This window comes from Pan troglodytes, chromosome 3 (assembly GCF_028858775.2).
Source record: "Pan troglodytes isolate AG18354 chromosome 3, NHGRI_mPanTro3-v2.0_pri, whole genome shotgun sequence".
In the NCBI taxonomy this organism is placed as follows: Eukaryota; Metazoa; Chordata; class Mammalia; order Primates; family Hominidae; genus Pan; species Pan troglodytes.
This window is the reverse complement of record NC_072401.2, coordinates 122479103-122623281: the sequence shown is the minus strand read 5'-3', so window position 1 is coordinate 122623281 and position 144179 is coordinate 122479103. Positions and strand designations below refer to the sequence as shown.

The 144179-nt window shown below is 37.8% G+C and overlaps 1 protein-coding gene and 1 pseudogene across 1 annotated transcript; both read left to right on the top strand.

Annotated features, from left to right (window-relative positions):
• The first annotated feature begins 51066 nt into the window (after nucleotides 1-51066).
• QRFPR (pyroglutamylated RFamide peptide receptor) lies at nucleotides 51067-111370 on the top strand. The gene is made up of 7 exons (XM_001143462.8): nucleotides 51067-51103; nucleotides 51284-52300; nucleotides 97914-98072; nucleotides 101636-101697; nucleotides 105445-105680; nucleotides 107948-108045; nucleotides 108757-111370. The coding sequence occupies exons 2-7, from the start codon at nucleotides 51961-51963 to the stop codon at nucleotides 109155-109157; spliced, it is 1296 nt and encodes a 431-aa protein (XP_001143462.1). The 5' UTR covers nucleotides 51067-51103; nucleotides 51284-51960; the 3' UTR covers nucleotides 109158-111370.
• LOC100614835 (putative monooxygenase p33MONOX) lies at nucleotides 61860-64634 on the top strand (annotated as a pseudogene).
• Nucleotides 111371-144179: the final 32809 nt, after the last annotated feature.

Genomic DNA, 144179 nt, shown 5'->3' with positions numbered 1-144179 from the left:
AAAACAACCCCTATTTCTCACCATATACAAAATTCAACCCAAGATGAATTAAATACTTCAATGTAAGACCTGAAACTGTAAAACTAGTAGAAGAAAAAATAGGTGAAACACTTCAAGATGTTGTCCTAGACAAAGATTTTATGGTTAAGACCTTAAAAGCATAGGAAATAAAAACAAAAATAGACAAAAGGGACTGTACTAAACTAACTAAACTAAAAAGCTTCTGTACAGCAAAGTAAACAACTGACAGAGTGAAAAGATAGCCTATTGAATAGGAGAAAAATTTTGCAAACTATTCACCTGACAAATGACTAATATGCAGAATATATAAGCAACTCAAACAACAGTAAAAAAAACAATAAAAGGGAGACATAGGACATAATAGACATTTCTCAAAAGAAGTCCTACAAATAGCCAACAGTATTTGAAAAGATATTCAACCCCAGAATCACCAGGGAAATACAAAGCAAAACAACAATGAGATATCACCTTACCCTAGTTAAAATGGCTATTGTTAAATAGATGGGTAAAAAACAGATGCTGATGAGGATGCAGAGAAGGGAACACTTATACACTGTTGGCAGAAATATAAATCAGCACAGCCACTATGGAAAACAACATAAAGATTTATTTAAAAATTAAAAAATAGAACTACCATATGATCTAGCTATCCCACTACTGAGTATTTATCTAAAGGAAAGGAAGTCAGTTTATCAAAGGGGTACCTGCGCCCCTATGCTTATTGCTGTGTTATTCACAATAGCAAAGATATGGAGTCAACCTGAGTGTCCATCGACAAACGTATGGATAAAGAAAATATGGTATATATACACAATGGAATGTTTTTCAGCCATATGAAATGAAATCATGTCATTTGCAGCAACATGGGGGGAACTGGAGGTAATTATGTTAAGCAAACTAAACCAGGCACAGAAAGATAAATATCACATGTTCTCACGAATATGTTGGAACTAAAAACGTTGATTTTATAGAGGTAGAGTAGAATGTTCCCAGATGACAGGAAGGGTGTGTGGCTGGAAGTGGGGGGATTAAAAGAGATTGGTTATTGGCTACAAACATACAGTTATACAGAAAAAATAATTTCCAATGTTCAATAGCAGAGGAGGGTGACTATAGTTAACATCAATGTATCATTTATTTCAAAATAGAAGAAAGGATTTGAAATGTTCCCAACACATAGAAGAGATAAATATTGGAGGTGATAAATACCCTAAATACCCTGACTTGACCATTGCACATTTTTATGCATGTAACAAAATATTACATATGCCCCATAAATATGTAAAAATATTATGTATCAATAAAATTCCATCGATTGAGTTCAGTAAACAATAGACTTTGTTGCCCTTAGCCAGAAGGAAATGATGAAATGTCTTTTGGGAAGAGAAATGAGAAGAGGTTCTTTTTATCCCTTTCTAGACTGTAGATCTGATAGATATTTTAAAAACATTTTTCTTTTCAGATGCAGAAATGGAAGCTCAGGGAGCTCAATTGCCTTCACTTACAAAACTAGCTTATGGCAGTTCCCTGCTAAAGCTAGGTGACCTGACTCAGTTTGGTCTCAGACTAGGGTTCTCTCAGCATTACATCCTGTTCTTATTCCTGATCAATTGCTGGAAGAAAGTCCCAAATTTTGACCTAGAGAACAGGATGAGGGTAGGCTCCAGTTAATCTCTGACCCCAATCTTGTTATATGCTCCACAACTATGCATAGATATTCTTTCTTTCTTTGAGAATAAGAGATTTTTTTTTTTAATTTGGGAAACCAAAGAACTCATTGGTGTCCTTTTGCTCCTTCAGAGCTGTTTGTCTTGCCTTCCTTCATCCCTGGCTGCCTTGATTATTCTAACCAATATCATAGCAGGAATGAGTACTTGCGAGTGTGAGAATGTTATTTTCTTCTCATTACCATGAAATTGTTATACTTGTTTTATTTTGATTTTTTTAATCAGTGGGATGCCAGGTCTAAACTTTGCTTACTTTTTGCCTGTGGGTTATCCAGAGAAAGCAGCACTGTTTCTTAGGTAATTGTACCTTTGTGTATGTTTCCACTTTTTCTATGCACAAAAGGCCATCATCATATAGTATGTTTGACATCTAGCATAAGAAATAAAATCTCTATAGTCCACAATATGTCAAGAACAATGAAAGAAACATAGTATCTGAGGTGGAAGACCCAGATTCTAATCTTAGCTTTTTCCCATAACTTTTCTTTCTGTGTAACAACATCTGAGTTTTAATCAAAAAACAAGGTAATTGGACTTGATAAGTTGTTCTCAAACTTATTCAGACAGTAGCAATGCTGGAAGTCAGTGTAATTTTGTGGAATACATATTTATTTAATTTCATAAAATGAATAGGTAACAAATTTACAAGCAGAAAACATTAGGTTACACAATAACAACAGTCACTGAAAATAATAGAACACATCCATTCAATTAGTCATAGGATAACAGTAGCAGATAAAAGATTGAAAACATGACCAAAAACTTAATGAAAATGATTCCTTTCTTTTTTATTTATTTATTTATTTATTTATTTATTTATTTATTTATTTTATTTTATTTATTTATTTTGAGGCAGAGTCTCATTCTGTAGCCCAGGCTGGAGTGCAGTGGCACAATCTCGGCTCACTGCAAGCTCAGTCTCCTGGGTTCATGCCATTCTCCTGCTTCAGCCTCCAGAGTAGCTGGGGCTACAGGCACCTGCCACCACGCCCGGCTAATTTTTTGTACTTTTAGTAGAGACGGGGTTTCACCATGTTACCATGTTAGCCAGGATGGTCTCGATCTCCTGACCTCGTGATCTACCCTCCTTGGCCTCCCAAAGTGCTGGGATTACAGGTGTGAGCCACCACACCCGGCGATTGCTTTCTTTAGAAAGCTTGAAATTCCAAAGATTTTATCCTCTGGCTAAGTATTTTTTTGCACTGAAAAAAAATGTCAGTGTTCAACATTAGATTTAAATTACTTTGTCTAATGTGCTGAAAACTAAGATTTTAAAGAAGTACCACTTAAGAACCTCTGAACAGCATCTCCCAGCTCTAAAATGTCTATCTCTGTCCATTGCTTCTTGGTCAATTGTTACTTGTTCTGATTGTAATTGCTTTTCAGATTATGGATACTGGGCAGGTGTATTATAACTTTCTGTATACACTAACTCAAAGCTTTGAATGGGATAACCATTTAGAGTGGAAATTCAGGTAGAAATTGTGCTCCTGACTAACGCTTCTGGAACATAGTGTTATCTCCCAGTGCTGCTGAAATGTCTCCATGGAAACACTCCTTTCCACAGAGGAGAGTAAAGGTGCCCTCCACAGTTTAGGCATTCTGAGGTCCACTATAGGTATATTATATCTTTGAAATCTGGATTCTATCTTTAAAATTTATGTAAAAACTTCTTATAAAAGTTTTAAATTACTCATCACCAGAAAGAAAAAACAAAAACAAACCTACAGATGAAACTGTGCTCTAGAAGACTGTAGTGTTTATCAGAGGTGGATTACCCACTGGGGGTAGGTCAAGGGTGAACCTTCTCAGATTTGCAAGCCTCATCTTGGCTCCAGACCCCTTTTTATCTATCTAGCACAGACCTACCATGAAAGTACCACTGCAAGACCAGAGAAATTTTCAATTAATCTACAGTAAGAACACTGGTAGCCCTGTTACAAACTAATTGCTGTGAGCAGGGAAAATTAAGACTTCTAAATGTCAGGTTCTGTGTCCAGAATGAACACTACACTGCTTGCATGCATGCATGTGCTGACTTAGTTCTTGAATGACTCATGTAACCTTAAGATCGCCACTTTTTGTAGGAATAAAAACAAACTAAACTGTCCAAATAGGGAGGAGTCCCTCTTTTGTGATGCTTCAATCCTGGATGAATGAAAACTGATAAAAGACATAAAAGAAGAGAGGTAGGTGAAAAAGCTTGTTAATTAATAAATATCTTCTTTTCTAAGGTAGTGCTTATAAAGCAACTCAAGCCATTACTGAAATATTTTAAGCCTCTCCAAAACATTGGTGAAATATTCAGATAATTGAAATGACAAATATGCCTCTATTTTGAATTAGGTAATTACCTCAAGTTTTCCTTTTGCCTTCTCTGTGCACCACATATCTAAGATATATTATTGCCTTATTTACAGAAAAAGAATAGGAAAAAAGAGGGGAATTGCCAGTTTATCTCTTATGTAAATTCAAAATTAAATTAATAGACACATGAAGAAAAGTATGTTATAGATTCGTATGCCTTTGTTGCACCCAAAAATCTCCTGCCTTTTTGACCTTTTGTAGGAACTATTCTTTCATTTATTCATTCAACAAATAGTTTTTCAATACCTGTGATTCTTCAGAGACTGCTATAGGTACTATGGAAACAGAGGTGAAGAAGACAAAGCCTCAGCTCTAAAGAAAGAGACATAGCGGGGGTGGTAAAGGGGACACACAATGGCAGGTAGTGATTAGTGCTACACAGAACGGTAGCAGGATAAGGCAATAGAGGGTGATCAGATGAGGGCATTTAGAAAGCATGGTCAGAGGCTGGGCGTGGTGGCTCACGCCTGTAATCCAGCACTTTGGGAGGCCGAGGCAGGGGGATCACGATGTCAAGAAATCGAGATCATCCTGGCCAACATGGTGAACTCTCTTCTCTATTAAAAAATACAAAAAAATTAGCTAGGCGTGGTGGTGTGTGCCTGTAGTCCCAGCTACTTGGGAGGCTGAGGCAGGGGAATCACTTGAACCCAGGAGGCAGAGGTTGCAGTGAGCCGAGATCGTGCCACTGCACTCCAGCTTGGCAACAGAGTGAGACTCTGCCTCAAAAAATAAATTAATAAATAAATAAGAAACAGTGGTCAGAGAGGGTCTTTTGAAGACATGCTATTTGAGCAGCAACCTGAAAGAAGTATGGGAGAGAGACTGGTGGGAGTCGGAGGGGAAGAATATATCCCTGGCTCCAGGGGAAACACACTTGGGGTAGTGAAGGAAGAGCAATAAACCACCATGGCTTGGCCTGAGTGACAGAGGAAGATGGTAGTAGAAGATGAGCTTGGAGGGCTGGGGGAGGCCAGAGTCTGTAGGGCCTTGGAGGCCTTTGGTGAGGACTTTGGGTTTTAAGTATGATGGGAAAGTATTGAAGAAATTTCAGGAAGAAAGAGACGTGATCCTATTTGCATTTTGAAAGACCACTCTGCAATGAAGAGAGAATTGACTATGAAGAGGCAGAAGCAGGGAGACCAGTTATGTAGGCATGCAAAGACAAGAGATGATGGTGGCTGAACTGGATTGGAAGCCATGAAAATGGTGGAAGTGGTTGGGATTGGGTTATATTAATATTTGTAAGTAGAGTCTGCAGATGATTTGTGTTGTAAGTTGAATAGTGGCCCCTAAGAAAGATATGTCCACGTTTTAATTTCTGTAAGCTATGAATATAACCTTATTTGAAAAAAAAAGATATTTGCAGTTGTAATTAAGTTAAAGATCTCTAAATGATATCATCCTGGATTATCTGGATTATCCGGATGACCCTAAATCCAATGACAAGGAGACAAGAGAGGAGAGGACACAGGCACAAGACAGAAGAGAAGCCCATGTGAAGATAGAGGCAGAGATAGGAGTTATGCAGCCACAAACCAAGGAATGCTTGAAGTCACTAGAAGCTGGAAGAGGCAAGAAGGATTCTCCTCTATGGCCTTCAGTTGGTTCACAGTCCTGCCATCACCTTGGTTTCAGACTTCTGGCCTCCAGGGCTGTCAGAGAATAAATATCTGTTGTTTTAAGCCACCAACTTTGTGGTATCTGTTATAGCAGCCCTGGAAATCAGGCTAGGAAATTGGATATGGATATGAGTATGTAGCTCACTTGAGAGGCCAGGGCTACAGATATACATTGGGTAGTGATCTAGCTATAATTACATTTGAAGCCATAGCTCTGAACACATTCAGCATGGAGTTAGTTGGTAGTAGATAGAGAAGATAAAGGAAGTGCTGCCTATCCCTAGAGTACTTCAACATCAAGAGTTAAGAAAAGAGGTGCTCACAGAAGTGTGGTAGAAAGAGCAGCAAGTTATGTGGAAGAAGAACCAAGGAAAATAGTGATGTCGCTGAAGCTTTAAGGAAGTATGTCAGGCAGTTCACAATTGCAATAATATGGAATCAACCTAAGTGGCCATTAACCAATGAATGGATAAAGAAAATGTGGTATATTTATACCATGGAATACTACTCATCCATAAAAAAGAATGAAATAATGTCATTTGCAGCAACTTGGATGGAACTGAAGGCCATTGTTCTAAGTGAACTAACTCAGAAATAGAAAACCAAACACCCCATATTCTTACTTATAAGTAGGAGCTAAGCTATGGGTATGCAAAGGCATACAGAGTGGTATCATGGACATTGGAGCTCAGAAGTGGGGAGGGTGGGAAGGGAATGAGGGATAAAATGTTACCTACTGGGTACAATGTATGCTGTTCAGGTGACATGTACACTAAAAACCCAGACTTCACCATTATGCAACTCATCCATGTAACTGAAATCTACTTGTATCCCTAAAGCTATTAAAATAAAAAAAAGAAAGTGTGTCAAGGAGAGAGTATCAGCTTTATCAAATCCTGCCAAAACGTCAAGTAAGAGGAGGACCAAGACTCAGTGATTAGATTTGCTGACGCAGAGACACTTCATGATCTTGTCAAGGATGGTTTCAGTAGAGAGGCAAAAAAGAATTTTAAGAGACTTCTCAAAGTCATCCAGTGAAGAGTTGCAGGGCTTGAATGGACAGGAAAACTTAAACACTGTCCACTTCTGTAGGTTCCATTCTACTTTTCTACTAAGCAGCATTAAAAGGGATGCACTCAAGTGGAACTGGGATAAGAGCTACTTATCTAGCTTATTGATAAAATAGTAATTATTATTGTTGATTATAGCTCTCATTTATGCAATGTTTACTGTATGCTAGGCCGTGTACTGAATGATGTAAAAATTCATATACGTAATTTTATCTTTCCTTCAACTTTGAAAAGTAGGCTTTTATTCCCATTTTATAGATGAGATGAAATCATCTTTGGGGCTTAATGCTTTATGATAGTTAGAACTTCTAACATAACATGATTCTCTATCTAAGATCTAAGGCATTTTTCATTACTTTTGGTTAAGGAATTGCTATATCACATTTTGTTGGAGAGATAGAGATGCATTCTTTGCTATTATTTCATTTTCACATGGGATTTCTATAACTCCAGAGCAAAACTAATGAAGGCATGAAATATTTACTGCACTACTTGGCAGGTGATAAAACTGGCAGGATGCCAAAACCCAGAAGGAGAGAATAATGTTATCATACATAATAATTATACATAATAATAAAATATCATACATAATAATAATAATATCATACGTAATAATTATTATGTACCAGGCATCATGCTGAATGTTTTATGTGCATGAATTAATATAACCCACATTCAATGAGGCTCAGAGGTTCAACTGATTTCACTAAGGACCCATATCTAACAAAAGTCACAACTAAGATTTGGTCTATATCTTGGTCTAGTTCTAAAACCTCCCCCTTTACCACAAATTACATTGTAAACACCCTACACATTTGGATGCTGATTGTTACCATGAGAAGAGGGGACTAAATTAGAGAAGGGGCCTACAACGTATCTGGTCTTATCCTACCTTCCTAGCTTTTAGTTTATGCCCCTTTATAAGTACCCTTTATTTTAGATAAATTGCTTGGGTTTATCTGCCTATTAAGATTTTGCTCATCATCATTATCTTTAATTCTCTCTGTCCTTGAAAGACCAGTTCAAATGCTAACTCCTTTATGTAGTCTTCCTTGACCTCCTCAGTGCTGCCTCTATAGCCTATGGATCTCTTACAGAAATTATTTCTAAGTGCCTTGTTTTGGGATTATATCTCTAATTTTAAAAAAGCTCTTGTATGTTAGTATGTTCTTTACAGGTGAAGGCTATTTCTTCTTGATCTTTGTATATTTTTAACAACAATAGTTTTCATTTAAGTGGTATGCAATTTGTGGACTTCATTACTATTTCAAAAAAATTCTGAATCTATTATAAATTGTAAGTAATAATCTTGCTGTAACAGGTATCTTTCTTATGGGGTTAACTAAAGAGTCAGGTCTTTTAAGAACAAATTATACCAATGATTCTCAAATTCTAATGTGACTAGAAATCAATTGTGGATCATGTTAAAATGTAGATTCTGATTCTATAGTACTTGAGTTTCTATAATTGTAACAAACTCCCAGGTGATGTCAATGCTGCTGATTTATCAATCACAGTTTGAGTAAGAAGGTATTTCAGTTATAATGAAGAAAAATAAACTACTGTTAACAATTAAAGAAACTGCATCTATAATACCTACCTGGCTAATACTCTACTTTTGAGAGGCTAACCACATTGCCTTCTGTTCTCTAGGCAAGACAGTCTCTCAACCTTTACCTAGATAAGGAAAAATAACAGATTATCTTTAATCCACTCAGTAAATGTTCAGTTGCTACCTGCAGGACTTTAGTAGAGAGAAAAATTATTTCTCCACTTACTTGGTACCATTTGATTGCTGGGTGCACTGCATTTTCATCTTTGGAATAAGAACAATTAATTTAGTTTGGAAAATTCTTAAAACCTTGGGTTAAGTTTGCTAATAAAGTTTTGTGGGCAAAAAGAATTTGAAAATTTAAAATGTATATAGTGTTCAGTAATATCTGCTAGGTATTATATGTTTCTCAATTTTAATTTTGGAAAAAGAACAATTAAAATGTTTAAAGTATATTTGGGCATTAAAATGCTTTTAAGACCATGCTGTTTTTCAGGCAGGGCATCCGGACAAGTAACAGCCTTTCCCAGGATCATCTGTGGATGATATCTTTTCCTTCTTATTTCCATGCTAGTGATTGACCAAGACTTGGAAAGCATTTTGGTGTCACTTGATGGAATGAGATAATATGTCCATTCACTGAACAAAAACCTAGACAACCTTTGGTGAAAGTCTCTTCTACTCTTACGTCCATTTAAATTTTTTCCTATTACCTCTAAGAAAACCTTAACCTTAGGGGGCATCAAAACCAAAGATAGCCTGGAAATTCTGCATATACTTTTGCATAGTCTTCAAATATAAAGCTTTTTAATATATTAGAATATTTAAGGTAGCACTTAAATATAAAATATAACACATTTTTAAAGACATATGGAATTGCAAATCCTCTATCTCAGATTTGTAACTATGAGGATTCAATTTTAAGACAAGATAGATAGGACAATGGTAGCTGCCTAAATTTGAATCTTTCCAACTATGTATCCTATCATTTATCCATCCATCCATCTATCCATCTATATATGTATGTATATTCTCTCTCTCTACCTATATATCTATGGCAAGAGAAATGGCCTATTGCTACATAACTAAGCCATTTGTAGCATAACTGATAAATAAATTCTATAAACTTCAATTTATTTTTGAGAGTGGAAGTAATCATCCAAGAATAGTATAGTCGGCTGTGGAGCTGAGGATTGAGTGAAGTCAAGTAGGAATGACACAAAAGGGAGGAGAACACAGGTACAATGGGGTCATAGCAGTAGCGGAAGACAGATAACATCAGTTAGGGTTCACCTACAGAGTCTACTTCAAGTTGGAAAAAGAATACTGGAAACAGATCTGAGCCCTGGTAGGACTTGGCAAGGGCTACAAAAAATAAAAAGCTTATAAAGTATATGGAACCAGAGACTAGAGGCATCAGTCTGGAGAAACATGATAGATTGTTTCCAAAGGTAACTAACAACTCTCCCATCACTCATGTCTTTTTTTTTTTTTTTTTTGTAATGTGACTTTGACACTCCCCCCATTAGGAAGTAGAGTCTTGAATCTGGGTTTGCATTGTGACTTGCTTTGAACAAATGAATATTGTAGTGAGACTATATAACTTTTGAAGCTAGATCTTAGAAGACTGTACAGCTTGCATCTGTGCCCTGTTGGAGTTCTGAGCACCCTGTAAAGAAATCCAGCTCTCCTGTCGGAGATTGCATTAAGACAAAAATGACCTTCAGTTAGAAATCACGAGAGGAGGCCGGGTGCGGTGGCTCACGCCTGTAATCCCAGCACTTTGGGAGGCCAGGTGGGCGGATCACGAGGTCAGGAGATCGAGACCATCCTGGCTAACACGGCGAAACCCCCGTCTCTGCTAAAAATACAAAAAAATTAGCCGGTCGTGGTAGGGGAGCGCCTGTAGTCCCAGCCACTCGGGAGGCTGAGGCAGGAGAATGGCGTGAACCCAGGAGGCGGACTTTGCAGTGAGCCGAGATTGTGCCGCTGCACTCCAGCCTGGGCGACAAAGCGAGACTCCGTGTTGGGAAAAAAAAACAAAAAAGAAAGAAAAAATCATGAGAGTAGAGGAGAGTTAGAAAGTCTTTATCCTGTGGGATAAAGTCCCACAGGAGAAAGAGGCCCTGGCATTCCAGCCATCCCAGCTAAGGAGTCAAAGCCATCTTGGATCTTCCAGCCCAAATTGCACTGTATGGATAGGCCCAGTGGACACCATGAGAAACAGAGGCAAGTTGCCCCAAAAGAGCCATGCCCAGATATCACAGAAAATCATAAACAAAGAAACTATTATTTTTAATCATTAAATTTTGGGGTTGTTTGTTTGCAGCAATAGACAACTATTACGGGAAGATATTGTTTCTGGGATAAGTAGGCTTCTCAGAAACAGAAAGTTTCCTTGAATGTTTGATGATGAAGAGAAAAAAAGAAGAAAGTGATTGAGATGAAATATTCTACCAAAACAAGATAGAATCAAAACTAAGAAAAATGTAGAACAACAACAAAAAAGAGCTATTTGTTAAAGAAACTGCACTTCGCTGTAGCAACATTAGAGGGCACTCTTGAAATAGAAAAACTGAGTTAATCACCTAAACTCCTCCCTTGCTATTCTGGTCCGTATAGTCGCTACACAAACATGAACAAAATCAAGCAAACAAACAAACAAAATACTACTCAAGTACCCACTATAATTTCCGATAATTATGGAGCAGAAAATAATTACCAAAACATTTTGGTAAAGTGAGAGATAGATAAATAAAGAGAAGAAAAGCAAGAAGCAGAGCAACACTGCAACATAAATAAATTTAAATTTCGTTTAATGTTATTGAACAAGCAATTGCTGATATGAAAGAATAGAAAAATAATAAATTCAAAGGCCAGAAATAGAAATGTAAAAACAAGGTATGAACACATGCTGACAAAACTCAGGAAAGAAATTTAGAAAGACAAAAACATCTAAGAAATAAGCACTTAATTACAAGTGCCCAAGGGAGAAAAGATATGACGAAAAGAATGGCAAAGAACAGAAGATGGGGAGAAAAAAAATTTAAAGATGAAGGCAAGAGAAGGAAATAAAGAGCATATAAATTGTGAAGGAGGGAATCAAATTGTCCCTGTTTGCAGATGACATGATCTTATATGTAGAAAAGCCTAAAGACTAACAAAAAACATTTAAACTGATAAACAAATTAAGTAAAGTTGTAATGTACAAAATCAGTGATGTTTCTATATACCAATAATAAACTAACTGAAAAATAAATCAAGAAAGCAATTCAATTTATAATAGCTGTAAAAAAAATAAATAGCTAGGAATAAATTTAACCAATGAGGTGAAACATCTCTACAATGAAAACTACAAAACACTGTTAAAAGAATTTGAAAAGGACACACAAAAAATAAAGACATACCATATTCACAGATTGGAAGAATTAATATTGTTAAGATGACCATATTACCCAAAGCAATTTACAGATTAAATGTAATCACTATCAAAATACCAATGACATTGTTCACAAAAATAGAAAAACAATTCTAAAATTTGTATGTAACCACAAAAGACTCTGAATAGCCGAAGCAATCATGAACAAAAAAAACAAAGCTGGCAGCATCATACCACTTGACTTTAAAATGAACTAGAAAGCTATATTAATTAAATAGCAGGATGCTGTTGTAAAAACAGACATATAAACCATTGGGAGAGAATAGAAAAGACAGAAATAAATCCATACATTTACAACCAACTGATTTTCAAGAAAGCTACCAAGAACGTACATTGGAGAAAAGACAGTCCCTTCCATAAATGATGCTGGAAAAACTGGATATCCACATCCAGAAGAATGAAATCAGATCCATCTTTCTCACCATATACAAAAATCAACTCAAAAGACTTAAATGTAAGACTGGAAATTATAAAATTAAGGGAAAGTATAGTGGAAATGCTTCAGGACAAAGGCCAGGAAAAAAAAATAACAACTTACGAATAAGAGCTCAAAACACAAGCAACAAAAGCAAAAAAAAAAAAAAAAAAGACAGATGGAATTATATCAAACTAAAATGCTTCTGCACAGCAAAGGAAATAATCAAAAGAGGGAAGAGGCAACCTGAAGAATGGGAGAAAATATTTGCAAGCTATTTATTGACAAGAAATTAATAGCCAGAATATACAAGGAAGTAAAATAATAGCAAAAATAAAAGAAAAAGAAAAAAAGAAAAATCCAATTTAAAAACTGGGCAAATGAGTGAAGTAGACATTTTCCAGAAGACATACAAATGTCTAACAGGTATATGAAAATTTTCAACATCACTGATCACTAGGGAAATGCAAATAAAAGCCACAATGAGATCACCTCACCCCAGTTAGAATAGCTATTATCAAAAAGACAAAAAATAAAAAATAAAATAACAAATGCTGGTGAAGATGCAGAGAAAACAGGACACTTATACACTGTTGGTGGGAATGTAACTTAGTACAGACACCATGGAAAACAGTATAAAGATTCCTCAAAAAACTAAAAATAAAACTACCATATGATCCATTAATCCCAGTACTGGATATACATTTAAAGGAAAGGAGATCAGTGTATTGAAGCAATATCTTCACTCCTATTTAGTGCAGCATTATTCACAGTAGCAAAAATATGAAATCAACCTAAGTATTCATTAACAGACAAATTTATATAAAAAAATACGGTATAGAGAGTATGGCAGATGGGAGGCAGGACTAGATTGCAGCTCCCACTCAGATGGACAGAGCAGCATGTGGAGGCTTGCATTGTGAACTTTTGCTCCAGAATGACTGTAGGAATAAATCAAGAAAACAGAGAAAACCCACAGACCCTCTGAAGAAAGCAGATTGCTCCTATAGGACCCGGGAGACACTCCAAATATGGTGAGTGTCCAAAGTGTGGAAATGAGAAAGGGGCACCATCTGCCTCCAAACACACATTCTCACTGGGGAACCTGAAGGTCTAGATCATGGGAGAAGATTCTGACCTTACCTGGAGCTGAGTCAATTTAGAGAACTGAGTAAAATACAGACGTAGAAGAAGCAGCAGGAAAAGCCCCGTAGGCTTGCTGGCAAGCCATTTCTCCCTTGCTTCACAGGGGTCCTTGGGGTGGGCTGCCTGAGGTACTGGGAAAAGGTGACAGGAAAAGAAACCTCCAGCTGAACTGTAACAACTTGAACTGATCAAGACGTATCCTGGCCAGAACTCGAGGGAGGAAGTGAATCTGGTGTGTAGACTCCACAAGTGAGGGAAGCATGAAAGCCCTACTTGCTTTTGCAGATGAGAGGCAGGTAGCCTTGGGCAAGTTCTCAGCCCTGCTCCCCCACTGCCTAAAGACTCAGTACTGTTGGGGGTGACACAGTAAGAGTGAGACCGGCCCTCTGGGTTGTGTGGGAGCTGGGTGATGCCTGTAACTGGTGGCTTTTCCCCACTTCCCTGACAACCTGCATGACACAGCAAAGGCAGCCATAATTCTCTGAGGAACATAACTCCATTGACCTGGGAACCTCACGCCCAACCCCCACAGCAGTCACAGCAAGACCCACTAAAGAAGAGTATGAGCTCAGGCATGCCTAGCCCTGCCCCCACCTAATGGTCCTTCCCTGTCCACCATGGTACCTGAAGACAAAGGTCTTATACTCTTAGGAGTAATAGCACCCCACCCATCTCCTCTTCCTCCCGACACTACCACAGCTGATGCTCTCTGGAAAGCACCACCTCTGGGCAGGAGGCCAACCAGCACAAAAATAGTGCATTAAACAACCAAAGCAGAGAACCCTCACAGAGTCTATTTCACCCAACTGCCACTTCCACTGGAAGAGGTGCTGGTATCCATGGCTGAGAGACTCACAGATGGTTCACATCACAGGCCTCTGTGCAGACAACCACCAGTACCAGCCCAGAGCCAAGTAGACTTCCTGGGTGGCTAGACCCAGGAGAGAGATGCTGCAGCTCGGCTCACAGGAAGCCACATCCCTAGGAAAAGGAGGGGAGTACTACATAAAGGGAATACCCTGTGAGGCAAAAGACTCTGAACATCAGCCTTCAGCCCCAGGCTTTCCCTGTGACACAGCCTACCCAAATGAGAAAGAACCAGAAAACCAACTCTGGTAATATGACAAAACAAGGCTCTTTAATACACCCAAAAAAATCACACTAGCTCACCAGCAATGGATTCAAACAAAGAAGAAATCCCTGATTTACCTGAAAAAAAATTCAGGAGGTTAGTTATTAAGCTAACCAGGGAGGCACCAGAGAAAGGCGAAGCCCAACACAAGAAAATCCATAAAACAATACAAGGAGTTAAGGGAGAAATATTAACGGAAATAGTATAAATATAAAACAGTCAAAACTTCAGGAAACAATGGATGCACTTATAGAAATGAAAAGGCTCTGGAAAGTCTCAGCAGTACAATCAAACAAACAGAAGAAGGAATTTCAGAGCTCAAAGACAAGATTTTCTAATTAACCCAATCCAACAAAGACAAAGAAAAAAGAATAAGAAAATATGAACAAAGTCCCCAAGAAGTCTGGGATTATGCTAAATGACCAAACCTAAGAATAATTGGTGTTCCTGAGGAAGAAGAGAAATCTAAAAGTTTGGAAAATATTTTTGGGGAAATAATCAAGGAAAACTTCCCAGGCCTTGCTAGAGACCTAGACATTCAAATACAAGAAGCTCAAAGAACACCTGGGAAATTCATCACAAAAAGATCTTCACCTAGGCACACTGTCATCAGGTAAACTAAATTTAAGATGAAGGAAAGACTGTTAAGAGATGTGAGGCAAAAGGGACCAGGTAACCTATAAAGGAAAACCTAACAGATTAAGAGCAGATTTCTAAGCAGAAACCATATAAGCTAGAAGGGCCTGGGGTGCTATCTTCAGCCTCCTCAAACAAAATAATGATCAGCCAAGAATTTTGTACCTAGCAAAATTAAGCTTCATAAAGAAAGGAAAGATAGTCTTTTTCAGAAAAACAAATGCTGAGAGAATTCACCACTGCCGAGCCAGCACTACAAGAACTGCTAAAAGGAGCTCTAACTCTTGAAACAAATCCTAGAAACACATCAAAACAGAACCTCTTTAAAGCATTAATCTCACAGGACCTATACAACAAAAATACATTTTAAAAAAGCCAGAAAACCACATTACACGGGCAACAAATAGCACAATGAATGGAATGATACCTCACATCTCAATATTAACATTGAATGTAAATGGCCTAAATGTTCCACTTAAAAGATACAGAATTGCAGAACGGATAAGATTTTACCAATTCTTACCTCACGAGTCCTAACATATGAGGAGTCACATGAACTTAAGGTAAAGGGGTGGAAAAAGACATTCCATGCAAATTGACACCAAAAGCAAGCAGGAGTAGCCATATCAGATAAAACAAACTTTAAAGCAACAGCAATTAAAAGAGATGAAAAGAGATATTATATAATGATAAAAGGCCTTGTTCAACAGGAAACTATCACAATCCTAAATATATATCCATCTAACACTGGAGTTCCTGAATTTATAAAACAATTACCAATACACCTAAGAAATGAGACAGAGAGCAACACAATAATAGTGGGGGACTTCAATACTCCACTGACAGCATTAGGTCATCAAGACAGAAAGTAAACAAAGAAACATTGGATTTAAAATACAACCTGTAACAAATGGACTTAACAGATATTTACAGAATATTCTACTCAACAAGTGAAGAACATACATTCTATTCATCAGCACATGGAACTTCCTCCCAGATAGACCATGTGATAGGCCATAAAATGAGCCTCAATAAATTTAAGAAAATTGAAATTGTATCAAGCACTCTTCCAGACCACAGTGGACTAAAACTGAAAATCAGCTCCAAAAGGAATCTTCCAAACCATGCAAGTACACGAAAATTAAATAACCTACTCTTGACTGAGCAATGGGTAAAAATGAAATCAAGATTGAAATTTAAAAATTCTTCAAACTGAATGACAGTAGTGACACAACGTGTGAAAGCCTCTAGGATACAGCAAAGGCAGTGCTAAGGGGAAAGTTCATAGCCCTAAATGCCTACATCAAAAAGTCTAAAAGAGCACAAACAATCTAAGGTCACACCTCAAGGAACTATTAAAACAAAAACAAACAAAACCCAAAGCCAGCAGAAGAAAGGAAATAACCAAGTTTAGAGCATAACTAAAAGAATTGAAATCAGAAAAAAGCAATACAAAAGATAAAAATGAAGCAAAAAGCTGGTTCCTTGAAAAGATAAATAAAATTGATAGATCATTATCAAGATTAACCAAGAAAAGATGAGAGAAAATCCAAATAAGTTCATAGGAAACAAAACTAAAGATATAACAACTGACACCACAGAAATACAAAAGATCATTCAAGGCTACTATGAAGAGCTTTAGATGTGTAAACTACAAAACCAAGAGGAGATGGATAAATTCCTGGAAAGATACAACTTTCCTAGCTTGAATCAAGAAGAATTAGATTCTTGAACACACTAATAACAAGAGTGAGATTGAAATCATAATAAAAAAATTACCAATAAAAATGGTCCAGGACCAGATGGATTCACAGAATTCTATGAGACATTAAAAGAAGAATTGGTACCAATCCTATTGACACTATTCCACAAGTTAGAAAAAGAAGAAATCCTCACTAATTTATTTTATGAAGCCAGTATCACACTAATACCCAAACCAGGAAAGGACATATCCAAAAAAGAAAACTACAGAGCAATATCCCTGATGAACATAGATGCAAAAATTCATAACAAAATACCAGCTAACCAAATCCAACAACATCAAAAAATTAATCCACCAGCAAAATCAGCATACAAGGGACACACCTGAATGTAATAAAAGCCGTCTATGACAAACCCGCAACCAACATAATACTAAATGGGGAAAAGTTAAAAAGCATTCCCTCTGACAACTAGAACAAGACAAGGATGCCAACTCTCACCAATTCTCTTCAACATAGTACTGGAAGTCCTAGCCAGAGCAATCAGACAAGAGAAAGAAATAAAGGTTATCCAAATTTGTAAAGAGGAAGTCAAACTGTTGCTGTTTGCTGATGATACGATTATTTACCTCAAAAACCCTAAAGACCCCTCCAGAAAGCTCCTAGAACAGATAAAAGAATTCAGCAAAGTGTCTGGATACAAAATTAAAGTATACTAATTAGTAGCTCTTCTATACACCAACAGCAACCAAGCTGATAATCAAATCATGAACTCAACCCCTTTTACAATAGCAGCAAATAAAATAAAATACTTAGGAACATACCTAACCACAGAGGCAAAAGGCCTCTACAAGAAAAACTATAAAATGCTGCTGAAAGAAATGATAAATGATCCAAACAAATGGAAACATATTCTATGCTCGTGGATGGGTAGAATCAATATTGTGAAAATGACCGTATTGAAAAAAAAATCTACAAATTCAACACAATTCCCATCAAAATACCAACATCATTCTTCACAGAACTAGAAAAAAAATCCTAAAATTCATATGGAACCAAAAAAGAGTCCACATAGCCAAAGCAAGACTAAGCAAAAAGAACAAATCTGGAGGCATCACACTACCTAACTTCAAACTATACTATAAGGCCATATTCACCAAAACAGCATGGTACTGGTATAAAAGTAGGCACACAGACCATTGGAACAGAATTGAGAACCCAGAAATAAAACCAAATACTTATAGCCAACTGATCTTTGACAAAGCAAACAAAAACATAAAGTGAGGAAAGGACACCCTCTTCAACAAATGGTGCTGGGATAGTTGGCAAGCCACATGTAGGTGAATAAAACTGGGTCCTTATCTCTCATCTTATACAAAAATCAACTGAAGAGGGATCAAGGACTTAAATCTAAGACCTGAAACTACAGAACTTCTAGAAGATAACATTGGAAAAACTTTTCTAGATATTGACCTAGGCAAGTATTTCATGACCAAGAACACAAAAGCAAATTCAATAAAAACAGAGATAAATAGTTGGGACATAATTAAACTAAAGAGCTTTTGCATGGCCAAAGGAACTGGCAGCAGAGTAAACAGACAACTCACAGAGTGAGAGAAAATCTTCACAATCTATACATTTGATAAAAAACTAATATCCAGAATCTACAACAAACAAATTAGCAAGAAAAAAACAAACAATCCCATGAAAAAGTGGGCTAAGGACATGAACAGACAGTACTCAAAAGAAGACATACAAATGGCCAACAACTATACAAAAAAAGATTGACATCACTAATTATAAGGAAAATGCAAATCAAAACCACAATGCGATACCATCTTACTCCTACAAGGATGGCCATAACCAGAAAATGAAAAAATAATAGATGTTGGCATGGATGTGGTGGACAGGGAACACTTCACTGCTGGTGGGAATGTAAACTAGCAAAACCACTATGGGAAACAATGTGGAGATTCCTTAAAGAACTAAAAGTAGAAATACCATTTGGTCCAGCAATCCCACTACTGGGTATCTACCCAGAGGAAAAGAAGTCATTATACGAAAAAGACACTTGCACACGCATGTTTATAGCAGCACAATTTGCAACTGCAAATGTGGAACCAACCCAAATGCCCATCAATCAATGAGTGGATAAAGAAACTGTGAGATATATATATATGTGTGTGTGTGTGTGTGTGTGTGTGTATGTATGTATATATGATGAACGACTACTCAGCCATAAAAATGAATGAATTAATGAATTAATGGCATTCCCAGCGACCTGGATGAGACTGGAGACTATTATTCTAAGTGAAGTAACTCAGGAATGAAAAACCAAACATTATATGTTCTCCCTCATAAGTAAGAGCTAAGCTATGAGGATACAAAAGCATGAGAATGACACAATGGACTTTGGGGACTCAGAAGGAAAGCATGGGAAGGGGGTGAGGGATAAAAGACTACAAATTGTGTGCAATGTGTACTGCTCAGGTGATGGATGCACCAAAATCTTACAAATCACCACTAAAGAACTTACTACTGTAATAACCACTGTTTCCCAATAACGTATGGAAATAAAAAATGTTTTTTAAAAAGGAAAATATGGTATATATACATAATGAACAAGTAATACTATACAGCCTTTAAAAAGAACAAAATCTTGTCATTTGTAACAACATGGATGATCCCGGAGAATATTATGTGAAATTAGCCAGGCACATAATAAATATTGCATTTTTCTCACTCTTATGTGGAAGCTAAAAAAGTTGATCTCACAGAAATACTGAGCAGAATAGTGGTTACGGGGAAGTAGCTGGGAAGAGTGGTGGGGACAATAGGAAGAGGCTGATTAAAGGATACAAAATGACAGGTAGATAAGAGGAATAGGTTCAAGTGTTTTGTAGCATTGTAGCATGACTATATTAATAATAATTGCAAGCCTACTGCAGGGTATCTACCCAAAGGAACAGAAATGATAATATCAAGAAGATACCTGCACTTATATGCTTATCACTGCACTATTCACAATAGCAAAGATATGGAATCAACTAAGTGCCCATCAATGGATGATTGGATAAAGAAAATACAGCACATACACATCATGGAATACCACTCAACCATTAAAGAATACAATCATGTCTTTTGCAGCAACATGGATGGAATCGGAGGCAATTATCTTAAGTGAAATAACTTAGAAACAGAAACTCAATACTGCATGTTCTCACTTATAATTGGGTGCTAAATAACGTGTATGCATGGATGTAGAGTGGAATTATAGACATGAAAGATGCAAAAAGGTGGGACTGTAGGAAAGGGGTAAGGATGAGAAATTACCTAATGAGTACAATGTACATTGGTTACACTAAAAACCTGGACCTCACTGTTACACAGTATATCCATGTAATAGAACTGCACGGTACCCCTAAATCTATAAAAATAAAAATTGAGAAAAACCCCAGTAATTTACTGCATATTTTCAAGTAGCCAGAAGAGAGAGTTTTGAACATTCCCAACACAAAGAAATGATAAATGCTCAAGGTGATGGATATGCAAATTACCCTGATTTGATCATTACACACTGTATAATTGAAATATCACCCTGTACCATATAAATATGTACAAATATTGTGTTATTTAAAAATATTTAAAGAATTAAACTATAATAAAGAAAAGCAGAGGAGCATCATGGCAGATGGGAGGCAGGACTAGCTTATAGCTCCAACTTGGATGGATAGAACAGTGTGTGGAAGCTCACATCATAAATTTTAGCTGCAGAACAATTGCAAGAACAAACCAGGAATCCCAAGAGGACCCACAGATCCTCTGAAGGAAGTGGACTACTCCTGCAGGACCCGAGCGACATCCCAAATACTGTGAGTGCCCAAACTGCCAAAATAGGGAAGGGAGAGCCTCTGCTCCTGAACACACCTGCCCCCCAACTGGAGAAACTGAAGGTCTAGTTTGCATGAGAAATTTCTGACCTTACCTGGACCTGAGTCAATTGAGAGAGCCGAGAGAAATACAGGGGTAGAGGAAGCAGCGGGAAAGGCTATGGAAGCTCACTGGGTCCCCAAGCAGGCCATTCCTGGCTGGCATCACAGGGATCCTTTGAAAAAGCAGCCAGAGGTGCAGGGGAAAACACTACAGGAAGAAGGAAGTCTCCAGCTAAACTTTGTAACAATTTGAACCGGGTGAGAAGCCTGCTGGCCAGAACTCAGGGGGAGGGCATGAATCTGGTGTGCAGGCTCCACAGGTGGGGGAAGAACCATAGTCCTTTTCTTTCACAGCTGGGAGGCAGGCAGCCTGGGGCAAGTTCTCAACCCTGCTTGCCCCCTGCCTGGAAACAGACTTAAGGTTGTTAGGTGGGCAAAGTGGGAGTGAGACCAGCCCTTTGGATTGCATGGGAGCTGGGTGAGGCCTTTGACTGCCGGCTTTCCCTCACTTCCCTGACAACCTGCATGACTCACCAGAAGCAGCCATAATCCTCCTAGGTACACAACTTCATTGACCTGGGAACCTCACCCCCAACCTCCAGAGCAGCTGCAGCAAGACCCACCACAGAGAGTCTGAGCTCAGACATGCCTGACCCTGCCCCCACCCAGTCCTTTCCTATCCACACCAGGTAGCTGAAGACAAAGAGCATATATGCTTGGGATTTCTAGGGCCCTGCCCACAACTTGTTCCTCCCCATACTACCACAACTGATGCTCTCTGGAAAGCACCAACTCCTGGCAAGAGGTCAACCAACACAAAAATAGAACATTAAATCACCAAAGCTAAGAACCCTCACAAGGTCCATTTCACCTCACTGCTACCTGACTGGAACAGGTGCTAGTATCCACAGCTTAGAGACCCATAGACTGTTTATATCACAGGTCTCTGTGCGAACGACACCCAGTGCCGGCCTGGAGCTGCGTAGACTTGCTGGGTAGCTAGACACAGAAGAGAGATATCACTGCAGCTCAGCTCTCAGAAAGCCACATCTCTAGGAAAAGAAGGAGAGTACTACATCAAAGGAACACCCCGTAGGACAAAAGAATCTGAACAACAGCCTTCAGCCCTAGACCTTCCCTGTGATAGAGCCTACCCAAATGAGAGGAAACCAGAAAAAACAACTTTGGTAATATGACAAAACAAGGCCCTTTAACACCCCCAAACATTCACACTAGCTCACCAGCAATGGATACAAATCAAGAAGAAATCCCTGATTTATCTAAAAAAGAATTCAGGAGGTTAGTTATTAAGCTAATCAGGGAGGCACCAGAGAAAGCCAAAGCCCAATGCAAGAAAATCCAAAAAACAATACAAGAAGTGAAGGGAGAAACATTCAAGGAAATAGATAGCATAAAGAAAAAAACAATCAAAACTTCAGGAAACATTGGACACACATATTGAAATGCAAAATGCTCTGGAAAGTCTCAGCAATAGAATTGAACAAGTAGAAGAAAGAACATCAGAGCACGAAGACAAGGTCTTTGAAAAAACTTAATCCAACAGAGACAAAGAAAAGAAAACATGGAAAATATGAACAAAGCCTCCAAAAAAGTCTGGGATTATAAATGACCAAACCTAACAATAATCAGTGTTTCTGAGGAAGAAGAGAAATCTAAAAGCTTGGAAAACATATTTGGGGGAATAATCGAGAGACACTTCCCTGGGCTTGCTAAAGACCTAGACATCCAGATACAAGAAGCACAAAGAACACCTGGGAAATTCGTTACAAAAAGATCACCACCTAGGCATATTGTCATCAGGTTAACTAAAGTTAAGATGAAGGAAAGAATCTTCAGAGATGTGAGGCAACAGCACCAGGTAACCTGTAATGGAAAACCTATCAGATTACCAGCAGATTTCTTAGCAGAAACCTTACAAGCTAGAAGGGATTGGGGCACTATCCTCCGCCTCTTCAAACACAACAATTATCAAGCCAAGAATTTTGTATTCAGCAAAACTAAGCATCATATATGAAGGCAAGATAGTCTTTTTTAGAAAAACAAATGCTGAGAGAATTTGCCACTACCAAGCCACCACTACAAGAACTGCTAAAAGGACCTCTAAATCTTGAAAAGAATCCCAGAAACACATCAAAATGGCCTCTTCAAATTATCAATCAAACAGGACCTATAAAACAAAAATACAACTTAAAAAGCAAAAACAAAAAACAAAAATCCAAGGTACACAGGCAACAAATAGCATGATCAATGCAATGGTACCACGTATCTCAATACTAACTGTGAATGTAAATGGCCTAGAGGCTCCACTTAAAAGATACAGAATTGCAGAATGGATAAGAATTTACCAACCAACTATCTTTAGCCTTCAAGAGACTCACTTAACACATAAGAACTACATAAACTTAACGGGGTGAAAAAAGGTAGTTTATGCAAATGGACACAAAAGCGAGCAGAGTGGCTATTCTTATATCAGACAAAACAAACTTTAAAGCAATAGCAGTTAAGAAAAAGAGGGACCTTATATAATGGTAAAAGCCTTGTCCAACAGAAAAGTACCGCAATCCTAAATACATATGCACCCAACACTGGAGCTCTCAAATTTATAAAACAATTACTATTAGACCTAAGAAGTGAGATAGACAACAACACAATAATAGTGGGGAACTTCAATACTCCACTGACAGCAGTAGAGAGGTCATCAAGACAGAAAACAAAGAAACAATAGATTTTAATTATACCTTGGAAGAAATGGACTTAACAGATATATACAGAACATTTCATCCAACAACTGCAGAATACACATTCTATTCAACAGCACATGGAACTTTCTCCAAGATAGACCATATGATAGGTCATAAAACCAGCCTCAATAAATTTAAGAAAATTGAAATTATATCAATTACTCTCTAAGACCACAGTAGAATAAAACTGGAAATCAACTCCAAAGGGAACCTTCAAATCCATGCAAATACATGGAAATTAAATAACCTGCTCCTGAATCAGCACTAGGTCAAAAACAAAATCAAGATAGAAATTAAAACATTCTTTGAAATGCATGACAATAATGAAACAACCTATAAAAACCTCTGGGATACAGCAGAGGCGGTACTAAGAGGGCCCTAAATGCCTACATCAAACAGACTGAAAGAGCACTGACTGACATTCTAAGGTCACACTTCAAGAACTAAAGAAACAAAAACAAACAAAACCCAAACCCAGCAGAATAAAGGAAATAACCAAGATCAGAGCAGAACTAAATGAAACTGAAACAATAACAAAAAATACAAAAGATAAATGAAACAAAAAGCTGGTTCTTTGAAAAGATAAATAAAATTGATAGACCATTAGCAAGATTAACCAGGAAAAAAAAGAGAAAATCCAAATGATCTCATTAAGAAACTAAATGGGAGATATTACAAAGGACACCACTGAAATACAAACGATCATTCAAGGCTACTATGAACACCTTTTGCCCATAAACTAGAAAGCCTAGAAGAGATGGATACATTCCTGGAAAAATACAACCCTCCTAGCTTAAATCAGGAAGAATTAGACACCCTGAACAGACCAATAACAAGCCACAAGAATGAAATGGTACCAAAAAAAATTACCGACAAACAAAAGTCCAGGACCAGATGAATTCACAGCAGAATTCTAACAGACACTCAAAGAAGAATTGGTACCAATCCTTTCAACACTATTCCACAAGAAAGAGAAAGAGGAAACTGTCCCTAATTCATTCTATGAAGTCAGCATCACCCTAATACCAAAACCAAGAAAGGATATAACCAAAAAAGAAAACTACAGACCAATATCCCTGATGAACATAGATGCAAAAATCCATAACAAAATACTAGCTAACTGAATCCAACAACATATCAAAAAGATAACACACCATGATCAGATGGGTTGCATACCAGGGATGCAGGGATGGTTTAACATATGTAAGTCAACAAACATGATACACCATATAAACAGAATTAAAAACAAAAATCACATGATCATCTCAACAGATGCAGAAAAAGCATTTGACAAAATCCAGCATCATTTGTGATTAAAACTCTCAGCAAAATCAGCATACAAGGCATACAAGACACACCTGAATGTCATAAAATTCATCTATGACAAACCCACAGCCAACATAGTACTAAATGGGGAAAAGTTGAAAGCATTCCTGCTGACAACTGGGACAAGACAAGGATGCCCACTCTCACCATTCCTCTTCAACATAGTACTGGAAGTCCTAGCCAGAGTAATTAGACATGAGAAAGAAATAAAGTTCATCCAAACTGGTAAAGAGGAAGTCAAACTTGCTCTTTGCTGAGGATATGATCATTTACCTCAAAAACCCTAAAGACTCCTCCAGAAACCTCCTAGAATTGATGGAAGAATTTAGCAAAGTTTCTGGATAGAAGATTAATGTACACAAATAAGTACCTCTTCAGTACACCAACAGCAACCAAGCAGAGAATCAAATAAAAAACTCAACCATTTTTACAAGAGCTGCAAAAACAAAAATAAAATACTTAGGAACATATCTAAACAATGAGGCAAACTACAAGGAAAACTACAAAACACTGCAGAAAGAAACCATAGATGACACAAACAAATGGAAACACATCCCATGCTCATGGATGGGTAGAATCAATATTGTGAAAATGACCACACTGCCAAAAGCAGTCTATGAATTCAATACAATAACCATCAAAATACTACCATCATTCTTTGCAGAATGAGAAAAAACAATTCTAAAATGCATATGGAACCAAAAAAGGGCGCATATATCCAAAGCAAGACTAGGCAAAAAGAATAAACCTGGAGGCATCACACTACCTGTTTTGAAACTATACGATAAGACCATAGTCACCAAAACAGCATGGTACTGGTATAAAAATAGGCACATAGAGGCCAGGTGTGGCGGCTCATGCCTGTAATCCCAGCGCTTTGGGAGTCTGAGGCCGGTGGATCATCTGAGGTCAGGAGTTTGAGACCAGCATGATCAATATTGTGAAACCCTGTCTCTACTAAAATTACAAATATTAGCTGGGTGTGGTGGTGTGTGGCTGTAGTCCCAGCTATTCAGGAGGCTGAGGCAGGAGAATCGCTTGAACCCGGGAGGTGGAGTTTGCAGTGAGCCGAGATCTCACCACTGCACTCCAGCCTGGGCAACACAGTGAGACTCTGTCTCAAAAAAAAAATAGGCACATAGACCATTGGAATAGAATAGAGAAACCAGAAATAAAAGCAAATACTTACAGTCAACTGATCTTTGACAAAGCAGACAAAAACATAAATTGGGGAAACGACATCCTTTTCAACAAATGGTGCTGGGATAATTGGCTAGCCACATGTAGGGGAATGAAACTGGATCCTCATCTCTCACCTTGTACAAAAATCTACTCAAGATACATCAAGAACTTAAATCCAAGACCTGAAACTATAAAAATTCTAGAATATAACACTGGAAAACCTCTTCTAGATATTGGCTTAGGCAAGGATTTCATGACCAAGAACCCAAAGCAAATTCAATAAAAACAAAGATAAATAGCTAGGACTAAATTAAACTAAAGAGCTTTTGCAAGGCAATAGGAATAGTCAGCAGAGTAAATAGACAACCCACAGAGTGAGAGAAAATCTTCGCAATGTATACATTTGACAAAAACTAATATCCAGAATCTACAACAAACTCAAACAAATCAGTAAGAAAAAAAATCCCATGAAAAAGTGGGCTAAGGACATGAATAGACAGATCTCAAAAGAAGATATACAAATGGCCAACAAGCATATGAAAAAATGATCAACATCACTAATGATCAGGGATATGCAAATCAAAACCACAATGTGATACCACCTTACTCCTGCAAGAATGGCCATCATCAAAACACAGTAGATGTTGGCATGGATGCAGTGATCAGGGAACTCTTCTACATTGCTGGTGGGAAAATAAACTAGTATATCCACTATGGAAAACAATGTGGAGATTCCTTAAAGAACTAAAAGTAGAACTACCATTTGATCCAGCAATCCCACTATTGGGTATCTACCCAGAGGAAAAGAAGTCATTATACGGAAAGGATACTTGCACACACATGTTTGTAGCAGCACAATTCGCAATTGCAAAGTTGTGGAACCAACCCAGAGGCCCATCAATCAACAAGTGGATATAGAAACTGTTATATATATATTATATATATATAAAATATATATATACACACACACACACATAATGGAATACTACTCAGCCATTAAAAAAATGAATTAATGGCATTTGCAGCGACCTGGATGAAATTGGAGACTATTATTCTAAGTGAAGTAACTCAGGAATGAAAAAAGCCAAATATCGTATATTCTCACTGGTATGTGGGAGCTAAGCTATGAGGACACAAAGGCATAGGAATGATACAATGGACTTTGGGGACTTTGGGAGAAGGGTGGGAGGGGGGTGAGGGATAAAAGACTACAAATAGAGTGCAGTGTATACTGCTCGGGTGATGGATGCACCAAAACCTCACAAATCACCGCTAAAGAACTTACTTATGTAACCACATACCACCTGTACCCCAATAACCTATGGAAAAACAAAATTTTTTAAAAGACAAAAAAAGAAAAGAAAAGTAATAAAATAAAGTAAGACATATAGCATATGGGGAAAGAGGATTCTGTTCATATTATATAATATATAATTTGAGTTCCTAAAAAGAGAAAAAATAAAATTAGAAAGAATATTGTATTTAAAACTATACTTGAAATCTTTTCTAACACACACATATACACTCACAGACACACACCATTACATTTACATGCTGAAAGTACCCTTGTATCCACTAAATACCTGATAATGATCCAGAAGTTCATTTCTGATTCATATCATAGTAAAATAATGGGGTCTCAAAGACAAAAATAATTATCTGGCTTCCAAGCAAATAGATGAAGTCTTTTAGAAAGGAAGGAAAAGTAAGTTGCTGTAAGAATGCTTTTCAACAGCAACATACTACAGGAGGCAAAAGGTTTGTATTAAAGCTGTTATTTGTCCCCTCCAAACCTCATGTTGAAATTTGATCCCCGATGTTGAAGGTGAGACCTTAAAGGCAGGTGTTTGGGTCATGGGAATGAATTTCTCATGAATAGATTAATGCCCTTCCTCAGGAATAATTTCCCACTCTATTAGCTTTTGAGAGAGCTGAATGTAAAAAAGAGGGTGATACCTTCCTCCTCCTTGTCTTGCTTCCTCTCACCATGTGATCTCTGCATATGCTGGCTCCCTTGCACCTTCCACCATGACTGGAAGCAGCCTGAGGCCCTCCCTAGATGCAAATGTACAATCTTGCACTTTTTCAGACATCAGAATTGTGAGCCCTATGAACCTTTTTATCTTTATAAATTACCTAGTCTCCAGTATTCCTTTATAGCAACACTGAGCAGACTAAGACAAAGGCCATAGAAAAATATGCAAGAACTCAAGGATATATTTCATCTATATGTTCTTTGTAAGGAATCAACTAGAAGATGAACGTCATCATAGCGGATCAGGAAACCTACAGAAAACTACTAATGAGAACTTAGATTAAAACAAATGTGGAATAAAAGCTTATCAATATATGCTTTAAAAACTAAAAAATGAAAGGAGAAGGGAAAGAGAAGGAGAAGACAAAATTAGCTCATGGATGGTGCACAAATAATAGACAGTAGTTAAAGGATATTTTTTAAAGCTAATAAATGTAATAATAAAAGCCTAAGTAAAGAAAAAGGAAGGCGACAGAATTATTTAAAAGTATTAGTCTAAAAGTCATTAGTACAAAACTATGCACATTTAAACCAAAATATTTAAAATAGAATAAACAAAACAAACTAATGAAAGACACATGGGAAATACAACATAAGATAACTGAAAAAATAGAGATTAAAAATATTGGTCATATTTATAAATGCAAATGGATTCAATTTACCTATTAAAATAAATAAGATCAGCTTAAAAGCAAAACAATTCTATGCCACATACAGACAATACACTGAAAATGAAATTATTCAGAAACTCTAAAAGTAAATGGGTAGAAAGTGTACTGTTCAAGTGCAAATGAGAGTAGAGTTTAAGTTTATGGTCTTGAAATCTAACTAGGCAGAAGTCAGCCAAATCATTAATAAAGAAAAAGGAGGATCTTTATAATGTTAAAGCTGCCATTTACAATGGAGATATAAAGTTATATATATCTATGCACTATTTAATGCAGACACAATCTATATAAAGCAGAAACTTTGAAAAGGAATAGACAGAAAAACTCTAAAAGGTAGAGACTGTACCATACTACTCTTGGTCCAAAGACAGGTCAAATGGACAATACTAGGCAAGGATATAGAAGATCTAACAAATAATGAACAAAGGAGGTCCTATAAGTGTGTGTGTGTGTGTGTGTGTGTGTATACACACAAAAAAAGTATATATATATAATTTTGAACAATAAGAGAATAAAGCCTTCTTTTTCTAGTGCACATGAGCTACTTAAAAACTCTACCATGTGTTAGGTCCAAAAGGAAACCTTGATAAGTTCCTGTGGTAGGCAGAATGACCCCCAAAAGCTGTCTATGCCATGATTCCCTAGATCCTGTGAATATATTACATGGCAAAAGGCACTTTGCAGATGTAAGTAAGGTTGTAAACCTTAAAATAGGGAGATTATTTGGAATTATCTGGGTGTGCCCAATCTAATCACATGAACACTTAAAAGCAGAGAACTTTCTCCAGGTAAAGTTAAGGAGATGAGGCAGAAGTTGAATTCAGAGAGATTCAAATCCTAAGAGAGGCTTGCCTTGTTATTGCTGGAAGGAGCCACATGGAAAGAAAGCATGAGGAGGAAATATGGGCAGCCTCCAGGAGCAAAGACTGGCTTTTAGCCTCTAGCCACCAATGACATGGGGACCTCAGTCATATAACCACATGGAACCGAATTCTGTCCCCAACCTAAATGAGCTTGGAACCAGATTCTCCCCCAGAACATCAGCCCAGGCCAGCTGATGTTTTCATTTTAGGCTAGTGAGACCTCAAGCAGAGAACTCACCAAGCTCATCTTAACTTACGACCTCCAGAACTGTAATAAAATTAATTTGTCTTATTTTAAGATGTTAACTTTGTGTTAATTTGTTATGGCAGCAATAGGAAAATAATAAAATTTCAAAAAGCAGAAGTTATAAACAACAATGTGTGATCACAAAGTGCAATAAGATTAGGTTGGTGCAAAAATAATTGTGGTTTTTGTCATTGAAAATAATGGCAAATCCTCAGTTACTTTTGCAGCAACCTATTACTAATAAAAGCAAAAACAAATGGGGGTCAAAAGGCAAATACAACCCAAACTACAGAATTTCTAAAACAAAGTTAAAATAAAAATTTGACATATCTGAATCCTTAAAGCACTAAAAAGAAAATCTAAAGCCTCCAATAGTTATGTCAATAAAACCAAGAGTAAAACATTTAACTCATAAAAGTAAAAAAGAATATCAAAATAAACCAAACACATGCAACAATATATAATAAATCTTGTTCTCTGAAAAAATTACAATGGAAATTAATCATTAGTTTTCTTAATCAAGTAAAAATGAAAAAAAAATAAATACACAAAGAAATGAAAGGGGAAAATAACCATCGAAAAAAATCTCTAATTTCCTAAGAAACAATTTGCACAACTCTTAGTGAATATATTTGACAACCTAAGAAAGTGGGAAATTTCCTAGAAAAATATAATGTATCCAAAATTGACCCCTCTAGAGACAGAAAGTTCAAAAGGCCAATTTTCATAGAAAATTAGAAAGTAGATAAAATTATGAAAGAGCTACTGTATTAGTCTGTTCTCACAGTGCTAATAAAGACATACTCAAGACTGGGTAATTTATAAAGGAAAGACGTTTAATAGACTCACAGTTCCACATGGCTGGGAAGGTCTCACAATCATGGCAGAAGGCAAATGAGAAGCAAAGGCACATCTTACATGGCAACAGGCAAGAGAGCATGTGCAGGTGAACTTCCATTTATAAAACTATCAGATCTTGTGAGACTTACTCACTACCACTAGAACAGTATGGGGAAAACTGCCATCATGATTCAATTATCTCCACCTGGCCCTGCCCTTGACATGTGGAGATTATTACCATTCAAGGTGAGAGTTGGGGTGGGGACACAGCCAAACCATATCAGCAACTCTCCACCCCTACAAAAAGCAACAGGCCCATATGGTTTTATGGAAGAATTAAACTAAATCTTTAAAGACCACATAGCTCAAATGTGAATCAAACTTTTCAAATAAAATAAAAAGAAATGTCCAAATTATTTTTACAAGAAAAGTTTAACTTTGACACTTAACCCTGATAAAACCTTTTCCTCAAATACTAGTGAAAACTCCTAAAATAGAAGGCTGGCAAACAGAATCCACTAGAACATTAAACAATTATGAACCAAGTAGGTTGTCTTTCATTCTGCAATAATTTTTCAATATTATGAAATCTATTAATAAAATCAATTATATAATTGCATCAAAGGAAAAAGTTTTAAGATACTGAAATGATATTAAACCAAATTTAATACTTATTTCTGACACATTAGTGAACTAAGAGTCAATGGATAATGCCAGATTCTCATTTAATGTGGGAAAATCAGAAGCATTCCTGCTAAAGCCAGGAACAAGACACTGTCTCCCTACCTTAATTTTTTTTTTTTTATGATTGGCTGTGAACATGCTTAGAATGTATTTGTTTAAATTTTCTAGTTAAAAGTGTTTAGTGGGCAGGAATCTTAGCCTCCAGCCTTAGGAAAAAGTCATAAACACATTTTAGAGTATCTATTTATTTGTTCATAAAATATACACTGTTCCCAAGATATAGTACGTGCTATGTTACCTATTAGGAATAAAATGGTAAATTAGATACAACCTAATCCTAGATGGCACAGCCTTTCTACCTTCATATAAATATTAGAGGCCTACATTTTCCTAGGTCAGAAGTTCTTAGGCTCGGAGACACATTAGAATCACCTGGGGAGCGCTTAGCACCACTGCTCAGGGCCCACCTGCAGACATTCTGAGTTAATTAAAAAGTGATTCAGGTGGTGCTAATACGCAGCCACAGCCTGAATGCTCGTGTCGAGAAAAAGGAATGGGTGAGCTGGGATGAAAGCTGGTCAGTGATCTTAAAAGTGGATGGCTCGCCCTAGCAGATACCAAATTATAAAGCCTCTATAATTAAAATCATGGATATAGACACATGAAAACACAGACAGACATCAGAGTAAAGGGCAAGGCCAAGAAGTAGACCCAGGTACGTATGAAGTAGACCCAGGTACAAAGCAATTTAAACACAATAAAGTATTGCATAAGAAACTGTGGTAGACATATATAGAAGCATACAATGTCAGTGAATGCTGAAGATGGATACAATGTTTGATGATTGTGTACTTAATAAAGGTGAGCTTTTTAATTAGTGAGTTTGGGACAAGTGGTAGCTTTTGAGAAAAAGAAAAAGTTACACTATGATTAAATCTCAAATTGATCAGAAATCTAAACATTAAAAATGAAATCATACAAGTATCAGAATAACACATGGGTAAATTCATTTCTTGGAAATGAAGACAGTCTTTCTAATATGACTGAAAATTGTAAACACATAAAGAAAATGTAATAAAGTATTTTAGACATGGCTTCAAAACAGTTTACCAATTTGCCTTAAAATACAATCATTTTCAATGTGAGCCATGTTTTTTCCTTTTCTCCTACTCTTTTTTTTTCTACAAACTGCAAATACTTGGCTTTTGTTAGACTATCTCTATATTTAGAAATAAGTTAAAAATCAACCGATTAGGGCATTTGTAGGTAAGCAATAACAGATAGTCATTCTATACTGAAATGTTTTATTTTTGCAAAGAATCATTGTGTTTTATAATTACTATGATACTTCAATTCAAATGAATACAATCCTTAAGGAAAGCGTGATTACAAAAAGGCTTTTATTCTTTTACTTCAATCTTCAAATTAACATTTAACATATATTTTAGAATTAAAGTTTAACACAAATGTCACACCTCTCACTGAGAAGCGATACCTTTAATGAGTAGGCATGAAAATGTAGAAAATGTCTGACTCCCTCTTTACAGGGAAGATATGAAGATGAAAATAATAGTGCATATGAAAGCAACTTAAACATTATATAAAGTATTGGATAAGATATTGTGGTAGACATACATAGAACCTAGAAATGTCAATAAATGCTGATGACTGTGTTCCAAAATACCTTCAGAGAATCCAGACATGTTTTATAACTTAAACTGATAGATATATATTTTAATAAAATATATTTATGTCTATAAAGCCAAGAAGCTAATAATGCCATTTTCTCAGTGTAATTATAAATACATTTTACATGGCCAGGCATGGTGGCTCACGCCTATAATCCCAGCACTTTGGGAGGCCGAGGCAGGTGGATCACGAGGTCAGGAGTTCGAGACCAGCCTGGCCAACATGGTGAAACCCCATCTCTACTAGAAATACAAAAAATTAGCCGGGCATGGTGGCACATGCCTCTAATCCCAGCTACTTGGAAGGCTGAGGCAGGAGAATCGCTTGAACCCGGGAGGCAGAGGTTGCAGTGAGTGGAGATCGCACCACTGCACTCCAGCCTGGGTGACAGTGTGAGACTCCGTCTCAAAAAAAATAAAATAAAAATAAATAAATACTTACATTTTATAATATTAGCTACTTTGTAAAACTAAGCAAAATATAAAGCTAATAATGCCATATTTTTCATTATAAATACTTACATTTGATAATATTAGCTACTTTGTAAAATTAAGCAAAATATAAAATTAGGATAAAAACATGCTATTGTGCAAATATTTTCCACTGTATTATTTCAGTCCACACAAATTAGCATTCTCTAAGGAAGAATGGGAACTTGCTAACTTAAAATGACGATGGTTTGTTTAGGATTTAGATGCAGGGCAATGAGCATTATACAAAAAGTGATATGTTGCGTGTTCCCGTTGTCCTTCCAGTGGTGTAGGAGCTCAATAATTAACCGCAGACAGTGGATAATGACATAAAAGGGAAATTTGGTGCCTAGAAAATAAAGCTTATTAGGGTGGGCTAGGCATTATAAATAGTACAATCTCCAATAGGCCTGATTTCATAAGCTTTGGGTCCCATTCTGGATAAACAGTAGACTGATTGGAACTGGCATCTTCAAAGCCACCAAAGCATTCATTCACAGCTCAAACTGGAGAATTTACTCCCTGATTTTTTTTTTAATGAAACAAGGTAAATTTTGAGCTGCTTTCCTAATATAACTTCCATTTTCTAAGTGATTATTTTAACACAAACCTACCCTGTTAAGTCTAGCTGGAAAGAGAAGAGCGAAGGGAGAGAAAGCAGATCCACTGTGGAATGGCAGGGCTCCAGGTCACCTGCTCTTCTGGAAAGGTCCCCAGAAATTCTGGCATCTGTGTTGACTCAGATTCCTGTTAACACTTGTATTGTACACAGTGAAAAGGAGGAAACCTTTAAAACACTAGTAGGAGGGGTTAGTTGCTTATGTCACCCAGAATACATGGTGCTGTCATGCCTGCCCTTCCTTCTCCAGGCAGGTATAGCTGGAGGAGCTGCTTAGAGCCATTCTCCTGCTGTGAAGATCTGTCATTTTCTGATGTGCTATCAACAGTGTCTTGCCACTAAAACTGCTGAGATAGTCACTGGCCCATGAGAGACAAAGCTTGTCACCAGTTAACCAGAGCACTTTGGTTGCAAGATGTCACCAGGTGGTTCCATGAACACTTAGGTCCTAACCCCCAGATTCAGGGAAATTTGAGCTTCTTCTGAGTGATATAGAAATATAGGCCCACTAAGACTGTGGGATTTTAGCCAGTGTTTCTTTCCCTTGGTGGACACTGGCCAACATCCACCATCGAAAGAGCCATTTCTGCCCTGAGCTTGCCAACCACAGAAAACTCTGAGAAGAACAGGCTTCTACAGTTTCATGGCTAATCTGTGGGTCTCTTCCCAGACTGTAAAAGATCTAAACATAAAATACAAATTCAAAAAAGCAAACTAACAAACCAATCATGAAGCCAAACAAATGCAAACACTGGATATAGTTTTCAGGATGAATGGATGAATCCCATGTGCTATTTGGTATTCAGGGAACCTAAGGGAATGTATTTATAGTCTATTTCCTGATACAGGAGAGTAATAGCAAATGACATCCACAGGTTCTTAAATTGCATCACTGTCATCCTGGATGTCGCCTGAGTTGAGTGGTTGTTATAACACAATGAAGGGGTGGCCTGCCCCTCCACACCTGTGGGTATTTCTAGTCAGGTGGGATGACAGACTGAGAAAAGAAATAAGACACAAAGTATAGAGAAAGAACAGTGGGCCCAGGGGACCGGCACTCAGCATACGGAGGACCTGCACCGGCACCGGCCTCTGAGTTCCCTCAGTTTTTATTGATTATTATTTTCATTATTTCAGCAAAAAGGAATGTAGTAGGAGAGCAGGGTGATAATAAGGAGAAGGTCAGCAAAAAACATGTGAGCAAAAGAATCTGTCATAATTAAGTTCAAGGGAAGGTACTATGACTGGACGTGCACGTAAGCCAGATTTATGTTTCTCTCCACCCAAACATCTTAGTGGAGTAAAGAATAACAAAGCAGCATTGCTGTAAACATGTCTCGCCTCCCACCATAGGGTGGTTTTTCTCCTATCTCAGAATTGAACAAATGTACAATCGGGTTTTATACCGAGACATTCAGTTCCCAGGGGCAGGCAGGAGACAGTGGCCTTCCTTTATCTCAACTGCAAGAGGCTTTCCTCTTTTACTAATCCACCTCAGCACAGACCATTTACAGGTGCTGGGCTGGGGGACGATCAGGTCTTTCTCATCCCACGAGGCCATATTTCAGAGTATCACATGGGGAGAAACCTTGGACGATACCCCACTTTCAAGGGCAGAGGTCCCTGTGGCTTTCCGCAGTGCATTGTGCCCCTGGTTTATTGAGACTAGAGAATGGCGATGACTTTTACCAAGTATACCACTTGTAAACATTTTGTTAATAAGGCACGTCCTGCACAGCCCTAGATCCCCTAAACCTTGATCTTATAAAACACATGTTTTTGTGAGCTCCAGGTTGGGGCAAAGTTACAAATTAACAACATCTCAGCAAAAGCAATTGTTTAAAGTACAGGTCTTTTTCAAAATGGAGTCTCTTATGTCTTTCCTTTCTACATAGACACAGTAACAGTCTGATTTCTCTTTCTTTTCCCTACACACAACTCTCACTGAGAAATAATTCTGGCAATATGTTTTCCTGCAAGAAGCAAGGCTTATTTCCTCTACTTCTGAATGCCAGATTTGGGACTTTAATTATCAAATGGGTGTCCCTGTTCAGATGTCTATACATAATAAAGTCAGAAGGGAGTTTTTAATTTGAGACTTTGTGAAAATTTACTTAAGAAGCATTTATATAGCTTCTCAAGTAAATTTAAGGAATTTAAATATAGAAGGGATTCTTCTAGATTATTTACAAGTATGAGTTTACTTAATCCTCATAACACCTTTTTGAGACAAAGTTTTTTTTTAATTTAATGCTTTGTTAGTACGTGGTAGCATTTTTCTGGTGCGCATACATATTCATAGTTCTAAAGCTATCCTTGTGGCTCTTTTTATTATTATACTTTAAGTTCTAGGGTACATGTGCACAATGTGCAGGTTTGTTACATATGTATACATGTGCCATGTTGGTTTGCTGCACCCATTAACTCGTCACTTACATTGGGTATTTCTCCTAATGCTATCCCTCCCCCAGCCCCCCACCCCATGACAGGTCCCACTGTGTGATGTTCCCTACCCTGTGTCTAAGTGTTCTCATTGTTCAATTCCCTCGTATGAGTGAGAACATGTGGTGGTTTTCTGTCCTTGCGATAGTTTGCTTAGAATGATGGTTTCCAGCCTCATCCATGCCCCTGCAAAGGACATGAACTCATCCTTTTTTATGGCTGCATAGTATTCCATGGTGTATATGTGCCACATTTTCTTAATCCAGTCTATCATTGATGGACATTTGGGTTGGTTCCAAGTCTTTGCTACTGTGAATATTGCGGCACTATTCATGAGAGAAAGTATTTTTATGGTCTCACTTACAGATGGAGAAACTGCATCCAGGTTTCCCCAGTGAGAGGATGGCAGAGCCAGGATGCAAACCCTGGGCATCTGAGTCAGTTGTACCAAGACACCTCTGACATGGATTTACTGCATCTCACTCTAAATATAATGTTTGATGATAATTACATACATTTAATCATGCACATGATTTTCTCAGATGTGCTATCAACAGTGTCTTGCCACTAAACCTGCTGAGATAGTCACTGGCCCATGAGAGACAAAGCTTGCCACCAGTAAACCAGAGCACTTTGGTAGCAAGATGTCACCGAGTGGTTCCATGAACCCTTAGGTCCTAACCCCAAGATCCAAGTGAATTTGGGCTGCTTCTGAGTGATATAGAAATACAGGCCCATACAGAAGATAATTCAGTGGGTGTAAATCATATCTACCTCCTTGACATTAAAGAACTGGTGATAGCCTTTAGCCAGTGTGGCTAAAATCTCTTCCCTGTCCAATGCATTGGTTACTTCTCACCTCAGAGTTTCTAATACAGATTATAAAAAATGTCTCTGCCTTTCCCTATTGTTTCAAATTTGGTCTTCAAGCATCATGCGATAAATTTCTTCAGAAAAGATTGCTTCCTTCCAAAACACTGCACGAAATTCTGGCTGCCTGCCTTGCTCACTAATGTCAGGAGCTCTGCACACCTGACCCTCAAATCTGAACACCTTGTGTCTGCCTGCTATTTCGTGGCTGTGGTCTTTCTGCAATCATCAGATTGTTCTGTGCTAATAGGCAAAACACTCCCTTTGGTGGAAGAACTATTTGCTATTCAGACTGAATTGGAAACTGATTTTCCATTCTATGGCACTGGCATTTTCTGGAAAATGGAACATTAGTAACTGCGTTTGTAGCAGTACCTCAGAAGTGGCCCTGAGGGAGAATGTCTGTTTAAACTAGTGGTGTGCAGGCTACACTATCATGGAAATATAAGTAATTATGTGTTACCCTCATCCTAAACCAACTCAGGGGAGTAATACAGACCTAATATGTTTAAAATGTGCATAAGCACATGCACCATTCTAAGGAGAGCAGCCTTTTTCCCCCTGTGGCTCTCTTGACAAAACATCTGCTCAATCAATCTCTTGCTCCATCTATTCAGCAATTATTTATTGGTTTGCACCATTTTTATGGTCCTTCTCATAGTATAAGAATCCATAGAACAAGCATTATGAATTTAACACTATCACCTCCCAAATTCAGGCCACAAAGCTGATTCTCTGCATTGGTTATACATCTGTAGTCTGATTAGCTGCCATTAGCAGATAGATTAGACTCATTGATTATTTTGTTATAAAAATTATCTGTTTGATTCAACAAAACTATTACTTAAAGCAAAGGAGTCGTTATTTATTATACATTAGGGGCTCTCAAACTTAATTACCCATTAGAGTCATCTGGGGAGCTGTTACCATCTCTGATGCCCATGCTACATTCAAATTAGTTACATCGCTATCTCACAGGTTGAGATTCAGGTATCGTACTTGTTATAGTTCCCCCTGACAATTCCAACATGGAGCTGAATTTGGGAACTACTGATTTACAGGGAGATTTTTTAAATGATCCCATTATTATGACAGGACATAATAGGGAGTATTTGTTTTATTATTCTACATTGCCTCTATTACTATGTCTTCTTTTATCTGCAATATCTGCATTTTATCAGCATTTTATGAGTATAACCTCATTTAATCCTCACTATGACCCTATTGTTTTGTCCATGTTATAGTTGATGAAAATAAGGGGCAAAAATTAACTTGTCTAAAATTACCCATATTATAAGTGACAGGGTCATGATTTTTGCTGTCAGTATGGCTGTTAACCCCTATGCTATTCTGACTCCTTTTAAATTTTCATATTGTTAAATAGAGTAGCTGTAGTAGCAGCAGCAGCAGGCATTCACAGAGCACTTACTATGAATGAGCCACACTTCTAAGTGCTTTACATAGAGGACAATATGAAACTTCCTAAATAAATACCAACTCTTATTAATAACTGCTTAATTTGCTTCTATATTCTGTTGTTCTGCTCTCAGAATAAAGCTCTTTTCCTCTCACCTGCGGCTGCACTGCCATGGAATTGGAGATTGCTCCCCAGTGTTTCTTCCCTGTGTTGCTGGCATTCCTTCCTCATGCTCACTGCCTTCCCAACATTCCTCATTTACCCCCCTCAGCTTTCTTGACACCCAATTTCCACAAAGACCCAAACTGCTCATGGGCCCACAAGACCCAGGGAAGAGAGCTTGCCTTCTTCTGGTGTGTGGTAGGAGGAAGAGAGGGTTCTCCTAGCCACATACCCTGAGAAGGGCGACCTCAGATTGCTCCCTACTTCTTGGAATCTATCGCCACTCTGCCTTGTCATGACCAGCTGGGTTCCCTGACAGGAAACCCTTTTGAGGTCCTGCAGCTGGACCCACTTAATTGCTGCTGGTGCCAGTGGAGCCAAGTGTGGGACCAGGGACCACTCCTGAACCACAAGAGACACTCAGTATAAAGTGGGTGTATACATACTCATTGATCACAGTCTGACTTTTAGCCTACTCTTGAATAGACTGTTGACTTATTTCTGTGGCCACACTCTATATCTTAGTTTTAAGAATTGTGTGTCTGTTTTTTTCTTCACTCCCACCTTCACGTACATGCCTCTGAACAGGCCCTGACCTAATGGCCTTCTCCTATTCCCTTAAGCCCCGCTAGGGTCTGTTGTCCAAGCCCCTAATTCCAGCCCCTAGCCTGGACTGGCCACCTACCACAGATCTCCTTGACACCCAGTGCCTAGTCTTGCCCTATGCCTATGGCCAGGTGCTCTGATTCCATTTGCCAGTCTCTCGGGGAGTTTTTCATGTCATTACTTACTGTTGAGACTTGTCCTGTGACCTTCTCTATTCTGGGGTTCTGGTGTATTTCTGGTTATGGCTCTTTTCTAACATGACCCGTCCCAAGTGCCATTTGAGCCTGAGGCTTGGCAGCCTTTTTTCCACTGGTTCTGGTGTTTGTGATAAATTATTTATATCCACATGGGAGTTTGTTTATTGCTGAGCTATGTCATAGGCTTCTAGCAGTTTTCCCCACCAGTCTCAGGATGGCTGGCACACACTGCTCCTTTATTAAAGGGGCCAGGTTCTTTTTAGTGAAAACATTTAAAAATTATATTCAAACACGACAAATCTGTAAGCAGGTACACAATATTCCTTAGATCATCAATGGGCATCATCCCTTCCTACACACCCCACTTCCCTCATCCATCTCCATGATCGGTGACAGCCTCCGGCCCAGGCCCATCCTTCCCTGTACCCCTGTGCGCCCCTCCTCACAGCACTCACCTGTCAAGTTCAATACCCATTCAGGAAACATTCTGCAGGCTGTGGCTTCATATTAGTGCCACCTGGATCACTTTTTAATTAAATCAAAATATCTGCAGGTGGGGCCTCAGCATTGGTGGTGTTAAGAGCTCCCCAGGTGATTCTAATGTGTCCCCAAGCCTGAGAACTTCTGACTTAGGAAAATTAGGCCTCAGTCTTTTATATGAAGTTGAAAAGGCTCTGCCACCCAAGATTAAGTTGCATCTAATTTATCATTTTATTCTTAATATACAACATAGCATGTGGCATATCTTGGGAACAATGTGTATTTGATGAATAAGTAAATAGATATCCTAAAATGTGTTTATGACTTTTCCCTGAGGATGGAAGCTAGGATTTCCGTCCCCTAAACCTAATTGGCTAAAAGTTAAAAACAAATACATTCCAAGCATGTCTGTATCCAATTATAAAAATTTTAAATTTTGACGTTCTTGGCACCGCTACTTTTGAAAACTTGCAAAATTTTCTCCACTTATATATATCTTTATTACAGGAAAAATAGAAAACACTTATAACCAAAACAAAGAAACTAAAAAATATCTGTACTTATACCATCTAGAAATAAACTGATGTTAATCCTTTACTGTCTCTTCACTTAATATGCATATGTATTCTTGAATACATTACATTGAATCATCATCTTATTCACTCAGCAATATATCATATGAAATCTTAACCTTATTAATACGTAGCTTGTAGACAAGTCAGATAACCATTAGGGAGGTGAAAATTTAAATTCAAAAATCCCATAAAAGGACTATGATATGGTTGGCTGTGTCCCCACCCAAATCTCATCTTGAATTCCCATGTGTTGTGGGAGGAACCCAGTGGGAGGTAACTGAATTATGGGAGCAGGCCTTTCCTGTGCTGTTCTCATGATAGTGAATAAGTCTTATGAGACCTGATGGTTATAAAAAGGGCAGTTTCCCTGCACAAGCTCTCTTCTCTTGTCTGCCGCCATGTGAGATGTGCCTTTCACCTTCTGCCATGATTGTGAGGCCTCCCCAGCTATGTGGAACTGTAAGTCCAATAAACCTCTTTCTTTTGTAAATTGCCCAGTCTCAGGTATGTCTTTATCAACAGCATGAAAAGACACTAATACAGATTCTAAGAAGACCTTTCTAAAATTCAGCTACATTATCTGTTTTGTGCTTCATTAGTGATTGAATCCTTAAATAATATTTGTGTTTGAAAGAACAAATATTAAAGCCTGTGAAATAAAGTTATTCCCCAGTAGAGAATAGGGAGGGCGCAAAAATAAGAATTTTAATGAAAATGAAAACACTACCTAGGAGTTTTGAGTGTTAAAATCATAACATTCTTTTAAACTTAAGATTGCCTTTTGTTTTTGGCAAAAGAAGTCATAATAGCGAATTTTCATCAACAACAGGTATACCTAGTTCTGTTAGTCCAACCGTACTTAAAAAAATGTAGCTACTTTGGCAAAACTCTTACAAAAAACTTGTCTTGATAATCTCCCTTCCTTTATTAAGTCATTCTAGAAGTCCACTAGAGCTGGCCTCAAATTCACTGTTTAAAATCACCACTTTCCTTCTTGAGGAAATTGAGAGTTTACCCATGTCTAGTCTTCACTGTTTTTCTTGGACATCTGATTTCCAAAAGATTTTTGGTGATGATTATTCAGACACGTTGGTTAAATTCTCTTCATGCTTTACTTACACAGTCTGTTGCTGATCTCCATGCGGAATTGTAGGGATTCACTTGAACAGTGAAACAACACAGCTGAGCCCCTCAGCTTTCATAATGAATTCACTCACTGGCAGACACGTCATGTACAGAGCACATGGATCTCTTTTTAATCAACAATAGTGATTACCCCATTTATCTCAATTTAGAGCCATTTGCCATATGGCTCCTGTCCAAAGTATGGCTAGTAGTTTATGAAATATGAAGGGTTATCATTTGCTAAGTTTCCTCTGATCAGGTCAGATCACTAGAAAGCAAGATACTGTACCTGCATTATCTTATTCTGACTCTCTGTAGAAATCACTTTATAAACTATGACTTGAATTATGCCTTCAACTTGCATCAAGTTTGCTATTAGGAATGGCTATTAGCAATTATACTTTGCTTGTCATCAAGTTTACAGAAAGCCCATGGTTATTAAAGACACCATCCAATATGTATTTCAGTGTTTCTTATATGAAGACTATTGTGGTAAATTTTTCTCAGAGGTCAAAATCTGAAGAAAGTTGTTCTCTTTTGACAGTATGCTTCCTTCCTTTTTTAGGTTATGAGGATTTCAACTCTCCCTTATACTTTTCTTTTGGCCCTGACTCCATAGCTGTCAGAAGCTGACAGCTAAGTCTTCTAATCCATTAGTTTATTGTCCCATAATCTAGGTTTGCTGATATAATTATCTGCCTAGCTTTTATCATTACCAACCTCATGTCTCCTTCTCCCTCTCCTTTTTGTTCTGTCCTCATGGTTTATACTTTCCTCATTGGTAGTAAAGACAGTATAGGCTTGAGAGTATGACTGCCTGGAATTCTGAGAAACAAACTACCAGTTTTTAGCTGTGTGACCTTGAGCAAGTTTCATTATATTATCTATGCCTCACTTTTTCATCTATACAAAGAGGCTAATAAAAGCACCTAACTCATATGATTGTTATGAAAATTAAATGAAACAATGCAGACCAAGCATTGTTTAAAAGATATTATTTTTGCATTTTTCCTTTTAAAAATTGTGGTAAAATGCACATAAGATAAACAGGGTATACTGTACATTTACCATCTTAACCATTTAAGTACTGTACATTGTTGTGCAGCCAATCTCCAAAACCCTTCTCATCTTGCAAAATCAAAACTTTATACCCCTTAAACAACAACTCTCCATTCCACTCTCTTCCCAAGCTTTAGGAACCACCATTCCCTATGATTTTGACCACACTAGATACCTCATATAAGTGGAACTTAGAGTATCTGTCCTTCTGTGACTGGCTTATTTCACTTAGCATAATGCCCTCAAGGTTCATCCATATTATAGCATATGTCAAACTCTCCTTCCTTTTAAAGGCTGAATATTATTTCATGGTATGTGTATACCACATTTTGTTTATCCGTTATCTGTCAATAGACACTTGGGTTGCTTCCACCTTTTGCCTGTTGTGAATAATGTAGCCATAAACATGGGTGTAAAAATGTCTCATCTAGACGCTGTTTTCAATTACTCTGAGTACCCAGAAGTAGAATTGCTGAATCGTATGATAATTCTATTTCTATTTTATTGAGGAACCACCATACTATTTTCTATAATGGTGCTATCAATTTACATTCCAACCAGCAGTGTACAGTGGTTCCCTTTTCTTCACACCCTTGCCAACACTTGCTATCTTTTGTCTTTTTGACAATACCCATCTTAACAGGTATGAGGTGACATCTCATTCTGGTTTTGATTTGCATTTCCTTAATAATGAATAATGGCCTCTTTTTGCATGCTTGTTGCCCACTTGTATATATTTTTTGGAGAAATGTCTATTCAAGTCCTTTGCCTATCTTTTAAGGGGATTGTTGTTGCCGTTGTTAAATTGTAGGAGTTATTTTTATATTCTGTATATTAACACCTTATTAGATATGTGATTTGCAAAATTTTTTCCATTCCATAGATTTCCTTTTCACTCTGTTGCTTGTGTTCTTTGAGGCATAGAAGTTTTAAATTTGGATGTGATCCAGATTATCTATTTTTACTTTTGCTGCCTGTACTTTTAGTGTCATATCCAAGAAAGTATTGTCATATCCAATGTCATGAAGGTTTTCCACTGTTTTCTTTCGAGTCTTATAGTTTTAGCTCTTATGTTTATGTCTTTGATTAATTTTGAGTTAATTTTTGTATGTGTAGGGTAAATGTTCAAATTCATTATTTTGCATACTAATACCCAGTTTTCCCAGTACCATTTGTTGAAAGACTGTCCTTTCCCCATTAAGTGGTCTTGGTACCCTTGCCAGAAATCATTTGGCCATGTATGTGAGAGTTTATTTCTGGGCTCTCCATTTGATTCTATTGGTCTATATGTCTATCTTTATGGCAGCACCATACTGTTTGATTACTATAGATCCGTTATAAGTTTTAAAACTGGGAAATGTGAGATCTCCAATGTTAATTCTTTTTCGAGATTGTTTTGGATATCTTTTCACCCAAGCAAAGAAAAAAAAATTGTTTTGGTCATTCAGGGTCCCTTGAGATTCCATACAAATTTTAGCATAGGTTATTCTATTTCTGCAAAAAATATAATTGGGATTTTGATAGGGATTATATGAAATGTGTATATTACTTTGGGTTTTTGACATCTTAACAACATTATGTTTTCCAATCTATGAACACTGAATGTCTTCCCATTTATTTGTGTATTTTTAAATTTCTTTCAGCAACATTTTGTAGTTTCCAGTGTACAAGCTTTTTTCCTCTTTGGTAAAGTATATTCCTAAGTATTTTATTGTTTCTGATACTATTGCAAATGAAATTGTTTTCTTAATTTCCTTTTCATGTTGTTCTTGTCAGTGTATAGAAATGCAACTTATTTTTGTGTGTTGATTTTGTATCCTGTAACTTTGCTAGATTTGCTTACGAGTTATAGCAGTTTTTTGTGCAACCTTTAGGTGCAATTATTTTTTAAACATAAGTTACCTCCAGTCTTTTATTATGGTAATTAACATGGATAAAAATACCCAATATATACAATTACGTAATCTCTCTCATTCTCTCTCTTTTGCTGAAAGCACTTTTCACAAAAAATCAATTTATTCTGGGCTTCCTGAAATTACTCTTTTTAGATATTTTTGTATCTGTTCATATACATAAATAAACATATATATATATACATGTATACACACACACACACATCCCTCATATAATTTATAAAATTCCTGCTCTGTAGCAGAGTTCAGAATATTGATTCCATGCAAACTTGTAGCATACTGTGGCTACTACTCCTGCTTTTTAAAATTTCTCATTGAGATACTCTGCTACTATGGTGTCAGAAATTTTAAAGCTCCTCAGTCCTCTTTATTCAGCTTACGTTTTAGAAACTATAGCCAAGAGATCATACAATCTTTTCTAAATATCATTAACTTTGTTTCTTGAAGCTTAGAATCCCTATCTGACAATATGTAGTATGTAGTATGTTCTACCTCATCTCCCTCAGAGTTGGCAGCTTCTCAAGCTTCTGTCACTTCCACCTTAGTATCAACTCTTTCCTCATTGGGCAGAATTAAGAACAGAAAACCAAGTCTCCCAGAAACTTTTTCCTTCTGAAAGACAAAATTCTCAGGAAAGTGAGGAAAACACCACATGCTATGCCTTTAGACTACTTATACCTTTAGCAAACATCTAGTGAACTCCCCATCTCTGACAATTTGGTAATCTTTTCTAAGGAAGGTTTGATTATTGCAACATTTCACTGACAAGATAAAGTACAGACAGTCTCATAAAATTACTAGTTGCCTCTCCTTTTGTATTTATCCAGATACTTTCTTCCATGTTCCTATCTTTGAGGGTAGAAAGCTCTTTGGCGATTCTTCTTCACCCTGTTAGCTTGTTTATTTTGGAAAATGGACCCTCTGTCACTGTTGTTTTCTAGTCATGAGAATTGCCAATAAGCATCAGAAGCCAATCCTGCTTTTCTGGCTCGCTTTATCCCTATCTCTAACATAATCATTCCTACTTCTGTGCCTTTGGAGAGGCTACTCATTCTGTGAGATAAGTGACCTCTCTCTTTTTCAATTTATTCTTCCTTTTAGCCTTGATTTACACTCCACATTCCCCACACAGCATGTATGGATTTGCCTTTGCTTGAATTTCCAGAACATCTTCTGGATGTGGCACTTGTCACCTTATTTTGAGCTATGAATATTTCTGTCCCTCTTGCCCCTCTAACAAGATGGGGCTGGCAAACTGCTTCTGCAAAGGGTCACAGAGTAAATATTTTCTGCTTTGAAAACCATACAGTCTCTATCACAAATATGCAACTGTGCCATAGTAGTGTGAAAGCAGCCAAGGATGATATGTAGATGAATGGGCATGATATGTTCCAGCAAAATGTTTTTATTTTTATAGGCACTGAAAGTTGAATTTCATACAATTTTATGTGCCATGAAATATATTCTCTTTATGCTTTTTAAAAATGATTTGAAAATGTGAAAACTATTCCTTGCCCATGAGCTATACAAAAACGGATAGTGAACCATGTTTGGCCCAGGCTGTAGTTTGTTGACCCTGAACTGATAATGAGCTCCCCAAAGGCTGAGCTGTGTTGCATGCCCTTGTGGGAGTTACCCCTTAAGACTGGGTCTGTTTCTTCACCATACTACTCTTAATGATGAACACAGTGCCTGGCATGCAGCAGACATCCAAAAACGTTATTGAATAGAGGCATAAATATTCATGTACTTATCTAGTTTTCAAACAATAAGCAGGTATTTCAGGAAATGGTCATGAAGAGTTTCTAGGGGGAGAAGGAAAGGTCAGGAGTACTGGCAGTGTCTTGTGAGGTTAGCCTTGGGCTACCTTAGTAGGGGTATATTCACCAGGTAGAGAATTGGGTGAGTGAGATGTGAGTGGTTGAGATAAAGTGGGTTGGGAGGTTGAAGAGATGAGGGTTGAAGAGGTGTAGAGAAGTCGTGAAAACAAAGACTAGGACAATATCAATAGAGGGAGGAAGACCCAAAAGAGTTTAAAACTTTAGAGGCAAATGTCACTTTTTTGTACACTTAGCTCCAATCAAACTCTAACTTCTATCATGCATTATTTCAAAGAACAATTCTCATAATCTGGATTCATAGGCTTTTCAAATATCCTAGGGAGCCACTATGAGAGTAGATCTTTGCTTTTCAAACTTCCCTGTTCCCCTATACTCCTTTACTTGTTTTGAAGAGTGCTGAGTAGAACTGGGAAAGATGAGCACTATTGCTGTCTGCAATAATGTATGTCCACATAAAGCACAAGGAATTAAATATAGTCATACCAGACCTGCTCTGGCCTTAAGAAAGCCCTGAGATTTCTTCTCTGGGTCACATGGGGCTGGAATCAGCCTGCAGCTATGCTGCTGACCTTCTTTGATCCCAACACTATGGACCAGGGAGAGGCAGGGCATGTCTTCCATCTATGTAGTTCCTATGTAATTCGAGAGCCATCTTCTATGACCCAAACTTTCAGCCCCTAGTCCAGAGAATTGGACTCATAGATGTGAACAATTGCTCCTACAATGGGTTATGATTGGACAACTTCCCTTAGGTTTCCTTCAACAGTTACAATATGAACACATCCTTTTCAAATGCCCTTGGAGCATATACCAAAATAGATAATATCCTTAGCAATAAAACAAACCTCAACAAATTTAAAAGAATGCAATTATACAGAGGATGCTCTTTGACCAAAAGGGAGTCAAACTAGGAAACAGAAAAATAGCAGAAAAATGTTCAAACACTTGGAAACTAAATAAGACATTTCTAAATAATCCATGGGTCAAAAAAGACATTTAAAAGGAAATTAAAGAGTACATTGAACTGAATGAAAATGTAAATATAACACATAAAACATGTGGGACACAGTTAAGCCAGTGCTGAGAGGGAAATTTATGGCACTAAATGCTTACATTAGGAAAGAGAAAAAGTTCCAAGTCAATAGTTAAAGTTTCCACCTCAAGAAACTAGAAAAAGAGTAGCAAAATAAACTGAAAGCAGGTAGAAGGAAGAAAATACTAAGGATAAGAGCAGATGTCAATGAGATTCAAGAGAAAACAATAGAGAAAATAATAGAGAAGTTGTTAGCTAAGAATTGTTTCTTTGTAACTAGCAATAAAATAGCCAAACCTCTAACTAGATTGACAAAAGAGAGAGAGAAGGCAAAAATTATAAAATCAGGAATGAGACAGGGGATACTCTTCAGCCATACAAAGGATATTAAGAGAATACTATTAACAACTCTACACACATAAATTCAAAAGAAATTTATCAGTTCTTAAAAAAATTCACCCAATATGGAATAGATAATTTGAATATCACTATACTATTAACAAAATTAAATCCATCATTTAGGAACACCTGTAAAGGAACTCTTCACGCCCACATGGCTTCATTAGAGAATACTACCAAACATTTAAAGAAGGATTAATACCATTTCTACACAGTCTTTTCCAGAAAATAGAAAAGGAGAGAATGCTTCTCAATTCATTCTATGATGCTCTTATTACCTGACTGCCAAAACCAGGATAAAAAATACAAAAAGAAAAAAAGTTACAGACCAATAGCCCTCATGAAGATATACATAAAATTCTTTAAAATCCTAACTAATAGAATTTAACAATATATATAAAGAATTACACACCACGACTAAGATGGGGTTTATTTCAAATATTCAAAGCTGATTCAATATTCAAAAGTCAATCAATGCAATTCACCATTTTAGCAGGCTAAAGAAAAAAATCACATTGATAGTACTAATTGATGCAGAAAAATCATTTAACAAAATTTAACACCATTGATAGAACTCTCAACAAGTTGAGAATAGAGAGTAACCTTCTCAAGTTGATAAAGAACATCTGCAACTAACATCATACTTAATGGTGAAAGAAGGCTGAATACATCCTTATAAGATTGAGGACAAGACAAGGATCTCCATTCTCCATTGCCATTTAACATAGTAAACTGTGTACTCCAACCATTGCAGTTAGGCAAAAAATAAAAACAAAACAAAACAAAAGAAAACAAAAACAACAACCAAACAAACAACAGCTAAAACAGGAAATAAAGAGCATACAGATCAGAAAGGAAGAAATAAAACTGTCTTTCTTCTCAGATAATGTGATTGTCTATGTAGAAAATTCCAAGAAATCTACCAAAAAACCCTCTGTATTAGTCCATTTTCACACTGCTGATAAAGACATACCCAAGACTGGGCAATTTACAAAAGAAAGAGGTTTATTGGATTTACAGTCCCACATGGCTGGGAAGACCTCACAATCAAGGTGGAAGGCAAGGAGGAGTAGGTCACATCTTACATAGATGGCAGCAGGCAAAGAGAGAACTTGTGCAGAGAAACTGCTGTTTTTAAAACCATCAGATCTCATGAGACCCATTCACTATCATGAGAACAGCATGGAAAGACCCACCCCCATGATTCAATCATCTCCCACTGGTCCCTCCCACAACACATGGGAATTATGGGAGCTACAAGATGAGATTTCGGTGGGGACACAGAGCCAAAACATGTCAACCTCCTAATAAAATTAAGTGAATTCATCAACATTGGAGGAATCGAGATCAACATACGAAATAAATTGGATTTCTGTGTACTAGTAATGAACACATGGAACAAAAAATTAGAAATTCAGTACAGTACCGTGTACAAATGTCCGCCCAAAATGAAATACTTAGGTGCAAATCTAAAAATATGCACAGGACTTACATGCTGAAAACTGTAAAATGCCTTTGAAATAAATCAAAGATGTAAATTTATGGAAAGACATTCTGCTCATGGATTGAAAAACTCAACCTAGTAAATATGTCAATTTCTATCAAAATCCAAGCAAGGTTTTTTGTAGACATAGACAAGTTGATTGTAAAATGTATATGAATAGGCACAGGTCCTAGAATAGTTACAATAATTTTGAAAAATAAGAATGAAGTATGAGAAATCACGCTACTTGATTTCAAAACTTATTATATAGCTACAGTAGTCAAGAATATGGAGGATAGACACATAGATCAATTCAACAGAATAGAGAGCCCAAAACATAAAATGTAAAACTATAACACTTTTAGAAAAATACCTAAGAGAAAGTTTTTGAGAAATAGGCTTTGGTGAAGTTGTTAGACTGAACACTAAAAGCTATCTATAAAAGAAAATATTGATAAATATGACTTCACTAAAACTAAAAGCTGTTCTGTGAAAGTCCCTGTTAAGAAGATAAATAACAAGCTACAGACTGGAAGAAAATATTTGCAAACCGTTTACTAACAAAGGACTTGTATGTAGAATATAAAAAGAACTTTCAACAGCAAATAAACTAAACCATGCAATTAGAAACGGACAAAACACATGGAAAGACATTTCACCAAAGAAGATTCAAGGACGGCAAATAAGCACATGAGATGTTCAATATTACTTGCCATTAGGTAAATGTAAATTAAGGCCCTAAAGAGATATCACTACAGATCTATTAGAATAGCTTAAAAAAAAGCGGCAAAACCAAATGCTGGCAAGGATGTGGAGAAACGTAACTTCTCATGCATTGATGGTAGAGATGGAGACTTGTACAGCCACTCTGAAAAGTAGTCAATCTCTTTAAAAATTAAATATACACATTACAGATTCAATAATCAAAACTTTTGGCATTTCCTATAGAAAGGAAAACTATGTTCACACAAAAACCTGTACATGATTCTTTATAGCAGCTTTATTTTTAATAGCTCAAAATGGTAATCAACCAAAATGTCCTACAAGAGGTGGATGGTTAAATAAACGGTGATACAGCCTCAGCAATAAAAAGAAACAGCCATTAATACATGCAACAACTTGGATGGATTTAAAGGGCATTAGGCTAAGCGAAGAAAATTCAATATCAAAAGGAAGCATATTGTATGATTTCCCTTACGTAATGTTCTGACAAAAGTTAAGAGAGAACATATTAGTGGTTGCCAGGAGTTAGAGATGGTGGAGGGAGGGGCTGGGTGGGAGTATAAAAAGCACCAGGGAGATTTTTGTGGTGATAGAAGAGTTTGTATCCTGACGGTTACGGGAGTCTACACTTGAGGTAAAAACATGCAAACACTGTACCTGTGTCAAATTCCTGGTTTTGTATTGTTCCGTAGTTAAATAAGATGTAATGAATGAAAGAAACTGGGTGAAGGGTGGGTACACAGGATCTTTCTGTATTATCTTTGCAATTTCCCAAGTTCTATATTTTAACTATCTTAATTATTTTTCAATACAGAAAATAATTTAAAATAAGCCCTATTTGCCTTGGGTAGTTGTGGCTCCCATTATTTCGCAAGAGGAGAAACTTGAAACTGTGGAACCCCCCAATACCCAGTTTCACATACAAGCATTACCTGACTGGGGCCATGCCCTGAGAAAGGCGCTGGGCGGCAGCAAGTTGGTGAGCCAGGGAAGTCTTCCCTCGCCCTGAGGGTGCGGGGAAGCGGCGTTGGCGCCACTGAAGCTGGGTGTGAGGGAGGCGTCACCGAGTTCAGCCCCACCCTCCACCGCTCCCCAAGCGGGTCCGGCGTCCGCATCGCATGGCCAGAAGGCGGAGAGCCAGAGGCGCCAGGACCCTCGCGTGGCGCTCCAGCACCCCGGACCGTGGCGGCGCCTCGCCTTAGGGAAGAGCAAGGGAAGAACTTTATTTGAACCGCGAACATTTTTTGGTCACTGAGATTGAGTCTCCCAGTGCTTTGGCTTCCCGCCTCTTTATCGTGGGTTTGATCCCTGAGCTGCTCTCCTTTCCCGAACCTCCCGGGGTGCAGCCTAGAGCCCTCCCGCGCGGCTGACTCCAGAGTAGAGGAAGGGAGGCGGCCTCCGGCTGGTCCCCCCCGAAGCCCTCGCTGCCCCGCAGATGCGGATGGCCAGCCAGTAGCGGGCGGTGGCCCCGCGTCCCGGGAGCGCACAGCAATGCAGGCGCTTAACATTACCCCGGAGCAGTTCTCTCGGCTGCTGCGGGACCACAACCTGACGCGGGAGCAGTTCATCGCTCTGTACCAGCTGCGACCGCTCGTCTACATCCCAGAGCTGCCGCGGCGCGCCAAGCTGGCCCTCGTGCTCACCGGCGTGCTCATCTTCGCCCTGGCGCTCTTTGGCAATGCTCTGGTGGTCTACGTGGTGACCCGCAGCAAGGCCATGCGCACCGTCACCAACATCTTTATCTGCTCCTTGGCGCTCAGTGACCTGCTCATCACCTTCTTCTGCATTCCCGTCACCATGCTCCAGAACATTTCCGACAACTGGCTGGGGGGTAAGAGTCGCGCCCCGCTCCTTCGCTCCTTCTCTCTTAACCCTCTGCCTTTCAGGGGATCTCTCTCTCTCTCTCTCTCTCTCTCTCTCTCTCTCTCTCTCTCTCTCCTCTCTCTCTCTATCCTCTCTCGTCTGTCTGTCTCTCTCTCGTCTGTCTCTTCCTTACACTTCTCTGTCAAATGAATCCGGTGCTCTTTCTTAGAACTTCGCCACCTGTGTTCACCTGGACATAAGTTCTTTTGGCCGCCTCTGATTCCCCTCCAGTGCTTCCTCCTTGTGGCTTAGAGACATAGGTTGGGGAAAAGCTTCGGAAAGGTCCCGAGCAGTGAGGCGGGAAGTCGCACCCCTCGCCACTTATTTCAGCTCCCTTTCCTGTCATTACCAGGTTTTTCTCCCCTAGTTTTCTTACTAAAAGTGAGATAAAAATATTTCAAATAATTAAACAAACCAAAGTTAAAAATCTCATTTCCTCATTCCCCCACCCTCCAGCCTCACTTCCCAGTTGCTTGCAGACAGCTTCTTGTACCTATGAGCATAAAACAAATATAATTCATGTGCAGAAAAAATATATTGAACTAGTCCTTTTAAAAACTGTATTAAGTGTCATGCAGGAAGAAGGAACACAGAAAACTGATGCCCTCCTATTATAAAAGAAGAGAGAACATTCTCCTCCTTCCGTATAATGGGGGAAAAAAATGACAGAGGAGAGGTGGAGTCACTGAGTTGGGAGCGGTGTGTGGAGGGTGGAAAAAAAGACATATTTCTCGAGATGATCCAGCTTTTCCAAGAACACAGCTGGAGAATGCCCTGGTGTAAACCCAGGAACAGTAGTGTGTTGTATTCTCACCAGTGCTTAAGGTGCACCATGGGCCTCCCCTTTTTCACGGTTGGGTGTATTCTTGTGGCCACATCAAAATGGTTAGAAATGTAAGAGAAATAGATCATTATGCCTTCAATCTCTGCTATTTCTATCCCATTACTAATTCTCTTAAACTCATGGAGGGTGTTTCATCCTACCATTACCAATTTGAGATCGTGAGCATTGCTTTTTTTCCCATTAGCTTAAACTGAGTTTGCTGTTAGTCAGTCAGAATGTTAAAGTCCTTGATTCTTATCAATCTATAATGTAAATATTTTCAAAAAAGCATTAAACATTGAGTACAGAGCATTGACTTGAAAGTAATACACAATGTGGAAAGTAAGACCTTGATTTATGGATTAGAGACTTTCTTATGCACTCTGATGCAGTAATTGTATTTGGGCATTTTAAAGTTGCTCAGTGCAACTAACTCCATAAAATTAATGGGGTATTTTTTGATCATCATACGGAACTTGGTTTTTGGGGAAAAGCACATGAGTTTTCATTTCTAAATGTTTGTGAAAGCAGATTTATGAGGCTTCTTTGTGCTGGGGATGATTATAGCTCCATTTGTAAAGGTGAAAATAATTATGCAAAGTGGGATTTTATGGTGGGGATCAAAAGAACTGGATTACTATTTTGGCTGTAATACATGTTAATTTAGTATGTCTGGGTCTCAATTTTTCAGTAAAATATTAGGGATTAGAGAAGTTTGAAAGTGCAGTGAGTCTGGCCAGGCGTGGTGGCTCACGCCTGTAATCCCAACACTTTGGGAGGCCGAGGCGGGCGGATCACGAGGTCATGAGATCGAGACCATTCTGGCTAACACGGTGAAACCCCGTCTCTACTAAAAATACAAACAACAACAAAAAATTAGCCGGGCGTCGTGGCACGCGCCTATAGTCCCAGCTGCTCAGGAGGTTGAGGCAGGAGACTTGCTTGACCCCGGGAGGCAGAGGTTGCAGTGAGCTGAGATCATGCCACTGCACTCCAACCTGGGTGACAGAGCAACACTCTGTCTCAAAAAAAAAAAGAAAAGTGCAGTGAGCCAGATCTTCAGCTCCAGTTCATGTTGGGGAATCATGGCCAAGAAAGGCCATATGGTGCATCTTCCATCCTCAGGGCTTATTTGGGCACTGCCAAGGTTTTTCTCAAGTTTTCTTTTCTCCCTGCTTCTTACTTCATGGAGAACATTTCACTTTAGCTTCTAAATACTGAAGGAGAGTAATATATTGCTCATTTATTTTATAGGGTTAGTGTGAGAATAAAGTGTGTTAGTAAAAGTGCTTTGAAAAATATTGGTCATGCCATGAAAGTATAAGGTATTAATTCTATTAAGGGGTGTTTAATTGGAGGTGGCCTATGTTTATCTGGGACCAGATTTATAGAATAAATAATGATCTTATAAATTGAGTAAATAATACCAAAATTGAAGTGCGAGGGAGAGGTGAGAGCCTGCAGAGGGGCTAGAGATCAATATGAAAATAGAATTAACTTGTGCTTTATAGGACAGGATAATCATTGCAAAATTTCCTTGATAAATTAACAAAAGAAAAGTTCAAGAGAATGTAATCTAAGAGCCAAAAATTAATTCATAATTTATTATTTTACAAAGCTATTGAGGATCTCCTATCTGGCAAAGTATTCTACCTTGAGAGTACAAAAGTGAGTAAAGTCTATCTGTGCCCTTCAGGACCTCAGAGAATAGGAGATGGCCCCAAAATGAGCAAAAACAGGATTTGATAGAAAAAGGATCCACTTTGCTTTACGAGCACAGAAGAGTCAGGAAGGCTTCCTGAAGGATGTGATGTTCAAGCTGGGTCTGGAAGAATAATTCAGAGAATAATTTAGACTCTTTCCAGCAGAGGATGGAGTGTGTTCTAGGAATAGGGGTCAGTGCCAAGTTGGAGGGAAGAAAGAAGATGGTGTGTTCCAAGAATACCATGCAAGGCATTGCAAGAATGCACAGGTTATATGTGGGGAATGGCAGGAAATGAGACAGAAAAGTAGTGCAACTGGGGAGGAAAAAAATATATATATATATAGTTATGTAAAAACCTAAAATATGAATACCCCTCAAATTCCTTCAGGGGTGAGGTAGGAAACACAAACAAAGCAATGAAGATCACCAGGAAGCAACGGCGACAAAAGGAAGACTGTCTCCTCTAAAGGGGGCAGGATTGCAGCATGCTGGAGTGGTGCCCAGGATTGTCACATCTTCTTTTGTTGTTGTTCTTGCTTCCCCACCTCTCCTTCTGAAAAGCTGGGAATACAGATTTTTATGATGCTGACTTCTAAGTCCAATACAAAAAGTAAAATGCAATCAGGTAAAAGAAAACATCTCTATGGCTTGGTCAGAAATAATTCATGGACTTCCAGTTTGTGACATCTCTACGTTGCCTGTCTCTCAAATATTTCTGACAATGGTAAGACTGTGAATGACTGTTTTATTCTTCTTTCAGTCCATTCCTCTTTCTTGCTGGGGACCAGCAGCACCTATTGAGTCAAAACCTGCTTTTTAACAAGGTTCTCAATTGTTTCACGTGCACATTAAAGTTTGATAAGCACTAGAGAAGTCAGCTCAGGTCTTTATAAGGAAAAAAAAAAAGTTTGTTAAGTACTACTTGAAGTAGGTAATGGCTCTTAGACCTGGCTACACAGAGAATCTCCTGAAGGGCTTTTGAAAATGGCCTGCGCCAGCCCCAGCCCAAACCAGTTACACTTGTCTCTTTGGAGCCAGCCACACTGCCTTACAGAGCCCAGTGTGCACAACTCTACTCAGGTCCCCTTTCAGGGACATCATGTTTTACCTTAAAACGGGTCGTGGTGGGAGTATTCACATCATGGAAATCAGCACTTACTAGTTAGGCCTGTTTTTTAAAAAAGTGAAAAAAAAAAACAAACCCAGAAATCAAACAGTTGCTTTCCCAGCACACCACTGGGCAAAGACGTTGAGTTTTCTTTTGTACACTGCTGGGACCATGAATAATAGGTGAGGCAAAGTGTAGCCACAAACATGTTTTTACATGAATTACACTAAAGTTGGAAAGAGATACAGCTGATCCACAGCATCTAAGTGTGCCCAGCATGGAGGCAAGCTGACATTCAGTTCCTTTCATCCACCTTACCATCATTCCCTTATCGGCTTACCTTTGATCTACCAGTTGACTCACTCTCTACTTCCCAGGATTCCTTCCAACATGGAGCTAGCAGAAGTGGCGATTCTCTGCACCCAAATATTATAAATGGCACATGTTTATGAGTTTTTTATTACTCATATGAGGGTGGAGTTGCTCTGCCATGGCCCTTTCCTTTAGGAAAGTTTTGTCTCTGTTCTCTTCTCTGATTTACTGGGCTAGACTGCAGAAGTGGATTTGCCCATTGCCTCCTTAGGGCCACCAAATTTACCTGTCCTTATCTGCAGCCTGTTCCTCCTCATTTTGTTTTGTTTTTTCCTCCTTTTTATCTTTTTCTTCACAATGTCCAAATGCTCCTCCAAATTCACTCACTGAACATGTTCTGTTTCTTCCAGCTAAATACAGAACTGATTTTGCTTGTGACCAGTGCTGCAGAACACCACTCTCTTCTCTAAGTTTCCATGAACTCGTCTTTTTTTGCCTCTTTGTTTCCTTTATGTCTCTATCTCTGTATTTTCTGCCTTTTGAGAGTTCTCAATCTTTCTCTTATTTTGCGAGTAAGTGTCCACTGAAGCTTAGCATGCAATCTCTTTTCTTTCATCATCAATTTCTGCATAGAGGCTATAGTCATGACTCTCACTTCTTTGCTGATGATTCTGAAATAGTATCTAATCAATATCATAAGCCATGGTCTTTCACCTGATCTGAAGACTTGGCACTTACACATGAATATATTACCAGCATCTCTCATTCTCTCATGGTATCTTGTTCCTCTGCCCAAAGTCTAAAGTATTATTAATGGCACTATGAGTCATTCCTGTATTCAGCATTTCTTGGGTATTTCCTGTGTGCACTGGGATATTGCAGGTATTGAGAAAGCTGTGTTTCTGTGGAAAAGCCAAGTTTCCATTAGACTAAGAAGGGGGAGGAAGCATTCAAAGAAGTAATGGAGAATGCAGGGCATTTTGTAGATGTCAGGGTTCCAGAGCACACAATGCAAGTATTGAGGAGTAGGGAGCTTGAATCAGATTAGGGGATGTTCACAGTCTGATGGGTTTGAGTCCAAAGTTGAGGGATAGGCTGGGAGAGAATGAGACTCGTGGTAGCTGAGGTAAATGAAAACTTAAGGCATAGGAATGTTAATTCTGAACACTTCCCAGAAGGAGACAGAAAATCAGTTCTAATGCTAGCCTGCTTTATGACTCTAAGCATTAATAAGATGAAATGGGGAGTGTTTGGGGTGTGCCTGGAGTAGTGGCCTTGCTAGGATCCTGCTGGGTTCTGTATCCACTTTCATCCTGCTGTGGATTCAGGCACAGCCAGGGGGAGGATGGTCTCCTCAGGTGCACACACAGCTCTGCAGCACTCCCCCAAATCCTGCTGTGGGCAGTGAAAAGAATTTTCTAGCAGTGGCTGGCAAATTGACTAAAAGCAATTCCAAAAAAAAGGAGTTTGAAATATATTCTAAGTAATGGCAGCATCGTTGGGGGAAGTACACATTCATGCACTTTTACTACCTTTGAAGAGTATTAGGGTAAGAAAACACAGAAAATTAATTTTCTCAGCAGCTGATATGAGAATTCCTCTTAGAGTGGTAATGCTCAATCTTGGCAACATGTAGTAAATCATCTGGGAGTTTTTTAAAACACAGATGCCTTGTTCCAACCCCTGGAGATTCTGATTTAATTGGTCTGATTATAATTGGTATGGAGTTTTCAAAAGTTCCCAAAGTTTGAAAAGTTATAATTTGCAGCCAAAGTTGAAAGTCACTGGTGTAGTGTAAATGCTGACAGCACCAGGAGTTCCCCAAGTTAGAAAAGTTATAATTTGCAGCCAAGATTTAAAATAATTGATGTAGTGTAAATGCTGACAGCTCCAGGACTCAGGCTGATATGAAGATTAAAAGAAATAATAGATGTAAACACTTTTTTAAAAAGTATAGTGCCTACCCCATGTACCAGCTCAATATAGCTATTATATATTTAAAAAAAATAGCAATGGCAGTCAGAATGCTTAGAAAATGCAAAAGTAGATTATATTAACTGGAGTCCAACAAGGAGCTCAGAGGCAATTCTTCCATTTTCTGCAACCTATTGCATCTTTACTAAAGCCCTTAACGTTTTTAGAGTCTTTCAAGATGAAATTGGAAAGGAGTCAAAAATGGTGAAAAGATTGGAATATAAGACATACAAAGAAATACAGGAAGAATTATTCTCTTGCCTGGAGAACAGAACTTTAGTTATAAATTAGCACACCTCACCACAAAGGTTTTTCAGTCTATTTTGCCCAGGGCCACAGCAGATGTGGGCGGGTAATAGAATGGTAGTAGGCGAAGCTCCAAGCTTCATTATAACAGCTCCTGTCTCTCTTTTTAAGAATTAGAATTTTGCTTGACTTTATATGAAAAATGAAAGGATTTAACTGGAAGGAAAGGAGGGAGAGAAAGAAAGCACTCACTGTACACAACATGAAATGTTAGGGTGTGTTTTTAGAGATTGAGAGCTGATACATTGTGAAATGAATTAAAGGAGGTTGTTGAACTTCATTTAGTGAAAAGATCTTAATTTTGAGGGCCAATTCAGAACAGAGAGCTTAACCTGGAACTTCTTCGGTCCCATTTTATTATTCAATCAGTGACTAGAAAACATCAGTTACATGTGTTATATAATTTTTTCTATGATATTTCAGAAATTTTAGAGTTCTTGGGGGAAATTTACATATGGTAAGATTGGTGTAAAATCAACAGTATTGTGGGGCTTAAAAAGTCAACAGAAATGATAAAAGCTGTTGATGAAGAATAGTCTTTTTAAAATAAGGAACTATTAAAAAAAGATGTAAATTAAACAGAGGTCCAACAGCAACAGTAGTTTGGAAATAAAGTCAGGAATTATGCCATGGACAGCCTCTGGTTGATCTTTCCTAGAATCAATTACGTGCACACTTTGAGAAGAAAAGATGCTATAGGTCACTAAATTTTTTTGGTAGGTGGGAGAGTGGCAGTAAGAGCAACAGGATTTATGTAAAAGATTCTCTCTACTTAGGACAAGAACAGTTTACATTTAAAATAATGACAAGAAAGGATTTGGCAGTAAGAAAGTTTTAAATATTTCACTGTGCACTTAGGAGGCATAAAATGAATGCCCTTTTTAGTTTGCTTTTCTAAAACATAACGATTCTTTGACAAGTTGTTGATTTATTAGGATTCTTGTTTGTGGGAAGAGAAGCCCAACTTAAATTATCTTAAGAAAAAAAGGGGAATATTCTACCTCTGCAACTGAAAAGCTCAGAGTTAGGGCTGGTTTTAGGCATAAGTGGATTAAGGTCTTCAACAATGATCATCCTCCCCCTCTGTGGCCAGCTCCACTTCCCTCTGTGTTGTGGTTTCATTCTAGAGCTGTCTTTTGCCCAAGTGTGAAAGATGACCCCAGGAGCTATAAGCTTACATTTTCTTTAAAACTCCCTGTCTCAAACCAAGTGTCCATCGATGGACAAATGGATATACAAAATATGCTGTGTATACACACAGTGGAATATCACTCAGGCATGAAAGGGAATGAAGTTCTGATACTTACTACAACATGGATGAACTTTGAAAGCATTATGCTCAGTGAAATAAGCCAGACACAAGAGGACAAATGTTGTGTGATTCTACTTACATGAACTATTTAGAATAAGCAAAGTCATAGAGACAGAAAAGGTACTAGTGTTACCAGGGGCTATGGGGAGGGCAGAGTGGGGAGTTATTGCTTAACGCTTAGATTTCTGTTTGGGGTTATGAAAAAGTTTTTGAAACAGATAGTGGTGTTCATTGCACGACACTGTGAATGTGATTAATGCCACTGAATCATACACTTAAAAATGGCTAAAATCATAAATTTTATGTTATATATATTCTACCACAATAAAAAATTCTAGAATAAAAAATAAAACTTTTTATCTCAGGAAATGAGAGAGAATACTTCCCAGTAGTTGCAGAAAATTCTGGAAGGATTCTAGCCAGTTTGGCCTTGCTGTCTTACCCATAGAACTAATCACGCACCTCAGGGAGCGCCATCGTCACTCCTATTCAAACACCCAGAGATACCCCCTACAGCAGGAAGAAAAGCCTATTGAGGAGCCACTGTGAGGCAGTTTCTTATCCCTGTCTTGTGGGAGACTGACCTTCTCTTATCTATCTCCCGTTTGGTTTCCGTTGAGTGTAAGACTTCCCACCTTGCTCCCCACCTTGCTCCCACTTAAGGTTCAGCTACAGTCTTTTGTGTAAGTCTGTACAATTTCTTGGCCGTGGTTTAAGGGTTGCTCCTCCCCAGCAGAGCAACCCATTGCCCATGCTGTCAGTCATCTTGCTCTTCAAGGCTCAGTGTCTTCCTGTGTTGATCTTGCCTTTGGCATCTGTGCAAGTAATAAACTTCCTGAATCCATTGATGCTCATTGTCTCCTTACTAACTGAATCAATGGAAGTGTTACAAGCTAACAACTGTAGTAGTGACACTTGGGACCCTGTTAGCCACTAAGCCCCTTGGAAAGGCTTGACTGCTTAGCATGAAGTTCTTCCATAGGAAGGTACTCAGGGTAGATATGTTTAGCAGAGTTGGCCATTTATGTCTAGTGGAGTGAGTCAACTTACAGGGACTAAAGCTCCCCGATCATATGTCTCCCTATAAGGCCAAGCCCTGCACTAGGTTTCTCAGGATCAAGCTGAACCAGAGTTCTGAGTGGCTTTTCCTTGTCTGCCTTTCCTGGTCTGGGATGGAGTGCTGGGATCTCCCTCTGCTGCTCCCATCTCATTTATTGATATATAATCCCCAGTGGACCAACTTCCAGGCTGCCAATTCCTTCTAGTAGTGGACATATGCCTTCTCCCTCTGCTAAGGAATTATTGAAAGGTCAGTGAATGGGGTTCTAGAAGTTGATCTTGGTAGTTCCCTCTCAGTCTGTGCCTTTAAGAAAAATTCAGCAGAAGCTATACTATTTGTTTCATTTTATGTCTTAAAACTAAAGATTCTTAAGGATGAATTCCGAAGTAATCAAGTAAGTGCTTATTGTTTTTATCTGTCTTTGCAAAACTAAATTAGTCCTACCTGTAGCTTGGTTTTGGAGAAACACATTTACTGTCATATCAGAGAGATTGTAGGCTATTCAGGGTAGTAGAAATCTTAAAAGACAGCATGTTCCTACATCCTGGGAGAAATAGAAGGATAGAGAAACAGTTAGATGCTGTGAAAACGAACATGGATTGTGGAATCAAACAATATTGGGTTCTAATCCTGTTCCATCCTTTATTAGTGTTTGTATTAACTAGATTATAAGTTACATGGCCTGGCATTAAAGCTTCCCCTATTAGAAAACCAAGGAGAGAAGTTATAAAATAATGTTTGATGCTGCCCTCCAGTGGTTGATGTGGTGGCAGAAAATAAGACAAAGATACAGGTTTTAGATCAAGCTTTATTTTCACAAAAATATTAATGCATATAATGCATATCTAGTTCTTCTTACTTCCCATTTGATTTCTCTATGAAGCATATAGTATTTACATATTTTCATTTATGCAATCTCATTTTAAAGTCCCCTTTAATACATGTATGAAAATATGTTAACGTTTTAAAAAAATTTCCTGTGGGATTGAGATGCATTTAAAATCTGTAAATGTTGGGTAGTGTTGCCTAGTGAGTCCTGGAGACCTTTGAAGTCACTGCCACTCTCACCATGGCTTGGGTCCAGATGCGCCACAGCCTCTTGGGGATGTAGGCCCTTGAAACCTTTTTAGTGCCGGACTCCCGGCCACAGGCAGTCCCGCGGCAGCAGGATAGCAGAACCTCTGGATGGACTCTTCCTGGGAAGCTTTGCTAATTTGCAGCAGCTGGACCATGTTCCTCATTAACATCTGTCTGTCAGCTTAGTCGTCACATCATTTCACCGTGGTGGCAGGGATTCTATATAGAAAAAGCACCTGGATCTCAGCCTTTCAATGGCTTCAAGACAACCAGAAGTGCCTGCTCTTGAGGCTAGTCGGCCTCTAGGCAAGATGTCCCTGCCCTTCGGGATATACCGCCGGGCACTCAGGTATGATGATACCCTCAAGGACCCTGCACCCATGACTCCTCCTCCATCAGACATGGGCAGCATCCCTTGGAAGCCAGTGATTTCAGAGCGCAAGTATCAGCACCTCACCAAGGTGGAGGAAGGAGAGGCCAGTCTACCCTCCCCTGCCGGTCCCTGTCATCGGCCATTGACAGTGTGGACAAGGTCCCAGTGGTGAAGGCTAAAGCTACCCATGTCGTCATGAATTATATGATCACAAAACAGACCCAGGAAAGCTTTCAGCATTTTGGGCGACAGGCAGGGCTGAGAGATGCTGGCTACACACCCCACGAGGGTGTCACCACTCAGAAGACCAAGTACCTTAGAGTAGCAGAAGCACTCCACAAACTAAAGCTGCAGAGTGGAGAGATAACAAAAGAAGAGAGGCCGCCTGCATCAGCCCTGTCCACCCCAAGCACCACTTCTCACTTTTCACCTAAGCAGAGACCCAGGGGCTGGTTCACTTCTGGTTCTTCCACAGCCTTACCTGGCCCAAATCCTAGCACCATGGACTCTGGAAGTGGGGATAAGGACAGAAACTTGTCAGGTAAGTGGGGCCTCTTTGGACCGAGATCCCTTCAGAAGTATGATTCTGGAAGTTTTGCCACCCAGGGCTACCGAGGAGCCCAGAAGCCCTCTCCAATGGAACTGATGCGTGCCCAGGCCAACCGAATGGCTGAAGATCCAGCAGCCTTGAAGCCACCCAAGATGGACTTCCCAGTGACGGAAGGGAGGAAACAGCCACCACGGGCCCATAATCTCAAGCCCCGTGACTTGAATGTGCTCACACCCACTGGCTTCTAGAGCCCTTTCTTTCCAGGGATTCTGGTAAAGAAGGTTTCTTGCACTCCACTGCCCTTTTATCTTGGCTTTGACATAGGAAAGGTATATTTAAAAACTTAATCAGCTGGGCACAGTGGCTCACGCCTATAATCCCAACACTTTGGGAGGCCAAGTTAGGTGGATCACCTGAGGTCAGGAGTTAAAGACCAGCCTGGCCAACACAATGAAACCCTGTCTCTACTAAAAATACAAAAATTAGCTGGGCATGGTGGTGGGTGCCTATAGTCCCAGCTAATTGGGAGGCTGAGGCAGGAGAATTGCCTGAACCCAAGAGGCAGAAGTTGCAGTGAGCCGAGATCACGCCATTACACTCCAGCCTGGGCGACAGAGTGAGACTCCGTCTCTAAATAAATAAATAAATAAAGTAAAAAACCTGTTAAATTGAGGCTAGAGCTGGAGATACAATTGGTTTTTGAGAAATATTGATACAAAACTTGCCCCTGTTGTGTGGAAGAAGCCATTTTGTGCTGCTTTAAAGTTAGACTAAATATTCTCAGCAATGGTGTATGGGGACCTCATTACCTATTTTTTCATCATTTACCCTAGGTAAGAACTTCAATCACTGCTTACTAGGTGAAGAATGTTTGTGCTGTTCCAAAACCCAGGCTTCTTGATTCCTTACCACTATCCATGTGAGCATTGACAAATCATGGCGTAGAGGTGCTCACTGACTGGCTGAGACGACTCTGGCCCTGTTGATGGCTGGTGCTGTGCTCCAGCCTTATCAGTTAGGGGACCCAAGATTTGTTTGGGACCTGGGTATAGGTAAAACCAGACTTGGCAGGGACCCCTGTTTCTAGGCTGAACCTTGAGTCCCCCTGCTTTTTGGTAGACCTAATGGATCACTGTCCTGCAACCAGTTCTTCACGTGGGGTCTCTTAGGCCAGTGCCAGGGGAGGCATGCTTCTCTTTCTATGCCACAGAACAAACACTAGTCTAGCAGAGCCTTTCTTGCACTTTAAAGTGAGATTAATTTAGCTCCAATTTGGTTAACAGCTTCCTAAGAGAGAAAATTCAGTCTACTGACTTGGTATAGGTAAATGGACTTAAACTTTTTTAAAGTAAAGGAGATGGTAGGTACAGTTAGATTATAGTCTTGAGGTTTATGTGGAGCCAGTGGTGTTACCTTATTTTGATTTCCTTGTTCAGGTCAGGGCCTGGAACGTCTGCGGGAGGAGGTGAATGAATTCAAAATTTTCTGTATGAAAGCATTTTTCACCAAAATGAGCCTCATCCCTTTATGCAATACATAACCTTACTGAGGGAGGGAAATAGGGAAACCACTTTTTTATTTCTCCTCACTGTGTACAAGTTCAGTTTTTGTCTTGAACACTGTCTCAAATACCCAATTTTTTGTTTTGGATAGTACCTTGTCTGTGTAAGAAGCTGGCCTTTCCATAGAGAGGCCCTGGAGTCTAAAATTATAAGAATTAATTTATTTGTGTCTTCTATTGTGATCTCTTGTTTTGACAATAAAAATCCTTACTACTTTCTCCAAAAAAAAAAAAATCTGCAAATGTTGTAGGTTGGCAAAGATAATGTTTGACTGTGGTATTAATTTCTCTTTGCTTTGGTGTCCTAATATGTAAACTTAGGAAAACTTTTTCCCACCTTACAGTGTTGCTGTGACAATGAATGACCCCAGGTGTCAAAAGGACCAGGCACCTAGAGGGTATCCAAAGAAAGGAAACTATAATTGTTGTTCACATATTCGAAGTTCTGCTACTTAAAGTGTTAGCTACATTTGTGTGTAGAATAATTTTATAGACAATAAGGACATTAGAGAACTTTTTAAAAACTTGTTGCACTGTTAGTAATATCTCAAATATATTTGGTGTGTACTTTTACAAGGCAACTGTAAAAACCAGGTCCATTATAGTTTATTTATGATAAAATACAATAAAGTAGTTATTTCACATAAATACAATTTACATGAAAAGAATTACTTTTATGCTCAAACTATGAGGATTCAAACTAATCATTTGTACTCAGAAAACAGAAAAGAGTGCTGCTTTCATTTATTTCAGAAGCAATAATACATCCCTAGAGGAGGATAAAGTGGTGTTAAAAAAATTTGTTGGGACTGAAGCTGATTTTGTAGTTCCTTTCAAGGCTCATGTGTCTTTCCAGGCCACCCAGACTGTGGGCACAATGTTGCAACACCAATGTTCCTAGGAAGCGGTCCCACTGTCCCCTGCCTCTGTCTCATAATTTAAGACAACTTTTCTCAACCCCTGTGTGCCTGACTCCCTATCGCACCCCAGCGGAACCTCCCTTGATAATGGACATGTGCAGCCAGTTATCTTGTTGATATTCTTGCTGTTTAGGCTATCTTGTTTCATAGCCTAAAGAGGTACATGACGGCACCTCAATTTGGACACCAGGGTGAGAGTGACCGTGAAACAATGATGTCAGGTGTATGAATATTGTCCTTTGACTTTCCTGTGATGCTGGTGCAGACTTGCTGAGATCTGGGCAATCCTGGGCACTAGAGCCTTGCTGTGCATTGCAGAGAAGTGGAAATAATAATATGAAAATGGATACCAAAGTCTTAACATAGAGCTTACTATGTGCCAAATATAATAGTATCCTCATTTTACAGATGAGAAAATGGAGGCTCAGAGAGGTATTAGTGTATTAATTAGCTATTCTGCATAGCAAACCACAAAAAATTTAGGTGATTAAAGAATCATTCATGATTCTACAGGTCAGCAATTTCAGGTTGGCTCATCTGGATGGTTCTTCTGCTAGTCTCACTTTGTTCACTCTCAGTGCTACATCTATCTGGTGACCTCATAGGGGCTCATTGTTTTAACTGGTGACCTCAGCAAGGGCCAGGCCATCCCTGTCCCACATGGTTTCCTCTTTCAGTTGGATACCCAGAATTCTTTATGTGGAGGCTCCATATTCTGAAAGAGAGAGAGAGAGAAGAAGCACCAGAATCTTTCAAGACCTAGGACTGAATGTCACACAAATGTTACTTCTGTGATAAAGCAAGTCACATCACTGACCCAGATTCAAAGAATAGGGAAACAGATTCCTCCACTTGATGTGACAAGTGGCAAAATCATGTTTTAGAGAGCTCACAGAAAGTAATGGAATTTGTAGCCTTTAAAAAAAATCTTAATTTTTTATAGTAAGTAAAATGCCCAAGCTCATATAGACTGGAAATACTGGTGCCAGGCTTTGACCCAACCAGTCTGCTTCAGTGTTGGGTTTTTAACCGCAGTGGTTATACTGACGGGTAAGAATTTCACTTTCTGCAGTGAATTATGCTTCACCACCTGCTTTGGCCCTGTTTGTGCAGGGATGTCTTCAGCAGTTCCACCCCTTGAACTCAGGTACTAGTTTGAGACCTGGAAGACAAATTTTTGTAGTGAAAGTCTGCCATGATCTTTTCCTCATAGACCTTTGTGAAAATTGACTCTTGCACACTGACTATAAGTAACCCGGCCCGCAAGTCTACTAATGCAGAGGCCCCTAATACATATACATATTCATAGAAGTCTGTATTGGCTCAAGTGTAAAAGTAACCATGAAGCTATTCTACAGATAAAACTACATGCTTGATTTTAAAAAAAATCTTTACTGTAATGTCTACAAACAATAAAGGATTTATTCTTATTACGAGGAATTTTACTGGATCAAAATCTAAGTGTCAATATGAACCTGATCCAAACAGTGATTTCTGGGAAAGAGATGACACTAGTTTTATATATATATATATATATATATATATATATATATATAAATTAATTAATTAATTATTATTTTTGAGACGGAGTCTCGCTCTGTTGCCCAGGCTGGAGTGCAGTGGCGTGATCTCGGCTCACTAAAAGCTCCGCCTCCCTGATTCACACCATTCTCCTGCCTCAGCCTCCCGAGTAGCTGGGACTACAGGCGCCTGCCACCATGCTCAGCCAATTTTTTTGTATTTCTAGCGGAGACGAGGTTTCACTGTGTTAGCCAGGATAGTCTCGATCTCCTGACCTCATGATCTGCCCACAGCTTTTTAGGAATCAGTTATATTCCTTTTTTGTGATGTGTATAAGGATGAGATTGTATTTATCTTTTGTGAATATTGTAGTTTTGCAAGAAAAAAAGATTCAACTTACCTAAAATAATTAGAATTATGGGAAGGCTATTTTGTAGCAATGATGAAGAGAGGGATCTCTTTTAAATTTAAAGACAGTAACTAGTAGGTATCATGGAGACTTAAATGGAACCCCAAAAAACAGCTGTATGGAGCTCAGCATAAAGAATTCCTGAATCTCCAGGGCTGGGCCATGAATGTGACTCCACTTCTCTCCAGTAGTGAACAAAGACCTGCTTATTAAATCGAATTGCTTTTTACTGCTATGGTGGTTAATCTTTTGGTTTATTCTATGTTTTTACTATCTCATATCCTCTACCTTTCCCTTTACTCTTGTAGGCTGAATAAATCCTAGTACTCCAGAAAGACCAGGCTAGGTACAGTGTCAAACTCAAAGAAATTTAGTCCAGTGACCAGCACTAATGTAAAATAATTTTAATCTTCAATTACATATTTCAAAAAGTTTTCTTTTTCTTTTTTCTTTTTCTTTTTTTTTTTTTAAGATGGAGTCTCACTCTGTGGCCCAGGCTGGAGTGCAGTGGCGCAATCTCGGCTCACAGCAAGCTCCGCCTCCTGGGTTCACACCATTCTCCTGCCTCAGCTTCCAGAGTAGCTGGGACTATAGGCACCCGCCACCATGCCTGGCTTATTTTGTTTTTGTATTTTTAGTAGAGACAGGGTTTCACCATGTTAGCTAAGATAGTCTCGATCTCCTGACCTTGTGATCCACCCGCCTCGGCCTCCCAAAGTGCTGGGATTACAGGCGTGAGCCACCATGCCCAGCCAAAAGTTTTTAGACATTTCAATTAACATGTCTTAGAACCCCTTTCTCTCATTCCATTCAAGTTTTTTCTGTTACATTCGGTAACATTCCACAAAACTCTTTCATGCTTTGCAAGGCTCATGCTTTGAAAGACATGCCCAATTGTAGAGTGTTTTTCCAGGCCACCCTGGACTGTAGGCATGATGTTACCACACCAGTATTCATACAGAGCCATCCTACTGATTCCTGCCCTTGTAACGCAGGACCTCAAGCTCCCTCAACCCTTTTGTGGCAAGTTCCCAGTCTGACCCCAGCTGAATGTTCCTTGACTTGATTATGACTTGATTATGAAAATGATAACTTCAGCCAGTTATCATTTAGACTTTCTCGCTGTCTGGTTGCTTTTCTCCACTCCAGTGCAGGCTTTTCTCTTTTTCCCTTCTTCACCATTCCCTTTATTTCTGTTCTGCCTCTCTCTCTTTCTCCTTCAATTCAGTCTTATTCATGCAAATATCCCATCCTGATATTCCCCACAATCTGGATAATTAAATGGCCAGTACAGGGAAATATTCAGCAAGGCTTTCTCTTAGTGAAAGAGTGAAGGGTGGAAGAGAGAAAGAAGCTAGGAAAACTCATACATTAATAAATTTTAGCCCTGTTATACTAACTTGTCTTCAGGTTTTCTACTTTCTCATAGTCCTTGTGGCCCCTCACTCTTACTCTTACCATATGGCTTTTCTATATATCCTTTTAAATTCATTTCCTAAGTCTACCATCATTGTATTCCCTTATTCTTTTTCTAAAGAGAAAGAAGGAACCTTGTTGGCCTAGATTTGGGGTCCAGTATGGTTCAATTGGAAAAGGGCTGGGGGAACCTAAAATAATTAGAATTATGGCAAGGCTATTTTGTAGCAATGATGGTTCATGTGATGCACATGAGACCTCTGCTTCAGCAGGGTTGGTAAGGAAGGGCAGTGCTTTAGGCCAGCATGATTGACATGTGAAGGGTTATATAGTTTTGGCTCCTTATTTATTTATTTATTTATTATGAGATGGAGGAAGTCTCACTCTGTTGCCCAGGCTGGAGTGCAATGGTGCGACCTCTGCTCACTGCAACCTCCATCTCCCAGGTTCAAGCGATTCTCCTGCCTCAGCCTCCTGAGTAGTTGTGATTACAGGTGTGCGCCACCACACCCAACTAATTTTTTGTATCTTTAGTAGAGACGGGGTTTCACCATGTTGGCCAGGTTGGTCTTGAACATTGTGATTTGCCCACCTTGGCCTCCCAAAGGGCTGGGATTACAGGCATGAGCCACTGCGCCCAGCCTAGTTTTGGCTCCTTCTTTAAGAAATCTCTGGAGGATGCAAAATGTGCTAGGCTTGCATGGACTCCAGAGAGGTTAAATTGTTTCTTTTACATTTATCTATGAAAGCCTGAAGTTTTTGAAAGAACAGCTCTGCATGATATATTTACAAGTTTATTTCAATAACAATAATGGGTATTTCATGTCAGATAAGTATGGTTAGTTATCTAAATTGGATTTGCTTTTATCCTAGGCAGACTTCTTTTTAAGTGGTCTTTCTCGTAGTGTCTAGATTCTTCTATTTTTCCTGTGGAAGTCCAGTTGTTTCAGTGCCATTTGTTGAAAAGGCTATCTTTTCTCCATTTTATTGTCTTGCTCCTTTGTCAAAGATTAGTTTATTATATTTATGTGATTGCTGAGCTCTCTATTCTATTCTATTGATCTATTCACCTGTTCTTTCCCCAATACCACACTATCTTGATTAACGTAGCTTTAAAATAAGTCTGAAGTTGGGTAGTGTCAGCCTTCCAACTTTATTTTTCTTTTTCAATTTTGTGTTAGTTATTCTTGGTCTTTTGCCTCTCCATATAAACTTTAGAATCAGTTTGTTGATGTCCAGAAAATAACTTGCTGGGATTTTGCCTTTCTTACGTCAACATGCCAAAGAAAGACTTTATAGTGAAAGCAGCTGCATACATTGTCTCCTCTCCCCACTTTTTCCCCTCTTCCTGCATAAAGGTACATAGAAAAAAAATGCTTTTAAAAAAGAAAGAGAACTAAAAGAAAACCAGCCATATTGTTCTATTATGGTCAGAAAATCTTGATTTACAGATGTTACTGACAGATGGGAAGCTGACTCTGTGAGAATGGGATTTCCTTATCTTTCATTAAAAAACCTTAAGAAAATCTCTAACAAAAATCATTAGGTGAGAGGCTGATGAGCCAGAATTATATACTGAGCTGTGTGGGCTCTGCATGGCTTTCACACATCTTTCAACATGTTTTAGCTCTGGGTAGCAGCAATATAGAATATTGCAGACAATTGCAGTTATTGTTTTTAAAAAGTTCCTTATATGGAGGTAAATAAAAAGTGGTTGCTTCATTGGCAACTGGAAGATATCTTATTTTAGAATAAATAGTACTGGTTCTTTGTAATTTGAAAACGGAACAGGAGCAGTGTTGGGAGTGGGCAAAGGAAGGAAGAGGCCGTTCCTTTTATTAAATGGTTTTGCTTCCAGCACTACATGTCATTAGGTCAAGTTGTCATACTACAAACTTGCGGCCCAGTTACCTAGTGAAAAAAATATTTTAGTCTGGGAAATATTGTTCCTTAGGAGCAACAGGAATTCTTCAATCTACTGTGAACTTTTCATGCTGTTTAAAGCCTGGTCCATGGACATGCAGCATCAGCATCACCTGGAACTTTTTCAGAATCGTCTCAGGCCTCATCACAGACCTACTGAATCAAAATCTGCATTTTAACACAATTCCCTAAGTGGTCCATGTGTTCAATAAAGTTTGAGACCTAGTGGCCTAAAATATATCATTGCTGTGTTCCACTTTTGCTTCTGAGGAACACGGGATAGATTATTTTGGCCAGTAGTGGTAGGCCACCACTGAGCACTTTTTATTAGCAAATAGACCGTGGCTGCGTATCTCTCTCTGATTATCTATAATATCATAGAAGTAGTTGCTACAGTAATCAGGACTCTATGCTAGTAAAGCTTAACTTCCACATCATCATTATACCAAGGAGGGTGCAGAATGTAATACACTATCACTTTTACTTGTCTGCTTTATCTATTGAAGACTGGATCCATCTGATTCAAATTGAATGAGTGAAATTTTCCTCAAAGTAAATATGGTCTTTGTGAAACTGTTTATCCTGGTTTTCAGAAATTACAAATTTCTCTAATTATAATTAGGGAAATTGAGTGCTTTTTCTCATTTCTGTAGCATGTGGCTGGAATTTCAGAGTTAAATCTGTGAGATATTATTGTAACAGTACATTCTTCTGAATAGATTTTCATAGCATTTTTGTCATTTGTTCATTTCCTCATTCACTTGCTCATTTAACTAACATTTATTAAATGCCTAACACATGCTAGGCACTATGTTGAACTAGGGATGCAAGGGCGAACAGCACACAGTGTATGTTGTGGAAGGTGCTTGGGGAGAGACAACAAGCTTTTTGGAAAATGTGAATAGTTCTGTATGCCTGGAGTTTGGCATTCAGAGGGGATGTGGTGAGAAATGAAGTTGGAAAGAAAGGGAAGATGCAGATTCTGAAGAACTTTCTAGTGCTGTGTTAAGGAGTTTGAGCTTCATTTTGCAGCAGAGGCAACACTACTGAGGCAGTGAATTTCAAAGTAAGAGTTGCAACCCATGAATGAGTCATGAAGTCATTTGGTGAGTCAATATTAGCAGTTTTACAAAATGGAAATACAGTGGAATAGAAAATATCACAGAGCATTACTGTAGTAAAAATTTTGGATACGTGTGTGTGTGAGATGATCATGGTCAAAACCACTACTATCAGGGGAGTCAGGCTACGCAGGGGAACCAGGCAAGCACAGTTGACCTAAAAAAAAATTAAACCCATCAGAACTCAGCAGTATCATAATCCTGGTCCATCGAAGTGATAATGCTTTGTTCTAGCCAGCTCTCAGAATTGGGATACTAAACTGGAAGAATCGGTGTTTGCAATTTATAAGGAACACAACTAAATGAAAAAATGATTTACCTGTGGTTAGCTTCTAAGAAAGTACTAAGTTTTTATCCATCTTGTAATGTCTGTATGTAGGTGAGCCTATGACAAAGGCAAACCATTTTACATTAGATTACACTAAAAGGTGTAAGTGGTGACAGAGCAGAATCACTATCATCTTATATATGATTTCTGCCTAGGGCTACATAGCTCTCTGACTGTTTTTGTTACTGTAGTAAACACAGTTACTGAAAGCAAATTTGTCGTGTACTCATTGTATACAATAAATTTTAATTTTGGACTGTGTTATGTGCAGAGATTACTAACTCATAATAGAGGAACTCTGTTGCTCAAAAAATGTTTGAGAAATGTTACCCCAATAAGATCTGAAAAAAATAATAGTGTTTAGAAAAACGAGGTGGGAAAGGAGCAGGGTCACATGCAAGTTACAGAGATGAGATATAGAAAAGAAGGAAAATGGTGATAATAAGCTGTATTAGTCAGGGTTCCCTAGAGGAACAGAACTAATAGGAGAGAGATATATATATATACACACACACATACACACACACATATACACACACACACTCCTATATATATATATACACTCCCATATATACACACAAATATATATATACACACACATATATACACACACACACATACACACACATATATACACACACATATATACACACATATATATACACATATATATACACACACACACATATATATATGAGTTTACTAAGTATTAACTTACACAATCACAAGGTCTCACAATAGGCTGTCTGCAAGCTTGAGGAGCAAGGAGAGCCAGTCCGAGTCTCAAAACTGAAGGACTTGGAGTCTGATGTTCAAAGGCAGGAAGCTTCCAGCATGGGAGAAAGATGCAGGCTGGGAGACTGGGCCAGTCTCGCCTTTTCAAGTTTTTTCTGCCTGCTTTATATTCACTGGCAGCTGATTAGATTGTGCCCACCAGATTAAAGGTGGGTCTGCCTTTCCCAATCCACTGATTCAAATGTTAATCCCTTTTGGCAACACCCTCACAAAGACACCCAGGGACAGTACTTTGCATCCTTCAATCCAATCAAGTTGACAGTATTAACCATCACATCAGCTGTCTTCCAAACCTAAACATATGTATAGGTAGAGAATAGAGTTCTAGTAATCTGGCAGGTAATGAAGTAATTTAAAAGAGATCACATTGGTGCTTCCAAACCATTGAAACACCTTGAATACTTACTTCCTTTGTAAGGCCTATTCTCTACACTAATTGTGGAAAACCTGGGATTTGGGGGATGCATTTCCATAGTGGTTACAAACACAGACTCTGGAGCCAGACTATTTGTCTTCATCCCTTACTGGATATACAAATGACCCTGGACAAGTTACTTTATTCCTCATTTATCCCTCATACAAGCAGAAATAATAATATCACCTATCTTTTAGTGTTGTCAAGACAGTCTATGAGTTGATGGTGTTAATGCTTATTAGATCAGTACCTAGCACATGGTAACTGCTCAATAAATGTTCCTACAGTGGAAATTAGTTTTATAACTTAGAACATTGTGATCAGTGTGGCTCAGCCATGATCAAGGACATTTCTGGCAAGCTTATGTCATAAATAAGGACAAAAGAAGAGATAGAGCAGGAAAGAGTAAAGAGGCAATTTCATGCTGTTGCAAAACACCACAAGTTTATGAGAGCAGTGCAGGGAAAGAGATGAAAGATGAGTCATCTATAAAACACAAACTTCCCTTCCCCCAACTATTCTGTTAAGAATAAAGAAAATGATTCAGAAACAAAGAAATAATAGAAGAGAAAACAAAACAAAAATTAATAAATAAAATATGTATGGAAGTTGGAATTCTTTTCAGTTATCATTTATTTGAACATTATCAGATAGCCAATGGTATGCTTGTGCTAGTTTGTACCAGCCCATGAGAGCTGATTGTGTACATCTCTTCTGAACTCCACATTCGTTGATATTGTGTTGGTAGTTTTGAAATTGGCTCTGTCAGGAGTATTTACATCAGAAAAATTAGCAAACATTACAAAGCAAGGTCTTTTTAACTTGGAGAGCTGCTTGTTAACATTTACCAGTCTACCAGTGTAGGTATCTCTTATAATGCTGACAATAAGCAATAAACAACATTCTAGGTATTACCTGCTATTATTACTTTAAAGCATGGTTTTCTTTTGTCATCTCACAATCAACTTTAACCCAGATTTTTGCTTTTTTAAAAAGTATTTTGACTATATTCAAAAAGAATTGCTTTGAATACTACTTTGTAATTTTATGGTTATTTGTGAGATATTGTTTCATGTCTAGTCTCCTTCTAGGAAGAGGAGGTGGGAGAGTATATATGTTGCACAGCCTGTATTTAAAGAGCCTGGAGTAGTGTATGACCCATAGGTGAGTGAATGAACAAATATGTGAATGAAAGAGAAGATAGAATATAAAATAAATCTGAGTGAAAGACAAAGAATATCCTCTCCCCCTGAAGCCCCTTAACCTCTTCAGTTGGAAGCAGTGTTAGAAACGTAGACCTTGAAGTGAGGGCTCTCTCTCAAATCCATTCTCTGTCCTAGTGGTTCTTAAGCTTTGCTGCCTATTTAAATCACCTGGGAACTTTAAAAAGCTTAAGTCCCCAAGCATGCCCTAAAATTCACAATCTTTCAGAGTGGATCTAAATATCAATTTCTTTTAAAGCTCCCAGGTTATTCCAACATATAGCTAAGTCAAGAACCAGTGCTTTCTAGGACCTGGAATCTGGTGCTACGTCTTAGAATTCCCAGTGTAGGGGAAGGGAGTTGAATTGGGAGGGAATCTGAATATCTGCCTTTGAGCGACTGCTGAAAATGTAACTGGTAGTTACTGTTTGGATCAGCAGATAGGGACTGGTCTGAATTCCTGGTTATGGCTTTAAATTTTTTTTTATTTTACCTTATCTCTGTTGCAGAAATATTCGACTGCCTTCTTTCTTTCTCTCCTTTCCACCCCCTACGTTCTTGACTATTCTTGCTTTCATGCTCTCTCTTAGGATCTCAGGTCCATGGCATTTAATTAATAATATGCTATCATTATCATATGGGCAATGATCCTCTCTTGTCTGCCAAGGAATGCAGACAACCTCTAGAAACTAGAAAAGGCAAGGAAATGAATTCTCCCCTAGAGCCTCTAGAAAGAACACAGCCCTGTTGACCCATTTCAAATTTCTGACCTCCATAATTGTAACATATAGATTAGTGTTGTTTTAAGTCACTAAGATTGTGGTACTTTGTTACAGCACCAGTAGGAAACTAACACAAACACCCTGTGCATTAGTATAGAGTAACTCTTTATTTAGGTCTTGTTTGATATTATTCTTTGCTAACGGAAACCTGGTATGATCAAGGTATTGCGTGGGCATATTCTTCAAGAAAGAATAGACCCCCTCTCAGCCCTAGTGGAGCCAAGCAGTAGGATTCAGAGACCCTGGACAAGACCCAGGACTATGCTGGCTTCAGGTGTGACCCAGCATAGTGCCAGCTATGGAGGCCATGAGAGTGCTTGCATCACTTTTCCCCTAGTTCCAGGCAGCCCATAATGGAGAATATCCTTCTGATTAGGGGAAAGAGAGAGAGAGGAGAGCTGGAGACTTTGTCTGGTAGCTCAGGGATTCTTCCTTGTCTTACCCAAGTCCATCAGAGCAGTGTACCTAGGAGTCTGCAGTACTCTTAGGCTGCCCCCTAGTACTGATAAAACTGCAGTGACCACAGGCTTAGATCATGACACTCAATCTCTTTTGAATACGTGGAAAGCCCTTTCAAGAATGATAGGTACAAACAAGCCCAGACTGTGAAGATTGGAATAAATACTGAACTCTTCAATGCCCAGGATTGACAAATGTTCACAAACATCAAGAAAATATGACTTCACCAAATGAACTAAATAAGGCACCAGTGACCAGTCCTGGAGTGACAGAGATTTGTGACCTTTCAGACAGGGAATTCAAAATAACTGTTCTGAGGAAGCTCAAAGAAGCTCAAGATAACACAGAGAAGGAATTCAGAATTGTATCAGAGAAATTTAACAAAGATATTGAAATAATTTTTTAAAAATTAAGCAACATTGGAACACCCAGATACATAAAACAAATGTTATTAGAGCTATAGACAGAGATAGATAGACTGCAATACAGTAATAGCTGGGTACTTCAACACCTCACTTTCAACACTGGAGAGATCATCTAAACAGAAAATCAACCAAAAAAATGTCAGACTTGGTCTGCACTATAGATCAAGTGGATCTAATATATATTTACAGAACATTTCATTCAACAGCTGCAGCTACACATTCTTCTCTTCAGTAATGGAACACTCTCTAGGCTATGACATATGTTGGGCCACAACACAAGTCTCAAAATTTTTTTGAAAAATGAAATTATATCAGGTATCTTCTCTGACCACCATGGAATAAAACTAGAAATCAATAACAAGAGGAACATTAGAAACTATAAAAACACGTGGAAATTAAACAGTATGCCCCTCAATGACCAATGCGTCAATAAAGAAATTTTTAAGTTTTTTTAAAAATTTCTTAAAACAAATGAAAATGGAAACACAACATACCAAAACCTATGGGATATATCAAAAGCAGTGTTAAGGGAGAAATTTAAAGTAATAAAATCCTACATCAGAAAAGCAGAAAACCTTCAAATAAACAATCTAATAATGTATCTCAAAGAACTAGAAAGACAAGAACAAACCAAACCCCAAATTAGTAGAAGGTAGGAATAATAAAGATCACAGCAGAAATGAATGAAATTAAGACTTTTAAAAAACACAAAAGATCAATGAAATGAAAAGTTGTTTTCTTGAACAGATAAACAAAATCAACTAACCTTTAATCTGACTGAAAAAAGGAGAGTGACTCAAATAAAACAAGAGACAAAAAGGGAGACATTACAACTGATACCACAGAAATTCAGATGATCATTAGAGACTGTTATGAGAAACTGTATGACAATACATTAGAAATCCTAGAAGAAATGGATAAATTCCTAGACACCTATAACCTATCAAGATAGAACCATGAAGAAATCCAAAAACCAAATAGACCAGCAACAAATAATGAGATAAAAGCAGTAATAAAAGTCTTTCATCAAAGAAAAGTCCAGGACCTGATGGCTTTACTGCTGAATTCTACCAAACACTTAAAGAAGAACTAATACCAATTCTACTCAAATTTGTTACAAAAAAATCAAAGCGGAAGGCATACTTCCAGACTCATACCACAAAGTCAGTATAACCCCAAAACAAAAACCAGGCAAAGACACAACGAAAAAAGAAAAACTACAGGCCAATATCCTTGATTAGCATAGATGCAAAAACCTCTAACAAAATACTAGAAAACCAAATTCAACAACACATTAAAAAGATGATTTATTATGATCAAGTGGGATTTATTTCTGGGATGCAAGGATAGTTCAACATATGCGAATCAATCAATGTGGTACATCATATCAACACTATGGAGGACAAAAACCATATGATCATTCCAATAGATACCAAAAAAGCATTTGATAAAATGCAATATTCTTTCATGATAAAATCTGTCAAAAAATTGGGTATAGAAGGAACATATTCAACATGATAGAAACCATGTATGACAAACTCACAACTAGTATCATACTGAATGGGGAAACTGAAAGCCTTTCCTCTAAGATCTGAAACAAGAAAAAGATGCTCATTTTCACCTCTTTTTTTCAACATAGAACTAGAAGTCCTAGACAGAGCAATTAGACAGGAGAAAGAAATAAATGACATCCAAATTGAAAAGGAAAAAGTCAAATTATCCTTGTTTGCAGATGATATGATCTGAAATTTTAAAAATATCTAAAGACTCCACCAAAAAACTATCAGAACCAAAGAAGTGAAAGATTTCTACAATGAAAACTATAAAAAGTTGGTGAAAGAAACTGAAGAGGACACACACACAAAAATGGAAAATATGGGGTGAGGAGCCAAGATGGCCGAATAGGAACAGCTCCGGTCTACAGCTCCCAGCGAGAGCGACGCAGAAGACGGTGATTTCTGCATTTCCATCTGAGGTACCGGGTTCATCTCACTAGGGAGTGCCAGACAGTGGGCACAGGCCAGTGGGTGCGCGCACCATGCGCGAGCCGAAGCAGGGCGAGGCATTGCCTCACCTGGGAAGCGCAAAGGGTCAGGGAGTTCCCTTTCCGAGTCAAAGAAAGGGGTGACGGACGCACCTGGAAAACTCGGGTCACTCCCACCCGAATATTGCGCGTTTCAGACCGGCTTAAAAAATGGCGCACCACGAGACTATATCCCACACCTGGCTCGGAGGGTCCTACGCCCTCGGAATCTCCTGATTGCTAGCACAGCAGTCTGAGATCAAACTGCAAGGCGGCAGCGAGGCTGGGGGAGGGGCGCCCGCCATTGCCCAGGCTTGCTTAGGTAAACAAAGCAGCTGGGAAGCTCGAACTGGGTGGAGCCCACCACAGCTCAAGGAGGCCTGCCTGCCTCTGTAGGCTCCACCTCTGGGGGCAGGGCACAGACAAACAAAAAGACAGCAGTAACCTCTGCAGACTTAAATGTCCCTGTCTGACAGCTTTGAAGAGAGCAGTGGTTCTCCCAGCATGCAGCTGGAGATCTGAGAACGGGCAGACTGCCTCCTCAAGTGGGTCCCTGACCCCTGACCCCCGAGCAGCCTAACTGGGAGGCACCCCCCAGCAGGGGCACACTGACACCTCACATGGCAGGGTATTCCAACAGACCTGCAGCTGAGGGTCCTGTCTGTTAGAAGGAAAACTAACAAACAGAAAGGACATCCACACCGAAAACCCATCTGTACATCACCATCATCAAAGACCAAAAGTAGATAAAACCACAAAGATGGGGAAAAAACAGAACAGAAAAACAGGAAACTCTAAAATGCAGAGCGCCTCTCCTCCTCCAAAGGAACGCAGTTCCTCACCAGCAACGGAACAAAGCTGGATGGAGAATGATTTTGACGAGCTGAGAGAAGAAGGCTTCAGACGATCAAATTACTCTGAGCTATGGGAGGACATTCAAACCAAAGGCAAAGAAGTTGAAAACTTTGAAAAAAATTTAGAAGAATGTATAACTAGAATAACCAATACAGAGAAGTGCTTAAAGGAGCTGATGGAGCTGAAAACCAAGGCTCGAGAACTACGTGAAGAATGCAGAAGCCTCAGGAGCCGATGCGATCAACTGGAAGAAAGGGTATCAGCAATGGAAGATGAAATGAATGAAACGAAGCGAGAAGGGAAGTGTAGAGAAAAAAGAATAAAAAGAAATGAGCAAAGCCTCCAAGAAATATGGGACTATGTGAAAAGACCAAATCTACGTCTGATTGGTGTACCTGAAAGTGATGCGGAGAATGAAACCAAGTTGGAAAACACTCTGCAGGATATTATCCAGGAGAACTTCCCCAATCTAGCAAGGCAGGCCAACGTTCAGATTCAGGAAATACAGAGAACGCCACAAAGATACTCCTCGAGAAGAGCAACTCCAAGACACATAATTGTCAGATTCACCAAAGTTGAAATGAAGGAAAAAATGTTAAGGGCAGCCAGACAGAAAGGTCGGATTACCCTCAAAGGGAAGCCCATCAGACTAACAGCGGATCTGTCGGCAGAAACCCTACAAGCCAGAAGAGAGTGGGGGCCAATATTCAACATTCTTAAAGAAAAGAATTTTCAACCCAGAATTTCATATCCAGCCAAACTAAGCTTCATAAGTGAAGGAGAAATAAAATACTTTACAGACAAGCAAATGCTGACCGATTTTGTCACCACCAGGCCTGCCCTAAAAGAGCTCCTGAAGGAAGCGCTAAACATGGAAAGGAACAACCAGTACCAGCCGCTGCAAAATCATGCCAAAATGTAAAGACCATCAAGACTAGGAAGAAACTGCATCAACTAACGAGCAAAATCACCAGCTAACATCATAATGACAGGATCAAATTCACACATAACAATATTAACTTTAAATGTAAATGGACTAAATTCTCCAATTAAAAGACACAGACTGGCAAGTTGGATAAAGAGTCAAGACCCATCAGTGTGCTGTATTCAGGAAACCCATCTCACGTGCAGAGACACACATAGGCTCAAAATAAAAGGATGGAGGAAGATCTACCAAGCAAATGGAAAACAAAAAAAGGCAGGGGTTGCAATCCTAGTCTCTGATAAAACAGACTTTAAACCAACAAAGATCAAAAGAGACAAAGAAGGCCATTATATAATGGTAAAGGGATCAATTCAACAAGAGGAGCTAACTATTCTAAATATGTATGCACCCAATACAGGAGCACCCAGATTCATAAAGCAAGTCCTGAGTGACCTACAAAGAGACTTAGACTCCCACACATTAATAATGGGACACTTTAACACCCCACTGTCAACATTAGACAGATCAACGAGACAGAAAGTCAACAAGGATACCCAGGAATTGAACTCAGCTCTGCACCAAGCGGACCTAATAGACATCTACAGAACTCTCCACCCCAAATCAACAGAATATACATTTTTTTCAGCACCACACCACACCTATTCCAAAATTGACCACATAGTTGGAAGTAAAGCTCTCCTCAGCAAATGTAAAAGAACAGAAATTATAACAAACTATCTCTCAGACCACAGTGCAATCAAACTAGAACTCAGGATTAAGAATCTCACTCAAAGCCGCTCAACTACATGGAAACTGAACAACCTGCTCCTGAATGACTGCTGGGTACATAACGAAATGAAGGCAGAAATAAAGATGTTCTTTGAAACCAACGAGAACAAAGACACAACATACCAGAATCTCTGGGACGCATTCAAAGCAGTGTGCAGAGGGAAATTTATAGCACTAAATGCCCACAAGAGAAAGCAGGAAAGATCCAAAATTGACACCCTACCATCACAATTAAAAGAACTAGAAAAGCAAGAGCAAACACATTCAAAAGCTAGCAGAAGGCAAGAAATAACTAAAATCAGAGCAGAACTGAAGGAAATAGAGACACAAAAAACCCTTCAAAAAATTAATGAATCCAGGAGCTGGTTTTTTGAAAGGATCAACAAAATTGATAGACCGCTAGCAAGACTAATAAAGAAAAAAAGAGAGAAGAATCAAATAGATGCAATAAAAAATGATAAAGGGGATATCACCACCGATCCCACAGAAATACAAACTACCATCAGAGAATACTACAAACACCTCTACGCAAATAAACTAGAAAATCTAGAAGAAATGGATACATTCCTCGACACATACACTCTCCCAAGACTAAACCAGGGAGAAGTTGAATCTCTGAATAGACCAATAACAGGAGCTGAAATTGTGGCAATAATCAATAGTTTACCAACCAAAAAGAGTCCAGGACCAGATGGATTCACAGCCGAATTCTACCAGAGGTACAAGGAGGAACTGGTACCATTCCTTCTGAAACTATTCCAATCAATAGAAAAAGAGGGAATCCTCCCTAACTCATTTTATGAGGCCAGCATCATTCTGATACCAAAGCCTGGCAGAGACACAACCAAAAAAGAGAATTTTAGACCAATATCCTTGATGAACATTGATGCAAAAATCCTCAATAAAATACTGGCAAACCAAATCCAGCAGCACATCAAAAAGCTTATCCACCATGATCAAGTGGGCTTCATCCCTGGGATGCAAGGCTGGTTCAACATACGCAAATCAATAAATGTAATCCAGCATATAAACAGAGCCAAAGACAAAAACCACATGATTATCTCAATAGATGCAGAAAAAGCCTTTGACAAAATTCAACAACCCTTCATGCTAAAAACTCTCAATAAATTAGGTATTGATGGGACATATTTCAAAATAATAAGAGCTATCTATGACAAACCCACAGCCAATATCATACTGAATGGGCAAAAACTGGAAGCATTCCCTTTGAAAACTGGCACAAGACAGGGATACCCTCTCTCACCGCTCCTATTCAACATAGTGTTGGAAGTTCTGGCCAGGGCAATCAGGCAGGAGAAGGAAATAAAGGGTATTCAATTAGGAAAAGAGGAAGTCAAATTGTCCCTGTTTGCAGACGACATGATTGTTTATCTAGAAAACCCCATTGTCTCAGCCCAAAATCTCCTTAAGCTGATAAGCAACTTCAGCAAAGTCTCAGGATACAAAATCAATGTACAAAAATCACAAGCATTCTTATACACCAACAACAGACAAACAGAGAGCCAAATCATGAGTGAACTCCCATTCCCAATTGCTTCAAAAAGAATAAAATACCTAGGAATCCAACTTACAAGGGATGTGAAGCACCTCTTCAAGGAGAACTACAAACCACTGCTCAAGGAAATAAAAGAGGATACAAACAAATGGAAGAACATTCCTTGCTCATGGGTAGGAAGAATCAATATCGTGAAAATGGCCATACTGCCCAAGGTAATTTACAGATTCAATGCCATCCCCATCAAGCTACCAATGACTTTCTTCACAGAATTGGAAAAAACTACTTTAAAGTTCATATGGAACCAAAAGAGAGCCCGCATCACCAAGTCAATCCTAAGCCAAAAGAACAAAGCTGGAGGCATCACACTACCTGACTTCAAACTATACTACAAGGCTACAGTAACCAAAACAGCATGGTACTGGTACCAAAACAGAAATATAGATCAATGGAACAGAACAGAGCCCTCAGAAATAACGCCGCTTACCTACAACTATCTGATCTTTGACAAACCTGAGAAAAACAAGCAATGGGGAAAGGATTCCCTATTTAATAAATGGTGCTGGGAAAACTGGCTAGCCATATGTAGAAAGCTGAAACTGGATTCCTTCCTTACACCTTATACAAAAATCAATTCAAGATGGATTAAAGATTTAAATGTTAGACCTAAAACCATAAAAACCCTAGAAGAAAACCTAGGCATTATCATTCAGGACATAGGCGTGGGCAAGGACTTCATTTCCAAAACACCAAAAGCAATGGCAACAAAAGCCAAAATTGACAAATGGGATCTAATTAAACTAAAGAGCTTCTGCACAGCAAAAGAAACTACCATCAGAGTGAATAGGCAACCTACAACATGGGAGAAAATTTTCGCAACCTACTCATCTGACAAAGGGCTAATATCCAGAATCTACAGTGAACTCAAACAAATTTACAAGAAAAAAACAAACAACCCCATCAAAAAGTGGGCGAAGGACATGAACAGGCACTTCTCAAAAGAAGACATTTATGCAGCCAAAAAACACATGAAAAAATGCTCATCATCACTGGCCATCAGAGAAATGCAAATCAAAACCACTATGAGATATCATCTCACACCAGTTAGAATGGCAATCATTCAAAAGTCAGGAAACAACAGGTGCTGGAGAGGATGTGGAGAAATAGGAACACTTTTACACTGTTGGTGGGACTGTAAACTAGTTCAACCATTGTGGAAGTCAGTGTGGCGATTCCTCAGGGATCTAGAACTAGAAATACCATTTGACCCAGCCATCCCATTACTGGGCATATACCCAAATGACTATAAATCATGCTGCTATAAAGACACATGCACACGTATGTTTATTGCGGCATTATTCACAATAGCAAAGACTTGGAACCAACCCAAATGTCCAACAATGATAGACTGGATTAAGAAAATGTGGCACATATACACCATGGAATACTATGCAGCCATAAAAAATGATGAGTTCATGTCCTTTGTAGGGACATGGATGAAACTGGAAACCATCATTCTCAGTAAACTATCGCAAGAACAAAAAACCAAACACCGCATATTCTCACTCATAGGTGGGAATTGAACAATGAGATCACATGGACACAGGAAGGGGAATATCATACTCTGGGGACTGTGGTGGGGAGGGGGGAGGGGGGAGGGATAGCATTGGGAGATATACCTAATGCTAGATGACGAGTTAGTGGGTGCAGCGCACCAGCATGGCACATGTATACATATGTAACTAACCTGCACAATGTGCACATGTACCCTAAAACTTAAAGTATAATTAAAAAAAATAAAAAAAATAAAATAAAATAAATGGAAAATATGCCATGTTCATGGGTTGGAAGAATCAACACTATTAAGTGTTCATACTGCCCAAAGCAATGTACAAATTAAATGCAATCCTTCTCACAATATCAATGGCATTCTTCACAGAAATAGAAAAAACAATCCTAAAATTCATATGGAACCAAAAAAGATCCAGAATAGCCAAAGCCATCCCCAGCAAAAAGAACAAAGGTGGAAAAACCACACGATCTGACTTCGAATTATACTGCAAAACTATAGGAATCAAAACAGCAAGGTGTTAGCATGAAAAAGAGACACATAGACCAATTGAACTGAATAAAGAACCCAGGAATAAATTCATGCATTTGCAGTCACTTATTTTTGACAAAGGTACCAAGAACATATACTTGGGAAAGGACAGTCTCTTCAATAAGTGATGCTGGAAAACTGGTTATCAATATGCAGAAGAATGAAACTAGACCCCTATCTCTTGCCATTATACATCAATCAAAAATGGATTAAAAACATAAATCTAAGACCTAAAACTGTAAAATAACTAGAAGAAAACACTGGGTAAACAGTCCAGACATTGATCTGGGCAAAGATTTCTTGAGTAAAACCTCAAAAGCACAGGCAACCAAAGCAAGAATGGACAAATGGGATCACATCAAGCTAAAAAGCTTGTACACAGCAAAGGAAACAGTCAACAAAGTGAAAACATGACCCACAAATGGGAGGAAATATTTGCAAAATACCCATCTGACAAAGGATTAGAAACTAGAATATAGAAGGAGCTCAAACAATTTAATAGGAGATAAACAATCTGATTTGAAATGGGCAAAATGTCGGAATAGATATTTCTCAAAAGAAGACATACAAGTGGCCAACAGTTATATGAAAAAAATGCTCAACATCACTAACATTGGAGAACTACAAATGAAAACCACAATGTGATAGCATCTTACCCCAGTTAAGATGGCTTTCATCCAAAAGAGAGGCAATAATAAATGCTGGCCAGGATAGGGAGAGAGCAGAAACCTCATACACTGTTGGCGGAAATGTAAATTAATATAGCTACTATGGAAAACAATATGGAGGTTCTTCACAAAACTGACAATAAAACTACCATACAATCCAGCAGTCCCACTGCTGAGTATACATCCAAAAGAAAGGAAATCAATATATTGAAGAGATAGCTGCATTCCCATGTTTATTTCAGCACTCTTCACAATAGCCAAGATATGGAATCAACCTAAATATCCACCAATGGATGAACTGATAAAGAATATGTGGTACATGCACACAATGGAATATTATTCAGCCATAAAAGGAAATGAAGTTCTGTTATTCAGAACAGCATAGATGGAACGGGAGGACATTATGTTGAGTGAAATATGGCAAGCACAGAAAGACAAATGTCACATGTTCTCACTCATATGTGGGAACGAAAGAAAAAAACTGAACTTTTGGAGATAGAGTAGAATGATAGTTACCAGAGAAAGGGTAGTGTGAAAGGGTAGTGAAGAGGGGATGGTTAAAGGATACAAAAACACAAATAGAATGAATAAAATGTAGTATTTGGTAGCACAATAGGGTGACTATGTTTAACAACAATTTATTGTATATTTTAAAATAACGAAAAGAGTAGAATTGGAATGTTCCTAACACAAAGAAATGATAAATGCTTGAGGTGACGAATACCCCAGTGACCATGATTTGATCATTACATATTGTATGCCTGTATCAAAACATCACATGTACCTGATAAATATGTATAACCATTATGTATTCATTATAATTAAAAATAACTTTTAAAAAATTAGGCCAGTGTTTTAACTTCAATTCCCCTTGCCAATGATGATTTTTTAAATGAGCATGTAATACATTCTTGCCATAAAGTCTGAGGTTTTCCTTACTTTTATGAAGGGCTTGAGAATGTACATACTTCGTTTTCTGCTTTTGGTCTTTGAATCTTGTTTGAGATGCAGTGCTTGGAGATACTGCAGTCATCTTATTTGCCAAAGTGACAGTCATAAGTACAAAGCAAACCACACTGAGGAGGATAAAGAAATCCAGTGGAAAGAACTCAGAACTGTAGTGAAGTCATTCAGCTGTGGCATTTATGACCCTGTTACTGCCCTACCTCTGAAATTATTTTTATGTTAGATAATACATTTCCCTTATTGTTTAAACCAGTTGAATTGAATTTTTAACTCATAATCTAAAACATTCTAATGAGTGTATAGAACAAATACATGTAAAAAAAACAAAAAATATTTATTCCAACCGCCAGAGAGAATTATGATGATCACATCAGTGCATTAAATTTAGTGTATTTAAGTTTTTCCCACATACATTTTTAGCAAAATAGAAACCTCTTAGTGCTTGTCTATGTCTGTACATGAATATATTATTTGTTTACTGTTTAATTTCATTTTTTGGTTGCATTGTTAAATATCTTTTGAAATATTATTAATGATTGAATGATTTGCATTATATTGGCATACCCCAATTTATTTAACCATTCTGCTTTTTTTTTTTTTTTACATTACTTTATACTAACTCGGAGTTGTATCTTTGGTGAACAACTGAGTACATAAATTACATAAGTACTCCTAATATTTTATTAAGCATTTCTGAGGAAGTTCACTTTATAATGTGCTTTATTGTCTGATTACCATCACATTCAAGAAATTCTTTCTAATGCCTAAAGTTTTTCCATTTCTTTCTTGTGTACAAAAATATTCCTTCCATTATTACTTCATGATGGGTTATTTTAACATTATGAACATAATGAAACCCCATTATTTCTGATTTCTGCTTTACTGTCCTAATGTTTAACCCAGGCTCATTTTATTCTATTATTTGAAAATCTAATTTTTGTCATTAGTGGAAAGTTTAAGCAACTCAGTTACCTTTCTAAAGCTGTATTTGTAGCTATTAAAATAATGAAAATTAGAAGAAACGTACCAGTATAGACAAAATTGTGCACTAGGGAACTTGTTTTTGCTGCAAATATACACACAAACAGTTCTTACAAAGTAATTGAAGGAAGCACTCTGAAGAGAACTACAGAATTCATATGAGCTGTGGCTCCCACAAAGTAAAACCTAAAAGTCTGAAATTTGTGAGACTCACAGTATCAAGACCCACTCATCCTAAGTCAAAGTTTTCCAGGGGACAGCTCCTACCTGTACACAGAGCAGCTAGTGGTCTTTCAATCTGTCCCATTCTAAAATCTGAAAGGACAACCAAGGATTGTCAGACAATTGAGGAAAGCTGTCTTTCCTTCTTTCTTTTATTGTACATGTGCAGGATGTGCAGGTTTGTTACACAGGTAAACGTAAGCCATGGTGGTTTGTTGCACAGATCAACCCATCACCTAGGTATTAAGCTGAAGAATAAAGGAGAACGAAACAAACGAATAAATGAAACCTGGAAGAAATGGTTAATCATAAAAGGGAATTTGGAAATAAACTCTAATTAGTATTTTTATACATAAAAACATATCCAGAAGAATGTCTCCTCATTTGACATTTTCCCAGTGGAATTAGTATTGGCTTATAAGTCTCAAACTTCTGCAATGAATATATCACTCAACAGCGACCTTTTAGCTGATATTTATATAAGAAAAGTTTATGTGCCCAAACTCAATAATCTAATATTATAAGCAAAATGATATATAGGAAAAGTATCAAGCTACCTTCCAAAAATAAAATACCTTCCAAATACATCAAAATCACAAGTAGTTGTTTTGAAAAGCATGTCTAGTGTTCACAAAGGGATGCATGTGCCGAATGTTGACACTAAGAGAGGCATCATATCATTTTATTCGATGTAAACCATTCTTTGTGATTGTTACTCTTGCAAAGAAGACTTGTTTTGAAAAGAGATTGAAAAAGATATTGATGGATTCTTTAAATGTCATGCTGAGAAATCAAGTACTAAACTTGTTCAGAATGTCAATCTGAAATAGTTGATCATAGTGATAACGGGGAGAGCCTTCAATCAAACCACCAGACACCGCTCGCTGAAAATAATATGGGGACTAAACAAATACAGTGAAGAATATTATCCTTGAACTTGGTGGACTGTGAGTGCCTGACTCTTCTAACACTGTGCAAAAAATTCTATAAACATAAACTTGAAGAGAGTTAAGTAAAGTTTGATTTTGTAGTTTTTCATCCTAAAATGGCACCTGCATCCCCTGAAGATCCATTCATCATTTACAAGTCCCTACCCAATGAAAATGACAAAGAATCTCTGCCTGTTTCTTGCATGAAATTGCCCTTTTGTCATCCAACTCACCTGTGATGTCACTTTCCATAGGCCTTGACAATAACTACATTTTAACCATCATTCCCTTTCCACTTTCTTCAAGTTTCCAGTTTGCTTTTTTCTTCAGGAGTAACAGGTCATCCCAGGTGATTGCCCTATTTTCATTGTAAATTTTACCTGCATTTTTCTATTGCATGTATAAATTGCTGTATGCTGATTGCTATGCCTTATTGGAGAAAAATATTTATGACGTACCATGAAAAATGGGCATGTTATTGATACAGAGTAGCATGCATATGAACAATTTGATAACCATTCTAATTGTTTTGTAATCAGGGACCAATATTTTAAGATTTTATATTTTAAATGCTGGCTTTCCTATGTTTTAGTTATACATAATGAAATCTGTTAGATGTTTAATTTGGCCTTTTAAACAATAGGAAATCGGTGACGAGGGCACATTTCCACATAGAATATCTCATTTTCTGGAAGGGGTTTATGATATTAAATGGGGGGTATGTGTCTGGATTTAAGATGAGACTGACTTCATAAATCAAGAACAAGCTTCTCTGAAAAGAAATTATTTTAGGAGCAAGAAAAGCTTTTGAAAGTAAAAATATTGCTGAAATTATATATAAATTAGAAGAGTTGGAAGACAAAAACAAGAACATCTCCATAATGTGGAGCAAATAGGCAAATCTGTATCTATATCTATATCTGTATATAAAAGGTATAAACATAGGAGGATCAATCCAGGAATTCCAATATCTGATCAATAGGAGTTATTTTTTAAAGGAACAAATTAAAACACAGAGGTAAAGGACTGAGAGTTGCCAAATGTAAAAGGCACACACAGGGCTATGGAAAAAGAGTAAAAAAAAGGACACATGTTTCAACACATCCCCATAACATTTCAGATTTCTAATTACAAAGAGATCAATAAAATCTTCCAAATAGTAACCAGGATAATTATTTTATTTTATTTTATTATTTTATTTTATTTTACTTTATTTTTTTGAGATGGAGTCTTCTTGCTCTGTCACCCAGGCTGGAGTGCAGTGGCGCGATCTTGGCTCACTGCAACCTCCGCCTCCCGGGTTCACGCCATTCTCCTGCCTCAGCCTCCCGAGTAGCTGGGACTACAGGCCCCTGCCACCACTCCTGGCTAATTTTTTGTATTTTTAGTAGAGATGGGCTTTCACCGTGTTAGCCAGGATGGTCTCAATCTCCTGACCTCGTGATCGGCCCGCCTCGGCCTCCCAAAGTGCTGGGATTATGGGCATGAGCCATTGCACCCGGCCGTAACCAGGATATTTATAAGGGAGCAAAAATCAAGCTGACAATATAGACAGGTTAGCACCAACAGTGGATGCTAAAAGTCAATAAAGTAAGGTCTTCAACATTCTAAAGGCAGATGATGTTGAATTTAAGTCAAACTACAGCCATTTTAAGATATATAAAAATGTAAAGAGCTTACTTTCCTTATTATTTTGAAGAAGTTACTTGAAAAATATTATGCAAAATATAGGTAAAATACAAGAAATGAGAAGCCATGAAATTGAAGCAACCGGAGAAGAAATCGATTGAAAATGAATTTAATGATGACAGCTATAGAGCAGTCATTAAAAATAAAACAAAGCAAAACACAAACTGCAGTCATCAAAATTGGAAGTCAGTGGTCTTCTAGAAGGAAGTCTTAAAAGAACAAACACTGGAATTGATCCCAAGCAGTATATATGTGATGTTAAAAGTTGATAGGTAATAGTAAAAATGATGATGATGATGATAATAAGAATAGCTAATGCATTTTCACATAGTACTAGACATTGGCCTAAACACAGTGGGCTTGTTTTCTCATTAATCCTTCAAGAGTCCTATGAGGGAAGTACTGTTATTATCATCCACATTTTATAGATAAGAAAACCCAAGACACAGTGAAGTAAGATAATTTGCCTTAGGTTAGCAAGTGATGGACCCATGATTCAAACTCAGACAGCCCAATTCTAGAGCCTATACTCTAAACTACTATACTGTGGTGAAGAAGATATATCTTCTTCTTCCAGCTAGAAAAAAGAAATACAACCCAAAATTCCAGGAAAAATTAAATAAAAATACTTTATAAAAAGTTATGTCCATATAAAAAGCAGATTAAAATACGGTATGCTTTAGAGACATAAATATATTCACAAGGATCTTGACTATAAAGTCACTGAAAGGGAGATGTATTTAAAACATACACATTGGCTTTGTAGTTAATATTAGTCATGGTAATTAAAATGCTGTTTATGGTTTTAATCTTTTATAATTAAAAAGTAGGCCAAGGGAAGAATACTTAATATCCTGTGGAACAGAATGAAAAACTATCAGTCTTGACAGAGTAAATGTAAAGTTATAGATAAAAGACATCTGGAGAAAGAAGAATGCGAAAATAGGAGGAGAGAGGTACAGAGATGAGGTATCATCTCACAAGTGGGGGGCAAGATAAACTGTTGGAAGTTAATAGACTAATGAAGAGGGCGTTAATATATTACTTTAAGCGTCAAAGTAGAAGAAACTACATGCTAGAGTTTAAGAAATACATCCCCTAAAACCTTTCCAAATAAATTATTGAAGACAGTGTTATAACTGTAAGAAAATTAGAAGCTGTGGGAGAAGCAACAGTGGGAAATGACAAAAGTGAACCAATAGCCCATCTACCCAAGAAGGTAATCTATATCTATCATCTGAAATCAATAAATCAAAAGAAAAGCTGTATAAGGCAATTTATTTAGAGATGATAGTGCCCCCAGCAGTAGAATTAAAAACAAGTGGTTTATGGGAAATAGGCAGACACCTATTCTTTTTTATTTTAGCCCTTCTGATTTTAAACCACATGCTCATAATTCTTTGATAAAAACATTTTTTAATGTAAGAAATAAAAAAGTTGAATTTATAATTGAAAAGCTCTCAAGAAAGAAGTTTCCAAGCCCAGGTGATTTTACTGGAGAATTTTGCCATTTAAAAAAGAATTAACACCAATTTTACACAAACTCTTCCAGAAAACAGAATTGGAAGAAATAGTTCCCAACTTACTTTATGAGGCCTTCATTACCCTGAGACTTAAACCAGAGAAAGACAGTTCGATAGAAAGAAAGCTGCAAACAAATAGCTCTTATGAACATGGGCACACAAAATATCAATATAATACCAGACAGAATCCAACAATGTATAAAAAGGATTATACATCATGATGAAGTAGGATTTATTCCAGGTATGCAAGGCTGGCTCAAATTCCAAAATCAGTGTAATCTACCATATCCATCAAGCTAAAGAAGAAAAAAATCATATGATTACACCAATTAAGAAAACACTTGACAAATTTCAACACCCATCCATGACAAAAACTCTCAGCAAGTTAGTAATACAGAGGAGATTTCTCAATTTGATAAGAGCATTACAAGAAACCTACAGCTAACATCATATTTTATGGTGAAAGACTGAATGTTTTTCTTCTAAGATTGAGAACAAGTCAAAGATATCTGCTTCTCACCACTCTTAATGCAAAATTGCACTCAAAGTAAAACCACTAAGAGAAACAAGGACAATAAGTAAGACATACGCAGATTGTAAAGGAAGAAATAAAAGTATATTTGCAGATGACATTATTTTCTATGTAGAAAATTCCAAAGAATCTACAAAAACACCTAGAGGTAATAAATGAGTTCAGCAAGGTCACAGCATATAAGATAAAGACGCAATCACGTTTCTATATATTAATGATACAGGAAGAGGGGCAGGGAAGTGCTGGGAAGAGAAGGACATGGTCCCTGGCTAGAGCTCCACCCCCAGGTCTGTGCCTATGGACCCTACAGGTTGTTTTGGGACAAGGGCGCATAGACTGTTTGAATATGATTTGTTTATTTGGCACATGAAATTAAGGTAATTACATGCCAGATTGTTTTATAATCTGTTAGACCATTATTTCAAATAGTGGTTGCATCAAGTAACCTTTCCTTTATGAAACTGCAATGTGTCTATTCACATTGTTTTTCAACAACCTTGGAACAAATTATTCACAGAGTAATTATTATCATTAGATACTTTCATGCAATTATACCTCATTATACTATTTTCTAAATTAATAATGTTTTAAATCTTCTCTACGGTTAAAGACTCTGGTTTTTTTCATTCTGTCCTTTCCATTCAGATCCTTTTAAAAGTCCCTGTTACACACTAAAGTGAATACAAACACTGCCCAAACTGTTTTCAATTTTCAAGCATCATGTTTAGAAATAATGTAGTCTTGTTTCTCTTTGAATTAAGACTTGCTCTGTGTGGTGGTGGCTGAGTGGATAGGAGAGTGAACACTGTTCTCAGTGAGAGCAAAAGGTCCATGTTTTGGGCAATAGAGTTGTATAAATGATTTAAGTTGAGAATGGAAGGCAGTAGATATTAAACCAAAGCAATTGTTCCTAATCTAGTAGGCAAAATAAAATAATTGTAGCTTCTATCCCAAGAGTCAGACATAGTAGAAATGGAAGCAGCAGTGGAGGCAAACTATAGTAGTAGGACTGAGGACTGTCTAATCTTAGAGTTAACAGTACACACAGAGAGAACATAGCCCATAGTACGCTACATTTTGAAAAAACCTACCTTCCAGAGAATAAGATAGCAAAAGAGAAGTATATCAAATAAGTCTACTTCGTTGCAAGCAACAGTTGACAGCTAAGTAACTTAAGAGAAGAGAATGTATTGGAAGGATGTTGAAGGCTCACAGGATCAGCGTGAAGCTGAAGAAATGGACCTACAACAGAAAGCGACCAAGGGAGCTCAGAGGTCAGCAGCCACAACTCAGCAGTGACCTATTAGCACTTATGATCTGGTGAGCACGTGACCACACCACCCCAAACCTCTCTTCCATCTGCATTCAACCTTTCAACACTAGAGAGGATCTCACCTATTACTGCTTTGTCCTCCTAAGTAGGTGTTCTTACCTAACCTGCCCACAGTGGGGAAGAGTTAATATTCTAAAAAGAAATTGTGTTGCCATTTGGAGAAGTGAGGTGGATGCTGGAAAATCAAAATATGAGAAATACCCATTCCAGGCCGACTTTAAGAAGCACAACTGTGATACTAACATCTAATTGTCCTGTAAGGAAAAAAGAGAAGGATATCCCAAGTAAACAGTCCCTATGCAGGGAATGTAGGATTATCCCAGTTTAAAATTACCAGATTTATGGGAAGAAATGTCACAAAAGACACATTCTTACAAATAATTTAGACCCACACAATTCACATTGGGAAAGATAAAGGGTAGAATAAGCTGACTGAAGAGCTAACAGAGAGATTACCAGAACAAGAAGCTGAAAAAGAAAGGGAGAGTTGATGATAGGCTTAATGAAGGGCAGAGGAAAACCAGAAGTCTTCAGTGTTTATTTTGTTTTAGTCGTCTAGACCTTGAAAAGTGCTCTCTCAATTAAAAAGGGCAAAGATGGTTAGAGTGAAAATAAATATCCACGATAAGTAAGTAGATAGCAAAAGAGCATGTACCTATTTTTAAAAGAACTCAAATCTACATCCTAGATAAATTACATGACAGAACATTGAAGAAACTTGGAAATGTGATCAAGGAAACACTCTCAGTAATTTCTTAGAGAGCTGGTTGGAGAAATGTCAGAAGTAATGAATAGGGCAAATGCTGTTCTGAATTTATTAAAACAGTAAGATGACAGATTATACTATAGCTTGGTGCGAAAGTCACAGGTGGGTTATTAAACAGATGATTTATGAGCAGGTAGACAAGAAAACTGCCACATAGCATGGGCACAGTAAGATAAGTGAGGGTGACGTAATGGAAGGAACTGGAGTCTGACAACCTGGACTCATTCTGTCAATAAATAGCTGTGTGGACCTGAGCACATCATTTAACCTCTTTGAACTGCAGTGTCTTTCTCTGGGAAATAAGGTTATTAGATTAGGTGTTCTTTAATGGTCAGTTTATCCACAAAGAACATGTCAGCCCCAAGTGCATCATATTTACCTTAATTCTTTTAATAGGGCTGCCTAATGATGAAAGAGCTGCCATTTATTAAAGAATGTATCCAGTATTAGGCATTTATGTCACTTTATGAAATACATCAGTCCTATGACAGATGGGTATTATTAATCCCCTTTTTCAAATAATGAAATTGAGGCTCAGAGTGGCTAAGAAATCAGATAAAGCAGAATCAGAGTGTATACTGATATCAATGAATCAATTGACAGATATCCTGTGCTATAATACACAAACTGAATATATTCAGCATGGATAACACTATAATGAGATAACACTAAAATGAATACAGCAAAAATTCTCTTTTGTTTGGATAGTTGTATTTAAAACATATTTCCTTTCAACCAAATTATTTATAAAATGTTAAAAAGCACAAGGTTCTTCTCAATAGAAAAAGTTCTGATTAAATTTGCAAGAAAAGAGAAAAAAAACCTAGGATAAATATGCAGATTAATAATTTATACCAATATTCATTTATTCAAGTACCACATCCAAACCAGGACTTGAGGTAAACTGATTTATTCACAGTATAGTAACTATTCAAACACAGTGGACTTTATTAACATTGAAAGTAAATTCCCACCGTTGGCATCTAAACCATCTTTCTAAACAAAAGACGGCCTTAAGTTTGAACAGGATTTTGTTTTGGGAAATTGTAACAAGGAATAGAAGTGAGTGGGATTGGTTCTTGGGTTGCCATTTGGAGCCCCCAAAAAGGATTGGGAAGGGAGTATCTAGAGTGATATCTAAGTAGGTTTTTCCCCTTAGGGATAGGATAGGAGATAAGGGAGTCTTGGGTTAACAAAATGTCTATTAAAGTGATCCAGTTCATTTCAAGTTGATTTCAAGTTCAACGGAAGCCAGCCATTTGAAAAGTCTAGCACAGAAGGCTGATGTAAACATCAGTTTCAGTTACAGAAGAGGGTGTTCAGACTTGGGGAGCCGATACAGTCCCACAGTTTCTGCCTTGGCCAAGCCGTATCCTGAACATTGGTGAGTTCCCTTCTGCCTGGTGCATGGCCATGGTCCATGGGCGTTCCCTTCTCTATTCACCTTTATGAAAGTTCTGAAAAGCATAGCAAATGAGAAACAGCTGCGACAACTAGGAAAGACAGGAGTGACACGAAGGCTTCTGTCAAATACATGTGGAGCCACTGTTTGGAAAAGACAGTTGGTTAGTTCTGAGACTCTGAGAACAAAGCTAGGAATGAGTGGAATTTAAAAGCACTTTTTCCAATTAGGGCCTCTCTAAAATAGAATGGGATGCCTTTAGGAGTGATGAGCCTCCTACTCATCTGTTCTTTTCAATTCAATGAATATTTATTAATGGCCTAACGTATTGCCATTCTTAAAGCTGGGAATACATCAGCGAAAAAAATAGACAAAAATTATTGCTCTGACATCTATATTTTAGTAGGGGTAAATAAATAACAAAACAGTAATAAAATAATAAAAATAAAAAACAAATTAGCATATATATTATATATCAGTATGTTAACATGTGAAAGAGAATGGGAAAAGAGTAGAATAAAAGAGATGAGGAATGAGAGGAGATAAGGAATGGGACAGGCTCAATTACAAATATGATTGTTAGAGTAGGTCAGCCTCATTGAGGTGACTGCATTAGTCAGGGCTCTACAGAGAAACAGAACCAATAAGATATTTTAGAGATATTTAGGAGAGATTAATTATGAGGGATTGGCTCACTCAGTTGCAGACACTGGGAAGTTCCATGATCCACTATCTGCCACCTACACGCCCAGGAAAGCCAGTGGTGGAGATCCAGTTCAAGCTTGCAGGCCTGAGAACCCAGGGAGTTGTTGGTGTAGGTCCCAGTCTGAGTCAGAAGGTGTGGGAACCAGGAGCATTGATGTCAAAGGGCAGCAGAAAGTGCAAGTTCCAGTTTCAGCAGAGAGCAAATTCACCCTTCCTGTGCCTTTGTGTTCTATTCGCACCTTCAGTGGATTGGACGCTGCCCAACCACACTAGGAAGGGAGGATCTTCTCCTGTCATCTACTGATACAAATACTCATCTCTTCTGGAAACACCCTCGCAGGCATATCCAGAAGTACATTTTGCTAGCTATCTGGGTATTCCTTAAGCCAGTCAACTGGACACATAGAGTTAACTATCACAGTGACATTTGAGCAGACTTCAGGGAAGGATGTGGGGGAGTGATCTCAGGGAAGAGCATTCCAAGGAGCAGGAAAAGCCATGAAAAGACCTGAAGCGGGGCTGTGAAAGCAAGGAGTATTCCCATGGAGTATTCCGTCTCTGAAATGCTTGACACCAGACGTGTTTCAGATTTCAGATTTTTTGGGATGTTGGAATATTTGTACAGACATAATGAGGTATCTTGGCAATGAGACCGAAGTCTACACGTGAAATTCATTTATGCTTCTTATATACCTTACACACGTAGCCTTAAGGTAGTTATATACAATATATTAAATAATTTTGTGTGTTTTGACTGTGATTTGTCACATGAGGGAAGATGCGGAATTTTCTACTTGTGGCATCATATCAGCACTCAAAAAAGCTTTGGGTTTTAGATCATTTCAGATTTCAGGTTTTGGGATTAGAAATGTTCAACCTGTATTTAAGCAGAGCTTGGCAGAGCATTTCAGAGAGAAGTTGAAGAGAGAATTTCTGCTTTTGGTATAAACTAGAACTAGATAACCTCTGATGAGTCTTCCAACTTCATATTCCCTGAGTTTATGATTCTCTTGTAGCTGGGAATGATGAATTTGGTAGCAGCAAGCAGCATGGGTTCAAGACCAGAGGTGCCAGATCAAGACTCACAAATCCAAATGGTAAAGAGGCCAGACAGATAGTATAAACATTTTAAAAGATTGACAATACATTCAAATATTTTAAACTATTGTGTAACCAAATAAAGCATGTTTTCAGGCCAAAACTTCCCTAGTGGCCACCACTTTGAGACCGTTGCATTAGAGAAAGTAAAATCAGTTTGGAGTGTAATGGTGTAATACATATATAAAGTCTTAGGTGTAATACATATATAAAGTCTTAGACAGGGAGTCAAAGGAGAATAAATGATAAAAGAAGAAATATGGGAGTCTTTGATGAGAACTATTCTTTGTTGTGATTTGACAGGAAGCCAAAAGAAAAGAGACAATCAAAGATTACTCTGTAGTGTAGAGCCCAGGAGGCCAGTTTACAATGACTTTGCTCTTCCCCAAGCAAAGTTCATATTGCTTTTTTTCCACTGTTTCTATGGCTAGATACTGATTTGTCCTTTCATTGTCTTATTATACATAATTGCATAGCATTTAGGAACATAAAATTCAGTTAGAGGGAGAAAGATAAGCCAATGCAATGTTTTTCAATTATTTTGTGTCTACAGAGTAATTACAATTATCAAACTTTTTGGCAGAGGCTCAGAATGGACTGATAGTGATAATTACAAAGACACAGATGAAACCTTTATTCTTTTTGTTTTGATGTATGATTTGTCCTATTTCCTTACTGCAGGTGCTTTCATTTGCAAGATGGTGCCATTTGTCCAGTCTACCGCTGTTGTGACAGAAATCCTCACTATGACCTGCATTGCTGTGGAAAGGCACCAGGGACTTGTGCATCCTTTTAAAATGAAGTGGCAATACACCAACCGAAGGGCTTTCACAATGCTAGGTGAGGCCACTGGGTGTGCCAATGGCAGTGTGAATGACATTCTTCATTACAGAATAGAGAACCCTATTTTTAAACTAGAAGAGTAGCTTCTTATCTAACTTGTAGGCATTGGAATATAATTTGAGAGTTTCAGTGCTTTCCCTGTTTGCCTTCATCTCCACACCATCTCTCTTTTAGGCTGACCTCAGCACTGAAAATGTATCATTTTGGGTATACTTTTTCAGTTTACATCTTAAACGTTTAAGCACTACGTTCAGCTAATCTAAGATAACCTATCAGTGGCATTGCCACATTAACATTCGTTAGATTGAGAACTATCTTTTTTTTTTTTTTTTTGAGACAGAGTGTCAGCTACATTGCCCAGGCTGGTCTCAAAAGTCTGGGCTGTGATTACAGGCACGAGCCACTATGCCCAGCTGGGAATTATCATCTTGAGATAAGGAGACTCCAAGCCAAGCTAACAAGGGCAGGTCGATTTTTTTTTCTTTTTTAGATAGGGTCTCATTCTGTAGCCCAGGCTGGAGTGCAGTGGTGTGATCACAACTCACTGCAGCCTCAGCCCCGCAAGCTCAAATGATCCTCCCACCTCAGCCTCCCAAGTAGCTGGGACCACAGGTGCCCACCACCACACCCAGCTAATTTTTTTTATTTTTGGTAGGAACAGGGTCTCTCTATGTTTCTCAGGCTGGTCTTGAACTCCTGGGCTCAAGCCATTCCCCCTTGGCCTCTCCTTGTACTCCTTGGCCGCCCAACATACTAGGATTACAGGTGTGAGCCACTGCACCTGGCCAGGCAGGTTGATAATGATAGGGAGCAGGAAATGTAGTTTTAGAAAAGTGGAGAACAGGGTTGCTGCCCTTGTGGTGAGTACACAAGGGTAGAAAGTGACAGGGTACATGAGAACAGTGGGTTCTGAGTGCTGGGGATGCCTGGCAAAGGCACATTCCATCCACTTCATATTTTTCCTTTAGGCATTTCTGGATCGTCAGCTTGCTGTAATTGTTCCTGAGTCAGCAAGTCACAATGAACACACACCTCATGATAAATGGTAAATTTGAAGCAATGCCCTAAAGTCTAACACAGTAAAATAGAAGCATTTCTCTATTCAGTAATTATAATTGAGCCATTTAAAACCTTAGTGTGCTTCACAGTGGTTTGAATTTAATATAGCAAATAATCAGAGGTGTAGCAAGCCACTAATGTGATAATCAAATAAAGCAATTTTTACTAATATCTCACTTGAGAAGAATGAGTAAACATTTATTTCTGCCGTAAGAATTTAGCCAGTATTGGGCTGTGGAATTGCAGAAAGAACCCCTGCAGGCTTTGCAATGCCAAAGTCATTTTAAATAGCTTGAAAATAATAGCTGAATCATTAGGGGAGAAAGGTGTTAGTTAGTTAGTTTTAATTTTATGTCATATCTTTCCTACTAAGAATTCAGAGATTTCTGGGCTTTTAATAATTGACATCTTTCCAACATCAGAACACCTGAAAACAGCATGTGGGGATGGAAAGCAAGTAAGGAAAGGATTACATGGAGGAGGGGAGTTATTTAAAAGGAAAGAGAAGTAGCGGGAGTGACAACATCTCAAAGCATAGTTGATAATAGGCAGTCAAGGCAGTTCCTACTCAAAAGAGACATAGGAAACAAGAAGGTTTTAAAATCAACTAGACTCATCTCGCCATGGGAGCTTTTGTGAACTGTGGTCTAATGTCTCCTGTAGCTTTGTCACACTGTCATTCAGCCTTGTCAGTCAGTGTTTGTCAGTCACGCCCCATTCCTCCTTCCAGCTGAGATTGCCTAGACCTAGAGAGGGGATGTCCAATCTTTTGGCTTCCCTGGGCCATATTGGAAGAAGAAGAATTGCCTTGGGCTACACATAAAATACACTAACACTAACGATTACTGATGACTTAAAAAATATATCGCAAAAAAATCTCATAATTTTTTTAAAAGTTTACAAATTTGTGTTGGGCCATATCCAAAGCCTTCCTAGGTCACATGCAGATTGGACAAGCTTGGCCTAGATCCTCTAGGCTTTCTTGCCCAGATGTGGTCACTGTGTCAGTATTGTTCATCCAACTCTAGCCCTTCTATCCCAGAACCATCCAGAGATCCAGGAAGGTAGGCAATGAGCTATGAAAATTAGACTCAATTCCTCCAGAATTTGTACTAAAGTCCAGAAAAATGATTGGACATAAGATAACTGTATGTGATTAAAATAGAACAGATGTGTATGGTAATAGGGAGGCAGAAAAAAGAAAGAGAGAGTGAGAAATAGAGACAGCCAGACAGACAGACTTGTGAGTCCTACAGCTGCCAGGTATCATTGGATCATGATGAATTTTTATAGGCAGCACCAAATTATGTGTTTCTTTATAATAAACCCCAATTATGGCTTAATTGAGTCATTGAAACCCAAAGCAATAAACTGGTTTCTTAACATTCCACCCAATATAGAAAGAACAAGCAGAGTTCGAGCTGGAAACTTTTCCCCCAAATCAAAGTTGGGGCCCTTGGTTCCGTCCTCTTCCATGTCTGTTAAAACACATGGGTTGAAATTGTTCTTGGTAGTTAATCCCTGTTTTTCTTTTCTAAGAGTACATCATTAAAGCAATCCCTCTCAACAAGTTCGTGGAAGACAGGAAATTTGGAAATAACATTTTGGTTTCTGAAGTTATCAGTGTTTGTTTTCTTTTTTTTTTATTATTATACTTTAAGTTTTAGGGTACATGTGCACAACGTACAGGTTTGTTACATATGTATACATGTGATGCCCATGTTATGGTGCTTAAGATAAATGTACATTTGATTTTAAAAAGAGGTGACAGAGAGTGGTCTATGTCATGTTTAAAAGTTATTCATCCATTCCACAAACATGGATCAGCTCCTACAGAGGGCCAGGAATTTTCCTAGGACTCTTATTTGAGGAAACACAAAAATAAATGGCATTGTGTTTGCTTTCAAGGAGTTTGGAGGAAATTGAGAAGTGAGTAAGGGCAACGAAGACACTGCACTAGAGGGCATGTAGAGACAACAAGGAATTAGTAGTCAGTTTATTTGGAAATAGTAGTGACCTTCAAAGTTTCCCTAGAGAAGGTGATTTCTGAGTCAAGTCCTGGAAAATGAGTCCACAGATAGACACTGGGGATAGGGTGGCCAGGGAGTGGCACAGTGCATTCTGGGATATGGAAACTGAAACCAGTACTGCAGGCTCCTCAGTAGAGGACTGTGGTGTGAAGAGCATGGACAGAAATGAAAGAGGAAAGAGAGGCAATTGAGATGGTAGAGAACCTCATGGGCCATGCTAAGGAAACTGGGTTTTATCTTGTAGGCAGTGAAACACTATTAAATGTTTAAAACTTGTTTTAGGAAGTTTATTCCAGCAGCAGTTTTGAGGATGGTGAAAGAGTGGAAGCATGAAACTTGGGGGAGACCATGGCACTGCCCTAGGGCAGAGAACAGCTGCCCTCGCATAGGGAATCTTGAGGGTTAGATAATTATGCATGGATGTGTTTTACTCAACTGAGTCATACTCTCATGACTTTAACGCTTTTACAGGTGTGGTCTGGCTGGTGGCAGTCATCGTAGGATCACCCATGTGGCACGTGCAACAACTTGAGGTAGACTCCAGCTGAGATGGATAATCATATTGTTGAACTATTTTCTCACCCCTCTTAATTGTAATTATTTTCCTTCCTGCAGGAGCAATACAGCAAATTTGTATGACCTCAGCTATTCCACTGGAGGTCTTTCAAGTGGAATAAAATGATTTTTTAAGGTTCATTTTCTCTGTTTTATCTAGCTCTTCCTGATACATTGTTAGGACTCTAATGCTTAAAATACAATTTTTCAAAAATACACAGGTCAGTTTCTACATTTTCCTGCAAGCTGAGTATGCTTTTCCCAGTGTCCCTAAATGTTTTCTTACATTTTAAGAGTTGAATGATTGCTCTAGGTTTTTCTTTTATTTTTAAGTCACGTAAAAAAAATTGTAATAAATTATCTACTTAGTTGACCCTCAGAAGTCCTTTCTTACCTGCCTCCTATTCATTGACACATTGAAATTCTAATTAGAAACATATCAGGAGATCATCTTAATCAACCTCTCTCCTTTCCCCACACCTTTGTCAGACAGGCCCAGCCATGCGTGGGGCTTCACAGGAAGGAGAGTGCTGAGCTGGTTTCAGACAGCCCAGCCTGTCTGTTAGGGTGGACTTTAACATGTCTTGCATAGGTGTTCTACCCAGACAGGAGTTTTCAAAGACAGTAGGGGGTTGCTTACATACCCCCTAAGATAAGTTTTAAATGATTTATCCCGTTCTACCTTTTAAAGTAGAGATAGGCAAATGTGAAACTTTACTGGCCATGTCATGTCATCCTCAAGGATAACAAATGAACCTAAGATAAGAGAACATTAAAAAAGTAACCCGATTTTTTTTCATGTAACTAATTTATTGAATGAGCTGGACTCCATAGGTGAGAGCAGAAAGTAATTTTATTTTATCCCTTGCTACCTGGAAAAATGCATCTAAGGACTTTTTTAGTCCTCTTGGTGAAATATCATGAATGAAAAAATCTTGAGCAACTCTTCCAGTCAGATAATAAAATTTCTCTGGTCACTTTCACTCAGAAGAATAGTGTGAGTTCTGTTATTAAACTGTCCTGTCCGGTAATAAAATTACATAAATCATACTCTTATTTAATCAATTTATAATTTTTCCCTTCCCTCAGTGTGAATAGTTTTCAGGCCTAGAAATGTGAAGGAGTTATGGTCAGTTTCTTCTCTGTTTCCTCTCCTTGTGTTTCTTTTTCTCTCCCCTGCCCCACTCCTCTCCCCGCCCCCCCACCCCCATACAATTGGCTGCCTCTCTCTCATCAGAAGCTGATGAGGAAAATGGGGAGAGGAAGGGGGCAGATGTCACAGGAATCAATGCCCTCTAGGTGTGACAGTATTGCCTGTGACTGATTGTTTGCTTCAGGACTTCTCAAAGATAAAAGCACTGAGACCTCCAGCCGGCTGGCAAGGGATCATGCCAGCTCCTGTCTGCGGGTGCTGCCCTTATCTCCAGTGGGAAGCCCAGACTGGTGGAGCCCTTTCATAATGATTCACTCTAGTTCTAAATTGTGTGGTCCATTTCTAGCCCATAGAAAACAAACAGATGTATCCATTTTTAAATAAAACAAAAACATTTTGTTTTATTTAATATAGAAAAAGTATTTTTATATGTTTAAAAAATACCCTAAATATTTTTTAAATACATAATTAATTGTGTTTGTAGAAAATGCATGTCATGTTATTGGCAAAGCCAGTCCTCACTGTCAAACAGATCAGTCTAGTCAAAGTTGCTTCCTGTCAGGAAAACATCTGATTAAACAAATGTATTAATATGCATCCCATGGCCACCTTCTCACTCCTAAATTCTATTAGGACAAGCAAAGACTTCCTGAGGCCATGCTCAGATGGTTTTATGGAAAATTTCAGATCTTCACTCTTCGATTTCAGATTTTCTATTCCCAAACGTACGCTTCTCGAAAATTCCACTGCCTAATATCGTCCTGAGCTTGCAGTGAGTGTGAACTTATCACAGGGATGATACAAAGCACCCTGCCTTCAGCATTTCTCACTGCCGCTCTCTGCTTCACTTGTACTGGGGTCTCTCTCATGAGTGATGTATTTGTCAATTTTCAGGTGATAGAAGCAACGAGATGGTTAAAATTGTCATTGCTCCTGCCTCCTTACTGTATGAAAAATGTGAATTCACAACTTCTCAACACCTGTCAAATACCTTTTTTTCTCTGCCAGGCTTTACCCTGAATAGAAATATATTTAAGAGAGAGAAGAGCACAAAGCCCTGCCATGTGTTTATGATGCCTTGATCAATGTGGCTTCACTGACATCAGTCATTGAATTATATCTTGTTTTGGTGCCCCGTGGTAAGATTCATTTTGGGTGAGAGATGTGATTTCTGTAACTTGGGAGAAGGGTGATTATGAAACAGGAAGTGGGAATGTAGACCCAGCGTGACACTTCAAACTTGGGGATGATATTAGGCAGTGGAATTTTAGAGAAGTGTATGTTTGGAAATAGAAGATCTGAAATTGAAGATCAAAGATCTGAAATTTTCCATAAAACCATCTGAGCATACCCTCAGGAAGTCTTTGCTGAAGTCCACAGTCAGGACTTTGCTGAAGTCAGGAAGTCCGTAGTCCCTAGGGCTATGTGAACCTGATCCAAGACTTCCAGTCCAGTATGCTCTTAGATGTGTCAGTCCATACCCCCTGGTCATTGGCCTTTGCATGCTTTGCTTCCATGGAGTTGGAATGAATTTCATTTTAACATCCTATTTCCAGAGAGTTTGAATCTTGAGATTATTTTTCAGTGAGTGTTATTCCTAGTTGCATCTGTAAGTAACACCTAGGTCAGAACTTGAATTTTCTTACCTTTGATGAGTAACCAAAAAGTTGCTTTCCCTCATTCAATTCACATTGAAGACTGGTGATAAAATTTCCTGGGAATGTAGGCAGAAATATATCTGAGACCCAAGTATTCAGCTCCACAGTAACTAAAATAACAATGGTTTTGATAAATATTCTCGTTTTTATTCCTATTACCCAAAAAAGTGACTTCTGAATATGCTTTAAATATTTAGTTTGTTCTTGAACTAGCCCTTAAAGCACTCTCTATTATTTATTATTGTTGTTAATAATACTTTTGAGCTTATAAGATGAATCTACCAGAAATAGTATGAATAAACCAGCAGGTACAATCTGAATATTTGTATATTGGCAATAGTTTGAATCCCAATTTCTCATTCATCTCAGGATAAAAGCTGCCAGTTGCCTCTTTAATATCTTTCTAAGCAATCTGATCATTTCAATATATGAAGTAGCAGTAACAAAACACAGCTTTCAGTACTTTTCAATTGAAAGATGTCTCATGCCTTGTCAAAAATCTATCTCAACAATTGAAGAAGCAAAATAATTTAATATTAGACTACCTAGCATGTATTGCAAAATATTTTTCAGTATATACTTTGGCAAATATAGTGCTCTTTCAGTCAATTGAAAACTTGTGACTAGTGGAAATAGAAGTTGAGAAAGACAATAAATGAAAGTAAACAGGCTATGGACCTGAATTCCATTTAGAATAGAAAAGATGGTATAAAACTCTTAAGAACTTAAGCAGTGAAGTGGAAAAACTATGCTTCACAACAAAAGAACAATGAAAAATGTATCTCATTTGAAATACGTGCTGGGGACAAATTTGAAAGAACTTAAAAAATGTTGTGTTGCAATAATACTTGGCTGATTTCTGTTCTTTTGATGCTGACTACTGGTTCTTTTAATGAATTATTCTTATTATGAAGATCAAATATGACTTCCTATATGAAAAGGAACACATCTGCTGCTTAGAAGAGTGGACCAGCCCTGTGCACCAGAAGATCTACACCACCTTCATCCTTGTCATCCTCTTCCTCCTGCCTCTTACGGTGATGCTTATTCTGTACAGTAAAATTGGTTATGAACTTTGGATAAAGAAAAGAGTTGGGGATGGTTCAGTGCTTCGAACTATTCATGGAAAAGAAATGTCCAAAATAGCCAGGTCTGTTTAATGAAATATTCACCTCTTTAAATTATTTTTAATTAATTGTGCTGGAAGGGATGGTTGCCAGGGCTCTCAGAACCTCTAGGTAATTTAGTCTAAGCATCCTTTGCAATTCAAATTTAGGGCATGGACTGATTTTAAACTCTTGAAGTTTTACATGTGTCTGAAAGAAACAACAAGACTACCAGCTCGCAAATCAACTGGGAAGTTACAGCTATAGGTAGAAACTGACTTGGAATTTAGAACATACATGATGTGGTAGGAAGACTGTGGGCTGGTGTCAGAACCCTGTGGTCCTATGGGTACTCTCTCTATCACTCACCAGCCACAAGATATACATCAGTTTCACTCCCAAGGCCCTGCTTCCCTCATATGTACAAGGAGCATAATAACATCCATCCTTAGTTAATCCCACCCAAGGATAATGCTAAAAGACATGAGATTGATCTGTATGAAAATCCTTTGGAAACCGAAGCATGCTATTTATTTTAAATTATTATTATTGATTTATTTTTACCTAAGGGCTTTGCTTTCTGAATTTATTCATTAATAGAAATTTTAAAACATGACTTACTTCTATGATACTTGTAGTCCATATCATTTATTTAATAACCTACACTGAATGACTATTAGAAACAAGGCAAAAAAAGCCTTAAATGGAGGAGTCTGGTGATTTGGTGGGATTTTATCATCTCTCCAAGTGTGCAGTGATCTCTAGTGCTCTAGTGCTCAGTTTGAATAAAGAAACCCTTCTTGTCAATGTACAGGGGCTCCTAGACTGTTCCGCACCTTGGGACCTATCGTTAAGTTGGTTCCTCCCACTTACTTGAAAGAAAGAGCTGCCATGTTGAAATAAGAGATAATGGACCAGGTGCAGCGGCTCACGCCTGTAATCATAGCAATTTGGGGGGCCGAGGTGGGTGGATCACTTGAGGTCAGGAGTTCGAGACCAGCCTGACTGACATGGTGAAACTCTGTCTCTACTAAAAATACAAAAATTAGCCAGGCGTGGTCGTGGGTGCCTGTAATCCCAGCTACTTGGGAGGCTGAGGCAGGAGAATTGCTTCAACCTGATGGACTGAGGTTGCAGTGAGCCGAGATCACGCCACTGCACTCTAGTCTGGGTGACAGAGCAAGACTCCATCTCAATAATAATAATAATAATAATATAATGAGTATGAGTTTTTATAAACTTAAAGCACCATGCAAATGTGTAGAGCTCTTGCAGATGTAAATCCTCTTTACAGAAGTCATGGAGAAAATTAGTTTGAAGCCCTGGTTAATCATATTTTTAAGATATATCAGGCCGGGTGTGGTGGCTCACACCTGGAATCCCAGCACTTTGGGAAGCTGAAGTTGGAAGATTGCTTGAGCCCAGGAGTTTGAAACCAGCCTGGGCAACAAAGTGAGACCCCGTCTCTACAAAAAATTTAAAAATTAGCTGGGTGTAGTGGCATGCACCTGTGGTCCCAGCTACGTGGAGGCTGAGGTGGGAGGATCACTTATTGAGCCCAGGTTGAGGCTTCAGTGAGCCATGATTGCACCACTCCTCTACAGCCTGGGCAACCGAGTAAGACCTTGTCTCAAAAAAAAAAAAAAAAAAAAAAAAACCCAAGATATATCGTATAGATATCCATTTAAATTATATCCCTGGAGCTTCCCATATTTCATATTTTTTTTTTTTGGTAGAGATGCATTTTTGCCATGTTGCCTAGGCTGGTGTTGAACTTCTGGACTCACTAAATTCTCCTGCCCTGTCCTCCCAAAGAGCTGGGATTACAGGCGTGAGTCACTGCACCTGGCCCATATTTTATAAATATTGATATTTTACTACCACAGGCATGAATGCTCTTTAATATAAAGTGAGTAAGAGCTTCATATTGAAGTCACAGAAGTTAGACTTCCTAAATTCACATCCAAGATACAGCCTTTACTAGCCATCTAACTTCGCAAATTAATTAACCTTCTGTGTGTCTCGATTTCTGCATCTATCAAATGCCTTATTGGGAAAATTAATGACATTATCCATGTCATGCATCTAGCAGAGTGCCAGATCCATAATGAGCAGACATTCAAAGAACATTTATGATGTGAGGGTAATATCAATAGGAAAAGATGATAATCAGCCCACGAATAACCTATCATGAGCTTAATTTAAAAATTATGTTTGAGTGAACTAAGCTCAGACTTTAATAGCTTTGCTATCAAGCTGGCACATTTGCCAAGGAGAAGTTAACTAATACAATGTTTCCTTGTGGGTTTAGGAAGAAGAAACGAGCTGTCATTATGATGGTGACAGTGGTGGCTCTCTTTGCTGTGTGCTGGGCACCATTCCATGTTGTCCATATGATGATTGAATACAGTGAGTGCTTGTCATTCTCATTTGATAGACATTCTCATTCATTTCCTGCTAGAATAGACAATGAATCTTTGAAATGTGTCGCTGTTCACTTGGATAATCAAATACCTAACATTTCATATATTTCTTTCATGTCTTCAAGATCATAAGGTCATTATGTGGTAGGTCATTGTGTATGACTATGACTAAATCTTTAATAATTACAGAAGATCAAAGCTTTGAGATTCCTCTCCCATGTTACTCCTTCTGTTCTCCCTAGGCTATTTAAACTTTGGGAAAGGAGTGACATCCTATTAGCATTTCCCATTTAGAACCCTGACTTGAACAGTCAGACCTGCAGTATATTCTTTCTGATAACCCAGGACTTACCATGGTTCTCAGTATGATTTTGTTTCTCTAAGGCAAGTGAACATTTGAAGGGTTACTGCTGCTTCCAGTTTACATGAAGCTTGGAGTTATCAAGCTGCAATGCTATAAGCCCCCTACTATATGCTGGACACCAGGCTATGCATGTAAACCTAGATTCTCTAAATGAAGACTCATCACAAAGGTTGTTTTTATTCAGATATCAGATGCCTCTCCCAAAACGATCTTGAGAACTTTTCACACCTTCAGATACTTGTACAAGTTTAAGTCTTTGACAGGTGACAAACAGAAGTTTTATTTTATACTCCTTAAAATAAACATACATTCTAAAATATTACTTTATTTCAGGTAATTTTGAAAAGGAATATGATGATATCACAATCAAGATGATTTTTGCTATCGTGCAAATTATTGGATTTTCCAACTCCATCTGTAATCCCATTGTCTATGCATTTATGAATGAAAACTTCAAAAAAAATGTTTTGTCTGCAGTTTGTTATTGCATAGTAAAAAAAACCTTCTCTCCAGCACAAAGGCATGGAAATTCAGTAATTACAATGATGCGGAAGAAAGCAAAGTTTTCCCTCAGAGAGAATCCAGTGGAGGAAACCAAAGGAGAAGCATTCAGTGATGGCAACATTGAAGTCAAATTGTGTGAACAGACAGAGGAGAAGAAAAAGCTCAAACGACATCTTGCTCTCTTTAGGTCTGAACTGGCTGAGAATTCTCCTTTAGACAGTGGGCATTAATTATAACAATATCTTCATAATTAATGCCCTTCAGATTGTAACCCAAAGAGAAAATTATTTTGAGCAAAGGTCAAATACTCTTTTTATTCTTAAGATGATGACAAGAAGAAAACAAATCATGTTTCCATTAAAAAATGACACGAGGCTAGTCCAAGTGCAGTGATGTTTACAACCAATTGATCACAACCATTTAACAGATTTCTGTGTTCCTTCTCATTCCCACTGCTTCACTTGACTAGCCTTTAAAAAGCGACATGGAAGGCCAGGCACGGTGGCTCACGCCTGTAATCCCAGCACTTTGGGAGGCCTAGACGGGCGGATCACGAGGTCAGGAGATCAAAACCATCCTGGCTAACACGGTGAAACCCCATCTCTGCTAAAAATACAAAAATTAGCCGGGCGTGGTGGCGGGCACCTGTAGTCCCAGCTACTTGGGAGCCTCAGGCGGGAGAATGGTGTGAACCCGGGAGGCGGAGCTTGCAGTGAGCCGAGATCGCGCCACTGCACTCCAGTCTGGGCGAAAGAGCGAGACTCCCCGTCTCAAAAAAAATTTTTTTGAAAAATTCGTAAACCATACTTTTAAGATTATTTCAGTGGATTTTTAAAAATCTTGTACAGAAATCAGGGATCTTAGCTAGCAGTTTTTCTCCCACGCAGTCACTGTAATGTGACTATGTATTGCTAGATTGAATAAGAAAATAACTTAAAATAATATCTTCTTCCTTGAAGATTAAGTTAATACTTCAATGCTGTAATGTGATTTTTAGTGCACTGTTGAATTTAGGTAATACAGTCTCTTACACATGAGGTCTGTGCCACAATCATAAAGTCAAAGCAAAGGGAGAAGCAGCCAAGTGACGGATGAATGAGACTTAGAGGAAGATGCCTGTACTGGAGCTTTGTATGGTTCTGCCAGTTACCTTGCTGCCTTGTTGTATGACTGGCAAGTAACGTTGCCTTTTTAAGCCTTCATGTTTTCCTGTGTAAACTGGAGGTGATGCCCCCTCCACTTCACGGAGTTGCTGCCAGAATAAAATGAGGCATGAGCAGACAAGCCCTTTGTACTCTAAAGCAGCCTCAAGCTCTGAGGCATAAGCTCCCCATGTCTCACATCTCCCGTTTGTGTCCTCTTTTCCTTTCTGAGACTCTCCCCAACCCCTGCCCAACTTTCCCTTCATAACTGTATTGTAACTGGTTTCTCTAATCAAAAGAAGAAAGTTTGGGGAGCCTCATTTCTGTGATATATTTAGACAAAACTATCTCATAGGGTTATCTTTTTAAGCCCCTTATTTTCACTGATGGGACTTCTTATATAAAAGGAATTTTCTGTGCAGTTAGTAGATGAGGGAGTGAATCAACTCCAAGCCCATGAAATTGTACTGTGCCCAAGGCTGACCCTCAAGAGCTAGGTCAGGAAGAAAATAGAGTTCCCCACCCATATTCCTTCCCCCAGCCTCCCTTAAGTGCAATCCTTGTCTCTTCAATCTTCTCTCTGGTTCCCAAATGTCATGGATACAGAGGCCACCATCACAGCACCCTGTCATTTTCCTTTCAACAGCTAAGACTCCCAAAGTCCAGCCGCAACCTCACAGCCAGTGTTTATTCTGCTTCCAGTTTTCTAGCACTTACTCTCCCAGCCAGGTAATAGAAAGGAAGAGAAGCTTAAGAGCCTATAGGACATTTTACAGGTAAAGCTTTAAGATTTGGTAACCAAGGAACTAACTATTGGGATCTTCAAGATACAGACATTTAATTTTTTATGTGTCAGTGAAGCATGCCTGAAAAAGACAAAGATGAAGCAGTGTGCAGTATTATGAAAAATTGTCAATATGACACTGCAAAATTCACAAAGAGAAAAGAGAGAGACTGTTTAGTTTCTACTGATGTGGACTAATTATGGGTTATTTATATAAACTGCCTGTCATGTCTAGTTACCCTATGGCAAAACAATGATTATCATTAAACATTAAACCATTAAAAATGAATTGGATTCACTGATTTTGGTTATCCTTACTCAGTCGGTAAATATTCATATAATCCTTTCTACATTTGGTGTATACATGCTCTAAATATGACTTAATGAAAAACAGATAAATCAGCACTGTTATTGACCATGTAATTATTAAGGTTAGAAGTTTCTTTTAATTCCTAAATATTTAGATATTAGGTAATACCTTAAATATTTACTGTAAAATTTCCAGACATCTTATGAAAGGTTTTTTTTTTTTAATTTGCTTACATTGCATCAAAGCTGTTTTAGAAACAGAAGTAGTAATAGCACACTGTTTTTGTCCTTTAAACATATAATCCCTTTGCTCTGTTATAAAGATTCAAAAGGTAAATGTGGTCCAATCTGTTCCTGAAAATGTCCTACTATTAGCCAAAGAAGCTGTGAGTCTCATCTGGACGTTGAGTCCAGACACTGATATAACACAGCCTGTGAGTGCATAGAGAGTTCACCCTGGATTTGCAAAAGGAACCTGACTACTGCCTTTTGTTCTCTTTTCCCTGACTTTACAGTCCCTGAGTCTTTTACTCCCTTTGTCTTCTACTCAGCCATCTGCTTTTTTCCCCTTTTGTCTCTGCCACAGGCTGCCTGTCACTCATTTTATCCATCTGGTTTTCCTTTACCTGGTGCTTGGAGTGAAAATTGAAAAGGTTTTGTTGGATCCAGGAGGTAGGGTTGGGAGTGGTACAGAAAACTAGTTTTTCATCTATTAGCATTTAGGTAAAACATTTGCGAAAGAGTAAAAAAGTACATTTCACCACTCAGACCTCTAAGCCTTTTATTTCATTATGGATCATTGTGCCAAACAGAGGTCAGTATCTTTTCTCCACTCTATAAATAGATATGATCTTCTGAGAAATATTCACAGTTCATGTCCCTTTTGATTATACTATGAAGGGTAGCTCCTTTTTTTTGCCATAGTTTGGTATGGTTCAGAACACCAGTGTTATACATACTAGTTTGATTAAAGATTAATTACTAGTCCCAAGACCATTTTAAAAAGAGAAACCCAGTTTCAGGCCCTATACTATGTTACTTGAAGGCTTACAATAAATTAAAATATCAAGAAAATGTGTCATTGGCCTAAGGATAGATATTTAGCTAAATGCAAAATAATAAAGATACCAGAAGAAAAGGTGCAAATATATAATCAACTTATTTTGGCTGAGGTAGCAGCATAATTCAATGGGGGAAATGATAACCTTAAAACAAAAGGTTCTGGAACAATCGGATATTCAAGTACCAAAAATAGGACTTTGATTCTTACACTACATACAAAAATTAACTCATAATGCACCATATACTTAAACATAGGAGCTAAATCTATAAAACCTCTACAATAAAATATAGAAGAAAATCCTGGTACCATAAATTAGGCAAAGATTTCATAAGCCACTAAAAGCAGGAAGCATAAAAGGAAATTAATAAAATTAACTTTGTCAAAATTATTAGCTTCTGCTATTTGAAAGGTAATGCTATAAAAATGAAAGGGCAAGCCACAGATTATAAGACAATATGTGCAAAACACATCTGGTAAAGACCACAAATGCATTATTTATAAAGAATTCTCACAACTCAGTAATAAACTTGGCAAATTATTTGAACAAACATTTTACCTAAGAAGAAACACAAATCAATAAGCATATGAAAAGCTGCTCAACATCAATAGTCATTACAAATGGCAAAACAAAACAACAGTAAGATGGTGCTACACAACCCCTAGAATAGTTAAAGTTAAAAAGTGTTGGCAAGGATGTTGAGCAACTGGAATTCCCATGGCTGGTGGGAATATAAAATGACACGGTTATGTGGGAAACAATTAACTGATAAATTGAACAGTTATTCTGCAACCCAGAAATTCCATTCCTGGCCAAGCACAGGGGCTTACACCTGTAGTCCCAGCACTTTGGGAGGCTGAGGTGGGTGGATCACGAGGTCAGGAGATCAAGACCATCCTGGCCAACATGGTGAAACCCTGTCTCTACTAAAAATACAAAAATTAGCCGGGCATGGTGGCAGATGCTTGTAGTCCCAGCTACTCCAGAGGCTGAGGCAGGATAATCACTTGAACTTGGGAGGCAGAGGTTGCAGTGAGCCAAGACCATGCCACTGCACTCCAGACTGGTGACAGAGCGAGACTCCATCTCAAAGAAAAAAAAAGAAAAGAAATTCCATTCCTGGATATTTTCTCAAGAGGAATTAAAACACATGAATGTTCATAGCAGCTTAATTCATAATCACTAAAAACTAGAAACAACCCGAAGGTCTATCAGCTGGTGAATGGATAAACAAATTGTGGTAAAGCAATCCAATTGAATATGACTTACTAACAAAAAAGAATTAACTGTTGAAACTTAGGACAACAAGGATCAATTTCAAAAGTATTCTGCTGAGTGAAAGAAGCCTGTCAAAAAAGACTATGTGCTCTATGATTCCATTTACATGAAATTCCAGAGAAGACAAAGCTGTAGGAATGAAAAACGGGCAGGTGGTTGCCATGGGCTAGTAGTTAAGTAGCCAATTGAATGCAAGAGAGTGACTTTTTTGGATGATAGAAATGTGTTATCGCTTAATTTTAGTAATGGTTACTTGGCTTTAGACATTTCTCCAATTGATTAAATTGCATACATTAAAAGGCTGAATTTATTGTATACAAGTTATAGTTTGATTTTTTAAAGTGCACTTCATGAAGGAATTTCATTTTGCAATGTAAAAATGACAACTCTTCATACTGGTTCCTTGACCCGAAGAAGAGTATCCATAGTAGGAAAAGCCTAGTGGAGGCTTTTAAAACTGCGCTACCCACCACCACCAGTCAAGAGAGTGAATTAAAAATAATATTTTGGCCCCAGGTGAACAACAGAGATTGGTGCTGCACTCAGAGGTTTAAATGATACTACATATATACCCATCATATCTTCATTGGATTCACTAATATGATTGACTCCTGCAGAACCTAAATGGATCACAATACATGACGTAGACTGCCACAAACAAGTAGTAGCCCCAAGTGCTGTGCTGTGCTGAATGTGGTATCTTTACTGGAGCAGATTACCACAGCGTCTAGTATGCTCTATGCAGCTATTGATCTGGCCATTGCTTTGTTTTCAATGCCTGTTAAGAAGGAGAATAAGCAGTAATCTACATTCACATGGAATAAACAACAATGTATATTCTATTGTCTTAACAAAAATTATGTTTATCTCTCTGTTACTTTACAGGATAGCCCAAAGGAACATGAAGTGTCTGGATATTCCACAGAAGATAATATTGGTCCTCTATGACATTATAGTACTTGTATCTGATACTATGAATATATATATATATATGTGTGTGTATGTGTGTGTGTGTACACACACACACTTGCTACATGTATATAGCAAGGACTCTGTACTATTGGGAAACATGTACCCCAGAAAGTGGGAGATAACAGTGATAAAACTTACAGATTTAGAGGATGCCACGTTGGTGAAGATTTTAGAGGTCTTTCAAAGAAAATTATGGATTTTTGTACCTTGAACTTCCTACCACTAACAAAGAAGTACAATTCTTGGGAGGCCTCTTTGTATTTGATACTCTTTTCTAGAGAAGCATGTTTTGATTATTTTATTGGTGAAATGGTAGGCTGCTAGATATGAGTGTGTCCCAGAGCTAGAAAGAGCTCTGCAGCAGGTAAGGTTGTAATCAAAGCAACTCTGTCATTTGAACCATATGAATTAGAGATTCAATAATTCAGGTTGTAGTAGGAGAAAAGTCTGTTACTTGGATCATATGATCCATAAAATTCCATAGTACTAAGGCATCGATATTAGATAAAGATGCAATGTGGAGCCTCTGACAGGTCCTAGTTAAGAAGTTATAGTGCTTATCGCTGTATTTCTGAAGCAAGCCCATGCTATTTGCAGCAAATAATTTATCATCAAAAGGTAGTGCCTGAAATGCTACTGGCCCCTAAAGAGACCAAGTGAGCTAATATGAAGTGACTATGTAGCCAAAACTTCTTATCGTGTGTTGGGTACTGTCTTACCCAACAAGTGTTAAGCATGGGCAGTCTCAGAAATAATTAATTCATAATAAAATGGAAATAGTACATCCAGAATCCCACAGATCAGGAGGGCACAGATAAACTGCACAGACAGGTAGCACATAGCTCCACATCACTCCTGCACCTGTGGTCCCATGATTGCCTAGATTGTCAGTTACTGAGAGAGGTGTGTTAGGGTCTTCCACTATGCCTTATATTGGCTTATTTCTCCTTTTAAAGATACCAGCTTTTGCTAGCATGTTAAGGCTATGTTATCAGGTACATGTACACATAGGATTCTCAGATCTTCCTTTATGATTGGCCATTTTATCATTATGAATTGTTCTTTCTTATCTTTTAGCAATGGGGAAGTTTTCAAAGAGTGCATTATCAAAAGTCCTCTAAATGTATTGAATAAATTGTTGAAAACTATGTGTTCTGTTGTTCATAATAGAAACAATAATTCAACGATAGGAAAAAATTCTGAGTGCCTGCCAGTAGAGGAGTAACCAAATAAATGATATTACATTCTCATATGATCTATATTTTCAAAGAATGTTTATCGCCACATGTGGCAGGTGAAGTCATGCTAATAAAATGTGAAAACTACACATTCAGAAAGTTACCCCTAATGCTTAACCTGGCCTACTCCATATAGTCTGCAAAAATAAAATTCCTTTATTTATCACTCCATAAAGAGTTATTTTTACATTCTCAGCTTGCCGAAGTAGGCTTATGATGATTTTCTGCTTTACTGCCCTGAAGTTTAACCTGAAGCCGTTTAATTCAATTATCTGTAAGACTAGCATGCTCTTTAAATACAATATTTAAAAAGTTATTGCTATTAGTAGAGTAAAAAAAGCAGTTCACCTACTTTTCAAATGCCATATTTGTAGGTTTTATGGAGAGTACAGGAGTCCTTCACATGTTAAAAAACAAACACCATACCCATCCATTAAGAAGTGTAAACTGACAGTATGTTGTTCTCATTGACTTATTCAACAGATATTTTTTGGAGCTCCTGCTCTGTGTCAGATCTAGCCAGTCTCCTTCCATCTCAAGATCAAGAAAATCCTTTCTATTCTGAACTAGAACAGATTGAAAAGGGTTGGCTGGCAAAAGTCATATAAAACAGGTGATTCATAGCTTTAAAAACAGACATGGATTTCCTGGCTTAAATCTCAGGCCCCTTTCTGCCTTTGTTCACAGAAATTTTTGTTTTCTAGAACTGAGATTATGATGTATCTAAAAAAGAAAAAAAATAAAAGCAAATGAAATAAGATGACAAAAAATGACCCTATTTGAATCATTAGAATTACCAGAGCACAGAAGTAAATGAATTCCCGTGTTCTGAGTCTCATGGCTTCTGTCACTATGCCAGAATCCTTGGCTGCTGCCGTGTTTACAAAACTATTAAGAAAACTTATATATAAATAAACTATTTTTAAAATTAATTTTTAACGAACTGGCAAAGGTGATTTTTTAATGAAGGAGTTTCAAGGAAAAGGAACATCTGAGAAGCACCCAGTTATATCTCTTGTCTGTAGGGAGGAGGCGTTTCAAGTGTAACAGATGTTCTCTAAACTCCAACAGCCTGAGTGGCTCAAAAATAATTAAGGAATGATTTCTTACTTAAAATAGCAGACTATGTAAACATATTTATTTCTCCTCCCTACTGAGATCCTATCAAAATGATATTAAAGGAACAGCAAATGTACAGATCCACAAACATGATGAAAAAGAGAGGCTAGCCACAGTGGATACAAATTTTCAATAAATATCCTGATAAAACCTAGATGTTGATTAAAGCATTGAAATCATGAAAAAAAAAGAGAGAAAGTCACAGGCTCTGCCCACAGCAGACCACAGCAGTGGAAGAATTAATGATATGTCTCCAGAAGAGTTAGACATCACGGTCTATTCCATCTTCTGCCATAAATTGAATGGCTACCAGGAAGGTGTTTATTCCTCAGTGCTTAACATTCCCACCCCAAACATACACATGCATTTCTTCTTGAAGGAAATTAAAGGAGTCTGGGGAGATATTGGCAGACACCTCAGTGTTCTAGAATACTGTAGTGCCCAAGTGTGATGATCAGATTCACAATAAACCTAAGTCAAAGCCAGCCATTTGCCACCCTCAACCTATGTACAGAGTTTTTGGTCAGCTTCACATTTCTGCACTCTTAAAGGATCATTGATATTTTAGAAAACCCTGAAAAACGGAAGAAAAAAACTAAGATGAAGAGATAGAAAACTAACTAGAATAATCAAATAATTCAAGGTGACAAAAAATTTGAAAGGAATTGTTTTGTATTCTTATAGAGATTTAATAAGAAATTCCCTTTATAAAACCATAAATAAAGCATGCTACAAAAAGGAAGAATTGGATTAATAAGGCTTTTGGAAATTGAAAATAGATTGTTGAAATTAAAAATAGATTATTTACTCATCCTTATGGCCCGTATGTTTAATAGAAGCCTTCACAAAACTTTCTTCAAAAATGTTTTCTAATGTATGCTTACATGACAAACCTCTTGAGGCTATGTTTATCATTCAGGGTGCTGTCCAGAAACAGACGACACGTTCAAACTGAGTAATTTGAAGAGAGATAAATAAAGGGACTCCTTACAAAGGCTTGAGCAGGATACAGAAAAACAAAAGGATTAGTGTACCTAGCTGCTAATAACAACAAAGCACCCTTTCCACCCCTGGGTCTGAAGGGGAGGCAAGAAGATGGAAAAGAAAGAAAAGGAAGAGGAGGAAGAGAAAAAAAAATGAGAGGGACAGGGAGAGAGAGAGAGAATTGTGTGGAAAGAACTGCCTGTAAGTGCTATTGTCCTGGGTAGAAAAATGCCACCAACCTTTGCTACCCCTCATGGAGAGTCTCATAAACATTAATATGCTGACCTAACTCCTTCCTCCCTCTGATCTGCTAGCAGTCTTCATTCCTCAAGCACAATCAAAAGACAAAGGTGCTCCTTGATTCAGACACGGAGCACAGTGGTGCAGAAAGGGTGGGCAAACAGAAAATATCCAGTGCTTGTGTGCCTGAACGTATGTTAATCATGGTTAGTTATGCCCTCATATTTCCATGGTGCTTTAGTTGCATATAAAAGTATAAGTTTTCAGCCTGGGAGACAGAGCTAGACTCTGTCTTAAAAAAGAAAAAGTATAAGTTTTAAGTTTATTTCCTTCAAAACATCTAAATCTGTGATGTTTTGTCTTTTTGATACCAACATGTCTATTTAGAGTTCTGATGTCAGTCTGAGATATCTTCTTTCTCTTTGATATCTTTTTTTTTTAATTATACTTTAAGTTCTAGGGTACATGTGCACAACGTGCAGGTTTGTTACATATGTATACGTGTGCCATGTTGGTGTGCTGCACCCATTAACTCGTCATTTAACATTAGGTATATCTCCTAATGCTATCCCTCCCCCAGCCCCCCACCCCACAACAGGCCCTGGTGTGTGATGTTCCCCTTCCTGTGTCCATGTGTTCTCATTGTTCAATTCCCACCTATGAGTGAGAACATGCGGTGTTAGGTTTTTTGTCCTTGCGATAGTTTGCTGAGAATGATGGTTTCCAACTTCATCCATGTCCCTACAAAGGACATGAACTCATCATTTTTTATGGCTGCATAGTATTCCATGGTGTATATGTGCCACATTTTCTTCATCCGGTCTATCATTGTTGGACATCTGGGTTGGTTCCAAGTCTTTGCTATTGTGAATAGTGCCACAATAAACACACATGTACCTGTGTCTTTATAGCAGCATGATTTATAATCCTTTGAGTATATACCCAGTAATGGGATGGCTGGGTCAAATGGTATTTCTAGTTCTATATCCCTGAGGAATCGCAACACTGACTTCCACAATGGTTGAACTAGTTTGCAGTCCCACCAACAGTGTAAAAGTCTTCCTATTTCTCCACATCCTCTCTTTGATATCTTTTAAAACTTGCTGTTTGTCTTAGATTCCATATTTTTTCTGATTTATTTATTTTTAATTGATAAATAATAATTGTGTATATTTATGGGGTAAAATGTACACTTTGTAGAAAGATTAAAGCTGATTAACATATCCATCACCTCACCAATTTATTTTTTGTGGTAAGAATGTTAAAAATCTATTTTTAAAACAAATTTGAAATACTGCAGTCCTCCCTTATCCATGGGGGATACATCCCAAGGCCCCCAGTGGATTCCTAAAACCGCAGATAGTACCAAACCCTATATATATATATCATGCTTTTTCTTACATATATATATCTATGATGAAGTTTAATTTATAAATTAAGCAGAGTAAGAGATTAACAACTATTAATAAAATAAAACAATTATAAATAAATGTATACATACATTTAAATAGAACAATTTCCAACTTATGAATTCTTTTCATCTGGTAGTTTTCTTTAATATTTTCAGACCACAGTAATTGAAACTGGAAAGCAAAACAACAGACAAGGGGGGATTACTGTATTCAGTACATTATTATTAACTGTCGTCACCATGCAGTGCAATAGATCATAAAAACTTATTCCTTTTGTGTAACTGAGATTTTCTATCCTTTGATTAACATTTTCCTTTCCGCATCATTCTCCCTCTTCACCAGCCTTTGGTAACCCCCTTTCGCTCTCTGTTTCTATGACATCAACTTTTTAGATTCCACATATAAGTAAAATCATGCAGTATTAATCTTTCTGTGCCTGGCTTATTTCACTCAGCATAATGTTCTCCAGTCCCATCTCTGTTGTTGTGAGTGACAAATTGTCCTTTTTAAAGGTTGTATAGCATTCCATTGCACATATACACACCATTTTTATTTTATCCATTTCTCCGTTGATAGACACTTAGGTTGCTTCCATATCTTGACTATTGTGAATATAATGCTGAAATGAATTTGGAAGTGCAGATGTCTCATCCACATACTGGACATATTCCATTCCCAGTAGTGAGATTGCTGGATTATATGGTAGTTCTTTTAATTTTCTTAGGACCCTCCATACTATTTTCCAAAATGGCTATACTAATTTACACTCCCACCAACAGTGTACAAGGGTTCCCTTTTCTCCACATCCTCACCAATACTTTTGTCTTTTGATAATAGCCATTCTGACATTCTCACTCTAGTTTTCATTTGCATTTCCCTGATGATTAAAGATGTTGAGAATTTTTAAATATATCTGCTGACCATTTGTATACTATCTTTTGAAAAATGTCTGTTCAGATTCTTTGACCATTTTTAATCCAGTTATTTGTTTTCTTACTATTGAGTTTTATCCAATATATATTTGTTTCTAGCCTCTTATCAAATGTATGGTTTATAAATGTATTCTCCCAATCTGTGGGTTGTCTCTTCACTGTTAATTGTTTCCTTTACTCTGCAGAAGCTTCTTAGCTTGATGCAGTCCCATTTGTCTATATTTGCTTTTGCTGCCTGTGCTTTTAGAGTCCTATCCAAGGAATCATTGCCTCTTCAGCAGAGCTAAGCCCAGGAAAAAAAAGAAAAAGAAAAAAGAAATATTGCCCAAACCAATACCATGGAGCTTTTCCCCTGTTTTCTTCTAGTAGCTTTACAGTTTCATGTCTTACACTGAAGTCTTTTATCCATTTTGAGTTGATTTATGTATACAGTGTGAGATAAGGGACCAATTTCATTCTTCTGCATGTGGATATTCAGTTTTTCCAACACCATTTATTAAAGAGATTGTCTTTTCCTTATCATGTGTTCTTGGCACATTTGTTGAAAATCAATTGACAGTAAATATGTCAATTATCTGTGCTTTCTATCCTATTACATTGGTCGATGTTTTTATTTTTATGCCAGTACCATGCTGTTTTGATTACGGTAGTTTATTATATACTTTGAAATTAGGGAGTGTGATGCCTGCAGCTTTGTTCTTTTTGCTTAAGATTACTTTGGGTATTCTGAGTCTTTTCTGAGTCCATACAAATTTTAGGATTGTGTTTTGTATTTCTGTGGAAAATGACATTGGCTTTTTGAAAGAAATTGTATTGAATCTTCAGATTCTATAAAATCTTACTAACGTGTTTAGGTGTTGTTGATCTTTTTGCTCCTTTGGTACTCTGTAAGAACTCTTAGTCTGAGATTTCTGATTTTTATTTTTGGAAAGTTTTTACCATTTATTCAAATATTTTCTTCCCTCTAATTATTTTATTTTTCTTTCTGGAATTTTTATTAAACAGGCTTGATATTTCTCTCCATTTTACTTAGTTTTTCATTTTTTAAAACTTTTTTAATGTTTTTGTGGGAAAGTTTCTTTTTTTATTTTATTACATTTTTGTTTTATTTTGTGTTTGCATGTATGTGTATAGATACATGAAATCAAAAAAGCTGGAGAATTTTAATTTTCTCTCTTCTGGGAGAATTTTGAAATATAATATTCTTGCTCAGTAATTTGTTTATTTTGTATCCACTCTGTCTTTTCATCCCAATTCATAATAGTTTCATTTCAGATTTTGTATTATTTATATAAAAACCATTCAATTTTTTGATATAACTTCCATTTCCTCTTCATGTCACCAGAATCCTCCTTAAAATTTCTTGGAGGATATTTATTATGTTTCTTTTAAAATTTTATAAGATAATTAACACTAGGAAGCAAAGGATAAGTGTAAATAAGAGTTATAAATATTTCCATGAATACTTAGAGAAGATCCTGGAACAGTCAAGAAGACAATAAGGAAATGGTAAATTCGAAGGATTTAGACCAGTAGTGGAGTTGGAATGATCTGGAGAAGAAAGAACATTCCCGGTAAGGAGAATAGTGTAAAAAAGATTTCTGGAGGTAGTAGGGAGTATTTTATAGAAATTCAAATAAGAATGTTTTAAGCAACATCATCTACTGTGAGTAAGGATAGTATTTAGAAAGCTAGCTTGTGTAGAAATGGTCCACAACAGTCAACTATGGGAAATGTGTAAATAAAGGATGATTGAGAGAGTTTCTGAATGGACAGTTGGGCCAGATTAAAGTAAGATTTCACAAGTTAGTGGTCAACCAAGGTATGTGATCTTAATAACATTTTCTAACAATACCAAAGAGTAAATGGGCTTGTCTGGGAAATATAGTCAGCAGAGAAGGTGAACACAAAAAGAACACTGAAATAAGAGGTGCTGTCCAGAAAATGTGACAGTTGTCCTGTTTTTAATAATAAGAAAATGATGAGAAAACAGGAGGAGATAGTGGGGAAGATGAGAACGAATCTGGACAGGAATGAGTAAATATGATGGGTTAATCTATGTTGTAAGGCACAGATAATAGGGCTGGACACAGTAGGAGGTAAGTATGAGATGTAGCACAGAACACATTGGTAGACGTTTGCAAATAGAGGAGATTAAGGGGCATCTGATATAACTGTCCCAGTTGAAAATTTGGTGTGGCTGGGCCTCTAGACACCACCTTACCCTCATCACCCCTGACAGAGGAGAGGAAGATGTTTTTTACTCTTGGGACTCCGGGCCTTGCTGGTAATAAGGTCCTCTGAGAATGTAAACTCACTGGGGCTTTCAAAATACAGGAGGAGAAATGTTAGATCCTAAGATTGCTCAAGAACTGATTAAAGCTTTGTGTTTCCATGGCTATAGATAGCATCCTTGTCCTCAGTACATCTTTCATAAATACATGACTATGTCAAAAGAGGGGTAGGGTAAAAATATATAGCTGAATCACTTCAAGATGTTACTATTTATTGGAGAGAAAAAAGCAAGTAAAAATACATATTTTTATGTTTCCTACGTCATATTCCTATGTGAAGGACACAACAATATTGCCTGCATTTCTTCCTGAAGAGCTTGGCCTGAATTGACTTCTCACCAAAGTCCTAAGGCTCTTTTTACTGATTAGTCCTGCTCTGTCTTCTGTTGTCTTAGACCTTGATAGTTTTTGTGTCCTCCTACAGCATGTGTATATACAGACAGATTTCTGTTAAAATGAGTGGTGGATGGGTTACTGACCTTTATGTTGCCTACTCTGGATACCAGAATCTGAATAACAATAAATATATGAATATATGAATATATGTGGTAGCATTTTTTAGAAATTCATCATATTTTCATTCGTCAATGGTAACCTTATCCATTGTGGGTAAAGAAACAAGATTCTGTGCTGTGCATTGTTGCTGCTGGTTCATTGTCTTGTCCACTGAAGCTTCCTATTCTGATTCTGAGGCCCTTATTAGTAGGTCTTGGGCTTTGTTTTATCTTTTTTATTCTAAATATTGAGTTCTATATTTTAATACCTTGTCTTAACACTGCCACCTGGACCACTGAAGGCTATTGGATATGCTACAGTTCATTTCTCTTATCTGACTGCACTATTTCTGCAAGCTTTTCTGTAGATATCAGACCTTTAATGCCTTTCAGCAATAATTAAAAGGCATTAAAGGTCTGTAGTGGGCAATTGTGGTTTGTTGTTTTGTTACATACTGATAATGTCTATGCTTTTTACGGTAAAAAATTTCCTTCTGAATATCACCCCTTCCCCAACTTAGACCATAGTGTTTGACTAGAAGTGTCCCTGCTCCCAGCTCCAGGAATCTTCCATGATTAGTGTAAGCCATAGTGATTAGTCTAAGGTTAAATACAAGGCCCAATTCTGACCAACGAAAATTAGTCTCAGGATGTTTTTGCCACCTTTGGGATACAAATTTTTCACCTTCCTTCTGGACTCTAGGTAAGTACTGATGCAGCCATCTTATGAATACTGTCAACTGGTGACAACAGTAAGGCTTCTGCTGACAAAGGGAGGCACAGGAGGGAGAAAAAGCAAGCTGGTCCTAGATCAAGGTTCACTACAGGAGCACTGAAATTCCCAAGAGATCCCAAAAAGCCAACTGACTATATTGGTAAAAGCATTAAATATTTTCTTTACCAAATGGCTTAGGAAAATGCTATTTAATTATTTTATGCTCAGTATTGAGTTAGTTGCATTTATGTCTTATCTTGACAACTAATCTTTGAGGGAAAACAGTATAAGTTTATTCATATATACCTGTGTGAGACAGAGATACAAAAAAGCACAGTGCTTTGTACAACATAGTGGTACAACATTTGTTGACTTAAATTGACATGTATCCTAATTTTTTCCACAAGGGTCACTGAGTTTATCCTTATTCTGTATTTATAAATAATGTGAGTCATATAGCTCAGTGGAAATACAGCAGCTCTAAAGTCCACGCAATACTTACTAAAGCTTTGTTAAAGAATGTTGTGTAGGAAAACAAGATTGTACATATATATAAACTGTGATCTTGAATCATTGCTTTTGAGAGCTTTATAATAAGTTCTCAACTTGTCTAACATTTTATATCTCTTTATCATGAAATTCTTGAAAATTCGGATGGAAGGCCCCATTAATGAAACATTTGCAGTAGTGAGAGTGGGAAAATGGAATAGAAGATTAACAAAAGGTCTGGGTTAGAGTATGAACACTATTGTCCAACACGGAGTGTGGGAAGCACTGAACAATGAAGAAGCCCTGATTAATTAACTGGTTATCACCAAGGCTTTATCCAGGGATGATAATTATTTGGGCACTTATTCCAAGAAGGCAGAACTTGCTAATCTGGTATGAACACTATTGTCCAACATGGAGTGTGGGAAGCACTGAAGAATGAAGAAGCCCTGATTAATTAACTGGTTATCACCAAGGCTTTATCCAGGGATGATAATTACGTGGGCACTTATTCCAAGAAGGTAGAACTTGCTAATCTGGGTGGAGGGATGTTCACAATGGCCTGGAATACTTTCCCTGTGCCCCTCCCATTCCCTGTTTAGTTAGTCATTCATGGAGTAGTGGATATAACACTGGCTAAGGTCATATCCTCAGTTCATGTTCCCACCTCTGCCGCTTGTTTGCTGAATTGGCTAGGGCAAGTCACTTCATCTATTTGAATCTTATATTTTTTCTGTATAGAATGAGGTTATAATATAAAGGCTCAATAAGACGGTGGTGGTTAAATGTTTAAAACCTAAAACTTAAAAAAGTAAAGCATACTATATTACTTTATTTGACTTTAATTAAATTTAAAAATTAATAAAAGTAAATCTAACCATCAAGTGCCCATTGTGCTAGGCTGGTGGGAAGTTTTTAAACATGGAATCACTCGTTACTCCTACTGCCAATATCTATTTATTTATATCTTGCTGTTATGAAAATTTATACCTTGTATAGGTTTAATTAAATGTCTTCTTAATTAGAACTAGATTTTCCCAGGAACATCAAAAATTTTTTAAAAGACAAGTTAGACACACAATTATATAAAGATAAAAGACACAAATTACAAACTTTCTTTTGACTGAAAGAATTGAAAGTTGGGCTACATTTTTGTAGATTTTTAAGAATTCTTTAGAACTTCCTATATATAATATCATGCCATCTGTGGATAGTTTTACTTCTTCCTTTCCAATCTGGATGGCTTTTACTTATTTTTCTTGCCTAATTGCCCTGGCTAGACCTCTAGCACAATGTTGAATAGAAGTGGTAAAAATGAACAACTTGTCTTGTTTTTGACCTTGCAGGAAAGCTTTTCAGTCTTTTATCACTAAGTGTCATATTTGCTGTGGGTTTTTCATAAATGTCTTTTATCAAATTGGATACATTCCCTTATATTTCTATAATATCTATTGAGATGTTCATGTGTTTTTTGTCCTTTATTTGATTAATATGTATTACATTGGTTAAGTTTCATGTGTTGTACAAATTTTGCATTCCTGGGATAAATCCCACTTGGTCTTGTTATACAATCCTTGTATGCTGCTGGATTCAGTTTTCTGGTATTGTGTTGAAGATGTTTGCATCTGTATTCATGAGGAATATTGGTCTGTAGTTTCCTTTTTTGTGACATTTTTGTCTGGTTTTGATGCAAGAGTAATACTGGCCTCATAAATTGCATTATTTAGTAGTATTCACCCATGATGCCATCTGGGCCTGAGCTTTTTTTTTGTGGAACTTTTTTGATTACTAATTCAGTTTATTCAATAATTATATATCTATTCAGAATTTTTATTTCTTCTTGAGCTAGTTTCAGTAGTTTGTGTCTTTCTAGGAATTTGTTAATTCCATCTAAGTCATCTGATTTGTTGTATGCTATATACAATTATTTATAGTATTCCCTCATTATGCTTTGTTTATTTATTTATCTCTGCAAATTCAGAGTAATGGCCATTCTACTATATAGACATATAAAACTAAATGCAGTAATATTTTCTTCAGTTTCTCAGCAATAGGCAAGAGTCTACTCAGACATTCAAAGCACATGATTGTTGATTTTATATTCGAGCTCTGAAAATGGGATACAATTCTTCCTCAAACACTTTTTCCTCTATCATCCTGCATTAGTTAGGATTCAGTTTGCTCCAACAGGACACATATACCCTTGCCCAGTGTTTTCAAGAAAAACAGAATTTTAAAAACATTATTCCAGCTAGTTAGTATCAAACATTGATGGGTAGGAAATTGAGAGCCAATCCCCACTGCTGGCTCCAGGACCAGATCACTTCTGCCATGATCCATGCCAGGAGAATGGATATCCCATGTTCCACTGTTCAACACTGGAGAATGAGGAAGCCAGCCCTGGGACCTCTGCTACAGCTGTCATGGAAAAGCCAAATGCTTTCCATGACTGTCTTTTTTTTTTTTTTTTTAGATGAATCTCAGTCTGCTGCCTGGGCCGGAGTGCAGTAGGGCAAACTCAGCTCACTGCAACCTCCACCTCCCATTTCAAGCGATTCTCCTGCCTCAGTCTCCCAAGTAGCTGGGATTGCAGGCACCCGCCACCACACTCAGCTAATTTTTGCATTTTCAGTAGAGATGGGGTTTCACCATGTTGGTCAGGCTGGTCTTGAACTTCTGACCTCAAGTGATCCGCCCGCCTAGGTCTCCCAAAGTGCTGAGATTACAGGCATGAGCCACTGTGCCCGGCCTCCATGACTGTCTTTACCGGCAGAATCCAGGTTTTTACCCACCCTAGTTTTATTCATTTCAAGACAATACTGCTGGGGCACACTCAGATTTACTAATTTTAAAATTAGAATTTATTTTAGTCACTATGACTTGAGCCACTTAGAAATATAAACGAACTTTGAGAGTAATTTTCTTTTTAGATGAAAACATCTGACTCTGAGACATTTAAAATATGTTTCTTATTTCTTTCAGCTTTTATGTTTTTAGAGACTTTCTATTATATTCTTCTTCATACAACTCATGTGATATGACTGCTAGTATTTGCATGTTTTGATCTTCGACTTAAAAATCACTTCAACCCTCTCTCTACACCATCACTGCATATTTCTGAGATAAAAAGTACTTATGTTTTCCGAGCATTTGAAAGAACACCTACATTTAAAATGTCTGTAACTATGATGATATTATATTATAAAAATAAATATTTACTTGAAGACAAAAAGAAAAGAAATACACTATACGACGAAGGGGAAAAGAACTATAATCTTTACTCAAATCACTAGGTTAAATAGCCAACTGAGAAACCTGACTGAAGGGTAATTTCAAACAATTGCACATTTTTCTGTTTTGACTTAAATCCATTTGTATTATGGCGTAAAATAAAAAGCTCTTGGGTTTAAAAAAAATACTCTGTGCCGAGACTCCCAGAACACAACTATATAAATCTTTTACTTGTTCTCTTCATTCTACCTGAATACCTACTCTACATTCATTGCCCATTCTTTTCTGGAATATATTTGTCTCTAGCTTAATCCACCTCATTGTGTCCCAGGTTTATCTTAATAAAATCTCTTTGCAGTTTGCATTTTTTATTGCAAACTTTTTATTGGAGTATAACATACGTAGAGAAAAGTGTACAAATTATAAGCATAGAACTGAAAGAATGAAAGGAGTTTTAGCATTTTGTTATACTGATGCCAACGTTGGCTTTATTATATAAACTACATCCCATATTTTCATACTTTATATACCATTGAAAATAATTATTAAATAGCATATATTTAAATGCTTCAAAAGTTGATCATCTTTGAACTTCCAGAGCAGCCAATGACTATATTAGAACCTTTGAAAAATGAGAAAATACCTACCATTTTATTATCTTCAGAGTCACTGGCTGACTGGAGAGGCAATTTTATTCTTAATTTGCAGAGGTGGAGGCTGAAACTTAGGATAATAGAGGTGCAGCATCTAAAGTCAGACCTGTCTCTAAGGCCTGACCTCTTCCCATGCCCATGCATGCTCAGCAGTGGCAGTTGAACATCTTATAAATATTAGCCTTGACTGTGATATAAGAATGACTGAAGTTTGGAAAACCCTGTATGCCAGTGGTTCCCAACATTTTTGGCACCAGGGACTGGTTTCTCGGAAGACAATTTTTCCATTGATGATCAGGTGGTGGTAGGGTGTGGAGGATGGTTTTGGGATGACACTGTTCCATCTCAAATCATCAGGTATTAGTTGGATTCTCATAAGAAGCACGCATCCTAGGTCCCTTGCATGCACAGTTCACAATAGAGTTCGGCCTCCTATGAGAATCTAATGCTGCGGCAGATCTGGCAGGAGGTGGAGCTCAGGCGATAATGCTCGCTTGCCCACTGCTTATCTCCTGCTGTGCAGCTAGGTTCCTAACAGGCCACAGACAGGTACTGGTCCCCAGCCCGGGGGTTGGGGACCCCTGCTGTACGCTACCAGCTGCCCTTGCTAAACCAACCGCCTCTGAAATGAAAGGAGAGTTTAGTGAATTACAGAAAGAACTTTTAGCCTGAAAGCATGTGAGGTCAGTACTGAAGTCTGGCTCTCTACCACTGAGACAGCCAGACTGGAAGCTAAAGACAACATTTCCCAGATGCCTTAAGAGATCTGGTCCACCACAAGGACCTAGCACTGGCTTGAGATCCAGGAGGCACACTCATCACACCTATGTTCTAATACAGGTTAGCTGTCACTTTTTTAATCTTTTAAGAACATAAATGAAACTTACAGAGGAGGAGGCCCATCTTCTGCTGTTTGTGCTGCCTCTGAAGGAAAATGGGCCCAAGGAGGCATTTGGTTTTCTGTGGCAGCTGTAGCAGAGGCCCCCTTGACTCATGCCTCAATTCCATTAGTAATCTATTTCATTAATATGTCATCATGTAGAGTCAGGGTTAGGTTGAAGGCAACAGAATATCCTCTAGTCAGTTCATGTAAAAAGAGGTTAATTAGCAGTTTTGGGGTGACTCATCAGATTTTTAAAAGGGCTGGAGAAGTAGGCTCCGGGCTGAATTTGCAGGAATTACCCTCATGAGATGTAACTGCCCTGATAAGAAGCCACTTCCTCTGCCACAATCTGGAAGATAAGGCATCAAGGAGCTACCACCATAATTGCTGGCCTTAGGACCCTATATAGCTTACCATGACCCATGTGCTACATAAATTGTGATTTGTTAATTCCAAATTTGTTATCCTCTCTAGTTTATTGTTATATCTCTTCTTTTTCACATTTTCAAACAAACTCTTGGAAGTGAAAAATACCAAGCTGCTCTTTAAATGTAAAGATGACATTATTATTCTACCGAATGCATTTGGAAAATAGACTGTAAAGGGCTATACTTCAAAAAATATATGTATTATTCCACTCCCTTCTCCCAAATTTGACCTCCACCTAACCAGGTGTCCTTTTTCCTAACATTGCTCTGTAGATGGCGCTATTGCTGCACAGTGGCAAGTTGGTAGCAAAAGAAACTGACCTTTAAGAGGACTCAGAGAACAGGTTAATTTTAAAGACATCTGGAACTCTGGCACATGGTTGGGTCAGAGCTAAGTATTTTCAAGTTTGGTTTGTTGTTAGATGTTGGTGAGTTGCCTCTAATGTCTGGAAAGCAAAGATTAAAAGATGCTTGGAATTTGCAAGCCACAAGGTTGGTTTGGCCCCAAGACAAAAGGTACAGAGCTTTAAAGTTTAGTGGATGTTCCTGACAGCCCGGTTTATATCTCGTTTTGCTCCTTTTGGGGTTCACCTGGGCTTGTGTAAAAACGTGACACCCTGTTCAAGAGCCTGTCTTAGCCTGTGGGAAGGTGGACTAGAGGAGCTGCCTGAAAGATGAAGTCATGAGAATAAGGGAGGTGTTTTTCATTTCATGCAGACTCATGGTTTTACTTCCTCTTGCCCAGATACCCTCTCTTACCTTGGTAATAAAACTTTGTTTGTGTCTCTTTCTGACTTTTGTTTTGTGCAATAAATCATTTTTCTAAAACTATTCTTTTGGAAGACAAATTAAAGTGAATATGAATGTGAGGAATAATGCACAAATAAAGATAAATTCTGAGACTCATTAACTTACTCAGAAAACAGACAATGTAACTGAAGAAGAGCATTGGCTGTTTTCCATTTCTTTCCATCCATGTCTTTTTGAGATCCTCCAGCAAATTTGAAAAATATGTGGAAGAATAATAAAAATGCCTAGAAAACCTCATCAATTCAGAAATTAATTTGACTCACCTATCTGTGAACACAGGCAATTGCATTAATAGCATACTCCTACTGATAAACAGCCCTGCCAATAGACATGCTTGATAGAGATTCACCCAACCACAACTCTGTGGGCCAATTCTATTTAGGAAATCTCATAGCACTATGATCTGCTATGAGATTCAAAGCATATAGTTTTTATAGGAAGAGGACATTTTCAGTACCTAGAGGGTTTTTGTTTTGTACCTTTAAAAAATAGCCTGAAAGAGCGGTTTCTGTATCTTAAAACAAAGACTTCCTGAGCCCCATCCACAGAGATGATGATGCAGTTAGGTCTGTGGCAATACTTGAGATGCTATATTCCTAATTGCTCTATAAACTTCTCCAAGAACTTGATAAGTTTTGGAAGCCTGGTTCGTAGAGAAGGAATAAGATGCCAAAAACCGGAAAGAACCTGAGAGTGGCTACACTCTCAAGACTTGCGATACAATTTTTTAAATTGCTACATAATATTTTACCTATTTATGTGATAGAGGTGAGTATTTGTTACATGGGTAAGACACAGAATGATCAAGTCAGGATATTTGAGGTATTCATCACCTTGAGTATTTATCATTTCTATGGGTCGGGAATATTTTATGTCCTTTCTTCTAACTACTTTGAAATATAAAATACATTGTTGCTTACTGTAGTCACCCTACTCTGTTATGGAACATTCGAATTTATATCTTATGGCCGGGCATGGTGGCTCACGCCTGTAATCCCAGCACTTTGGGAGGCCGAGGTGGGCGGATCACGAGGTCAGGAGATCGAGACCATCCTGGCTAACACGGTGAAACCCCATCTCTACTAAAAATACAAAAAAAAATTAGCTGGGCGTGGTGGCAGGCGCCTGTAGTCCCAGCTACTTGGGAGGCTGAGGCAGGAGAATGGCGTAAGTAAACCCGGGAGGCGGAGCTTGCAGTGAGCCTAGATCACGCCACTGCACTCCAGCCTGGGCAACAGAGCGAGACTCCGTCTCAAAAAAAAAAAAAAAGAGGAATTTATATCTTATATCTAATATTTGTGCCCATTAACCAACCTCTCTTCATATGCCCCTCCTACCCACACACACTTCCCAGTCTCTGGTGTCTACCATTCTACTCTCTACTTCCAAGAGATCAACTTTTTTAGTTCCCACATATGAGTGAGAACATGCATTGTTTGTCTTTCTGTCCCTGGCTTAGTTTACTTAATGTAATGACCTCCAGTTCCATCCATGTTGCTGCAAATGACATGATTACATTATTTTTATGGCAGAATATTATTCTATTGTGTATATATACCACATTTGCTTTATCCATTTGTCCTCTGATGGATGCTTAGGCTGGTTCCATATCTTTACTACTGGGAACAGTGCTGCCATAAATATGTGAGTGCAGATATCCCTTTGGTATACTGATTTCTCTTCCTTTGGATAAATACCCAGGAGTGGGATTGCCAGATCATATGGTAGTTCTATTTTTAGTATTTTGAAAACTCTCCACACTGTTCTCCATAATGGCTCTACTAACTTACATTCCCATCAACACTATATAGGAGTTCCCTTTACTCTGTATCCTTGCCAGTATCTGTTAATTTTTGTCTTTTTATACCAGCCATTCTGAGGTAAGATATCTCATGGTAGTTTTGATTAGTATTTCCCTGATGATTAGTGATGTTGAGAATTTTTTCATATGTCTGATGGCCATTTATATTTCTTCTTGTGAATAATTTCTATTTATGTATTTTGCCCACTTTTTAAAGGGATTATTATTTTTTTACTGTTGAGTTGTTTGAGTTCCTTGTATATTAAAATCACTGCATTTACAAAATTGGAAATGAATAAAAGGATGGACCTAGGGTGAGAAGTGGAGATTTGTATTTTAAAACCCTGGAATCTAGATAGCTTTACTGCCTTCTAAAAAAACAAAATTGCTTTCTCTCTCAAGTTCTTTTTCACATCTTAAGAGTAGAATAATTCTTATTTTCTGATGATATCTGGTAGAGGAACAGGATATACTTTTGGTGAAAAATACTTTGAGCTGGCCTGACCTCTGGCCTCTTTGGCTGTTGGACATGCTGCATACTTATCTTATGTTTGTTAGTTTTGTAAATTTTTAACTAGATAAAGTGTCAAGTGGACTGAGAAGGTGATAGAATCTAGTGCATGCCAATGTACAATTCAAATTGACTTACACAGAGCAATAGTCCCAAGTTGTGGACTTACCAGTATGCAGTGGGAAGTGAAATGGAAACTGCACTAAGGTAAGTGTCGTTTCTAACAGTATATTAAAACAACATGAAAAACCCAAAGTAGACACTCTTAGTTCAAATAGCTCAACTTTGTAAGTCAACTTTGTATTTTAAAAAAGGTCAAAGTTATACAATCCTTTTACTCTTTACTGACTTAAGATACCTACTTATTTTGCATTAATCAATTACATTTTATTATTGAATTTTATCTCATCTATCAGCTTTTTTATTGTATGTTTTTGTGTCATTTTAGAGGTTACCCTAGAAATCACAAAATGCAACCATAATTTTGTCTCCTTTTGCTATATCTCGAACGCTGCAATGAGCAGATATAACAGATATCTGCAAAATAACAGATACTGGCAAGGATACAGAGTAAAGGGAACTCTTATACAGTGTTGATGGAAATGTAAGTTAGTACAGCCATTATGGAGAACAGTGTGGAGAGTTCTCAAAAAACTGGAAATAGAACAACCATATGATCTGTCAGTCCCAGTACTGGGTATTTATCCAAAGGAAGAGAAATCAGTATACCAAAGGGATATCTGCACTCACTTGCTTATTGCAGCACTGTTCACAATAGTCAAGCTCCTTGCAGTGCTTTAACTTATAATAGTTAACCATTCCTACCCTTTTTTGCTGCTATTGTCACATTGTTTTACTCCTACATAAGTTATAAACTTTTCTTGAACTTCTGTGCTATACTTCTGTTCTGTACTTCTGTTCTTCCATCTGGGACCATTATACTTTGACATGAAGAACATTCTTCAGTAGTTCTTGTATTAAAGATCTACTAGTGACAGTTTTCTCAGCTTTGGTTATATGGAAATGTCTATTTCTTTGCCTTTTTTTTTGAAGGATACTTTCATTCTGTATAGAATTCTAAATTGGCAGGTTTGTTTTTTCTCTTTTAGTTCTTTAATGATGTCTTCTAGCACAGTTCTGGTCAGTGGATTTCTTCCTGATATTTCTCCAGAAGCAATATGATCTTTTTCTTTTAAAGATCTCTTATTATTTCTTTTTAGAATAAAGCTGTAGTTTTCTTTGTATTTATCTTGCCTGGGGCTCACTGAATTTGTGGGGTTTCTTTTTATGAGATTTGAAAGCTATTGACTATTGTTTCTTCAACTTTTTAAATCTCTCTTTTCTCTCCTTGGGATTCTAGTTATACGCATGTTAGACTTTTTAAATCCTGTTCCACATTTCTTATCTGTTTTGTTTTGTTCTTTCTATTCTTTTTTCTATCTGTGCGTCTTGAATATTTTCTATTGACTTGAGTCTGTAAATCCTATCTTCTCCTATGTTCAGTCTACTGTTAAACCCATCAAAAGAGTTCTTAATTTCAGATTGTGTATTTTGCACTTCTAGAATTGTATTCAAGGTAATCCAGAGGGAGACAGAGAAAAAATATATATGTATATACATATATATTATATATTACACACATATATAATCTATGTTATGTAATATATAATTATTAATATATATAATGAGGAATTGGCTCACACAATTATGGAGGATGAGAAATTTCATAATCTACTGTCTGCAAGCTGGAGACTCAAGAAAGCCAGTGATTCAGTCTGGGTCCCAAGGCTGGAGAGCCATGGAAGCTGGGTATGAATCCTAATCCTAAAGCTGGGAAGATGAGATGAGATGTCCCAGCTAAGCAGGGAGGCAGGAAGTAAAAGGGACAAATTCTCCTTCCTTTGCCTTTTTTTTCTATTCCGACTCTCAATAGATTGGATGATGCCCAACAACACTGGGCAGGGAGTCTACTTACTGAGTCCATTTATTCAATGCTAATCTCATCTGGAAACATCTTCGCAGACACACCCAGAAATAATGTTTAACCTGAGCTCTCCTTTCCAGTTGACACACAGAATTAACTATCACAGCAATGTTTGTTTGAGCTCTTAAAATAAATTCTTTATTTATAAATTCTCTATTGTAACCCTCCATTTTTTTCTTCAATGTTGTGCATATTTCTGTCTACTTTCTTTAACTTACTAATAATGGTTATTTTAAAGTCTCGTCTGCTAACTTCAGCTTAATCTGGATCATAACTAAGCCTATTTCTCTTGTCTACTTTATTTCATGTCCACTTTGTATCCATCATTTTATTTTGGCTTTTGAAGTGTTTTGCATTCTCTTCCATTTTCTACACCATTTAGTTCTTATGAAATCTATGGATCCACCACTTTATTTTGGGTTCTTATAGTATTTCAGGATATCTTCTGTGTTCTATACCATTTATTTATTATGAGGTTTGTGTTGGAAGGCTAACTTTTTTGGTAACAGTTTTTAATACCAGTTACAGATAATCCAAAATTCCCTTTCTTTGTAAGTTACCGAAAATTCACATTTTAAAAATAACATCTTAAGAAATTGCACTTCTGTGTTCTGGCTCCTACTACATGGACACATGAAATGCTGTTATCCAAGAATTGTGCTGTTTAACATATTCTGCAAAATGCTGATTGCAGCTTATTACTTAGGAGCATCTTTATCCACGTCACTCTTTCTCTTCTGTGACATTATCAGTTATTGGCAAAAAAGTATTTACTGTATGCTCTCAAAAAGTCTGGAAAGAAAACCTTCCAGATTTTTTCCAAAATGAAAAAGATTCTCTCTTTCTGTCGAAAATAATAGATCATAGAGAGTGCGTGTTTTCCCTCAATTCATCAGTCCCATTTCCCACGTTCCAAATATTGTTACTTTTTATTATTTAACTATTTCATAGCCACAGGAGCTACACAAATATAATTTATATATTTATAGACTAATTCCAGAATGGTTTATTCAATGGTGAACTGAATTTCCTCCTAATAAGCAAATAGGTTATATGTGTTTTGTACCAGAAAAACATCAATCAAACATTATTTCAGACCCACTTAATTCTAGGACAGAAAGAGATAAATCTGGGATAATCAAGAGAATGCAATCATTTGGCTTATTTTAAACCAGACTCATACATTTTTTAAATGACCTATTTTCTTTGTTTCCCAACAAATTTTATGAAACCTTTACTCTCAGTAATGATCCATAAAGGAATATGTCTTCATTGTACAGGCATTCTTTCTACTACTCGTGTTACTATGATCTCACAGTATTCTTTTGAACTTCCAGGAAAGATAGCTCAAGGTTTATTTGTACTTTATAGCCCTTTTAGGGCACATAAAATAACACAAATTTATTTTATATTATGAGCCCAATAGATTATTAGCAACTAGAAACCAGGTACTGAAAAAAAAGATGCCCTTTGTGATATTAGTCTTTGTGTTCAAGAAAAGGACTTGTCAAGTCCCAGCCTTTAAGTAGTAAATGGAATATGTATATATATAATCTTCATATGTATATTATCCTCATTATGTCAATGAGGCAGTGAAAAAGTGATTCACCATGTTTTCCCTGTGAAATCACCACCTAGGCTGAGGTGGTGAATACGTCCTAAAGGAGTGAAAAACCTGGGTGGTTAGGAGGATGCGCTTTAGAATAAGTACAGACCTGAGATGAAAGAAACTCTCAGGCCATGTTTGAGTTGTAAGTCCTTCATTCGAGGGTGTGTAAGAGAGCCTGGCTGTGGTGGGAAATGGCTATGGCTCCTGGCATGTGTTAGGACCTACATTTCTGAAAAGATGAAAATATGTGGGAGAATGGCAGTAAGTAGACAGTAAAGTCAAATTAATTTTCTTATAAGCTTCAGATTTCTCATGTGTAAAATAGTAAAAATGTTTTCTAATTAAATTTGAATAGAAATTTAATCTACTATTAAAATTTCTCTAGTTTTTCTCCTTAACTGATGTTTACCTAGAACTTAGTCAAGTAAAAATGAACTTACTAAAGTAAAAATGAACTGGGGCTTCTGCTTTTCTCAGTGACTTTATTACATTATTTCCTCCTTCCTGTCTTGTCCACTTGAACCTAGAGAACCAAAGGTATAGGGGAATAAGAGGACTATACAGCCAGCTGCTTTTGCTTTGGTGTGGAAATGAGCCTATGGCCATCTCTGGGTTCCACAAGTAAGTAGATAATAGAGAAAATTTTGGGAATTTCAGAGTAGAAATTGTCCCCTGGATTCTTTCAACTAGAGGTGTAACTCAAAATATTTAGCCATTCAATTGGGAGTAGGCATATTTAATGTGGAAAAGCAGTAGCTTAGAGTATCACTTTGCATCCCAGGTGTCAGACCCTTAGGCTAGGCTGGGGGTCTTATGCTTAAATTTGGCTACTGTTTAATTAGGAATCTGCCAAAAGTAGAGATGCCTTCCCTTTCTGGTCTATGTTGACAGTTGATTCTTTTGATTCTCCTCTTATCCTTTCATCAAATCAAATGCCATATGAATGCTGCTTTTTGTGCTCTGAGGAAGAAAGGATCAATTTTTTATATCAATATTTCTGAGCCATCAGACAGCATTGGTCATTTGTCAGTGTGAACCTAGATGGGCTTTTTACCCCACTGCAGATTGAGGTCAATCCATTGTGGCAAAAACTGGGGGGCTCTTCCTCCAAATGACTGGTGATGGTAGTCTTCTGACCCTCTTTACTAATTTTTACCACGTTGTGGACCCATGGAGAGATTGAATCACAATTTTCTTTTTCTGCCATATCTGGACCACGTAGGGAAAAATCTTTAACTTTTTGATAACATATATATGTGTGTTTGTGTTTCTGTGTGTATTATATGTGTGTATGTATATATATATATAAATTACAAGTGAGCAAGATTTATAAACAAATAAATTTTAAGTTGATTTGCAGGAATTATTTGTCATCTTCAGAAAATATAAAATAATTGGAATGGGAAAAATATGGATACATTTGACACATCTCGTTTAACAACATATAAAAGTCACAGCCTGTTGGGCCCACCTTGTTCCTACATTGGGTAGGGACTTTTTCTGAAGATTTCCAGTAATACCCACCCACCTTCTTTAATTCTAGTTCCCCGGCCTTGACATATGATTCTCACTTAACACTATGTACAATTTTCCTCTGAATGATATTTCAGTCATCAGATTTAAACTTACAAAAATTTTAACTAGCAACCTCTCTGCTATCATCTTTCAGGGTTAATTGGGGAGAGCTTACAATATATCATACCCGTTAACACTCCATCTATCTTCTAATACAAATAATTAATACTCTTCATATTTAGTAATTCACACCCCTGTGAATATTTCCCAGTGCTGAAGCAGAGAATCATTAGAAATTTTCACTGGAAATTTATGACAAAATCATTATAATTTATCATTGGCAGGTAGATTATGATCCTGCAAATATGATCCTGCAATATCTAGCTCATCGGATGCAGCAGGGCTGCTTTGAAATTAAACGATGTGCTGCACATAAAGTGCTTAGTGTGGTGCCAAACATTCAGGAAACTCAATCAATTTCAGCTGTTACTGTAATTACCAGTGTTAGTTGCAAGTACTCTTTCCAGCATAATACATGCCCATCTCTCTCAACACTGGTGTCTCCCAGGGTCCTTTTATAAATAAAGCATGGGCCATTATTGAAAAGCCGTCTTTTTCCAAAGGATGAGTAACCAGCACACAATAACTCAGCTTTACCAGTTAAGCAAAATCTGTAGTATTCTGAATATTTGATTTACCCTTTGTTGAAACAAACGTTTAAAATTTTTCTTTTTAACTGAACGGCTTACTTTTTTGACAAAGGTGGAACTGGCTACTAACATTTTTCATCATGTGGAAAAATGTTAACTGTGGATCATGCAAATAAAACTACAGCTCCTTCATTGAGCATAAGCCATGAAGCGCTAACAGCCTGCTCAGGTCTGTGTGTGGGTGTGTATAAGGCAGCTTTGGAGGATGGAAAATACAGCAAGTCACGTCTCCATTCTTTTTAGGCAGACTTCTTTCTAATTTCTTCTGAACACATGGTCATAAATTGAATAGTTTATTATTTTTATCCAATTATGTATTGTTAGAAGTTCTATTTTTTTTCTAAAGGAATCAAGACAATTTAGCAAAGCTCATTTCATTAATTTTCTTTCTATCACAAGGCTAGATGTGCTTTAGAAACATGAGTGATTATATCATTTGTTAGTTTCAGTGTAATTAAGTGGGTCGCTTTACAGTAGTAGCATGGGGGTAGGAGGTTGAATTTTAGCCACATATGTGCAGGAAACCTATTCAGTGCTGAAACTAGGTATATTGTATGATTTATTATCTAAACTGGTTAGTTTATTATCTAAACTAGTTAGGTGATGACTTTTGATGTAGCTAGGGGATGACCTTTGATATTTGGATGAATACAATCTATTATATAGATAATAAACCTTACAGAGTAGATGAATGAATTTACCAGCAGGATTAAAGAGAGGAGAGTCATGGCTGAGCATGTTTTTCAAGGACTGTGTCAGAATGTCTACGCCTGCCTGGAGTTCACTTTCTGCCAGATGTTTCCATGATGGAGCCCAGCTCACATTTCCCAAATATTGGACTCAGATTCAGGCCATCTGAGCCCCCATCATCACCAGGGTAGGAAATATGTCTTATGGGGCCAAGGAGAAGACTGAAGGTATAGAGAATTGTTGCCTGAAAGTGAAGTAGAGAAAAAATACAGCAGGAATTGCTGCTATAGATCCTGAATTTTCAGACTCAGCATCTGTGTATACAAAAAAAGTTTTTAAACAGAAATAAAGATTCTCCTTTGGATACCAAATACATCCAATGGGAAACATTGAACTTCAGAGAAGCCCAGGCCTTGGTAGGTGGTACTTTGGGTTTATGAGATCAAGAAGGAAGTGAAGCAGAGATAGGAACTTAAATGTCTCAGGTGGGTTGAAAGAAACTCTCAGGCAATGTTTGAGATGTAAGTCCTTCATTCAAAGGTGTGTAAGAGAGCCTGGCTGCAGTGGGAAATGGCTATGGCTCCTGGCATGTGATAGGACCTGCATTTCTGAAAAGATGAAAATATGGGGAGAATGGCAGTAAGTAGACAGTAAAAAGTGCCTAGGCTTAAATATGCAATATTTCCACATTCCGAAATATCTAGAAAAAACTTTATTTCTCTTTCTCAGATCTAGGGAGCCAACAACCCCAAAATATTAAGGGTAATAAAGGCACAAGTAGTTCTATGTTTGTATGTCTTGCCCAAAGCGGTGAGAGAAAGAGTGACAATAAAAACATTAGCAAAGCTCTTAGAACATTACTTTTCCAGTAAAATCCATAGAACCATGAGATGTTAGAACTAGAAGGGAGGTAGGAGACAAATGATTCAGGTCCCCTCACTTGACAGATGAGGCAAATGAGACCTCATGAGGTGAGTAAGTTGTCCAAAGTTGTTGCATAGCTACACAGTGGCAGAGCTAGGATTAAAACTCAGTTCTCCGACCCCTAGTGCAGGGTAGCAGAAGAAGGATGAAGGGGAAGTGCTTAGGTGAAAAATTAATTTGGGATTTAAGAAATGAGAGATAATGAAGTAGATTTAAAAAACTGATATTTAAATATGGAAAATGGAGTTACATGAAAGATTAGAAATAGAAGAAAAATATATAAGTAGAAAGTAAAGATAAGGTAACAGTGGAGATTAAGTGAACAAAATTGAGAAAAAGGTCAACAAACACATGTCACTTGTCACCAAATGGATCATGTGTGTTTCCCAGCTTTATTAAGGCATAATTAACAAAAAAATTATATATATTTATGGTATACAATGTGATGTTTTGATCTATGTATACATTGTGAGATTATTAAATAAACCTAGTTAACAAATCCATCACCTTCCATACTTATGTTTTTGTGGCTCTACTCTCTTAATAATTTTTAAATATACATTATTATTTAATTATACTCACTATGCTGTACCATGCTATACAATAGATTTCTAGAACTTATTCATCCTAACTGAAACTTTCTACCATTGGCTTATATCTCCCATCCCCACCCTCCTGCTCCCATGCCCAGCCCTTGGTAACCATTTTACTCTGTCCTTCTATGACTTGGACTTTTTTAGATGCCACATATGTGACAATATTTTCCTTTCTGTAGCTTGCTTATTTCACTTAGCAAAGTGTCCCCTAAGTTCATCCATGTTGTTGCAAATGACAAGATTTCCTTTGTCTTTAAGCCTGAATAGTATGCCATTACACATATTCCCCATTTTCTTCATCCATTCCTGTTCAACTTTTGAGGGATGCTTAGGTTGATCCCATATCTTGACTGCTGTGAAAGATGTTGCAATGATCACTGAAGCACAGATATTGGTTCAACATACTGATTTCATTTCCTTTGGATATATACACAGAAGTGAAATTGCTTGATTATATAGTAGTTGCATTTATATTTTTTATGAAACTTCAATCTTTTCTCAATAATGTCTGTACTAATTTACATTCCTGCCAACAGTATATGAAGTTTCCTTTTTCTCCACATCCTCACTACAATTTATCCTTTGTGTTTTTCATAATAGCCATTCTAACAAATTTGAGGTGACATTTCATTGTAGTTTTAATCTGCATTTCCCTGGCGATTAGTAATGTTGAGCAGCTTTTCATATACCTGTGGGTTGTCTCTTCACTTTTAATTGTTCCCTTTGCTGTTTGCAGAAGTTTTTCAGTTTGATACATTCTATTTTTACTTTTGTTGCCTGTGGTTTTTGGATAATATCCAAAAACTCACTTCCCAGATCAATGTCAAAAAGGTTTTCCCTATATTTTCATCCAGTAGTTTTACATTTTCAGGCCTTATATTTAAGGTTTTTATCCATTTTGAGTTGATTTTTATAGGTATTGTGAGATGAGGGTCCAATTTCATTCTTCTGCATGTGGATATTCAATTTGCCCAACACCATTTATTGAAGAGACTATTCTTTCCCATTGTGTTTTCTTGGCACCTTTGTTGAAGATCGATTAGCCCTAAATGCATGGATTTATTTCTGGACCTTCTATTCTGTTCCATTGGCCTATGCCAATACCACGCTACTTTGATTACTATAGCTTTGTAGCATTTTAAAAGTAAATTTGTATATTTTGAAATCAGGCAGTGTCATGCTGCAGCTTTTGTTTGGTGTTTGTTTTTTTCCCTAAGACTAATTTGGCTATTCAGGGTTCTTTTGTGGCTCCATACAAACTTTAGGATTGTTTTTCTGTTTCTGTGAAAACGTCATTAATTCTAATTCAATAGGGATTGCATTAAATCTGTAGATCATTTTGGGTAGCATGGACATTTTAATAACATTAATTTTTCCAATTTATGAACAAAGGAAGTATCCATTTATTTGTGTCTCCTTCAATCTGTTTCATCAGTGTTTTATAATTTTCAGTGTGCAGCCCTTTCACCTCCTCAGTTAAATTTATTTCTAAGTATTTTATTCTTTTTGATGCTATTAATGGGATTGTTTTCTTGATTTCTTTTTCAGACAGATTACTGTTATTATACAGAAATTCTTTTTTTTTTTTTTTTTTGAGATGGAGTCTCTCTCCATCGCACAGGCTGGAGTATAGTGGCATGATCTAGGCTCACTGAAACCTCCACCTCCCGGGTTCAAGCAATTTTCCTGTCTCAGCCTCCCAAGTAGCTGGGACTACAGGCGCCTGCCACCACACCAGGCTAATTTTTGTATTTTTGGTAGAGATGGGGTTTCACCTTGTTGGTCAGGCTGGTCTTGAAATCCTGACCTCAGGCCTTTGTATGTTGATTTTGTATCCTGCAACACTGCTGAATTTATTTATTAGCTCTAACAGTTTTGTTTTTTTTTGGTGGAGTCTTCTGGATTTTCCATATAGGAGATCACGTTATCTGCTAACAGACAATTTTACTTCTTCCTTTCCAATTTGAGTGTCTTTTCTTTTCTATTCTTTTTTTTTTTTTTTTTTTTGAGATGGAGTCTCGCTCTGTTGCCCAGGCTGGAGTGCAGTGGCGCAATCTTGGCTCACTGCAACGTCTGCCTCCCAGGTTCAAGTGATTCACCTGCCTCAGCCTCCCAAGTAGCTAGGACTGCAGGTGCGTGCCACCACACCCGGCTAATTTTTTGTATTTTTAGTAAAGACAGGGTTTCACCGTGTTAGCCAGGGTGGTCTCCATCTACTGATCTCATCATCTGCCCACCTCAGCCTCCCAAAGTGCTGGGATTACAGGTGTGAGCCACTGCACCCAGCCTTTTTTTTTCTTTTTCTTACCTAATTGTTGTAGCTAAGACTTACAGTACTATACTGAATAGAAGTGGTGAAAGTGGACATCTTTGTCTTCTTTCTGATATTAGAGAAAAAGCTTTCAGATTTTTACTGCTGAGTTTGACATTAGCTGTGGGCTTGTTATATATGGCATTTATTAGGTTGAGACACATTTTTTCTATGTCTAATTTATTGAGAGTTTCTATCATGAAAGGATGTTAAATGTTGTCAAATACTTTTTCTGCATTTATTGAGAAGATTATAAAATTTTTATTCTTTATCCTTTAAATATGATATATTGCATTTATTTATTTGCATGTGTTAAGCCATCTTGGCATTCCAGGGATAACTCTCCCTTGATCATGGTGTATGATCCTTTTAATGTGCAGTCAGATTCAGTGTACTAGTATTTTGTTGTGGATTTGTGCATCTATATTCATCAGGAATATTAACTTGTAATTTTCTTTTTTGGTAGTGCTTGTCTGGCTGGGTATCAGAGTAATGCTAGCCTCATAAAATAAGTTTGAAAGTGTTCCCCTCTCAATTTTTTTAGAAAGAGTTAGAGAAGAATTGATATCAGTTATTCCTTAAATGTTTGGTAGAACTCAGGAGTGAACACATCAGGTCCTGGAATTTTCTTTGTTGAGAGGTTGTTTCTCTTGTTTGTTTGTTTGTATTTTTTTTTTTTTGACACCAAGTCTCTGTTGCCCAGGATGGAGTGCTGTGGCACCAACTCAGCTTACTGTAACCTCCATCTCCCAGGTTCAAGCGATTTTCCCGCCTCAGTCTCCTGATTAGCTGGTATTACAGGCATGTGCCACTAAAATGCCTGGCTAATTTTTGTATTTTTAGTGCAGACAGGTTTTCACTATGTTGGCCAGGCTGATCTCAAACTCCTGACCTCAAGTGATCCAACCGCCTCAGCCTCCCAAAGTGTGGGATTAAAGGTATAAGCCACCACACCCAGCCTGTTGGGAGGTTTTGGATTACTGACTCAATCTTCTTACTCATTATTGATCTGTTCAGAATTTCTATTTCTTCAGGTTTCAGCCTTGGAAGAGTGTGTATGTTTATAAGAATTTATCCATCTCTTCTAGGTTATCCAATGTGTTGGCATGTAATTATTAATAATCTTTTATGAT

Coding starts and splice junctions, on each gene's coding strand:
- QRFPR (XM_001143462.8), top strand. CDS start 51,961: ATGCAGGCGCTTAACATTACCCCGGAGCAGTTCTCTCGGCTGCTGCGG. Junction 101,698..105,444: donor GGCACGTGCAACAACTTGAG/GTAGACTCCAGC, acceptor CTTATTATGAAG/ATCAAATATGACTTCCTATA. Junction 108,046..108,756: donor CCATATGATGATTGAATACA/GTGAGTGCTTGT, acceptor ACTTTATTTCAG/GTAATTTTGAAAAGGAATAT.